At 33.7% G+C, this 144,179-nt stretch overlaps 2 protein-coding genes and 2 pseudogenes across 2 annotated transcripts; 1 reads left to right on the forward strand and 3 right to left on the reverse strand.

Moving 5' to 3' along the window:
* Window positions 1–12,932: 12,932 nt before the first annotated feature.
* Window positions 12,933–13,576, reverse strand: LOC139891460 (uncharacterized). Its single transcript, XM_071874430.1, has 2 exons — window positions 13,142–13,576; window positions 12,933–13,043 (listed from the first exon to the last, which is right to left on the reverse strand). The coding sequence occupies exons 1-2, from the start codon at window positions 13,488–13,490 to the stop codon at window positions 13,027–13,029; spliced, it is 366 nt and encodes a 121-aa protein (XP_071730531.1). The 5' UTR covers window positions 13,491–13,576; the 3' UTR covers window positions 12,933–13,026.
* Window positions 13,577–30,206: 16,630 nt separating this feature from the next.
* LOC139888320 (G-type lectin S-receptor-like serine/threonine-protein kinase CES101) lies at window positions 30,207–46,647 on the forward strand (annotated as a pseudogene).
* Window positions 46,648–48,486: 1,839 nt separating this feature from the next.
* LOC139888321 (G-type lectin S-receptor-like serine/threonine-protein kinase B120) lies at window positions 48,487–107,648 on the reverse strand (annotated as a pseudogene).
* A 348-nt stretch (window positions 107,649–107,996) lies between these two features.
* LOC139894394 (G-type lectin S-receptor-like serine/threonine-protein kinase At1g67520) lies at window positions 107,997–111,959 on the reverse strand. The gene is made up of 8 exons (XM_071877654.1): window positions 111,751–111,959; window positions 109,904–111,661; window positions 109,710–109,823; window positions 109,418–109,617; window positions 109,127–109,337; window positions 108,803–109,040; window positions 108,533–108,683; window positions 107,997–108,433 (listed from the first exon to the last, which is right to left on the reverse strand). Exons 1-8 carry the CDS (start codon window positions 111,827–111,829, stop codon window positions 108,122–108,124), a joined length of 3,063 nt encoding a protein of 1,020 aa, XP_071733755.1. The 5' UTR covers window positions 111,830–111,959; the 3' UTR covers window positions 107,997–108,121.
* Window positions 111,960–144,179: the final 32,220 nt, after the last annotated feature.

A 144,179-nucleotide genomic window follows, 5' to 3' on the forward strand; every position in this document is an offset into this window, starting at 1 on the left:
AAATTAATATTATATATACTTATACGCGTATTATATGTATATAGTTTTATACTTTTACTATACTTTAACTTTACCTTTACTTTACTTTTATTTTACTTTAACTTTAATAATTCATACTTTAATAATTCAATTTAATAATTCATACTTTAATAATTCACTTTAATAATTCACTTTAATAATTCATACTTTAATAATTCACTTTAATAATTCACTTTAATAATTCATACTTTAATAATTCACTTTAATAATTTACTTTAATAATTCATACTTTAATAATTCACTTTAATAATTCACTTTAATAATTCATACTTTAATAATTCATTTTAATAATTCATACTTTAATAATTCACTTTAATAATTCAAAAATATGTTATAAATAGAATTCAATAGGTTTCATTATTTCATAGAAACTTGAAAATATATTTCTCTAAACTCTCTCAATCGAATTACATATATATATTTTCTTTGTATTATTTCAAGATATTATTAGTATACATAAAATATTACGACGGAGTGCTGTCCGAGTGATTTCAAAATAGTTTTTTTTTTAATGAGTCGAAGCTAAGAAAATTATGGGTTATAGCTATGGAGGTGATGGGTATGGTTCATGGGTATGCTCGTGAGGTCAATCTAGTGTTTATCATCTCCGTTGCGTCTACCTACTTTCCTGCAATATTGAATCTCAATATTGATACGTTTTTTAATCCGAGTCCAACCTTGCACTTGTTAAATGACGTTATATGTATTTTTACTACGAAATACAGTATTGTGAGTTTCATTACTCCCTTTTTATATATATTTTTGGGCTGAGAATACATGCGCTGTTTTATAAATGTTTTATGGAATAGGCACAAGTACTAAAACTAATTCTATGTGGGTTTAAACCAGAAATATACCCTTAGCTTGGTAACATTAAACTACTTGTCTATGTACGGTAGGCGCGAATCCTAAAGATAGATCTATTGGGCCTGACAAACCCCATCCTGACTATGGGATGCTTTAGTACTTCGAGGTTATTTTAAACACACCTGATCTGGTGTACTTCAGAGGGTAAAACATGAACGTTAAGGCTTGTTACCGGGTGCCTACAACTTATAGAATACTTTTATACACTTGCGAGTGTACATATATTTATAAACGAAAATCTTGTGGTCTATTAATATATTGAAATGATTGTTATGATAAACCTATGAACTCACCAACCTTTTGGTTGACACTTTAAAGCATGTTTATTCTCAGGTATTAAAGAAATCTTCCGCTGTGCATTAGCTCATTTTAAGGATATTACTTGGAGTCATTCATGGCATATTTTGAAAGACGTTGCATTCGAGTCATTGAGTTCATCAAGATTATTATTAAGCCAATTATAGTTGGATGTATTATGAAATGGTATGCATGCCGTCAACTTTCGTTGTAAAGAAAGTTTGTCTTTTAAAAACGAATGCAATGTTTGTAAAATGTATCATATAGAGGTCAAATACCTTGCGATGTAATCAACTATTGTGTATCGTTTATAATGTATATGAACGGGTCCTTTCAGTTGGTATCAGAGCGGTGGTCTTTGAAATGTCCCGTTCTTATTGATTAAAAACGTTCCATATTAATTGATTTCGTTGCGAGGTTTTGACCTCTATATGAGACGTTTTTCAAAGACTGCATTCATTTTTAAACAAACCATAACCTTTATTTCATCAATAAAGGTTTAAAAAGCTTTACGTAGATTATCAAATAATGATAATCTAAAATATCCTGTTTACACACGACCATTACATAATGGTTTACAATACAAATATGTTACAACAAAATAAGTTTCTTGAATGCAGTTTTTACACAATATCATACAAGCATGGACTCCAAATCTTGTCCTTATTTAAGTATGCGACAGCGGAAGCTCTTAATAATCACCTGAGAATAAACATGCTTAAAACGTCAACAAAAATGTTGGTGAGTTATAGGTTTAACCTATATATATCAAATCGTAACAATAGACCACAAGATTTCATATTTCAATACACATCCCATACATAGAGATAAAAATCATTCATATGGTGAACACCTGGTAACCGACAATAACAAGATGCATATATAAGAATATCCCCATCATTCCGGGACACCCTTCGGATATGATATAAATTTCGAAGTACTAAAGCATCCGGTACTTTGGATGGGGTTTGTTAGGCCCAATAGATCTATCTTTAGGATTCGCGTCAATTAGGGTGTCTGTTCCCTAATTCTTAGATTACCAGACTTAATAAAAAGGGGCATATTCGATTTCGATAATTCAACCATAGAATGTAGTTTCACGTACTTGTGTCTATTTTGTAAATCATTTATAAAACCTGCATGTATTCTCATCCCAAAAATATTAGATTTTAAAAGTGGGACTATAACTCACTTTCACAGATTTTTACTTCGTCGGGAAGTAAGACTTGGCCACTGGTTGATTCACGAACCTATAACAATATATACATATATATCAAAGTATGTTCAAAATATATTTACAACACTTTTAATATATTTTGATGTTTTAAGTTTATTAAGTCAGCTGTCCTCGTTAGTAACCTACAACTAGTTGTCCACAGTTAGATGTACAGAAATAAATCGATAAATATTATCTTGAATCAATCCACGACCCAGTGTATACGTATCTCAGTATTGATCACAACTCAAACTATACATATTTTGGAATCAACCTCAACCCTGTATAGCTAACTCCAACATTCACATATAGAGTGTCTATGGTTGTTCCGAAATATATATAGATGTGTCGACATGATAGGTCGAAACATTGTATACGTGTCTATGGTATCTCAAGATTACATAATATACAATACAAGTTGATTAAGTTATGGTTGGAATATATTTGTTACCAATATTCACGTAGCTAAAATGAGAAAAATTATCCAATCTTGTTTTACCCATAACTTCTTCATTTTAAATCCGTTTTGAGTGAATCAAATTGCTATGGTTTCATATTGAACTCTATTTTATGAATCTAAACAGAAAAAGTATAGGTTTATAGTCAGAAAAATAAGTTACAAGTCATTTTTGTAAAGGTAGTTATTTCAGTCGAAAGAACGACGTCTAGATGACCATTTTAGAAAACATACTTCCACTTTGAGTTTAACCATAATTTTTGGATATAGTTTCATGTTCATAATAAAAATCATTTTCTCAGAATAACAACTTTTAAATCAAAGTTTATCATAGTTTTTAATTAACTAACCCAAAACAGCCCGCGGTGTTACTACGACGGCGTAAATCCGGTTTTACGGTGTTTTTCGTGTTTCCAGGTTTTAAATCATTAAGTTAGCATATCATATAGATATAGAACATGTGTTTAGTTGATTTTAAAAGTCAAGTTAGAAGGATTAACTTTTGTTTGCGAACAAGTTTAGAATTAACTAAACTATGTTCTAGTGATTACAAGTTTAAACCTTCGAATAAGATAGCTTTATATGTATGAATCGAATGATGTTATGAACATCATTACTACCTTAAGTTCCTTGGATGAACCTACTGGAAAAGAGAAAAATGGATCTAGCTTCAATGGATCCTTGGATGGCTCAAAGTTCTTGAAGCAAAATCATGACACGAAAACAAGTTCAAGTAAGATCATCACTTGAAATAAGATTGTTATAGTTATAGAAATTGAACCAAAGTTTGAATATGATTATTACCTTGTATTAGAATGATAACCTACTGTAAGAAACAAAGATTTCTTGAGGTTGGATGATCACCTTACAAGATTGGAAGTGAGCTAGCAAACTTGAAAGTATTCTTGATTTTATGAAACTAGAACTTTTGGAATTTATGAAGAACACTTAGAACTTGAAGATAGAACTTGAGAGAGTTCAATTAGATGAAGAAAATTGAAGAATGAAAGTGTTTGTAGGTGTTTTTGGTCGTTGGTGTATGGATTAGATATAAAGGATATGTAATTTTGTTTTCATGTAAATAAGTCATGAATGATTACTCATATTTTTGTAATCTTATGAGATATTTCATGCTAGTTGCCAAATGATGGTTCCCACATGTGTTAAGTGACTCACATGGGCTGCTAAGAGCTGATCATTGAAGTGTATATACCAATAGTACATACATCTAAAAGCTGTGTATTGTACGAGTACGAATACGGGTGCATACGAGTAGAATTGTTGATGAAACTGAACGAGAATGTAATTGTAAGCATTTTTGTTAAGTAGAAGTATTTTGATAAGTGTATTGAAGTCTTTCAAAAGTGTATAAATACATATTAAAACACTACATGTATATACATTTTAACTGAGTCGTTAAGTCATCGTTAGTCGTTACATGTAAGTGTTGTTTTGAAACCTTTAGGTTAACGATCTTGTTAAATGTTGTTAACCCAATGTTTATAATATCAAAAGAGATTTTAAATTATTATATTATCATGATATTATGATGTACGAATATCTCTTAATATGATATATATACATTAAATGTCGTTACAACGATAAACGTTACATATATGTCTCGTTTCAAAATCATTAAGTTAGTAGTCTTGTTTTTACATATGTAGTTCATTGTTAATATAATTAATGATATGTTTACTTATCATAATATCATGTTAACTATATATATAACCATATATATGTCATCATATAGTTTTTTTTTACAAGTTTTAACGTTCGTGAATCACCGGTCAACTTGGGTGGTCAATTGTCTATATGAAACCTATTTCAATTAATCAAGTCTTAACAAGTTTGATTGCTTAACATGTTGGAAACATTTAATCATGTAAACATCAATCTCAATTAATATATATAAACATGGAAAAGTTCGGGTCACTACAGTCTTAGCGAACCAGGTTTGCATTAGTGTGTCTAACTGATAGTCGTTAGGATGCATGAGTGAGTCTGGACTTCGACCGTGTATGCATGTCAAAAGTTTTGCTCATCATTTTTGCCGGAAATTATCTGCTTATCATTCTTAGTCTAGACACATCTTATTGCATTGATTTCATGAATAGTGTATAGACAAAATTCATATCTTAGCGTATCTGCTAATTCATATCTTAGCGTATATGTTACTGTAAACTTTGCCTGACATATTCCGTAAATTCCTCCGTAATCTACGAAACCTTTTGCTCTATATAATTAGAATACAACCTGATAGCCGGAAAATCATTTCATATCGAAAAATTCTTTATTCAATCGTACGAAATGGAATTCGTCATTAGTTCAAGTCCCTCGGATTCCGAAATGGAATCCCACTCAAGTTCCGAAAGCAGTGTGACCTGAATGGATCAACCAATTAGTCATCATCTATTCTGGATGAATTGGGGATGGGTTCGTAGCCTCCTTAATCATTGGAGACAAGAAGAAGGTGATCCCTTCCATCCACCACATTGCCCTCTTGGCGAAGACCCTGAAGCACTTACCGGCGAACCTATTCGAAACACCATTTTCTCTCTCATTTCCAGAGTATCTCGTCATGATTATATACTACACTAAATTCTAGATCTTATTTATCCGTTCGTCTGAACCGACAATCACCCCGGTGTAATAGAAGAAGTCAACGAGCTTCGCACTCGGGTAGTGGCTTTGGAGAATATGGTGCAAAGGTTACAAACACCAGCAGCAGCACCAACAACATAACCAGTACCACCAGCAACAACATCAACAGTACCATTACCACCACCAACAACAACCGCATCGCAAACCTCAACTTCACAATCTGTCCCATGAGCATCGACGTCATACGCCCTGTAGATACTAAGGAATACCACAACGATGAAGTATTGATTCATAACTTCATTGGGAAAACATTCTATGACGATTATGTAATTTCTAATGTTTAGAAATTATCTATCCTAGCCTTAACCATAAATTAAGTGAGTTTAATTTAATATTAACTCATTAAATCAATATTACATCTGAAGAAATATACACATATATTTCCATAAAGACTGTAATAAAATTCTTTTGTACAAAATATTAATTGTGACAATTTTTTTTAACGGGTAGGTAATACCCGAGAGATATATAAATTCACAATTAATATGTTACATTCTTCGAATCTGATTCAGCAAATCATCCATTATACTCCCTACTTTCACAACAATATACATTCTTTTATAGAAATCAAAACAACCATACTCATTCAAAAATCTAATTACATATTCTAATTTTGAAATAGCCGAATTCAATTCAAGTTATAACCGGTATCATCACTCTTAGATTCTTACATCTTTCAAAGCTATACTTTAACTTCAAAACTGTGTTAGAACATCGTATGTATATTAACGATTATAATCTGTGTTCAAGCCCTTCGAAATACCTGAAGACACTTCAAATAATGAATAATCGAGATGATGATCCAACCACATGTTATCCACAGTTACGTACCTGAAAAACTCTTGAAACCAAAGTCATAATTTAACATGTATCCATGTCAGACCTTTTGGCATTTACTAGCTAAAATAACTTTTCAATCCCTTCTAAAAATAGACGGTTTTGTCACAGCTCCAGCAAACCAACTTCAATTGTTCAATCGAATAAGCCTTATTATAATGATTACCTCTTCATCAATATTACCGGGGAACCTTTCATATCTCGCCACATTAACAGTAAACTTATTAATAACTTCATTGATCTTTGACTTTCCGAAAAATCTTTATATTTATCAAAACCCCATCATTTACTCATCTGCATCTTGTAACGAGAATTGCCATATGAATCATCGAAAATTAGCAATCAGTATTTTGAAATCTCGCAGCATGTCTACGCCAACAATTATATGTGTCTATCTTCTGGACTTATATACTTTGAATGTGAAGTTTCTGAAAAACACCCTAAACTGCGAACTAGTTCTCGAAATACTGATGAAGCAGCAAAAACTATAAACGACCTTAACAGTAAAAAGTTTGATGATAAAGAGTAGTGTGTTGGCAAAGCTCAGAAAAAAGAATATTTGGTACTGAAAAATACGGATTGAGCAAACCATGAAGAAGGCTGTGGATAAATCACAAGGACGAAATCTACCTTCAAAGAATCCAAATGATTCCGTGTCTGCTGAAGTCGTTATCGAATACCTTGCTCCTGACTCTAAACCCTTACGGACAATATTCTTCATCATCCTCTGATATTAGAAATTTTAAGATATCATCGTATCTTTCATTATAAATATCCTCCATATTTATGAAGATATTTCCATAATTATTCTTATCTGAAATCATTTACCTCTTCGTGCTGTCTGTATTACATCATAAAAGAAACTATTTTAGTTTCTAAATTCTGAAACTTTCGAATTTAAAATAGGAATATTTTTGGAGTAGTGTTGTGAACTGAAGCATGAACTAGTATAATATAATGACACTTGATCAACGTGATTATATTACAGTAAGTCATGCTGAGTTTCTAAATGGAACGTGATGATTCACAGATCATAACGTCATCATGTGCTATGTTACACGACTCTTGTATTTTCTTTAACCTCTAAAATATCAAGAAAATATTTCTTGATGATTCGGCCTTTTTCGAGGTATTCTAGTAATTTGACAAGTCAAGATCGTACCATTACAATTTCCTTCTTAGAACATTAACAATGTTCATTCCGAAATTCATATATGCGAATTCTGGACCATTACAAGCGGTGCTTAATCGCAAGAAGAAGAAACGAAAGGACAAAACTCCGAAATAGAAATTGGGGTATAAATCGCAGCAAATAAAAGAGAGCATTAATTGGGGATGACAATGATTATAGAAGAAGCAAGGGCTTTGAAATATAAGGGAAGATATAAAACCTAACAACAACCCAGAAATCACAAACCGTATATATCAATGCATATAGCAATATAAAGACACGAGAGAACTAAAAACACTATAAAACCAAGAGTATAGTAGAAGTAAATAGATTCTTTCGGAGGCAGATGAAAAAGAAGAGCGACAGATATGAAAGTGAGGAGTATATCAAGAATCAGCACTGGATGAAGCATATTGACAAATACTTTAAAATATGAGTTGAGAAGGTGTGAGTTGTAAGAAAACAAATGAGGTGGATTTATAGTGAAATATCCGACAGAGAAATCAAAATGGATTATCGCATTAATTCGAAGAGGATCATAATTTTCTTAATCGCCGAATAATTAAATCCAATATAGATTACAAAGATTTTCTTTTCGGAGATCAATCGTGATGACGTCAAAAGATACGACGAATCACTATTATCTTATTTCATTCATTTACGATAACTTCACTCACACGTTTCGATTAATCGAATTATTTTATCCATTCTTCTTGAACATGATAAAACTCTATAATCGTTATAATAACATTCTCATTGTTAGTCATGACGACCTCTTGTTGGGTTTTAACAAATTTCATAACACTTAAAACCTTTTAAGAACCATTCAAAGCGGAAGAATGAAAAATCATTTGGTAACTTGTTAAATCTTTAACCAATTAAAGTTTAAAACCCAATTAGGATCAAGTTGTGATATATACTTACAAAGTACAAGCAAGAATAAGATGTTATACCTATTCCAAGCTAGTTGAAAGAGATGAAGATGATGATGTTGAATGGAGCTTCAAATGGATGAAACCTCAAGAGATTATACCCCAAACTTGTAACCAACACCTTGTACTTTGGTTAGGATTTAATCAACACTTGAGAACAAGCTTGCTAAAAGAAAAATGATCTCCTTAACCTCCTTGAAAGGCCACGGCAGAAACAGCAAGGAAGGGAGAAGAATCCAGTTTTTTTTCTAGCTTATTTTGATGTGTATTGCATGTGTCTTTTGGTCAAAACCTTGGTTAACCTCTTAAGCATGTGCCTAAGGAATTGTGTTGTCTTAAAAGTGACAAAACAAGCATGGGATGACTCCTTGAAACCCCAAAATCTGCACATGCATATATTTTATAACCAAGCTTATATTTTATAAACTTGTTGTATAAAACTTTGCAATTTTATAAAACTTGTTATATATACATTGTGCATTTGTTAAGTCACATATTTTATAAACCAATCTTATAAAATATAACACAACATAATTATTTAAACCTATAAATAATTAAATACAAATTATCCAAATAATTTATTTCAAGCAATAACATTTCAGAAAACCGATTTTCTAAAGTTCAAGTGTCGCGTATTTATTCAACGATCCAGTCGTTAAGATTAAATACTTATAAAGTGTTGGTAAGTTTGTTATTGGGTATGACCAGACTTGGATCATAACATGTTAGCCACGTTAATTTAATATGTCTCTCGGGCATACGAAATACCTTCAATCTCCCACTTGCACGAGAAACATAAGAAATTAATGCAAGTGATGGATACAGCCTAACACACCGTCCATCACCCCTAATATGTTATGACTTTGTGCCATTCAATAACATCATCCCTTTCGAGTTCCCATCTCGAATATGATTAGGTGAATCTTTCATTATTTCCTTTCGTCCTAGATGTCATGTTAAATCCAAGAGATACAGAGTGATCACTCTCTTATAGATTTAACTTTTCAGGCCTTAGACATCTAACTCTCAACGAATAAGAGGGACAAATTCCATCTTGACTACATACGTCCTAGATATACACTTTGTAATATACCTGAGTTCTTCCTTATGTACTACCATGTTTCAGAATAGCGAAGGAAAGAATCAAGGCACAGTACTTGGTGAATATCCGAACCCAATATGTATCTCAGGTCAGAGGATACAATGATATTCGCCTTTACTCAAGATTACATGTGATCAACCACAAAGGCTCTATACAGTAATTCTTGAGAGCGGGTCTTCCAATATTTGTTTCTCACAAATATCTATGAACCTTGGTTGCAACCTTGCCCCACATTCAACCTATGAATGTATACCAATCCGAGTTCATAATAGTCTAAACCTCACACTTGTTCCCACAAATGTGATCGACTACGGAAATTTAGAATAATTGCTTATTCATGGATGAAATATGCAAAATAGGAACATAACACAAATAAATTAACACCATAGTTATATTAATGAGTTTGAATAATTTCGTTCCGGTACAATACATAAAATAGATCATATCCAATCATTAGAATATCGAAGCCCTAATGCACAAACATGTCCCTCATGTTTTGGCCCATGTAAAAGCTTCGTGAGTGGATCCGCAACATTTTGATCTGTGTGAACTTTGTGAATACATATCTTTCCCTTTTCAACCTCATCCCTAATGTAGTTGAATCTCCGCTCAATGTGACGAGTCTTTTGATGAGCACGAGGTTCCTTGATTTGAGCAATCGCACCCTCGTTGTCACAAAAGATCTCAAGAGGGTCCTGAATGGAAGGGACCACTCCTAAGTCGTCGATGAATTTCTTCATCCATGCAGCTTCCTGAGCTGCCAGTGAGGCGGCAATGTACTCCGACTCTGTAGTGGATAACGCAACAACCTCCTGTTTCGAACTCTTCCAAGAGACTGCACCACCATTTAACATGAAGACATAACCGGATTGTGATCGAGAGTCATCTCGATCAGTTTGGAAACTCGCGTCCACGTAACCTTTTACAGCGAGTTCCTCCTCACCAGACCCATATATTAGAAACATATCCTTAGTCCTCCTAAGGTATTTCAATATGCTTTTAACAGCAATCCAATGACTATTTCCTGGGTTATTCTGGTATCTACTTGTCAAGCTTAGAGCGCATGACACATCCGGTCTAGTACATATCATTGCATACATGATAGACCCAATAGCAGATGCGTATGGGACTTTCTTCATTCTCTCTTGTTCATCTTTCGTGGCAGGACACTGAGATGAACTGAGAACGGTTCCTTTTTGAATAGGTACCAAACCTCTCTTAGAGTTTTCCATCTTGAACCTTTTCAAGATTTTATCAATGTATGTACTTTGACTTAAACCTATCAATCTCTTGGATCTATTCCTATAGATCCCTATCCCCAATATGTATTGTGCATCTCCTAGATCCTTAATGGAGAAGCAACTCTTTAGCCAAGTTTTGACTCCTTGCATTGTGGTAATATCATTCCCAAATAATAATATATCATCCACATATAGTACAAGGAACATGATAGTGCTCCCACTAGCTTTCTTATATACACAAGCTTCATCACCATTTTTAAGGAAGCCAAATTTCTCGGCTTCCTCATTAAAACGATGATTCCACATTCTAGATGCTTGTTTCAATCCGTAGATTGACTTCTTTAACTTGCATACCCTTTTAGGATATTTTGGATCAACAAAACCTTCAGGCTGGACCATATAGACATCTTCCATAAGATATCCATTTAGGAAAGCGGTTTTGACATCCATTTGCCATATTTCATAGTCGTAGTGAGCAGCAATGGCAAATAATATCCTAATAGACTTTAGCATTGCCACAGGCGAGAAAGTTTCATCATAATCAACCCCTTGAGTTTGAGTGAAACCTTTTGCAACAAGTCTAGCTTTATATGTATCCAAGTTTCCATGTATGTTGGTTTTCATTTTTAAAAGCCATTTGCAATCAACTAGCTTAGAGCTAGGAGGTTGCTCAACAAGTTCCCACACTTGGTTTTCATGCATGGATTGCATCTCGGCGTTCATGGCTTCCTGCTATTTATCTTTATCAATCCTTGATAAAGCATCTTGGTAGTTTGTTGGTTCATCCAAATCAACCGTATAGCAACCATCTATGAGAAACCCATATCTCTCAGGAGGATTTCTAATCCTACCAGATCTACGAATGCCTTGTGTATTTTGATCATCCATTTGATCACTATCAACATTTTCATGTTGAGTGCTAGTGTCAACCAATTGTGTATCATCTACTTGATCTTGAACCTCTTCAAGATCTATCTTCCTTTCACTATTTCCTTCCATTAGGAACTTAGTTTCAAGGAATTCCGCCTTCCGAGCAACAAATACATTCTGCTCGGATGGATCATAGAAATAGTATCCCATATCATCCTTGGGATATCCTATGAAGATACACTTTGTGGATCGAGCATTCAACTTATTAGGGACGTAACGCTTAGGATAAGCTTCACATCCCCATACCTTTAAGTATGATAGAGAGGGAGGTTTACCAAACCACATCTCGTGAGGAGTTCGTTCCACTTTCTTGGTTGGGGCCATATTTAAAATACGAGCCGCGGAGCTTAGACAATAACCCCAAAATGATAGAGGCAACGAGCTTCTTGCCATCATAGATCGAACCATATCCATTAGGGTTCGGTTCCTCCTTTCGGAAACTCCATTAAGTTGCGGTGTTCCGGGTGGAGTAAGTTGTGAGATAATCCCACAACTCCTAAGATGATCTTGGAAGGCATCGCTTAGGTATTCACCTCCTCTATCGGTACGAAGTACCTTAATTGTCCTATTGAGTTGATTTTGTACTTCGTTTTGATATTCTTTGAATGCTTCAAACGTTTCGTCCTTGTGTCTTAATAAGTAGACATATCCGAAACGACTAAAGTCATCAATGAAAGTAACAAAGTATCTTTCACCATTCCTAGTCATGGGTTTAAAGGGTCCACATACATCCGAATGTATTAATCCCAATAAATCTTTAGCCCTTTCATAGGTCCCTTTGAAAGGTGCTTTAGTCATCTTGCCTTGTAAACAAGATTCACATACTTCAAACGAATCCATTTCATTTGATTTCAAAAGTCCATACTTTTGAAGTGTATGTATTCGGTTCTTGTTTATGTGACCAAGGCGACAATGCCATAAGTAGGAATCACTCAAATCCCTTTTGAGTTTCTTGGTGCTTGTATGGTACATTGAGCTACTAGATGATGTGTCATCATGAACCAATTCATAAATTCCATTTGAAGGTGAAGCCTTGAAATAGAATACATTATCTAAATAAATATGGATATCATCAATAACAAAATTAAGATTAAAACCACATTGTTTCAAACGGGAAATGGAAATAATGTTTCGACATAAATCGGGTGCATACAAAACATCTTTCAAAATAAGTTCCAAACCACTTGGAAGCTTTAACACAAAGTCTCCTTGAGCCTTCACTTGCACTTTGGCTCCATTACCCATGTAGAGACTTGATGTTCCCGTTTGCTTGCTACTTCTTTTGAACCCCTGCAATGAATTGCAAATGTGAGTTCCACATCCAGTGTCTAATACCCATGTATTAGAAGAAGTAATACTAAGCTCTATATATACCATATATATATTACCTGAGGTTTGCCCTGCATCCCTCTTGTCCTTCAACTCCTTAAGATAAACCGGACAGTTTCGTTTCCAATGACCCATCTCACCGCAACCGAAACATGGGTCTTCCTTGGGGTTTGCCTTCTCGGCTACCTTTTTCTTCTTAGCCTTGTTGATGGTTGGGGTAACCATCTTCCCCTTCCCTTTGCCTTGATGGGCGGGTCCTTTTCTCTTAGCCACCTTTGGCTTAGAGGTGTTACCTTTGGACCCACTTTGATCGATTGCTAACACGGGTAAAGCCCTTTTACCCATGCTAGTTTCCGCCGTTCTAAGCATACCGTGAAGCTCACCTATGCTCTTATCCATCCCATTCATATTGTAATTAATTACAAATTGATCAAACCTTTTTGATAGGGAGTTAAGGATAAGATCGGTGGCTAACTCGTTGGAAATGTTTAGGTTAAGACGGTTAGCACGATCGATAAGGCTTTTCATCTTAAGTACATAAGATGAAACCGATTGGGTATCGTCCATACGACAAGCATGTAGCGCCCGAACCGTTTCGAAGCTCTCGACACGCGCTTGTTGGAGGAACATCTCCTTCAATTGCGTTATCATGTCGTATGCACTATGGTGCTCGAAATCCTTTTGGAGTTCGGGTATCATAGTCCCAAGCATTAAGCATGAGACTTGAAGGGAGTCATGGCAATACTTATCGTAAGAGGCCATTGCCTCCACATCATTCTCATCCGGTTGATCGGGAATGGGGTCCTCAAGCACATACATTTTATCCTCTTGTTTGAGGACAATCCGAAGATTGCGGAACCAATCCATAAAGTTTGTATGGTTGAGTTTGTCTTTCTCTAAGAGAGACCTTAATGATAGGTGGTTCAGGTTAAGTGGTGCGTTTGGAATGTTGTTGTTGTTATTGGCGGCCATCTACAAAATTAACAAAGTTCGTTTAAGTATTGATTTTAATTTAACATTCAATACCCTTTTAAATTTTAATTGACTTATTAAATATTAGAATCCAACGGTAAATCAAATTTCGGTTAGGTGACCTTTATCCTGTTATTTGATTTAGCTAGGTAGTCATTATATGACAATTGCAATCCTTTTGCAACTTCTAAGTTATGGGATCATGCAATCCTTTTGCATGGCATATTTATCCCATCAACGCCTATTTGTTCATCATGCTTCGGTGACCCTAAGTTCATGATTCCCAAATCAAGTCGTCCTACTTGTGTAAACGTGTAGACTTAACATACAAGTGGTTAGGTGACCTTTATCCCACATGTATGCGAAGTGTACCTTATTCATATTAGTTCGCTCATGACGGTTAGGTGACCTTTATCCCATCAAGAGTTTCCTAATACGTCTAAGTGTTTCCACAAAAGGATGGCGTTTAACTTGTTTGCCTTGTTAATAAGGGATTTTAAGTTTTCATTAATTCTAGTTTGAGAAAACTTTTGCACCATACACCAACATGCATTTAGTGTATGGTTTATTTGAAAATCCATTTTCATGTTATGTAATAAAGCCAATTTTATTACTTTGATATAAACCATTTTATATGTATGATCCTTATCATGATCTTAATAACCGTTTATTAATGTCCTTTTAGCCATTTCAATTTAACCATTTTAAATTGTCGTTTTGCATGTGATTAATAACGTCTAATTTAACCAATTAAATTTTAGTTTTGTTTGTTGTTAACTTGTGTGATTAACTTGTAGCATACAAACATACAATCCACAATCATACAAGAAATTAAAACAACCACGCATGCAAAACAAAGATGTTCACAATCTAGCCATTTTGGTAGGCATTTGTTTAGCCGAAAACAAATGCCACCGGTTAAGGGGTTATAACACAAAGTTAGAGATTTCAAAATCTCCCACTCAATCTTGCATCCAAATGCTTCTTCTTGTGTTCTTCATCTTGCATCTTCATCTTTTACAAAAAATATATCCTAATACATTTTGTCTAAAAAATGAAAATACAACCTAATCTATTTTACATACCAAATATAAAATAAATTACATAACCAAATGAATATTATTACAACCAATTGAATAATTATTACATGCCTTTTGAATGAATAATAATACACACCAAATGAATCATAAATCAACCAAACACACATGCATGCAACACAAGGTCAAGGCTAGGATTGTGAACATTACATACAACCAAAATTAGACCAAATGGAAGAACCCAAAAACCCATTTTGGGTCTCCTTAAATTCGGCCTAAATACCAAACCCACCCAAACCCTAAAAATTTTGCATTCTACTATCATGCATGTTCATAAAATGCAAAATATAGTGGGTTTAACATATCATCTCGAAGCATATTTCATCAACCTGGCTCTGATACCATTGTTGGGTTTTAACAAATTTCATAACACTTAAAACCTTTTAAGAACCATTCAAAGCGGAAGCATGAAAAATCATTTGGTAACTTGTTAAATCTTTAACCAATTAAAGTTTAAAACCCAATTAGGATCAAGTTGTGATATATACTTACAAACTACAAGCAAGAATAAGATGTTATACCTATTCCAAGCTAGTTGAAAGAGATGAAGATGATGATGTTGAATGGAGCTTCAAATGGATGAAACCTCAAGAGATTATACCCCAAACTTGTAACCAACACCTTGTACTTTGGTTAGGATTTAATCAACACTTGAGAACAAGCTTGCTAAAAGAAAAATGATCTCCTTAACCTCCTTGAAAGGCCATGGCAGAAACAGCAAGGAAGGGAGAAGAATCCAGTTTTTTTTCTAGCTTATTTTGATGTGTATTGCATGTGTCTTTTGGTCAAAACCTTGGTTAACCTCTTAAGCATGTGCCTAAGGAATTGTGTTGTCTTAAAAGTGACAAAACAAGCATGGGATGACTCCTTGAAACCCCAAAATCTGCACATGCATATATTTTATAACCAAGCTTATATTTTATAAACTTGTTGTATAAAACTTTGCAATTTTATAAAACTTGTTATATATACATTGTGCATTTGTTAAGTCACATATTTTATAAACCAATCTTATAAAATATAACACAACATAATTATTTAAACCTATAAATAATTAAATACAAATTATCCAAATAATTTATTTCAAGCAATAACATTTCAGAAAACCAATTTTCTAAAGTTCAAGTGTCGCGTATTTATTCAACGATCCAGTCTTTAAGATTAAATACTTATAAAGTGTTGGTAAGTTTGTTATTGGGTATGACCCGACTTGGATCATAACATGTTAGCCACGTTAATTTAATATGTCTCTCGGGCATACGAAATACCTTCACCTCTATCAAATTTCGGGGACGAAATTTCTTTAACGGGTAGGTACTGTGACGACCCGGAAATTTCCGACCAAATTTAAACTTTAATCTTTATATTATTCCGACACGATAAGCAAAGTTTGTTAAGTTAAATCTCAAGAATTTTAAACTGTGTTCATACATTCATTATAACCTCGACCAAATTCCGACGATTCACGAACCGTTATATATAAATAGATATGTATATGTATATATATATTATAACTTGAGAATATTAATAAAGTATTAAACGTATAATACCTTACACGAACGTATTTGTTTCAATATGATTTTCGATGAAATTAAAAAAATATATTAAATGATTGAATTATCAGAAACATTGAATTATGATTACAAGTCTCTGTTGAGAGGTCCACTATGATTTGAGAAAATCTATTCCTCTTAACGATATTCAGAATAATTTGTAAAGCTATTTATAAATAAAAACAAAAAGTTTCATTTACAAAAGTTAGACAAAAGTTAGTGGAGAATTGGTTTCCATAATATTCTATTAATTTAGTTTCAAAAGTACAAAAAACGTTTTCAGTTTAAAAAGAACTTTATTATTAAAACGTATATATCTTTTATAAATATCTAGAACCACTTTTGACAACTCATTACTTAACCAGTATGATAAAGATAACGATATTTATATTTTATTTTATTAAATATATATAACGATTTAAATTAATATTATATATACTTATACGCGTATTATATGTATATAGTTTTATACTTTTACTATACTTTAACTTTACCTTTACTTTACTTTTATTTTACTTTAACTTTAATAATTCATACTTTAATAATTCAATTTAATAATTCATACTTTAATAATTCACTTTAATAATTCATACTTTAATAATTTACTTTAATAATTCACTTTAATAATTCACTTTAATAATTCATACTTTAATAATTCACTTTAATAATTCACTTTAATAATTATACTTTAATAATTCACTTTAATAATTCACTTTAATAATTCATACTTTAATAATTCATTTTAATAATTCATACTTTAATAATTCACTTTAATAATTCAAAAATATGTTATAAATAGAATTCAATAGGTTTCATTATTTCATAGAAACTTGAAAATATATTTCTCTAAACTCTCTCAATCGAATTACATATATATATTTTCTTTGTATTATTTCAAGATATTATTAGTATACATAAAATATTACGACGGAGTGCTGTCCGAGTGATTTCAAAATAGTTTTTTTTTTTGAATGAGTCGAAGCTAAGAAAATTATAGGTTATAGCTATGGAGGTGATGGGTATGGTTCATGGGTATGCTCGTGAGGTCAATCTAGTGTTTATCATCTCCGTTGCGTCTACGTACTTTCCTGCAATATTGAATCTCAATATTGATACGTTTGTGAATCCGAGTCCAACCTTGCACTTGTTAAATGACGTTATATGTATTTTTACTATGAAATACAGTATTGTGAGTTTCATTACTCCCTTTTAATATATATTTTTGGGCTGAGAATACATGCGCTGTTTTATAAATGTTTTACGGAATAGGCACAAGTACTAAAACTAATTCTATGTGGGTTTAAACCAGAAATATACCCTTAGCTTGGTAACATTAAACTACTTGTCTATGTACGGTAGGCGCGAATCCTAAAGATAGATCTATTGGGCCTGACAAACCCCATCCTGACTATGGGATGCTTTAGTACTTCGAGGTTATTTTAAACACACCTGATCTGGTGTACTTCAGAGGGTAAAACATGAACGTTAAGGCTTGTTACCGGGTGCCTACAACTTATAGAATACTTTTATACACTTGCGAGTGTACATATATTTATAAACGAAAATCTTGTGGTCTATTAATATATTGAAATGATTGTTATGATAAACCTATGAACTCACCAACCTTTTGGTTGACACTTTAAAGCATGTTTATTCTCAGGTATTAAAGAAATCTTCCGCTGTGCATTAGCTCATTTTAAGGATATTACTTGGAGTCATTCATGGCATATTTTGAAAGACGTTGCATTCGAGTCATTGAGTTCATCAAGATTATTATTAAGCCAATTATAGTTGGATGTATTATGAAATGGTATGCATGCCGTCAACTTTCGTTGTAAAGAAAGTTTGTCTTTTAAAAACGAATGCAATGTTTGTAAAATGTATCATATAGAGGTCAAATACCTTGCGATGTAATCAACTATTGTGTATCGTTTATAATGTATATGAACGGGTCCTTTCAATTGTATATAATAATTATTAATATTAATAAAACCAAAATAGGATAGAATTCTGTTTCACACTTTATTCTCGTGATTATAGATGTCGATCTCACTTGAAGAATGCAAACAAAACTTGGGTTAATATCTATATCTACTTTATATATATATATTTTTTTATTTATTTATTTAATTTTTTCTTCTTCTTCACTGATTGACAAATTTTGTCGATTTACCTTGACTATATAAACAACGATTACTTTGTGTTTGAGGGAGCTCTTTCAATTTATTATTACTCTTATCAATTATAATTACTAGTTTTATCTGATGAATTAAATGATTTTTTTAAAGGAACCGTTCATTCTCTGTTATTCATCTTTTTAGCAAAATATTGAATTCGAGTTTTATTCAAAAATCTAATAATGCCATCTTGTTAAGTTTGATCTGTTTAAACTTTCTTCCAAGTTTCATACTCCAATTTTTCTTATCGAATCCTAATTAGCGAGTCAAAGTTTTTGAATTTAAAGTCAACCGATTCTTCTTCTTTAAAATTCGAATTCATTTGAATGTTTTAAACGAAATTAACGAACCAGAAAGTTTCCTTGGAGGATTTGAAACTTATTTCAATTTGAAATCGCAGGCTAAAACATCCTTAAACTCAAAGTTCAATTTAAAAAAAAAAAAAAACAGCGACAGTAGCTGTACCGGTTTATCATTAATTTTTTTTTTGTTTTCAATTAATTCTAGATCATTAGAGGTTGATTATAAAGTGTTTGAAGGTCCCAAATTAATAATGTAATTCGCAGTTAGCAATTTAGGTTATTTTCTGGGTCGATTAATAACGAAGAAGAAGAAGAAGTGGAAAACAGAAAACGTACGAGTTAAGTTTTTTTGGTTAGGATTTATCACAGAAAGAAATGGCTGGAGCTGTGGTAATGGGTTATGTTGGGTTTCGTCAGGTCCCGGGTTCGAGTCCCGTTGATGCATTTTCTTTTTAGGGTATATCTTTACTTCTCATTTCTATTATTATTATTATTATTATTATTATTATTATTATTATTATTATTATTATTATTATTATTATTATTATTATTATTATTATTATTATTATTATTATTATTATTATTATCACTAACGTTGTTACTAGTATTATTATTGTTGAAAGTATTACTAGTACTATTAATATTATCATTATAATTATTGGAATTATCATTATAATTAGTATTATAAATATTACTATTATTACTATGATTAAAATTATTGTTATTGTTAATGTATTATAATTATCATTGTTATTATTATTATTATTATTATTATCCTCATCAATATCATTTAAAAGTAGTATGATTAAAATTATAGAATTATCATTGTTATTATTAGAAATTGTTATTAGGACTAATGATAGTGCTCCAAATGAACATATATTTAGTATCAATATCCCTCCGATATGTAAAGATTTCAGTTACAATTGTTCCATTTTCATGTAATATTCGTTTATATTAAATAAGTGCGAAGACAAAAGGCGAAAACAACGAATTGAAGACGCAAAGGTCCAAAAAGCTCAAAAGTACAAGATACAATTAAAAAGGTTCAATTTATTGATAAGGAACGTCTAAAAATGACAAGAGTACAAGTTACGAAACGCAAAGTACAAAATATCTCAGCGTACACAAGGACGTTCGAAAATCCGGAACCGGGACATGAACCAACTCTCAACGCTCGACGCAACGAAAAAAAAAAAATTACGAGTCTACTATGTATATAAATATAATATAATATATAAATAATTATAAAAATTATTTATATATTATATATATTTAAATAAAAACCGTCGGTAGCCTTGGATCTTGAACTTGTGGGCTGGTTTAGGAACCTCCGCGACTTGCGGAGCTGGAAGGCCAAAATGGCCGCGACTCGCGGAGCAGTGAATTTCAGTTCTGGCTATAAAAGCTCTCGAGTTCTGCATGTAAAATATATAAAAGATAATAATAATAATACTCCCTAGTATAATATAAATAAATATATATATGTATATATAGTATAGATTAGTGTTATATTAGATTAGTTTGGGTTATGTAAAAGTTATTTTTACGGGTTTTTAAAGTCGGAGCTCTGTCCGTGTAACACTACGCGATAAATAATCAATGTAAGCTATGTTCTCCTTTTTAAATTAATGTCTCGTACTTAAGTTATTATTATGCTTATTTGAGCCAAAGTAATCATGATGTTGGACTAAATATTAAAGACGGGGTAATTGGGTTTTGTACCATAATTGGGGTTTGGACAAAAGAACGACACTTGTGGAAATTAGACTATGGGCTATTAATGGGCTTTATATTAAATTAACGATACCTCGTTAATTTAATATAAAGGTTATGATTTGAAGTATCTATATATAACCACATACGCTTAATCGGACACGATGGGCGGGATATTTATAAGTACGAATTATTGTTCATTTGACCGGACACGGGGATGGATTAATAGTCAATGGACTCATTAAAACAGGGGTGGATTACATTCAAGGGTAATTGGTGTAATTGTTAACAAAGTATTAAAACCTTGGTTTACACACAGTCGATAACCTGGTGTATTCATTAAGCAAAGTATTAAGACCTTGTTACAGTTCGAATTCCCAGTTAGTTGGAATATTTGACTTCGGGTATAAGGTTAAATTTGTCGAGCAGTTTATAATTATGACCGATGAACTATTATGGACAAAAACCAGATAGGTTTCAAATACATCCAGGACAAAGGACAATTAGCCCAGGACAATAAATTAAAATCAAAACGTCAAACATCATGGTTACGGAAGTTTAAATAAGCATAATATATTTTATTTCATATTTCCTCGTACTTTTATTTATTGTCATTTTAATTATTGTTATTTATTTTATATTATTATTTAAATATCGTCATTTACTATACGCTTCGCTTAAAATATAAATCGACAAACCGGTCATTAAACGGTAAACCCCCTTTTATATATTATTATATATAATTATATATATTTTGTACAAATATAGTTGTTTAAAAATATAGTGTGCAATAAGCCCGCTCCCTGTGGAACGAACCGGACTTACTAAAAACTATACTACTCTACGATTAGGTACACTGCCTATAGTGTTGTAGCAAGGTTTAGGTATATCCCGTTTGTAAATAAATAATTAAAACTTGTGTAATTTTTAATAGTATTTCTTGTAAAATTAATAGTATTTTATATACACCTCGCACGACATCAAGTATTTTTGGCGCCGCTGCCGGGGAGTCGGCAAAACTCTATATTTTTAATTCATTTCTGTATAAATATATATTATTTTTAGAAAAACAATATAAAATCCTAAAAAAAAAAAAAAAAAAAAAAGGTCGAATTTCAAACTGTACCAGAGTTGAATTCTGGAACCCCGCGACTCGCGGTGTTTGCAGCTTCGGGAACCGCGACTCGCGGAGCCGTCTGACACGAACCTGGTCCAGCAATTAATACGATTTAGGTTTTAATTATTTATTATTATTATTATTAAACCTAATTAGGTTTTATATATAATATTATTTAGTTTAAGTTTTTAATTAATTTGTAATATTAAGTTTTAATTAGTTTTATTTATATATAAAAATTAATACTATTATAAAAAAATAATATTTTTATAAAAATTGTATTTTTTATAACTTTTTGTATATTTTTATATTTTGTCCCTTTTTATTTGTTTTTAGCGTAATATTTGTATGTTTTTCGCTCGTATTTAGTTTTAAGACATAGTTTTTGCCGTAGCTTATTTTTATTTCTAGATTTTTAGGCTTTGCCGTAAAATCCCTTAAGTGCTTTTTCTTTAGACTAAGATTTAGGTGCTTTAGAATTTTGCGACGCCATTTTTCGCTTTAGTTTTAAATAGATTTTAGTGCCTTTAAGTAATTGCCGTTTTCTGAATAAAATTGCATTTACCTTTAGACCTTTAGGCGCAACTTTTTAGATATAATTTTTAGACTTTTAAGTTACGACGCGCTATTTTCTTATTTTTATTTTTCGACGTTTTTCGACGCGCATTTTTTTTCTTTCTTATTTCTCGACGCTTTAGTTTTTAGGACTTAGAAATTTTCTCTATTTCTTATCTAATATCTCAAACAGAAAGAAAAATTATTTAAGTGGTTAAATTAATGGACGTTGACAATTTTCTGCTTCGTAGTAATAGTTGGATTTGTTAGTGGCTGAGTTGTGAGCTTCCGATTTAAAGGGTTCTGGCTCCCTGCTGCATCTTTTGGCTATTCGAAACGTGGGCAAAAGCAGAAAAGTCTATTAATTGGACAACTTATATAAGTTTTTCTATTTTATAACTAATAGGATAATTAGTAAATGCACCACATTGTAGCTAAAATTTGGCCATCGCAATAAAATGGAAAATTTTGAAAACAAGGCTATGGAAACTCTTTTTGATATCCAAAATCAATTAAATCAATACTCTCAAACGAGTGTTGATGACAATTCGTTCGGACAATCTTGGATCACGAATGACGAAACAATAACTGGTTGCGAAATCTGTGGAGATTATCACTCAACATGGGAATGTTATTATTACGTTCCTATGAAAAATTACGCACCCACGGAACCTGAATGGAATGATTATGAAGAATACAATTCAAATTGGGATTATTCCCAAGAATATATCCAAACTCAACAACCAGTAGACGAGGAAAATTACGTGTCTGAAAATTTATTAATCAAACTCGAAGAACTCAATGCTCAAAATGAACAAATGAGAGAGTTTGTAAACCGGCAAGCTGAAACTCTATCAGACTACACACCTGTTGATCTGAGGAGTCGTGTGCAAGAAAATCTCATATCATCGAATTTTGATGAATTCGAGAGCTCCGAAATCACCAATTATACCGATGATACTTTTTATTCAGTTTTACCAATTTCACAACATATCGACACATTAGCCTCTACCGACGAAATCATCAATCCATCAATGGATAAAGAAGAAGTAAGGGTGACAAATTGGTACTCTTGGGAAAACGATAACGTTGAAAATTTTACCCCCGAGACCAAAATGGTGAGACCAATAAGTACCATTAATGAAGAAGAATCTACTCCAATCCCGAAATTCACCATTCCACAACCTTCCAACCCAATATTCTCAATAGACGAGTCATCTAGCGAAGATGAACTACGAGCTTTAATAGATAATGACACCTCGAATTTCACCCAATTGGGTAATAGAGGTGAAACCTTTGATCCCGAGAATGAACGGAAGGAAATGTTAGGAATTATCCACCCTATAGAAATATGTATGTCGATGTATATCGATCCATTTGACCAAGAACCAGAAAAGAGACATATCCATTTACTAATAGCTACACTTAAAAAAGAATTAAGTAGTGACAATCGGGTGGTTATAAACTTTAAACCCAATGATATATTATACACCACCCGAGATGTAAATAACTGGCTCACTATTCTAATTCGTGGAACTTATTCTACCGATTTCACATGTCGTCAGCTAAGTGTGGGGAAGTCTAACCCCACTTAACGTTAAATTAGGGGTTTGGGTTAGTGTATAACTCGTTAATAAAAATGCATGATAAGTTAGGGTAAAAGATGCATTTTCAAATATTAACAAACAGTTCAGAAAAGCAACCGTTTTTGAAGGAAAACATGTGTGATAAAACAAGAAGGAATGAATGATGAGGCGCACCATCTATCATTCAACGAGCTTTGAAATTACAAACTGGGTATTTTAAATCACTTTTCTACACTAATCACCCTCATGAATTTATAATTATAGTCTGATTTCATGCAAATGAGGGCATTGCATGATCTCAAGTGTGGGGAAGGGTTATAAATTCTCTCGGGTCTATTCTTGGCTTATTTTCTAAATTTTGTGAAAATTTTAAAAAAATTTCAACTAAATGAATTCAAAATCATGTTTATACATATTTATGAACGATGAAAACTAGGTGTTAATACCGAAATTATCGTTACCTCGGAAAGGACATAAATTGAGAAACAATCCAAAACGCTTGAATTCATTTAAAATGGAATATAAGAGAATAAAAAGGCAAAGAACATAATAAATAAAAGCCAAGTGTGGGGAGAATATACCAAGTTATTCAATAAAAAAAAAAAATTATCTATCACATGTTTCCGTAAAGTTATTGCAGGTGCTTTTGTTTTGGACTAAATTAACTGTTTTACCCGATGAAAGAAAAGAAAAGATGGATCTACACGATGAATCAATTCCATCATTAAAAGGAAGTAAAGTCTTCTGAAAAAGACACGCGCTTCTTGATTTAGGTCAAGAAGTTGTCGTCCAGACCAGCTGTAGGTTGACGAAAAATCTAGAAAAGTCATCACTAAAATCAGCAGGAAATCCACGGACCTCAGCATCAAACAGGGTCGCCAAGTGGTCAGATTTATCCCAACCATGAGAAGGATTTATCTCGTACAATGGGGGGGCACCGTGCAAATTAGCTTTATAAGACTAATGAATCAGATCCCCAAAAAGGATAATCTCCTTAAAGATTAAAAATCAGCTTTTAAGACTGATATTACTCAATCCTTGAGATTGACCTTAAAGATTGAGAATTCAAACTCATGAAATTCAATGATATCTAAACTCGAGCTTGAACGAGAAAATATTTTGATCAAAATTATAAACCGATTTGTTTTCTGAAAACCCATTTTCAATGCGTTCATTACCATTGAACGTAAAATCCTAGGAATTCACCTGGAATTCATTAGGTCACCTGAACCAAATCGGGTGTCAACCGTAAGAACGGTGGTTGCATAGCATGGTCGAAGACAGGACCTTGTGCCAGACCGAAAAATTATAAGGGTGAGCTTTACTATTGCTCCTACAAAGGATAGTAATTGCGTCCAACACGTTATAGACCATAATTAAAAGCATGTCAGGGGACATTGCCTTAACAGTTGCTTGTTCAACGCTTTCCTTTACAACCGGACGGTAGTTTACCGAAAGGTAATATACGGAGCAAGTAAACTGGACGTGTTGCTTTCCTAATACAAGGTTAGCAAGTGGGTGACACAAAACCATAAGTTTTGAGCTAAAATTTTCAAATCTGAAACCCACAAAACCCACAAAAATATTTTGCAAACACCGGTGAAGGGTTATTCCGGAAAACTTATCTAGGGTAAAAGCTAGATTGAATTTTCAAAAGATCAAATGTTTTCATAAAGATCCAATTTCCTTAAGGATCTACATTTTCATAGTCATGTGGGACTGTAAACCGCCTTTCAAATGTGCACTTTGCTTTGGAAACCGAAAGTAAATCGGCTATTTGATTGCAAGTGTCGTTGACCTAAACCCGAGGCAACTGTAGATGACACACCCACCTTTAACCATGGTTCTATCGTTACTATCATTGTTTATACCACCATATCAAAATCACTAATGTACAAAGTGTGAAGAATAAAGAAGTGATTCTAGTGTGTTTTATTTCAAGACTGTATTGCTTGAGGACAAGTAACGTTCAAGTGTGGGGATATTTGATAGTGCTCCAAATGAACATATATTTAGTATCAATATCCCTCCGATATGTAAAGATTTCAGTTACAATTGTTCCATTTTCATGTAATATTCGTTTATATTAAATAAGTGCGAAGACAAAAGGCGAAAACAACGAATTGAAGACGCAAAGGTCCAAAAAGCTCAAAAGTACAAGATACAATTAAAAAGGTTCAATTTATTGATAAGGAACGTCTAAAAATGACAAGAGTACAAGTTACGAAACTCAAAGTACAAAATATCTCAGCGTACGCAAGGACGTTCGAAAATCCGGAACCGGGACATGAACCAACTCTCAACGCTCGACGCAACAAAAAAAAAAAATTACGAGTCTACTATGTATATAAATATAATATAATATATAAATAATTATAAAAATTATTTATATATTATATATATTTAAATAAAAAACCGTCGGCAGCCTTGGATCTTGAACTTGTGGGCTGGTTTAGGAACCTCCGCGACTTGCGGAGCTGGAAGGCCAAAATGGCCGCGACTCGCGGAGCAGTGAATTTCAGTTCTGGCTATAAAAGCTCTCGAGTTCTGCATGTAAAATATATAAAAGATAATAATAATAATACTCCCTAGTATAATATAAATAAATATATATATGTATATATAGTATAGATTAGTGTTATATTAGATTAGTTTGGGTTATGTAAAAGTTATTTTTACGGGTTTTTAAAGTCGGAGCTCTGTCCGTGTAACATTACGCGATAAATAATCAATGTAAGCTATGTTCTCCTTTTTAAATTAATGTCTCGTACTTAAGTTATTATTATGCTTATTTGAGCCAAAGTAATCATGATGTTGGACTAAATATTAAAGACGGGGTAATTGGGTTTTGTACCATAATTGGGGTTTGGACAAAAGAACGACACTTGTGGAAATTAGACTATGGGCTATTAATGGGCTTTATATTAAATTAACGATACCTCGTTAATTTAATATAAAGGTTATGATTTGAAGTATCTATATATAACCACATACGCTTAATCAGACACGATGGGCGGGATATTTATAAGTACGAATTATTGTTCATTTGACCGGACACGGGGATGGATTAATAGTCAATGGACTCATTAAAACAGGGGTGGATTACATTCAAGGGTAATTGGTGTAATTATTAACAAAGTATTAAAACCTTGGTTTACACACAGTCGATAACCTGGTGTATTCATTAAGCAAAGTATTAAGACCTTGTTACAGTTCGAATTCCCAGTTAGTTGGAATATTTGACTTCGGGTATAAGGTTAAATTTGTCGAGCAGTTTATAATTATGACCGATGAACTATTATGGACAAAAACCAGATAGGTTTCAAATACATCCAGGACAAAGGACAATTAGCCCAGGACAATAAATTAAAATCAAAACGTCAAACATCATGGTTACGGAAGTTTAAATAAGCATAATATATTTTATTTCATATTTCCTCGTACTTTTATTTATTGTCATTTTAATTATTGTTATTTATTTTATATTATTATTTAAATATCGTCATTTACTATACGCTTCGCTTAAAATATAAATCGACAAACCGGTCATTAAACGGTAAACCCCCTTTTATATATTATTATATATAATTATATATATTTTGTACAAATATAGTTGTTTAAAAATATAGTGTGCAATAAGCCCGCTCCCTGTGGAACGAAACGGACTTACTAAAAACTATACTACTCTACGATTAGGTACACTGCCTATAGTGTTGTAGCAAGGTTTAGGTATATCCCATTTGTAAATAAATAATTAAAACTTGTGTAATTTTTAATAGTATTTCTTGTAAAATTAATAGTATTTTATATACACCTCGCACGACATCAACTAACATGATAGTTATTATTATTATTATTACTAATAAAAGTATCAGTTACCATTTATTATTAGTATTACGATTATAGTCACCAATATGAATAATAATATTAGTAGTAGGATTACTAATTTATCATTTTTGTAATTGTTAGTATTATTGCTATTATTAACCCAAGTAGCATTTTAAACAATATCATTACTATTAATAGTATTATCATTATCAATAAAATTATTATTATTATGATGAGTAAATCATTATTATCAAATCTATTTTTTTTAACAAATAAATATTTTGTACATAAAATATACTCTTTACATATACTAAAAGTACATTAATATTTCATATATAATATATCAAACATATTAATAGTATTTATATAAATACTTACATATAACCAACTAATGATTTTAAATATAATACTGATCATATAATATATATAGATATATTGATACAGATAAATATATAAATATTCATCATTTTTAAAAATATATACAAAATAAATAAATATAACATATAAATTAAATATATCAAATATATCTAAATAACATAATATAACAAGTATATTATTAATAACAAATTTATATATATATATATATATATATATATATATATATATATATATATGTATATATATATATGTGTATATATATATATATATATATATATATATATATATATATATATATATATATATATATATATATATATATATATATATATATTGTTCAATTACAAATATGTGTGTTAATATATATTTACTCAATTACAATCATATATTAATGAATATACAAATTATATAGGTTCGTGAATCCGAGGCCAACCCTACATTGTTCAGTTGTTCAATATAGTCATATGTATTTTTACTACAAAATACATTAGGTGAGTTTCATTAATCCCTTTTTAAATGCTTTCGCAATATATATTTTTGGGACTGAGAATACATGCGCTGCTTTTATAAATGTTTTACGAAATAGACACAAGTACGTGAAACTACATTCTATGGTTGAATTATCGAAATCGAATACGCCCTTTTTATTAAGTCTGGTAATCTAAGAATTAGGGAACAGACACCCTAATTGACGCGAACTCTAAAGATAGATCTATCGGGCCCAACAAGTCCCATCCAAAGTACCGGATGCTTTAGTACTTCGAAATTTATATCATGTCCGAAGGAGGATCTCGGAATGATGGGGATATTCTTATATGTATATTGTGAATGTCGGTTACCAGGTGTTCAATCCGTATGAATGATATTTTGTCTCTATGCATGGGACGTATATTTACGAGAAATGGAAATATGAAATCTTGTGGTCTATTAAAATTATGAAATGATTATTTATGTTAAACTAATGAACTCATCAACCTTTTGGTTGACACTTTAAAGCATGTTTATTCTCAGGTACGAAAGAAATCTTCCGCTGTGTAATTACTCATTTTAAAGATATTACTTGGAGTCATTCATGACATATTTCAAAAGATGAGATCATCAAGATTATTATTAAATCAGTTATAGTTAGATAGATTATAAAATGGTATGCATACCGTCAACTTTCGTTGTAATGAAAGATTGTCTTTTCAAAAACGAATGCAATGTTTGTAAAATGTATTATATAGAGGTCAAATACCTCGCGATGTAATCAACTGTTGTGAATCATTTATAATCAATATGGACTTCGTCCGGATGGATTAGGACGGGTCCTTTCAATAAGAAGGAGGAGTTAACTCTTATTGAGTTGGGTAGTCATCTGCGTATTGAGGAATTCCTCAGGTTGCAGGATAATGACAAGCCAAAGAGCAACGAAGTTGCTGGTACGTCTGTTGTCAATATGGTGGAACATAAAAAGTTCACTAGTAATAATGACAAAAAGGGAAAACGTAAACATCAAGGTAATAACAAAGTTGATCCTAATAAGAAGTCTAAATTGACTTGTTAGAAGTGTGATAAATCTGGACACTTGAAGAGGGATTGCAAGGTTATTTTTGGCACTAACAATGCTAAGGGATCTAGCACAAATGGTTCGGGCAATGGTTCGAACAACCATGCCCCGAAAGGTCAGAATATATTTAATAATTCAATTGAGAATTATTATGTTTCGTATATATCTGAGATTTGTTTTGTGCAGGATGATGATGTTGCGTGGTGGGTTGACTCTGGAGCTACTATTCATGTATGTAAGGATAGATGTTGGTTCAAGACTTACGAGTCGGTGACTGATGGATCAATTCTTCATATGGAAAATGAGTCAACCGCCTCTATTCATGGACGTGGTCGTGTGGATTTAAGTTTTAGTTCTGGAAAGATTGTTTCTTTGTTTAATGTTTTGCATGTACCACAAATTAGGAAAAATTTAGTTTCAAGTAGTATGTTGAATAATTGTGGTTACAAGCAAGTTATTGAATCTGACAAGTTTGTTCTATCTAAAAATGGTTTATTTGTTGGATTTGGTTATTTGAGTAATGGAATGTTTAGACTAAACATTGAACATGTAAGTGTTGATATTGCTTGTATGCCTACTACTAGCATAAATAATTCTATTTTTTGGCATGCTAGACTAGGACATGTACACTTTAAAAGAATGCAAGATATGTCTAAAGATGGATTAATACCGGCCTTTGATATGAACAATGAAAAGTATAAAACGTGTATGTTGACAAAGATTACTAAGAAACCTTTTCAAAATATACATCGTGATGCTGAGATTTTGGAATTAATACATAGTGATTTATGTGATTTGCATGCAACTCCTACTTTAGGGAACAAGAAATATTTTGTGACTTTTATTGATGATGCTTCTAGGTTTTACTATGTTTATTTGTTACATACTAAGAATGAAGCATTAGATAAATTTAAAATATTTAAAACCGAAGTAGAATTACAACAAAAGGCATTGATTAAAAGACTTAGAACGGATAGGGGAGGTGAATACATTGACCAATTGTATTTCCAATCCGTTGGTATTATCCATGAGACCACAGCTCCTTATACTCCACAATAAAATGGTATATCTGAGAGGAAGAATAGGGTCCTCAAAGAGATGGTTAATTCCATGTTATCCTATTCGGGTTTAAGTAAGGAATTTTGGGGAGAAGCTATATTAACAGCTTGTTATTTATTTAATAGAGTTCCTAACAAAAGGAACAAGATTACACCTTATGAACTTTGGAATAAAAGAAAACCTAACTTGAACTATCTTCGGGTATGGGGTTGTAGGGCTGTTGTAAGACTGCCTGATCCCAAGAAGAAAAGGTTGGGTGAAAGAGGTATAGATTGCATATTTATTGGATATGTTGAACATTCCAAGGTGTATAGGTTCTATGTTATAGAGCCTAATGAGTTTGTCTCAATTAATTCTGTGATTGAATCAAGGGATGCAATCTTTGATGAAAATCGATTTTCATCTATACCTAGACCAAAGGATATGATTCCAAGTAACAATGGAATCAATAAGGATTGTAATGATGAAGTCTCTGAAAAGGCCGTTGATCAGTCACTTGAGATTCGAAAAAGCAAAAAAAAGGGAAACCTAAATCATTTGGACCTGATTTTCAGTTATACTTAATTGAAGGTTCTAGGGATGATGTTTCTACCCAATATTCTTATTGTTTCAATGTTGATGATGATCCTAAAACATATGATGAAGCAATGAGGTCTCAGGATGTTGCATTCTGGAAAGAGGCAATTAATGATGAGATGGATTCTATCATGGGCAATAACACTTGGGTGTTAGCTGATCTACCTCCTGGTTGCAAACCTTTGGGTTGCAAATGGATCTTCAAAAAGAAGATGAAGGTAGATGGAACTATTGAAAAGTTCAAGGCTAGGTTAGTCATTCAAGGCTTTAGACAAAAGTCTGGAATTGACTATTTTGATACTTATACTCCCGTGACACGTATCACTACCATTAGACTGTTGATTGCTTTGGCTACAATTCACAATCTGGCTATTCACCAGATGGATGTGAAGACAGCATTCTTGAATGGTGAATTGGATGAGGAGGTTTATATGAACCAACCTCAAGGCTTTGTCATGCCAGGTAATGAAGGCAAGGTGTGCAAACTTGCGAAGTCCTTATATGGTTTGAAACAAGCACCTAAGCAATGGCATCAGAAATTTGATGAAGTGGTTTTATCTAGTGGTTTTAAATTAAACCAAGCAGATAAATGTGTATATAGCAAATTTGATGATTCTGGTAAAGGAGTTATAATTTGTCTATATGTTGATGACATGTTAATCTTTGGGACTGACCAAAGTCAGGTTGATTAACAAAAGAATTTTTGTCATCAAAATTCTCCATGAAAGATATGGGGGAGGCTGACGTTATCCTTGGCATTAGGATCAAACGTGAAAGCAAAGGAATTTCAATTTGTCAATCTCATTATGTTGAGAAGGTGTTGAAAAAGTTCAATTTCTTTGAATGTACTCCTGTGAGTACCCCTGTTGATCCAAGTGAGAAGCTTATGCCTAATCAAGGTGAAGCTGTATCATAACTTGAGTATTCTCAGGTGATTGGCTGTTTGATGTACGCCATGACTTGTACAAGGCCGGATATTGCTTTTGCTGTGGGAAAACTGAGTAGATATACTAGTAATCCTAGTACTCATCACTGGCAAGCAATTAGGCGGGTACTGAAGTACTTGAAGAAAACTATGGACTATAGTTTATCTTGTAATGGGTTTCCTTCGATAATAGAAGGATATTTTGATGCGAGTTGGATAACCAATATTGAAGATCATTCTTCAACGAGTGGTTAGGTGTTCTTGCTTGGGGGAGGTGCTATTTCATAGGCTTCTAAGAAGCAAACATGTATTACCAACTCAACGATGGAATCTGAGTTTGTTGCTTTAGCTGCTGCTGGTAAAGAAGCAGAATGGCTTAGAAACTTGATCCATGAGATACCATTATGGCCTAAACCTATAGAACCCATGTCTATCCATTGTGATAGTGCTGCGACATTAGCAAAGGCTTATAGCCAGATGTACAATGGAAAGTATAGACACTTAGGTGTCAGACGTAGCATGATTCGTGAACTCATCATGAATGGGGTGATTTCTATAGTGTTCGTGAGGTCACAACAGAATTTAGCTGATCACTTGACGAAGGGATTGGCAAGAGACTTGGTTGACAAGTCTGCTGTGGGGATGGGTTTAAAGTCCATATAAATGTTTAATTATAAGATACCCAATTCCCTTCCAATGAAAATTAGAAGTTGAATTCAATGCGGAAGGCTTATACTTAGAAATTTGGAGTACATAAATTTTATATCATCCCAAGGTAAGGTATGTACTCGGACCTGCTGAAGGTGAGGTTGAAGTCTAGCTTCTTAACAGTTCATTTGAAAAAGTGCAAGAGCAAGTGCATGACTGAAGTGAACTACCTATGTGAATGTGAAGTTTTGCCGCTTCAACAAAGCTTGGACTTTTAGCTTTGGATACATTCATGAAAAGATATGGACACATGGCTTGTAAAGTGTCAGGATAGCTTTAGAGTATTTGAAAACTTATGTGTATATTATTTTCAGTTATTCAAATGAGTTGAAGGGTTCAATTCTTAGAACACCTTGATTCTCGAATATTTGGAATGTGTAATGTACTAAGGTGAAAATTCAATCTTCAAGATATTTTCATTTATGCATGAGTTTTTGTTTTAATTTGTTTAATTCTCATGAAACGAATTGCACTAAATTGGGGAGGATTGTTGAAAATTTAGTGTAATTGAGGGATTTAATCTACACTTGTAAATGGGTTAGGAGGTACGGAGTGTACACCCATTAAGTGATAGATTACCCGGACCCGAAAGTGGTTTTCCATTATCACAAATTTGAGTGATTACGGAAGTATTATTCCTGCACTAGGTGAAACATCTCCATCGTGAAAATAAAACAAACAACTTTATGAAAAGGATTTAATCGATTTCCTTGATTTGGTTGTTGGAAATAAAACAAACAACTTTAGGAAAAGGATTTGTTTTAGATTTGAAAAGGAAATTGAATTTTATGAAAAGGATTTAATCGATTTCCTTGATTTGGTTGTTAGAAATAAAACAAACAACTTTATGAAAATGATTTATTTTATATTTGAAAAGGAAATTAGTTAGTGAAACATCTCCATCGTGGAATAATACTTGTTTTTGGGTGCCTATAAATAAGGACTATCATTCATGAGAAAAAATAGATACAAAAACACCTTAATACTCTTATGCAAAAGAGTTCTTGTTTACTGCCAATAACAAGAACTAATCCCTGTCTTATCCCAAAGTGATATTCGTGTAACCCAGGCAATAAGGGTCGAATAATTACTTTCGAAAAGTGATACCACGATTCAGTGATTTATCCGGCTATCGATTATTTTACCCTACACGAAATTTCAATAAAACCTCCAACATCATCATCATCATCATCATCATCATCATCTCTGACCTTATTCTTCTTCTTTTAGTTGTACTTATCTACTGGTATATCATACTTTCTGTATTTTGTATTACACACAAAAAGCATACGCAGGTTTTACAATGTGTTTTGAATACAAATTTGTTCAAAAAATTTGGAGGAGCAGTAGGGACCATTTTTACTTTTGTCAACAACTGCGACTTCACTGTTTGGCCAGGAATCTACAGCTACTTAGAGTCGGGCAATCCAACTTTTAACAAAACTGGATTCGAGCTCACAAAAGGTGATTCACTCTCACTTGAAGCCCCATCCGGATGGAACGACTATTTCTGGGGCCGAACAGGTTGCAACGTGTCCAATAACGGCTCGTGGTCATGCACCACAGGTGACTGTGGCACGAGCTAAATAGAATGCAAAGGAAGATCATACAAACCACCAGTTACATATGTGGAATTCAGTTTGGATATGTATGAACCGGACCTTTATTATGTCAGTTTATTTAATGGCTTCAACTTACCTATACTAATTGAGCCAAGTGGTGGGTCCCGTTCAGATGACCGTACTTTTCCTAAAATAGACTGCATCAATGACCTAAATAAACAGTGCCAGCCCGAACTGACAGTTGGAGATGGATGTACGACTGCTTGTGAGGTGTTTGGCTCGCCCGAGTATTGTTGCAATAGCTCTTCTTTTCATACACGTTCAACTTGCAAACGAACTGCATATGCTCAGCTATTTAAATCGGTTTGCCCCAGATCCTATACCAAAGGTTATGATTCTCCAGATTTTTTATCAACATGTAATGGTCCTGATTACATTGTTACATTTTGTCCACCTCCAGATTCGTTTTCAACAATTAAACCCGGAGGCTGACTCGATCTTGCTGACCAGCTAGTTTCCATTAATGGAAATTTCACATTGGGGTTCTTTGATCAAGATTATAGTTATTTGGGAATTTGGTACACGAGTGATCCGGAATCTAGAAAAGTTTGGGTAGCTAATCCCAATGCGGCGATAAAGTCTGGCGACCATGCATTGTCTGTTGACCCGAAGACCGGAAACTTGATCATCACTGTGGGTCAGAGTACTACTCTGATGAATATTACTGATGTTGTAGCTGGTTCGAACCCCAATGTGACTGCAACTCTTGAAGACAATGGTAATTTTTGGTTGATTAACGAAATCGACAAAAAGGTTTTGTGGCAGAGTTTTGATCACCCTACAAATATGCTTTTACCCGGCATGAAACTTGGGTATGACTTAAAATCAGGGCAGAATTGGACTCTAACTTCTTGGTTGAGTGATCAAATCCCAAATTCAGGAGCTTTTACATTAAGCTGGGAGTCTCAGAGATTATTAATTCGAAGAAAAGGCGAAGTGTACTGGACTAGTGGGAATTTAAATGGTCATACATTTCAATATATGTTTGCATTAAACGGCCCCGGTAGCCAATCACTTTATAATCTAAGTTCTATTTACAGAAACGAAGCACTTTATATTAGCTATGAAGGTACTAATTCTGATTTACCTATGTGGATTTTGACACCAAAAGGACAAATTAGAGATAGTGATAATTCTACTGTATGGACCTGATGTGTGCGAGGTGGTGTATAAAATAGTTATATTTTTACAAGGAAAATACTATTAAATATGATACAATTTTACACAAGTTATTTATTTATTTATAGAGTGGATATACCTAAACCTTGCTACAACACTATAGGCAGTGTACCTAATCGTAGAGTATTATAGTTTTTAGTAAGTCTGGTTCGTTCCACAGGGAGCTGGCTTATTTTACATTATATTTTAAACAACTATATTTGTACAAAATATATACAATTATATATAATAATATATAAAAGGGGAGTTTTTTACCGTTTAATGATCGGTTTTTCGATTTTATATTTTAAGCGTAAAGTTAATGACGATAATATAAATGACAGAATTTAAATTGCGATAAAGTAAATTGCAGTAATTAAAATGACAGTAAATAAAGGTACGATGAAATATGAAATAAAACAATTATGCTTATTTAAACTTCCGAAACCATGATGTTTGACATTTTGATTTTAATTAATTGTTACCCGGGTTAATTGTCCTTTTTCTTGGATTTATTTGAGACCTATCTGGTTTTTGGCCATAATAGTTCATCGATCATAATTATAAAATGCTTGGCAAATTTAATCTTATACCCGAAGTCAAATATTCCAACTAATTGGGGATTCGAACTGTAACAAAGTCTTAAAACTTTGTTTAACGATTACACCAGGTTATCGACTGCGTGTAATCCAAGGTTTTAATACTTTGTTAACAATTACACCAATTACCCTTGTATGTAATCCACCCCTGTTTCAATGAGTCTATTGACTATTAAACCATCCCCGTGTCCGGTCAAATGAATAATTATTGGTATTTATAGATATCCCGCCTACCGTACCCAGTCAAGCGTATGTGGTTAAATATAAATACGTCAAATTATAAGTCTTTATATTAATTTAACTAGGTACCATTTAGTTAATACAAAGCCCATTAATAGCCCATAGCCTAATTTACACAAGTGTCGGTCTTTTGTCCAAACCCCAATTATGGTACAAATCCCAATTACCCAATCTTAGTATTTAGCCCAACATCACGATTACTTCGGCTCAAATAAGCATAATAATAACTTAAGTACGAGACATTAATTTAAATAGGAGAACATAGCTTACATTGATTATTTATCGCGTAGTGTTACATGGACAGAGCTTCGACTTTAAAACCCGTAAAATAACCTTTACATAACCCAAACTAATCTAATATAAAACTAAACTAATATATTATATATATATATATATATATATATATATATATAATATATATTACAGAGGGAGTATTATTATTATTATGTTATTAAACTCGATCAGAAGCCTGGTATTTATCGATGTGGTCTGAGTTTTCGCCCCATGCGATCACATGGATTTTTGCCTTCCAGGCCATGCGATCGCATGGCCAGCTGGATCCAGCCACATTTGATTTGTTTCCTTGCTTGTCGATGTTTTATTTAAATATATATAATATATAAATAATTTATATAATTATTTAAATATTATATTATATTCTTGTGCATAGTTGACTTGTAATTTTTGGTCCGTTGCGTCGGGCGTTGATAGTTGGCTCGGGTACCGGTTTCGGATTTTCGAACGTCCTTTTGTATAATTTAATATCTTGTACTTTGCGTTCTGCGATTTGTAATTTGCTAAAAAAATAATTTTCCTTAACTTCCAAAATTCGTGCAAGTCTTTTAACTCACTTTTAGTGGCACTTTTGAGTGCACTATGGCTTTAGTGACACTTTTTTCAGCTTTAGTGGCACTTTTTCTTCAATTCTTCGTTTTCGCCTTTTGTCTTCGCACTTATTTATTTAAACGAATATTACTTGAAAATAGAACAATTGCAACTAAAAACTTTACATATTGGGATGATATTGCGACTAAATATATGTTCATTTGGAGCACTATCAAATATTCCCACACTTGAACGTTGCTTGTCCTCAAGCAATACAGAACTTGAAATTAAATCACACGAATCACTTCTTTATTCTTCACACTTTATACATTAGTGATTTTGATACGGCGGTATAAACAATGATAGTAACGATGTGGTTTACAGTCCCACATGACTATAAAAATTTAGATCCTTAAGGAAATTGGATCTTTATGAAAACATTTGATCTTTTGAAAATTCATTCTAGCTTTTACCCTAGATAAGTTTTTCGGAATAACCCTTCACCGGTGTTTGCAAAATATTTTTGTGGGTTTTGTGGGTTTCAGATTTTAAAATTTTAGCTCAAAACTTGTGGTTTTGTGTCACCCACTTGCTAACCTTGTATTAGGAAAGCACATGTCCAGTATACTTGCTTCGTATATTACCTTTCGGTAAACTACCATCCGGTTGTAAAGGAAAGCGTTGAACAAGCAACTGTTAAGGCAATGTCCCGTGACATGCTTTTGATTATGGTCTATATCGGGTCGGATGCAATTACTATCCTTTGTAGGAGCAATAATAAAGATCACCCTATAGTTTTTCAGTCTGGCACAAGGTCCTGTCTTCGACCATGCTATGTAACCACCGTTCTTACGGTTGACACCCGATTTGGTTCAGGTGACCTAATAAATTCCAGGTGAATTCCTAGAATTTTACGCTCAATGGTAATGAATGCATTGAAAATAGGTTTTCAGAAAACAAATCGGTTTGTAATTTGATCAAAATATTTTCTCGTTCAAGCTCGAGTTTAGATATCATCGAATTTCATGAGTTTGTAATTCTCAATCTTTAAAAGTCAATCTCAAGGATTGAGTAATTTCAGTCTTAAAAGCTGATTCTTGATCTTTAAGGAGATTATCCTTTCTGGGGGTCTGATTCATTAGTCTTATCAAGCTAATTTGCATGGTGCCCTCCCCATTGTACGAGACAGATCCTCTCATGGTTAGGATAAGTCTGACCACTTGGCGACCCTGTTTGATGCTGAGGTCCGTGGATTTTCTGCTGATTTTAGAGATGACTTTTCTAGATTTTTCGTCAACCTACAGCTGGTCTGGACGATAACTTCTTGACCTAAATCAAGAAGCGCGTGTCTTTTTTGGAAGACTTTACTTTCTTTTAATGATGGAATTGATTCATCGTGTAGATCCATCTATTCTTTCAAAAGTATTACAATAAATCGGGTAAAACAGTTAATTTAGTCTAAAACAAAAGCACCTGCAATAAACTTTACAGAAACATGTGATAGATAGTTTTTAATTGAATAACTTGGTACATTCTCCCCACACTTGGCTTTTTCCATGCGTCTTTTTATATCTTAATAAATAAATTCAAGTGTTTTAGTTGTTTCTCAATTTATGTCCTCTTTTTAAGGTAACAATAATTTCGGTATTATCACCTAGTTTTATCGTTCATAAATATGTATAAACATGATTTTGAGTTCATTTAGTTGAAAATTTTTCAAATTTTCACAAAATTTGGCAATTAAACCAAGTGTAAACCTGAGAGAATTTATAACCCTTCGCCACACTTGAGATCATGCAATGCCCTCATTTGCATGAAATCAGACTATTATTATAAATTCATGAGGGTGATTAGTGTAGAAAAGTGATTAAGAATACACATTTTGTAATTTCAAAGCTCGTCGAATGATAGATGGCGCGCCTCATCGTTCATTCCTTCTTGTTTTATCACACATGTTTTTATTCAAAAACGGTTGCTTTTCTGAACTGTTTGCTAATATTTGAAAATGCGTCTTTTACCCTTACTCATCATGCATTTTTATTGACGAGTTATGCACTAACCCGAACCCCTAATTTAACGTTAAGTGGGGTTAGACTTCCCCACACTTAGCTAATGACATGTGAAGTCGGTAGAATAAGTTCCAAGAATTAAAATAGTGAGCCAGTTATTTACATCTCGGGTGGTGTATAATATATCAATGGGTTTAAAGTTTAGAACCACCCGATCGTCACTACTTAATTCTTTTTTAAGTGTAGCTTTTAGTAAATGGATACGTTTCTTTTCTGGTTCTTGGTCAAATGGATCGATATACACCGACATACATATTTCTATAGGGTGGACAATTCCTAACATTTCCTTCCGTTTATTCTCGGGATCAAAGTTTTCACCTTTATTACCCAATTGGGTGAAATCTGAGGTGTCATTATCTATTACAGCTCGTAGTTCATCTTCGGTAGATGACTCGTCTATTGAGAATATTGGGTTGGAAGGTTGTGGAATGGTGAATTTCGGGATCGAAACAAATTCTTCTTCTTTAACGGTACTTATCGGTCCCACCACTTTGGTCTCGGGGGTAAAATTTTCAATGTTATCGTTTTCCCAAGAGTACCAATTTGTCACCCTTACTTCTTCTTCATTCATTGATTGATCGATGATTTCGTCGATAGAGGCTAATGTGTCGATATGTTGTGAAATTGGTAAAGTTGAATAAAAAGTATCATCGGGATAGTTGGTGATTTTAGAGCTCTCGAATTCAACAAAATTCGATGATATGAGATTTTCTTGTACATGACTCCTCAGATCAACAGGTGCGTAGTCTGATAGAGTTTCAGCTTGCCTATTTACAAACTCTCTCATTTGTTCATTTTGAGCATCGAGTTCTTCGAGTTTGATTTTCATATTGTCTAAAAGATTTTCAGACACATAATTTTCCTCGTCTTCTGGTTGTTGAGTTTGGAAATATTCTTGGGAATAATCCCAATTTGAATTGTATTCTTCATAATCGTTCCATTCAGGTTCCGTGGGTGCGTAATTTTCCATAGGAACGTAATAAAAACATTCCCATGTTGAGTGATAATCTCCACAGATTTCACAACCAGTTATTATTTCGTCATTCGTGATCCAAGATTGACCGAATGAATTTTCATCAACACTCGTTTGAGAGTATTGATGAAATTGATTTCGGATGTCATAAAGAGTTTCCAAGATATTTTTGAGATTTTCCATAATGCGCTTATTACCAAATTTTAGCTACAATGTGGTGGATTTACTAACAAAAAATTATATAAGTTATCAAATTAATAGACTTTTCTGCTTTTGCCCACGTTTCGAATAGCCAAAAGATGTAGCAGGGAGCCAGAACCCTTTAAATTGGAAGCTCACAACTCAACCACTAACAAATCCAACTATTACTACGAACCAGAAAATTTTGGATGTCTATCAATTTAACCGCTTAAAATAATTTTTCGTTGAAATTTAAAGAAATTTTAGAGAAGAAATAGAAAATTCTATGTCCTAAAAACTAGAGCGGCGAGAAATAAGAAAGAAAAAGAGCGCGTCGAAAAATGTTGGAAAATAAAAAGTTGAAAAAAAATAGGCGTCGAAAAATAAAAATAAGAAAGTAGCGCGTCGAAATTTAAAAAGGAACTAAAAACTAAGAATTAAAAGTTGCGTCTAAAAATATTAAAGCTTAAAAGGAATTCTATATCTAAAACGACAATAACTTAAAAAGGTACTAAAAACTTAAAACGGCGTCGCAAAGTTCTAAAGCACTTAAATCTTAGTCTAAAGAAAAAGCACTTAAAGGATTTTACGGCAAAGCCTAAAAATCTAAAAATAAAAATAACTATGGCAAAATACTAAGTTTAAAACTAAGTACGAGCGAAAAATACAAATATTACGCTAAAACAAATAAAAAGATACAAAATATAAAAATATACTTAAAGTTGTAAAAAGCACAATTTTTATAAAAATATTATTTTTATATTATTTATATAAAAGTATTAATATAAATATGTAAATAATAATAACTAAAACTTAAAATACAAATTATATTAAAACTATATAATAATTAAACCCTAATAATAATATTAATAATTAAATATTTTAACCTAATTTCATAATTAATGTTGGATCAGAGCTGTCAGGTTAACTCATGCGATCGCATGGTTTTACAACACCCGGCTCATGCGATCGCATGGGTCTGGGTTACAGGTTTTTTTTTAATATATATTTTATATTGTTTTTCTAAAAATGATATATAAATATATTTATACAAATATATATTAAAAATATAGCGTTTTCGCCGAGTCACTGGCAGCGGCGCCAAAAACTTGATGTGTGCGAGGTGGTGTATAAAATAGTTATATTTTTACAAGGAAAATACTATTAAATACGATACAATTTTACACAAGTTATTTATTTATTTATAGAGTGGATATACCTAAACCTTGCTACAACACTATAGGCAGTGTACCTAATCGTAGAGCAGTATAGTTTTTAGTGAGTCCGGTTCGTTCCACAGGGAGCTGGCTTATTTTACATTATATTTTAAACAACTATATTTGTACAAAATATATATAATTATATATAATAATATATAAAAGGGGGGTTTTTTACCGTTTAATGACCGGTTTTTCGATTTTATATTTTAAGCGTAAAGATAAATGACGATAATATAAATGACAGCATTTAAATTGCGATAAAGTAAATTGCAGTAACTAAAATGACAGTAAATAATGGTACGATGAAATATGAAATAAAACAATTATGCTTATTTAAACTTCCGTAACCATGATGTTTGACGTTTTGATTTTAATTAATTGTTACCCGGGTTAATTGTCCTTTGTCCTGGATTTATTTGAGACCTATCTGGTTTTTGGCCATAATAGTTCATCGATCATAATTATAAAATGCTTGGCAAATTTAATCTTATACCCGAAGTCAAATATTCCAACTAATTGGGGATTCGAACTGTAACAAAGTCTTAAAACTTTGTTTAACGATTACACCAGGTTATCGACTGCGTGTAATCCAAGGTTTTAATACTTTGTTAACAATTACACCAATTACCCTTGTATGTAATCCACCCCTGTTTCAATGAGTCTATTGACTATTAAACCATCCCCGTGTCCGGTCAAATGAATAATTATTGGTATTTATAGATATCCCGCCTACCGTACCCAGTCAAGCGTATGTGGTTAAATATAAATACGTCAAATTATAAGTCTTTATATTAATTTAACTAGGTACCATTTAGTTAATACAAAGCCCATTAATAGCCCATAGCCTAATTTCCACAAGTGTCGGTCTTTTGTCCAAACCCCAATTATGGTACAAATTCCAATTACCCAATCTTAGTATTTAGCCCAACATCACGATTACTTCGGCTCAAATAAGCATAATAATAACTTAAGTACGAGACATTAATTTAAAAAGGAGAACATAGCTTACATTGATTATTTATCGCGTAGTGTTACATGGACAGAGCTTCGACTTTAAAACCTATAAAATAACCTTTACATAACCCAAACTAATCTAATATAAAACTAAACTAATATATATTATATATATATATATATATATATATATATATATATATATATATATATATATATATATATATATATATATATATATATATATATATTACAGAGGGAGTATTATTATTATTATTATGTTTTTAAACTCGATCAGAAGCCTGGTATTTATAGAGGCCTGAGTTTTGGCCCCATGCGATCGCATGGATTTTTGCCTTCCAGGCCATGCGATCGCATGGCCAGCTGGATCCAGCCACATTTGATTTGTTTCCTTGCTTGTCGACGTTTTATTTAAATATATATAATATATAAATAATTTATATAATTATTTAAATATTATGTTATATTCTTGTGCATAGTTGACTTTTAATTTTTGGTCCGTTGCGTTGGGCGTTGATAGTTGGCTCGGGTACCGGTTCCGGATTTTCGAACGTCCTTTCGTATAATTTAATATCTTGTACTTTGCGTTCTGCGATTTGTAATTTGCTAAAAAAATAATTTTCCTTAACTTCCAAAATCCGTGCAAGTCTTTTAACTCACTTTTAGTGGCACTTTTGAGTGCACTATGGCTTTAGTGACACTTTTTCAGCTTTAGTGGCACTTTTTCTTCAATTCTTCGTTTTCGCCTTTTGTCTTAGCACTTATTTATTTAAACGAATATTACTTGAAAATAGAACAATTGCAACTGAAAACTTTACATATTGGGATGATATTGCGACTAAATGTATGTTCATTTGGAGCACTATCAGGACCCCCGAGTTTTTTTATGGGTACGATTCAAGTAATGGATGTGTACAACAACAGTCAAATTTGCCTCTATGTAGGAGAGAGGGTGACAGTTTTAGTGAAAAGAATGGAGATTTTGATCCGGTTTTGACAACAAGTGTGACCGATGATAACTCGAGTTTAAGCATTAGTGATTGCTTTATTAAGTGTTGGAAAAATTGTAGCTGTGTGGGATTTAATAGCAGTACTACTAATGGAACTGGGTGTGTTATTTTGTCCGAAAGTAATAACTTTTTGATTAATCCGCGTGACAACTCTACACTAAAGTATGTGATTAACCAAATGCCAAGCTATCCAACAAGTACAGGATTTAGCATGAAATGGGCATGGATAGTTATTGGTGTTGTTATTCCTTCGGTTATAATCTGTTTAGGGCTTTTATGGTTTATAAAGAAGAGAAAGCGTAAACGAGAAGGTACATATACAACTATAAAGATAAATTATGCTATTGTTTCGTTAGTTGCTAATCTTGTTAAGTGTTTATTGATGCTTATTATAGAGCACAAGAGGCGAAAGAGAGATGAATATTTCCTTGAGTTGACAGCTTCTGAAAGCTTCAAGGATATACCCCAGCTCGAAAACAATGGCGGAAAAGGAAATGATTTGTTGTTATTTAGTTTTGCCTCTATTATGACTGCCACAAATGATTTCGCCGATGAGAATAAGTTAGGTCAAGGTGGTTTTGGACCCATTTACAAGGTAGCTTGTCAGTGTTATTTTATACGCTTGTTTGGTTCTTGCAATTCTAAAAGTAATCTGACAAAATTAAATATGGTGTTACTAAAACAGGGAAAGCTAAGTGATGAACGAGAAATTGCAATTAAGCGGCTATCAAGAACATCAGGGCAAGGGCTTGTGGAATTCAAGAATGAACTCATACTTATTTCTAAACTTCAACACACACATCTTGTTCGAGTTATTGTTTGTTGTATTCACAGGGATGAAAAGATGTTAATTTACGAATATATGCCTAACAAAAGTTTGGATTCTTTTCTGTTTGGTAGGAATTTTCTTAACATAAGTAAGTACACATTACATATGTTGATATTTATTCATGATACATTCAATATTTTCTTGCAGATGAAAATAGGAAGGCAGAGCTAGATTGGCCCAAAAGATTCAACATCATTGAAGGAGTTGCTCAGGGATTGTTATATCTTCATAAACACTCATAGAGATTTAAAAGCCAATAATATTCTTTTAGATGAGAACTTGAACTCCAAAATTTCTGATTTTGGTATGGCAAGAATTTTCAAAGATAACGAAACAGAAGCAATGACTAACAGGGTCGTTGGAACATATTAAGTTATCTTAATTGTCAAGATCTTAGTGACTTGTTATATTTTCATGGTCAATTCGTGTAGATGAATTCGTTGTTGGTCAAGTTTAATACTATATATTTCTTTATATCATAAACAAAAATGTGTGCGTTCAGTGGCTATATGCCTCCTGAGTATGCAATGGAAGGGACTTTCTCCATCAAATCCGATATCTTCAGCTTCGGAGTATTGATCCTAGAAATCGTCAGTGGAAGAAAAAATAGTAGTTTCGTTTATCTTGACCATACATTCAATCTGATTGGCTATGTAAGTCTACTCGCTATCCGTATAAAACGTTTGCAACTTCTATCCAATGTGCTTATTATTATATTTATATTTATAATTATAATGTCATACAGCAAGAAGTACCTTACTGTAACATCCGTGTTACATCTGTCCCACATCGGTTGGAGAGGGGAACGAAGCATGCCTTATAAGGGTGTGGAGACCTTTCCTAGCATGACGCGTTTTGGGACCACAAGCGCAGCAGATCTCATAAGAACTCTGCAGTTAAGCGTGCTCAGGCGAGAGCACTACCAGGATAGGTGACCTCCTGGGAAAGTGCTCGTCGTGTGTGGTTGCCAAGTAAAATCCGTGCGCCTACGGGCAAAGCGGACAATATCATGCTACGGGGAACGTGTTACCAGGGATTCTACAGATGGTATCAGAGCCAGGCCCCTGACCAAACATGCACAGCGAGGACGCTGTGTCCCATTAGGGGGGAGGATTGTAACATCCGTGTTACATCTGTCCCACATCGGTTGGAGAGGGGAACGAAGCATGCCTTATAAGGGTGTGGAGACCTTTCCTAGCATGACGCGTTTTGGGACCACAAGCGCAGCAGATCTCATAAGAACTCTGTAGTTAAGCGTGCTCAGGCGAGAGCACTACCAGGATGGGTGACCTCCTGGGAAAGTGCTCGTCGTGTGTGGTTGCCAAGTAAAATCCGTGCGCCTACGGGCAAAGCGGATAATATCATGCTACGGGGAACGTGTTACCTGGGATGTTACACTTACTTTTTGGTATGGAAATATTATTGAAGAAAAAGTTATTATTCTTAATGATTTAGGCATGGGAAGTATGGCAACAAGGAAATACATTGGAGTTGAAGGATCCAACAATCGAAGATACATTAGTTGTACAGAAATAGTTGTTGCGGATTGTTCATGTTGCTCTTTTGTGTGTCCAAGAAAGTGCAACTGATAGACCAACGCCTTCAGATATGATGACCATGCTTCTAAATGATACCATCTCGCTACCCACACCAAATAGACTAGCATTCGTCATTGGCCAAGTGGAGTTAAGGTCAACTTCGGACGAAAGCAAAGAGAGAGATTGTTCAGTAAACAAGATGACTATAACTGTTATGGAGGGTAGATAGAGTATGATCATAGGAGAGAATTTTGTTGGCATATAACGCCTTTTTATAATTACTCTTTCATTTTGACCTTGAAATGTATTTGTTATCTTATTAAATCTGATTAACTTGGTAAATACGAAATGTGTGCATGATCTTGGCCCAAAAGATTAAAAGATAAATGGCAAAATTGTAGGTAGCCAGGGGGTGGGGTTATTATCACTGCATCGGCATAGTCGAAACGGGAGATGATCGCAACGGGTGGTTTAGTCCCCCTCGGGGTGATCCCAATCGTTATTCAAAAAAAATTGTAGGTAGCCTACATCCCCACAATAACAACCTGATCAAAGCAAATATGATGGCCAACAACTCAGGTTAGCGACCCTAATCACGTTTCTCGCGGTCGCGAGAGTATGCTCGCAACCATCACTGATGTTGTCGCAGTCGTGAAATGTTGATGTTGTCACGGTCGTGAAATGTTATGTTGACTTGCAGACCAAGTCGAACGATTTGTTTCCTTATTTCGGTTTGCACTATAAATAGAGAGGGCCATCTGGTCAACTTTATGGACCATGTTTAATAACTAAAAGATAAGTTCAATAATACTAGAAAAACGTCATGGGTACTAACTGTAACACGTATTTTTAAAAACAAATTTAAATTCTTAATAAATAAATGAACGTAATTTGAGTTATATTTTTGGGCACTTTTAATATTGTGCCCTGTACGATGGCCCATCTTGCACGCTCAAATATTCGGCCTTGCAAATGGCTAATGACACATGATAAGTCTCTAATTAAGAAGATGTGGGTCCTAGTCCGTAGGTGAATATATATAGAATTTGTGAACAAAAATCATGTAGAGGGTTTGAATGTTTCTTTTAAATAAATAAAAAAACAATTAGCGTTAGTACAATATTAGTTTTTTCTATATGGATGGAAAAATACTTATGCCCCGTTACCATTCTACTGGTCAAAAGTTACAAAAAAAAAAAAAAAAGATGCCATCCTATTAGAGCACAAGGAATCGTGACACTGGGTTCAATGTCTGATTTCAGTGTCTGGGTAGACAGTGAAAGCAAAAGTAAGGAAATTGTTCGGTGTCTAATTTCAGTGTCAAATTTAGTAGGGAGTGATTAAGTGCAAATCCAAAAAGCCCGACGGTAAATAGCAACAGCGGTTTAACGCTGAAATGGAGTCGACAGCGGTTTCCTATCCACTCGATGTGCTATTATCAACCTTAAATTGCCTATCACAACCTTCCACGTACTCACGTACCACGACCCTGTTTTCATAGGGTGTGTTCGGATGATACTAGCTTATAACTGGAGCTGGAAGCTGGAGCTTATTTTTTAAGTTAGAAGCTGGAGCTTATGTTTTATAAGTGTTTGGTAAGGTAGTTAAAGTTTATGTATGTAAATGACATAAAAGGACAAAAAATAAATGATAAATAATGATTAGGGGCTAATAATGTAATTTTACTTCCATAAACTTCTTAACTTATTTTCATAATCTTCTTCAACTAACTTATTTTTGCAGAGCTTATTTTTTTCATAAGTTTTGGAATATTTATCTGCCAAACAAGGCTAGATGCTGGAGCTTATGAAAATATAAGCTTAAACTCTCATAAGCTCCTATAAGCTTGTGTGCCAAACACACCCTTAATCTGAAGTAAAGAAATCTATAAAAACATTTGAAAAGAAGAAAAGAAATACGGAGTAAGAGTTAAACAATAAAGTACAGATAGAATTTTGGATGTCCTACAAGATTGATGGAATAGTGAGTTATACCAAAAAACAAAAGTATTAATCTCAAGTCCAAACAATGATTATATGGAAATAATCTTTTCTCCTCTAATCATACCCTATCTACCCTGCATAAAAGTTATTGTCATATTGTTCACCGACCATCTGTCTCTTTGCTTTAGTCTATAGTTGCCTTTGACTCCACTGTGCCAATGACGAATGTTGGTCTATTTGGTGTGGGTAACGGGACGGTGTCATTGAGAAGCATAGAAATCATATTCGATGTTGTCGGTCTATCCGTTGCACTTGCTTGGACACACAAAAGAGCGACATGAACAATCCGCAACAACTGTTGTTGTACAACAAATGTATCTTCGAGTGTTTGATCCTTCAACTCCAATGCGTCTCCTTGTTGCCATAACTCACATGCCCAAATCATCAAAAATAACAACTTTTGATTCAATAATATATGCATAGTTATACTTGTTGGGAAGTTATCCCACATCGGCCATGAGACAAAACAAATGTATGCATATAAGCTTAAGGGGAAGTCCCTCTATTACCAATTAGTTTTAGAAAAGGATGGACTATTGGGCTTATATATTGAACATGTTGTTGGGCTATGAGCTCAGGTAAGCGGTTTTACAAATCGAGTCCGAGTCAGGCCCCCATGTGTGTGTCGCTGTCACTAGAAAGAGATGGAGTTGCGCCGCTATCGTGCTGCCATCTCTACCACCGTTCCACGCCTCGATGTGAGGGTCCATCAATCACTAATTGGTTTTAGAAAAATGATGGACTCTTGAGGTTATATGTTAAACATGTTGTAGGGTTATACGATTTGTTAATTCTGTCAGTGCTTGCTGAAAGTAAGGTACTTCCAGTCTATTGTATGACATTTATATTATATTTATATATTTATACTTTATAATAATAAATGTACTAAAAGCCATGAGCCATGAGCCATGCTACTATTCATGGTCACTGTAGTGACCCGAACTTTTCCGAACTTTTTCATGATTATATATTAAATGAAAACTATATTTGCATGATTAAATGTTTCCAACATGTTAAGCAATCAAACTTGTTAAGACTTGGTTAATTGAAACAGAAATTATATAGACGTTTGACCAACCAGTTTGACCGATGATTCACGAACGTTATAATTTATATATGACATGATGATATATATATATATATATATATATATGGATATATATATATATATATATATATATATATATATATATATATATATATATATATATATATATATATATATATATATATATATATATATATATATATATATATATATGTTTAATATGATATAATGATAATCAAGTATCTCATTAAGTATAGTAACAATGAGTTATATACATAAAAATGAAACTATTGACGTAAGAAACTCGAAACGATATATATAACGATTATCGTTATAACAACGTCTTATTAAATATATATGAATCATATTAAGATATTGTTACACTATATTTAAAATGATAAAATGATAATTAAATATATCATTAAGTGTGTTAACAATGAACTACATAAGTAAAAACAAGACTACTAACTCAAGGATTTCGAAACGAGACATATACGTAACGATTATCGTTGTAACGACATTTTAATGTATATATATATATCATATTACGATATATTCATACATCATGTTAGCATGATAATATAATAATTTAACATCTCATTAGATATAATAAACAATGGATTAACAACATTAAATGAGATCGTTAATTTAAAGGTTTCAAAACAACACTTATATGTAACGACTATCGAAGACTAAACGACTTCATTAAAATGTATATACATGTAATGTATTTAAATGTATTTGAACACTTTTGAAAGACTTCAAGACACATTTCAAAGTACTTCCAGTTAACAAAAATACTTACAATTACATTCTCATTCAGTTTCATCAACAATTCTATTCGTATGTACCCGTATATGTACTCGTACAATACACAGCTTCTAGATGTATTTACTATTGGTATATACACATAAAAATCTGCTCCTTAGCAGCCCATGTGAGTTACCTAACCATGTGGAAACCATCATTTGATAACTAGCATGAATGATTACACAAAATTACAAAGTAATGTGACCTTATATGCCATGAGTAATCACGAAATTTAGGCACTCCATAAACACTTTCATTTTCTAATTTTTATGCATCAAATTACTCTCTCTCATTGTTCTAAATGTTCTTCATTATATTCATCAAAAACTAGCTTAATCTAGCTCATAAATCCACCCTTTAATCAACTTACAAAACAACAACTCAAGAACACACCAAGAACACTTTCAAGTTTGCTAGCTTACTTCCAACCTTGCAAATCCATTTCAAGTGATCATCTAATCTCAAGAAATCTTTCTTATTTACAGTAAGATATCTTTCTAATTCAAGGTAATATTCATATTCAAACTTTGATTCAATTTCTATAACTATAACAATCTTATTTCGAGTGAAAATCTTACTTGAACTTGTTTTCGTGTCATGATTCTGCTTCAAGAACTTTCAAGCCATCCAAGGATCCTTTGAAGCTAGATCCATTTTTCTCATTTCTAGTAGGTTTACCTACTAACTTAAGGTAGTAATGATGTTCATAACATCATTCGATTCATATATATAAAACTATCTTATTCGAAGATTATAACTTGTAATCACTAGAACATAGTTTAGTTAATTCTAAACTTCTTCGCAAACAAAATTAATCCTTCTAACTCAACTTTTAAAATCAACTAAACACATGTTCTATATCTATATGATATGCTAACTTAATGATTTAAAACTTGGAAACACGATAAACACCGTAAAACCGGACATACGCCGTCGTAGTAACACCGGGGGCTGTTTTGGTTTGAATAATTAAAAACTATGAAAAACTTTGATTTAAAAGCTATACTTCTGGGAAAATAATTTTTCTTATGAACATGAAACTATATCAAAAAATCATGGTTAACTCAAAGTGGAAGTATGTTTTTCAAAATAGTCATCAAGATGTCGTTCTTTCGACGGAAATGACTACCTCTTTCAAATATGACTTGTAACCTGTATTTCTGACTATAAACCTATACTTTTTCTGTTTAGTTTCATAAATTTTAGTTCATTATGAAACCATAGCAACTTGAATCACTCAAAACGGATTTGAAACGAAGAAATGACGGGTAAACCAAAATTGGTAAAAATTACTCATTTTAGCTACGTGAAAAATTGTAACAAATATATTCCAACCATAACTTAATCAACTTATATTGTATATTATGTAATCTTGAGATACTATAGACACGTATACAATGTTTTGACCTATCATATCGACCCATCTATGTATATATTTCAGAACAACCATAGGCACTCTATATGCAAATGATGGAGTTAGCTATACAGGGTTGAGGTTGATTTCAAAATATATATATAGTTTGAGTTGTGATCAATACTGAGATATGTATACACTGGGTCGTGGATTGATTCAAGATATATATATTAAATTATTCATGTACGGTTAATTGTGGACTACTAACGTTGGACTGCTAACTGGACAACTTAAATCATCAACACGTAATAAAGAAAATGTTGTGAATATATTTCGATCATACTTTGATATATATGTATATATTTGTTATAGGTTCGTGAATCAACCCGTGGCCAAGTCTAATTCTCGATGAATTAATAATTGGTGAAAGTGAGTTATAGTCCCACTTTTAAATTCTAATATTTTTGGGATGAGAATACATGCAGTTTTATAAATGTTTTACGAAATAGACACAAGTAATTGAACACTACATTATATGGTTTAATGGTTCGAAGCCGAATATGCCCCTTTTAAACTTGGTAGCCTAAGAATTAGGGAACAGACACCCTAATTGACGTGAATCCTAAAGATAGATCTATGGGCCTAACAAACTCCATTCGAGGTACGGATGCTTTAGTACTTCAATTTATTATACAGACGAGAGGATTCTGTTTTGGGGATATTCTATATGCATCTTGTTAATGTCGGTTACCAGGTGTTCACCATATGAATAATTTTTATCTCTATGCAGTTTGCGAAATGCCTGATATGAGATGGTTGTTATGAAAAATGAAACCTTGTGGTCTATTGTTACAATTTAATATATAGATTAAACCTATAACTCACCAACATTTTTGTTGACGTTTTAAGCATGTTTATTCTCAGGTGATTATTAAGAGCTTCCGCTGTTGCATACTAAAATAAGGACAAGATTTGGAGTCCATGCTTGTATGATATTGTGTAAAAACTGCATTCAAGAAACTTATTTCGATGTAACATATTTTTATTGTAAACCATTATGTAATGGTCGTGTGTAAACGAGATATTTTAGATTATCATTATTTGATAATCTACGTAATGTTTTTTAAACCTTTATTGATGAAATAAAGGTTATGGTTGTTTTAAAAATGAATGCAGTCTTTGAAAAACGTCTCATATAGAGGTCAAAACCTCGCGACGAAATCAATTAATATGGAACGTTTATAATCAATATAAACGGGACAGTTCAGTTGGTATCCGAGCGTTGGTCTTAGAGAACCAGAATTTTGCATTAGTGTGTCTTATCGAGTTTGTTAGGATGCATTAGTGAGTCTGGACTTCGACCGTGCCATTCGTTAAAAATAATTGCTTAACAAATTTTGTTGGAAACTATATATTTTTAACATGTAAATATTATGTGAAATATTAATCTCTTAACGTGTTTGATATTGTGTGATAGATGTCTACCTCTAGTACAAGTCCCATCGACTCACCTAATAATAATGAAGAGTCAAATGTAATTTGGAATGATTCACAAATTCCGGAAGAAGAAGAAGAACCGGAAGAAGAGGAACCGGAGGAGGAGGAACCGGAAGAGGAGGAACCGGAAGAAGAGGAACCGGAAGAAGAGGAGGTTCCGGAGGAGGAAACATTAATACCTACAGTAAAATGGTTAAATAAAATAAAATTTTCAACCAACGGACCAAGGTTAATAATGGTCAGTGGTGTTTCCACCAAGGAAGCAAAATATTGGGAAAATTACCAATTTTCCGATGAATCGGATCCCGATGAGGATTCCGACGATGTTATAGAAATTACCCCAACTCAATTTAATAAGGCAAAAGAGAATAATAAGGGAAAGGGCATCAAAATAGAGGAATCTGATTCCAACCCCGATGAACTTTATATGTATCGTCAACCCCCGTATTTCTTAAGTTGTAACAATGACCCGGGACACCAGGTTTTTCTAAACCATTGTGGAAAACGACGGCTCATATTAGGGGAACATCATATATCCCTAGAAAATTAGCAAAATGAACCAAGTCTGAAGAAGAAGAAACGAGTGAGTCGGAATAAAGAGTTATAATCATGCGATGTAATATATGTAAAATAGTGTGCTTGTGCTTTTATGATATATGTAAAATTTGCTTGTATTGTTTGTTAAGAATCTTCTATGAATCTAACCCTTGTCTATTTTACAGTAAAAAAACACAAAACGGATGTTAAGGATAGGTGACCAAATATTTTAGAAGACCTACCCGAAGACATGATTGATGAAATCTTGTCTAAAGTCGGTCAGAATTCGTCAGCACAATTATTTACAACGAAATTAGTTTGTAGAACATTTGAAGAACGTTACAAGGATGCCTTAGTTTATAAAAGGATTTTGTTTGAAAGATGGGGTATATCACATTGGGGAAACCATAAGTTACGTCGTGTTTACTTTAAAGCATATAATGCGGGGAACCCAAACGCTATTTTACGCTACGGGTTAAGAACCTATTTTGACTCAACGTATTCGAACATAGGACTTCGTGCTTTAGAAAGAGCTTCTAACATGCAACATAAAGAAGCATGTTATGCTTACGGGTTAGTGATGTTCGCTTCTCACCAAAGTGAGAAAAAGAACATAGGATTACAACTATTAAATAAAACATTCCCACAAGTGACGGATTCGGTAATTGGGGTAAGAAACAAGGTTTTTAGGTTGTTACGAGATTGTTGGACATTACGTAACCTTCGTCCTTTTGACGACGTTACAACATGTTGCCTTTCTAACGGCCACAACGGTTATGTTCCACAAGACCAAGGATGGGAAGTAGTCTTAGTAAAACCAGAATGCATGACTTGTTTCTGGACGTATGAATTGTAAGGATCGTATAGCCCAAACACAATGTCCTGCAATATAAGCCCAAGAGTCCATCCTTTTCTAAAACCAATTGGTGATAGAGGGACTTCCCCTTAGACTTATATACATACATTTGTTTTATCCCATGACTGATGTGTGAAATGTCCCGTTCTTATTGATTAAAAACGTTCCATATTAATTGATTTCGTTGCGAGGTTTTGACCTCTATATGAGACGTTTTTCAAAGACTGCATTCATTTTTAAAACAAACCATAACCTTTATTTCATAAATAAAGGTTTAAAAAGCTTTACGTAGATTATCAAATAATGATAATCTAAAATATCCTGTTTACACACGACCATTACATAATGGTTTACAATACAAATATGTTACATCGAAATCAGTTTCTTGAATGCAGTTTTTACACAATATCATACAAACATGGACTCCAAATCTTGTCCTTATTTTAGTATGCAACAGCGGAAGCTCTTAATATTCACCTGAGAATAAACATGCTTTAAACGTCAACAAAAATGTTGGTGAGTTATAGGTTTAACCTATATATATCAAATCGTAACAATAGACCACAAGATTTCATATTTCAATACACATCCCATACATAGAGATAAAAATCATTCATATGGTGAACACCTGGTAACCGACATTAACAAGATGCATATATATAAGAATATCCCCATCATTCCGGGACACCCTTCGGATATGATATAAATTTCGAAGTACTAAAGCATCCGGTACTTTGGATGGGGTTTGTTAGGCCCAATAGATCTATCTTTAGGATTCGCGTCAATTAGGGTGTCTGTTCCCTAATTCTTAGATTACCAGACTTAATAAAAAGGGGCATATTCGATTTCGATAATTCAACCATAGAATGTAGTTTCACGTACTTGTGTCTATTTTGTAAATCATTTATAAAACCTGCATGTATTCTCATCCCAAAAATATTAGATTTTAAAAGTGGGACTATAACTCACTTTCACAGATTTTTACTTCGTCGGGAAGTAAGACTTGGCCACTGGTTGATTCACGAACCTATAACAATATATACATATATATCAAAGTATGTTCAAAATATATTTACAACACTTTTAATATATTTTGATGTTTTAAGTTTATTAAGTCAGCTGTCCTCGTTAGTAACCTACAACTAGTTGTCCACAGTTAGATGTACAGAAATAAATCGATAAATATTATCTTGAATCAATCCACGACCCAGTGTATACGTATCTCAGTATTGATCACAACTCAAACTATACATATTTTGGAATCAACCTCAACCCTGTATAGCTAACTCCAACATTCACATATAGAGTGTCTATGGTTGTTCCGAAATATATATAGATGTGTCGACATGATAGGTCGAAACATTGTATACGTGTCTATGGTATCTCAAGATTACATAATATACAATACAAGTTGATTAAGTTATGGTTGGAATATATTTGTTACCAATATTCACGTAGCTAAAATGAGAAAAATTATCCAATCTTGTTTTACCCATAACTTCTTCATTTTAAATCCGTTTTGAGTGAATCAAATTGCTATGGTTTCATATTGAACTCTATTTTATGAATCTAAACAGAAAAAGTATAGGTTTATAGTCAGAAAAATAAGTTACAAGTCATTTTTGTAAAGGTAGTTATTTCAGTCGAAAGAACGACGTCTAGATGACCATTTTAGAAAACATACTTCCACTTTGAGTTTAACCATAATTTTTGGATATAGTTTCATGTTCATAATAAAAATCATTTTCTCAGAATAACAACTTTTAAATCAAAGTTTATCATAGTTTTTAATTAACTAACCCAAAACAGCCCGCGGTGTTACTACGACGGCGTAAATCCGGTTTTACGGTGTTTTTCGTGTTTCCAGGTTTTAAATCATTAAGTTAGCATATCATATAGATATAGAACATGTGTTTAGTTGATTTTAAAAGTCAAGTTAGAAGGATTAACTTTTGTTTGCGAACAAGTTTAGAATTAACTAAACTATGTTCTAGTGATTACAAGTTTAAACCTTCGAATAAGATAGCTTTATATGTATGAATCGAATGATGTTATGAACATCATTACTACCTTAAGTTCCTTGGATGAACCTACTGGAAAAGAGAAAAATGGATCTAGCTTCAATGGATCCTTGGATGGCTCGAAGTTCTTGAAGCAGAATCATGACACGAAAACAAGTTCAAGTAAGATCATCACTTGAAATAAGATTGTTATAGTTATAGAAATTGAACCAAAGTTTGAATATGATTATTACCTTGTATTAGAATGATAACCTACTGTAAGAAACAAAGATTTCTTGAGGTTGGATGATCACCTTACAAGATTGGAAGTGAGCTAGCAAACTTGAAAGTATTCTTGATTTTATGAAACTAGAACTTTTGGAATTTATGAAGAACACTTAGAACTTGAAGATAGAACTTGAGAGAGATCAATTAGATGAAGAAAATTGAAGAATGAAAGTGTTTGTAGGTGTTTTTGGTCGTTGGTGTATGGATTAGATATAAAGGATATGTAATTTTGTTTTCATGTAAATAAGTCATGAATGATTACTCATATTTTTGTAATTTTATGAGATATTTTATGCTAGTTGCCAAATGATGGTTCCCACATGTGTTAGGTGACTCACATGGGCTGCTAAGAGCTGATCATTGGAGTGTATATACCAATAGTACATACATCTAAAAGCTGTGTATTGTACGAGTACGAATACGGGTGCATACGAGTAGAATTGTTGATGAAACTGAACGAGGATGTAATTGTAAGCATTTTTGTTAAGTAGAAGTATTTTGATAAGTGTATTGAAGTCTTTCAAAAGTGTATAAATACATATTAAAACACTACATGTATATACATTTTAACTGAGTCGTTAAGTCATCGTTAGTCGTTACATGTAAGTGTTGTTTTGAAACCTTTAGGTTAACGATCTTGTTAAATGTTGTTAACCCAATGTTTATAATATCAAATGAGATTTTAAATTATTATATTATCATGATATTATCATGTATGAATATCTCTTAATATGATATATATACATTAAATGTCTTTACAACGATAATCGTTACATATATGTCTCGTTTAAAAATCATTAAGTTAGTAGTCATGTTTTTACATATGTAGTTCATTGTTAATATACTTTATGATATGTTTTCTTATCATAGTATCATGTTAACTATATATATATATATATATCCATATATATGTCATCATATAGTTTTTACAAGTTTTAACGTTCGTGAATCACCGATCAACTTGGGTGGTCAATTGTCTATATGAAACATATTACAATTAATCAAGTCTTAACAAGTTTGATTGCTTAACATGTTGGAAACATTTAATCATGTAAATATCAATCTCAATTAATATATATAAACATGGAAAAGTTCGGGTCACTACAGTACCTACCCGTTAAATAAATTTCGTCCCGAAATTTTAAGCTGTTGAAGGTGTTGACGAATCTTCTGGAAATAGATGCGGGTATTTCTTCTTCATCTGATCTTCACGCTCCCAGGTGAACTCGGGTCCTCTACGAGCATTCCATCGAACCTTAACAATTGGTATCTTGTTTTGCTTAAGTCTTTTAACCTCACGATCCATTATTTCGACGGGTTCTTCGATGAATTGAAGTTTTTCGTTGATTTGGATTTCATCTAACGGAATAGTGAGATCTTCTTTAGCAAAACATTTCTTTAAATTCGAGACGTGGAAAGTGTTATGTACAGCCGCGAGTTGTTGAGGTAACTCTAGTCGGTAAGCTACTGGTCCGACACGATCAATAATCTTGAATGGTCCAATATACCTTGGATTTAATTTCCCTCGTTTACCAAATCGAACAACGCCTTTCCAAGGTGCAACTTTAAGCATGACCATCTCTCCAATTTCAAATTCTATATCTTTTCTTTTAATGTCAGCGTAGCTCTTTTGTCGACTTTGGGCGGTTTTCAACCGTTGTTGAATTTGGATGATCTTCTCGGTAGTTTCTTGTATAATCTCCGGACCCGTAATCTGTCTATCCCCCACTTCACTCCAACAAATCGGAGACCTGCACTTTCTACCATAAAGTGCTTCAAACGGCGCCATCTCAATGCTTGAATGGTAGCTGTTGTTGTAGGAAAATTCTGCTAACGGTAGATGTCGATCCCAACTGTTTCCGAAATCAATAACACATGCTCGTAGCATGTCTTCAAGCGTTTGTATCGTCCTTTCGCTCTGCCCATCAGTTTGTGGATGATAGGCAGTACTCATGTCTAGACGAGTTCCTAATGCTTGCTGTAATGTCTGCCAGAATCTTGAAATAAATCTGCCATCCCTATCAGAGATAATAGAGATTGGTATTCCATGTCTGGAGATGACTTCCTTCAAATACAGTCGTGCTAACTTCTCCATCTTGTCATCTTCTCTTATTGGTAGGAAGTGTGCTGATTTGGTGAGACGATCAACTATTACCCAAATAGTATCAAAACCACTTGCAGTCCTTGGCAATTTAGTGATGAAATCCATGGTAATGTTTTCCCATTTCCATTCCGGGATTTCGGGTTGTTGAAGTAGACCTGATGGTTTCTGATGCTCAGCTTTGACCTTAGAACACGTCAAACATTCTCCTACGTATTTAGCAACATCGGCTTTCATACCCGGCCACCAAAAATGTTTCTTGAGATCCTTGTACATCTTCCCCGTTCCAGGATGTATTGAGTATCTGGTTTTATGAGCTTCTCTAAGTACCATTTCTCTCATATCTCCAAATTTTGGTACTCAAATCCTTTCAGCCCTATACCGGGTTCCGTCTTCCCGAATATTAAGATGCTTCTCCGATCCTTTGGGTATTTCATCCTTTAAATTTCCCTCTTTTAAAACTCCTTGTTGCGCCTCCTTTATTTGAGTAGTAATGTTATTATGAATCATTATATTCATAGATTTTACTCGAATGGGTTCTCTGTCCTTCCTGCTCAAGGCATCGGCTACCACATTTGCCTTCCCCGGGTGGTAACGAATCTCAAAGTCGTAATCATTCAATAATTCAATCCACCTACGCTGCCTCATATTCAGTTGTTTCTGATTAAATATGTGTTGAAGACTTTTGTGGTCGGTATATATAATACTTTTGACCCCATATAAGTAGTGCCTCCAAGTCTTTAATGCAAAAACAACCGCGCCTAATTCCAAATCATGCGTCGTATAATTTTGTTCGTGAATCTTCAATTGTCTAGACGCATAAGCAATCACCTTCGTTCGTTGCATTAATACACAACCGAGACCTTGCTTTGATGCATCACAATAAATCACAAAATCATCATTCCCTTCAGGCAATGACAATATAGGTGCCGTAGTTAGCTTTTTCTTCAATAACTGAAACGCTTTCTCTTGTTCATCATTCCATTCAAATTTCTTCCCTTTATGCGTTAATGCAGTCAAGGGTTTTGCTATTCTGGAAAAGTCTTGGATGAACCTTCTGTAGTAACCAGCTAGTCCTAAAAACTGGCGTATGTGTTTCGGAGTTTTCGGGGTTTCCCACTTTTCAACAGTTTCTATCTTTGCCGGATCCACCTTAATACCTTCTTTGTTCACTATGTGACCGAGGAATTGAACTTCTTCCAACCAAAATGCACACTTTGAAAACTTAGCGTACAATTCTTCCTTCCTCAATACTTCTAACACCTTTCTCAAATGTTCACCGTGTTCTTGGTCATTCTTTGAGTAAATAAGTATGTCATCAATGAAAACAATGACAAACTTGTCAAGGTATGGTCCACACACTCGGTTCATAAGGTCCATGAACACAGCTGGTGCATTAGTTAAACCAAACGGCATGACCATAAACTCGTAATGATCGTAACGTGTTCTGAAAGCAGTCTTTGGAATATCATCTTCTTTCACCCGCATTTGATGATACCCGGAACGTAAGTCAATCTTTGAATAAACAGACGAGCCTTGTAGTTGATCAAATAAGTCGTCGATTCTCGGTAGTGGGTAGCGGTTCTTGATGGTAAGTTTGTTCAACTCTCGGTAGTCGATACACAACCTGAATGTACCATCTTTCTTCTTGACAAACAAAACAGGAGCTCCCCACGGTGATGTGCTTGGTCGAATGAAACCACGCTCTAAAAGTTCTTGTAATTGGCTTTGCAGTTCTTTCATCTCGCTGGGTGCGAGTCTGTAAGGAGCACGAGCTATTGGTGCAGCTCCTGGTACAAGATCTATTTGAAATTCAACGGATCGATGTGGGGGTAATCCCGGTAATTCTTTCGGAAATACATCGGGAAATTCTTTTGCAATGGGAACATCATTGATGCTCTTTTCTTCAGTTTGTACTTTCTCGACGTGTGCTAGAACAGCATAGCAACCTTTTCTTATTAGTTTTTGTGCCTTCAAATTACTAATAAGATGTAGCTTCGTGTTGCCCTTTTCTCCGTACACCATTAAGGGTTTTCCTTTTTCTCGTATAATGCGAATTGCATTTTTGTAACAAACGATCTCCGCTTTCACTTCTTTCAACCAGTCCATACCGATTATCACATCAAAACTCCCTAACTCTACTGGTATCAAATCAATCTTAAATGTTTCGCTAACCAGTTTAATTTCTCGATTCCGACATATATTATCTGCTGAAATTAATTTACCATTTGCTAATTCGAGTAAAAATTTACTATCCAAAGGCGTCAATGGACAACTTAATTTAGCACAAAAATCTCTACTCATATAGCTTCTATCCGCACCCGAATCAAATAAAACGTAAGCAGATTTATTGTCAATAAGAAACGTACCCGTAACAAGCTCCGGGTCTTCCTGTGCCTCTACCGCATTAATATTGAAAACTCTTCCACGGCCTTGTCCATTCGTGTTCTCCTGGTTCGGGCAATTTCTAATAATGTGGCCTGGTTTTCCACATTTATAACAAACTACATTGGCATAACTTGCTCCGACACTACTTGCTCCGCCATTACTCGTTCCGACACCATTTGTTCCTTTCGTTCTATTAACCCCTGGTCCGTAGACCTCACACTTCGCCGCGCTATGACCATTTCTTTTACACTTGTTGCAAAATTTGGTGCAGAACCCCGAGTGATTCTTTTCACACCTTTGGCATAGCTGCTTCTGATTGTTGTTGTTGTTGCGGTTATTATTGTTGTTGGGATGATTGTTGTAGTTGCTGTTGTTGTTGTTGTTGTTGTTGTTGTTGTTGTTGGGCCGTTTGTTGTAGTTGCGATTGATGTTGCGATTGTTGGGATAATTGTTGCGATTATTGTTGTAATTGCTGTTGTTGTTGTATTGGTGATTCTTATCACCATTTTCCTCCCACTTTCTTTTGACTTGCTTCACATTGGCCTCTTCAGCAGTCTGTTCTTTAATTCTTTCTTCAATCTGGTTCACTAGTTTGTGAGCCATTCTACATGCCTGTTGTATGGAGGCGGGCTCGTGTGAACTTATATCTTCTTGGATTCTTTCCGGTAATCCTTTCACAAACGCGTCGATCTTCTCTTCCTCATCTTCGAATGCTCCCGGACACAATAGGCACAATTCTGTGAATCGTCTTTCGTACGTGGTAATATCAAATCCTTGGGTTCGTAACCCTCTAAGTTCTGTCTTGAGCTTATTGACCTCGGTTCTGGGACGGTACTTCTCGTTCATCAAGTGCTTGAATGCTGACCACGGTAGTGCGTACGCATCATCTTGTCCCACTTGCTCTAGATAGGTATTCCACCATGTTAACGCAGAACCTATGAAGGTATGCGTAGCGTACTTCACTTTGTCCTCTTCAGTACACTTACTTATGGCAAACACCGATTCAACCTTCTCGGTCCACCGTTTCAATCCGATCGGTCCTTCGGTTCCATCAAATTCCAAAGGTTTGCAGGCAGTGAATTCTTTGTAGGTGCATCCTACACGATTTCCTGTACTGCTAGATCCAAGGTTATTGTTGTTATGTAGCGCAGCCTGTACTGCGGCTATGTTTGAAGCTAGAAAAGTACGGAATTCCTCTTCATTCATATTCACGGTGTGTCGAGTAGTCGGTGCCATTTCCTTCAAAATAGTTAAATGGAACAAGTTAATCATACAGAATATTAAGAGTAGTTAATAGTATTTCGTAGCATAATATGAACTCATTTATAAAAGCTTTTTCTTCATATTAGCGTTTTATAAGTTTAAATTCGGGTAGTACCTACCCGTTAAGTTCATACTTAGTAGCTAATATACAATTCAACTACTACAATTCTATATGAAAAACTGATTGTAATAATATTTCGCGTTCAAACTTTTATACAATATTTTACAAACTTACAATACCGCTTATTTTACATAAAGCATGAAATATAGCACACAATAACTTTGATACAAGATAGTTGTGAAGACAATTCTAGCTAGTACACAAGTCGTTCGGCAAAGGCAATAAAGACACGTAATTCATACGTCCAGAAACAAGTCATGCATTCTGGTTTTACTAGGACTACTTCCCATCCTTGGTCTTGTGCAACATAACCGTTATGGCCGTTGATAAGACAGCGTGTTGTAACGTCATCAAAGGGACGAGGGTTACGTAATGTCCAACAGTCCCGTAATAATCTAAAAACCTCATTTCTTACCCCAATTACCGACTCCGTCACTTGTGGAAACGTTTTGTTTAATAGTTGTAGCCCGATGTTCTTGTTCTCACTTTGGTGAGAAGCGAACATTACTAATCCGTAAGCATAACATGCTTCTTTATGTTGCATGTTAGCCGCTTTTTCTAAATCACGAAGTCCAATATTCGGATATATTGAGTCAAAATAATTTCTTAACCCGTTGCGTAAAATAGCATTTGGGTTCCCCGCAATATATGCGTCAAAGTAAACACATCGTAACTTATGGGTTTCCCAATGTGATATCCCCCATCTTTCAAACGAAAGTCTCTTATAAACCAAGACATTCTTGGAACGTTCTTCGAATGTCTTACAAACTGATCTCGCCTTAAATAGTTGTGCCGAAGAATTCTGGCCGACTCTAGACAAGATTTCATCAATCATGTCTCCGGGTAGGTCTCTTAAAATATTGGGTTGTCTATCCATTTTGTGTTTTTAAACTGTAAAATAGACAAGAGTTAGTTTCATAAAAAAATACTTATTAATACAAGCAATTTTTTTACATATATCATAAAGCATAAGAACACTATATTACATATATTACACCACACGAATACAACTATCTTATTCCGACTCGCTCGTTTCTTCTTCTTCGGTTTCGGTTCGTTTTGCCAAGTTTCTAGGGATATATGATGTTCCCCTAATACGAGCCGTCGTTGTCCACATTGGTTTAGAAAAACCTGGTGGTTTAGAGGTTCCCGGGTCATTGTTACAACTTAAGAACTTCGGGGGTTGACGATACATATAAAGTTTATCGGGGTTGGAATTAGATTTCTCTATTTTTATGCCCTTTCCCTTATTATTTTCGTTTGCCTTTTTAAATTCAGTTGGGGTAATTTCTATAACATCATTGGAATTCTCGTCGGAATCCGATTCATCGGAGAATTGGTAATCCTCCCAATATTTTGCTTCCTTGGCGGAAACACCATTGACCATAATTAACTTTGGTCGGTTGGTTGAGGATTTTCTTTTACTTAACCGTTTTATTATTTCCCCCACCGGTTCTATTTCTTCATCCGGTTCCGATTCTTCTTCCGGTTCCGATTCTTCTTCCGGTTCCGACTCTTCTTCCGGTTCCTCTTCGGGAATTTGTGAATCAGTCCACAAATCATTCCAATTTACATTTGACTCTTCATTATTATTAGGTGAGTCAATGGGATTTGTGCTAGAGGTAGACATCTATCACACGATATCAAACATGTTAAGAGATTAATATATCACATAATATATACATGTTAATAATATATAGTTTCCAACAAAAATGTTAAGCAATCATTTTTAAAGAAAACACGGTCGAAGTCCAGACTCACTAATGCATCCTAACAAACTCGATAAGACACACTAATGCAAATTTTCTGGTTCTCTAAGACCAATGCTCGGATACCAACTGAAATGTCCCGTTCTTATTGATTAAAAACGTTCCATATTAATTGATTTCGTTGCGAGGTTTTGACCTCTATATGAGACGTTTTTCAAAGACTGCATTCATTTTTAAAACAAACCATAACCTTTATTTCATAAATAAAGGTTTAAAAAGCTTTACGTAGATTATCAAATAATGATAATCTAAAATATACTGTTTACACACGACCATTACATAATGGTTTACAATACAAATATGTTACATCGAAATCAGTTTCTTGAATGCAGTTTTTACACAATATCATACAAACATGGACTCCAAATCTTGTCCTTATTTTAGTATGCAACAGCGGAAGCTCTTAATATTCACCTGAGAATAAACATGCTTTAAACGTCAACAAAAATGTTGGTGAGTTATAGGTTTAACCTATATATATCAAATCGTAACAATAGACCACAAGATTTCATATTTCAATACACATCCCATACATAGAGATAAAAATCATTCATATGGTGAACACCTGGTAACCGACAATAACAAGATGCATATATAAGAATATCCCCATCATTCCGGGACACCCTTCGGATATGATATAAATTTCGAAGTACTAAAGCATCCGGTACTTTGGATGGGGTTTGTTAGGCCCAATAGATCTATCTTTAGGATTCGCGTCAATTAGGGTGTCTGTTCCCTAATTCTTAGATTACCAGACTTAATAAAAAGGGGCATATTCGATTTCGATAATTCAACCATAGAATGTAGTTTCACGTACTTGTGTCTATTTTGTAAATCATTTATAAAACCTGCATGTATTCTCATCCCAAAAATATTAGATTTTAAAAGTGGGACTATAACTCACTTTCACAGATTTTTACTTCGTCGGGAAGTAAGACTTGGCCACTGTTGATTCACGAACCTATAACAATATATACATATATATTAAAGTATGTTCAAAATATATTTACAACACTTTTAATATATTTTGATGTTTTAAGTTTATTAAGTCAGCTGTTCTCGTTAGTAACCTATAACTAGTTGTCCACAGTTAGATGTACAGAAATAAATCGATAAATATTATCTTGAATCAATCCACGACCCAGTGTATACGTATCTCAGTATTGATCACAACTCAAACTATATATATTTTGGAATCAACCTCAACCCTGTATAGCTAACTCCAACATTCACATATAGAGTGTCTATGGTTGTTCCGAAATATATATAGATGTGTCGACATGATAGGTCGAAACATTGTATACGTGTCTATGGTATCTCAAGATTACATAATATACAATACAAGTTGATTAAGTTATGGTTGGAATAGATTTGTTACCAATTTTCACGTAGCTAAAATGAGAAAAATTATCCAATCTTGTTTTACCCATAACTTCTTCATTTTAAATCCGTTTTGAGTGAATCAAATTGCTATGATTTCATATTGAACTCTATTTTATGAATCTAAACAGAAAAAGTATAGGTTTATAGTCGGAAAAATAAGTTACAAGTCGTTTTTGTAAAGGTAGTCATTTCAGTCGAAAGAACGACGTCTAGATGACCATTTTAGAAAACATACTTCCACTTTGAGTTTAACCATAATTTTTGGATATAGTTTCATGTTCATAATAAAAATAATTTTCTCAGAATAACAACTTTTAAATCAAAGTTTATCATAGTTTTTAATTAACTAACCCAAAACAGCCCGCGGTGTTACTACGACGGCGTAAATCCGGTTTTACGGTGTTTTTCGTGTTTGCAGGTTTTAAATCATTAAGTTAGCATATCATATAGATATAGAACATGTGTTTAGTTGATTTTAAAAGTCAAGTTAGAAGGATTAACTTTTGTTTGCGAACAAGTTTAGAATTAACTAAACTATGTTCTAGTGATTACAAGTTTAAACCTTCGAATAAGATAGCTTTATATGTATGAATCGAATGATGTTATGAACATCTTTACTACCTTAATTTCCTTGGATAAACCTACTGGAAAAGAGAAAAATGGATCTAGCTTCAATGGATCCTTGGATGGCTCGAAGTTCTTGAAGCAGAATCATGACACGAAAACAAGTTCAAGTAAGATCATCACTTGAAATAAGATTGTTATAGTTATAGAAATTGAACCAAAGTTTGAATATGATTATTACCTTGTATTAGAATGATAACCTACTGTAAGAAACAAAGATTTCTTGAGGTTGGATGATCACCTTACAAGATTGGAAGTGAGCTAGCAAACTTGAAAGTATTCTTGATTTTATGAAACTAGAACTTTTGGAATTTATGAAGAACACTTAGAACTTGAAGATAGAACTTGAGAGAGATCAATTAGATGAAGAAAATTGAAGAATGAAAGTGTTTGTAGGTGTTTTTGGTCGTTGGTGTATGGATTAGATATAAAGGATATGTAATTTTGTTTTCATGTAAATAAGTCATGAATGATTACTCATATTTTTGTAATTTTATGAGATATTTCATGCTAGTTGCCAAATGATGGTTCCCACATGTGTTAGGTGACTCACATGGGCTGCTAAGAGCTGATCATTGGAGTGTATATACCAATAGTACATACATCTAAAAGCTGTGTATTGTACGAGTACGAATACGGGTGCATACGAGTAGAATTGTTGATGAAACTGAACGAGGATGTAATTGTAAGCATTTTTGTTAAGTAGAAGTATTTTGATAAGTGTATTGAAGTCTTTAAAAAGTGTATAAATACATATTAAAACACTACATGTATATACATTTTAACTGAGTCGTTAAGTCATCGTTAGTCGTTACATGTAAGTGTTGTTTTGAAACCTTTAGGTTAACGATCTTGTTAAATGTTGTTAACCCAATGTTTATAATATCAAATGAGATTTTAAATTATTATATTATCATGATATTATCATGTATGAATATCTCTTAATATGATATATATACATTAAATGTCTTTACAACGATAATCGTTACATATATGTCTCGTTTAAAAATCATTAAGTTAGTAGTCTTGTTTTACATATGTAGTTCATTGTTAATATACTTTATGATATGTTTTCTTATCATAGTATCATGTTAACTATATATATATATATATATATATATATATATATATCCATATATATGTCATCATATAGTTTTTACAAGTTTTAACGTTCGTGAATCACCGATCAACTTGGGTGGTCAATTGTCTATATGAAACATATTACAATTAATCAAGTCTTAACAAGTTTGATTGCTTAACATGTTGGAAACATTTAATCATGTAAATATCAATCTCAATTAATATATATAAACATGGAAAAGTTCGGGTCACTACAATGTGGGACTTTGGTTTGCACCCTTACAAACCTCCCCTCAAACCTAAGTCCATCTAGGCCTCCCCTCCAACGATAGTCTGGATCCAACCTTTACCGCCGCCAACTCGGAACTCTCAACCTGGTGGGAGGGAAGGGAGATTTCGATACAAGGCTTCCAGGATCGACTCATCGTGTCAGGGTCGCGCCACGTCGCTGCGTGCGCTCAGGGGTGCGCCCACTGCGCTGTCCACCACATCGGGGCTATAGCCTAGCTCTGATACCACTTGTAAGGATCGTATAGCCCAAAAACAATGTCCTGCAATATAAACCCAAGAGTCCATCCTTTTCTAAAACCAATTGGTGATAGACGGACTTCCCCTTACACTTATATACATACATTTGTTTTATCCCATGACTGATGTGGGACTTTGGTTTGCACCCTTACAAATCGGATACCACTTGTAAATATCGTATAGCCCAAACACAATGTCCTGCAATATAAGCCCAAGAGTCTATCCTTTTCTAAAACCAATTGGTGATAGAGGGACTTCCCCTTAGACTTATATACATACATTTGTTTTATCCCTTGACTGATGTGGGACTTTGGTTTGCACCCTTACAAACCTCCCCTCAAACCTAAGTCCATCTAGGCCTCCCCTCCAACGATAGTCTGGATCCAACCTTTACCGCCGCTAACTCAGAACTCTCAACCTGGTGGGAGGGCAGGGAGATTTCGATACAAGGCTTCCAGGATCGACTCATCGTGTCAGGGTCACGCCACGTCACTGCGTGCGCTCAGGGGTGCGCCCACTGCGCTGTCCACTACATCAGGGCTATAGCCTAGCTCTGATACCACTTGTAAGGATCGTATAGCCCAAACACAATGTCCTGAAATATAAGCCCAAGAGTTCATCCTTTTCTAAAACCAATTGGTGATAGAGGGACTTCCCCTTAGACTTATATACATACATTTGTTTTATCCCATGACTGATGTGGGACTTTGGTTTGCACCCTTACATGAATTACGTGTCTTTATTGCCTTTGCTGAACGCCTTGCGCATAAACTAGAATTATCTTCGCAACTACTTTGTATCAAAGTTTTTATGTACTATATTTCATGCTATATGTAAAATAGCGGTATTGTAAGTTTGCAAAATATTGTATAAAAGTTTGATTATGAAATATTTTTGTTATTAGTTTTTCATATAGAATTGTAGTAGTTGAAATGGTATATTAGCTACTAGGTATGAACTTAACGGGTAGGTACTACCCGTATTAAAAGTTATAAAATGCTAATATGAAGAAAGAGCTTTTATAAATAAGTTCATATTATGCTACATACTATTGACTACTCTTGATATTCTATATGATTAACTCATTTCTTTTGGCTATTTTTGAAGGAAATGGCACCAACTACTCGACACACCATGACTATGAGCGAGGAAGAATTCCGTACCTTTCTTGCTGCGAACATAGCCGCAGTGCAGGCTGCAATGCAGAATAATAACAATAAATCTGAATCCAGCAACGGAACAAATGCCACAAGAACTCGTGGAGGATGCTCCTACAAAGAATTCAGTGCCTGTAAACCGCTGGAATTCAATGGAACCGAGGGTCCAATCGGATTAAAACGGTGGACTAAGAAGGTCGAATCGGTATTTGCCATAAGTAAATGTGCTGAAGAATACAAAGTAAAGTATGCTACGCATACCTTCACAGGTGCTGCGTTAACATGGTGGAACACCTATCTTGAGCAGGTGGGACAAGATGCTGCTTACGCACTACCGTGGTCAGCATTCAAGCACTTGATAAACGAGAAGTACCGTCCCAGAAACGAGGTCAATAAGCTCAAGGCGGAGCTTAGAGGGTTACAAACGCAAGGTTTCGACATTACCACGTACGAACGAAGATTCACAGAGTTGTGCTTATTGTGTCCAAGAGCGTTCGAGGATGAAGAAGAGAAAATCGACGCATTTGTGAAAGGGTTACCAGAAAGAATCCAGGAAGATGTGAGTACAAACGAGCCAGCCTCCATACAAAAGGCAAGTCGAATGGCTCACAAGCTCATAAATCAGATCGAAGGAAGAATGCCAAAGCAAGCGGCCGAAGAGGTCAACACGAAACAACTCAAGAGAAAGTGGGAAGAAACCAGTGACAAGGGTCACGAATACAATAACAACAGTAACTATCGTATCAACAATCGACCCCAAAATCACAACCACAAACGCACCTTTTTTCGCAACAAAAACCGCAACAAAAACCATCCCAACAACAACAATTACAACAACCATTTTAACAACAATAACAACCGCAACAACAACAATTCCTATAACAACAAGAATCAGAATCAGCTATGCCAAACGTATGAAGAGTACCACCAGAATGGTTTCTGCACGACATTTTGCACTAAGTGTAAAAGAACTGGTCACTATTGGAAAAAGTGTGAGGTCTACGGACTGAAAAATAACAAAATTAAAAGAACAAATAATGTCGAAACAGATAACGCCACCATTATTTGTTATGGATGTGGAAAACCGAGCCATTTCAGGACTAATTTCCCGAACCAAGGAAATACAAATGGGCAAGGCCACGGAAGAGTCTTCAATATTAATGCGGCAGAAGCACAGGAAGACCCGGAGCTTGTTACGGGTACGTTTCTTATTGACGATAAACCTGCTTATGTTTTATTTGATTCGGGCACGGATAAAAGCTATATGAGTAGAGATTTTTGTGCTAAATTAAGTTGTCCATTAACGCCTTTGGATAATAAATTTTTACTTGAAGTAGCAAACGGTAAATTAATGTCAGCAGATAAAATATGTCCAAATCGCGAAATTAAACTGGTTGGTAAAACGTTTAAGATTAATTTGATACCAGTAGAGTTAGGAAGTTTTGATGTAATAATCGGCATGGACTGGATGAAAAAGGAAAGAGCAGAGGTCGTATGTTACAAAAATGCAATTCGCATTGTACGAAAAAAAGGAAAACCCTTAATGGTGTATGGAGAAAAGAGCAACGCGAAGTTAAATCTTATTAGTAACCTGAAGGTGCAAAAACTAATAAGAAAAGGTTGCTATGCCATTCTAGCACATGTCGAGAAAGTGCAAACCGGAGAAAAGGACATCAATGATGTTCCCGTCGCAAAAGAATTTCCCGACGTATTTCCGAAAGAATTACCGGGACTACCTTCACACCGATCCGTTGAATTTCAAATAGACCTTGTACCAGGAGCTGCACCAATAGCTCGTGCTCCTTACAGATTCGCACCCAGCAAAATGAAGGAACTCCAAAGCCAATTACAAGAACTTTTGGAGCGTGGTTTCATTCGACCAAGCACATCACCATGGGGAGCACCGGTGTTGTTTGTCAAGAAGAAGGATGGTTCGTTCAGATTATGTATCGATTACAGAGAATTGAACAAGCTTACAGCGAAGGGGTACAAAATAGTAGTATTTTTACAAGGAAATACTATTAAATACGATACAATTTTACACAAGTTATTTATTTATTTATAGAGTGGATATACCTAAACCTTGTTACAACACTTATAGGCAGTGTACCTAATCGTATAGTAGTGTAGTTTTTAGTAAGTCCGGTTCGTCCACAGGGAACTCTAGCCAAGCTTAACGCTATATTTGTAACTTATAATTGTAAAAATACAAAAATATATATAAGTAGTATTATTAATATTATAAAAGGGGGTTTTTACCGTTTAATGACCGGTTTTTCGATTTTAAAACTTTAGTCGCAGTTAAAACCTAATGTAAAAATATTAAAAATAAATATAACTTAATTTTAAGCGTAAAGTAAATAACGATAATGAAATTGCGATAAATAAAAGTGCGATAAATAAAATGACGATAATTAAAGAGTACAATAATTAAAAGTGCAATTAAATACAATGACAGTAAATAAAAGTGCGATAATTAAAAGTGCAATTAAATATGAAATAAATGAATTATGCTTATTTAAACTTCCGTAATCATGATGTTTGACGTGTTGATTTTAGTTTATTACCATGGGTTAATTGTTCTTTGTCCCGGATTATTCAATATGTCCATCTGGTTTTTGTCCATAACAGTCCATCAGTCATAAATATAAAGTGCGAGTGTCCTCGTCAAATTATCCTTATATCCGAAGTCAAATATTCCAACTAATTGGGGAATTAAACTATAATTACACCAATTTTCCTTGTATATAATTCACCCCTATTTTAATAAGTCCATTGACTATTAATCCATCCCCGTATCCGGTTAAATTAACGATTATTAGTACTTATAAATATCCTGCCCATCGTGTCCGATCGAGTGTATATGGTTATTTATAGGTACGTCCAATTGTAAATCTTTATATTAAATTAACAAACTATCATTTAATTAAACAAATATAAAGCTCATTAATAGCCCATAATCTAATTTCCACAAGTGTCGTTCTTTTGTCCAAACCCCAATTATGGTACAAAGCCCAATTACCCCGTCTTTAATATTTAGCCCAACATCATGATTTCTTCGATTTAAATAAGCATAATATTAACTTAGCTACGAAACATTAATTTAAAAATAACATTAACCATAACTTACAGTGGGTATTAATAGCGTAGTGGTACAGGGACAGAGTTTCGACTTACACCCTTACAACATTCGCTAACATACCCTTATTATTAGAATTTAAAATTAAAATTAAAATTATAATATATATATATATATATATATATATATATATATATATATATATATATATATATATATATATATTATACGAGTGAATGAAGAAGAAAAAGATGTTGTAAAGGTTGCTCAAAACTGCGAAATTTATAGGCATGTGGCCACAAAAAGTGGCCCATGCAATCGCATGGAAAACAAGCCTACAGGCCATGCGATCGCATGGAGGTAGGTACCAGCTCACATATTTTTGTTTTCAAGCTTGTAGACATTTTAATAAATAAATATAATATATAAATAATTTTAAGAATTATTTAAATATTATATTATATCTATGTGCATAGTTGACTTGTAATTTTTAGTCCGTTGCGTCGAGCGTTGAGAGTTGACTCTGGTCCCGGTTCCGGATTTTCGAACGTCCTTTCATACAATTTAATATCTTGTATTTTGCGTTTTGCGTCTTGTACTCTTGTAATTTTGAGACGTTTCTTATCAATAATTTGAACCACTTTGATTGTACTTTGTACTTTTGAGCTTTTTGGTTGTTTGCGTCTTCAATTCGTCGAATCTGTCTTTTATCTTCACCTTTTATTATTTAAACGAATATTACTAGTAAATAGAACAATTGCAACTAAAAACTTGTCTTTCTTGAGGGATAATACTATTAAATATATGTTCGTTTTTAGCATTATCAAATATTCCTACACTTGAGCGTTGCTTGTCCTCAAGCAATATAGTCTTGAAATAAAAACATACTAGAATCACTTCTTTATTCTTCACACTTTGTACATCAGTGATTTCTATACGGCGGTATGAACAATGGTAGTAACGATGTGGTTTACAGTCCCACATGACTATAAAAATTTAGATCCTTAAGGAAATTGGATCTTTATGAAAACATTTGATCTTTTGAAAATTCAATCTAGTTTTTACCCTAGATAAGTTTTCCGGAATAACCCTTCACCGGTGTTTGCAAATTGTTTTTGTGGGTTTGGTGGGTTTCAGATTTGAAAATTTTAGCTCAAAACTTGCGGTTTTGTGTCACCCACTTGCTAACCTTGTATTAGGAAAGCATCACGTCCAGTATACTTGCTCCGTATATTACCTTTCGGTAAACTACCGCCCGGTTGTAAAGGAAAGCGTTGAACAAGCAACTGTTAAGGCAATGTCCCCTGACATGCTTTTAATTATGGTCTATAACGTGTCGGATGCAATTACTATCCTTGGTAGGAGTAATAGTAAAGCTCACCCTAAAATTTTTTGGACTGGCACAAGGTCCTGTCCTCGACCATGCTATGCAACCACCGTTCTTACGGTTAACACCCAATTTGGTTCAGGCTACCTAATGAATTCCAGGTGAATTCCTAGGATTTTACGTTCAATGGTAATGAACGCATTGAAAATGGGTTTTCAGAAAACAAATCGGTTTGTAATTTTGATCAAAATATTTTCTCGTTCAAGCTCGAGTTTAGATATCATCGAATTCCATGAGGTTGTAATTCTCAATATTTAAAGTCAATCTCAAGGATTGAGTAATATCAGGCTTAAAAGATGATTTTTAATCTTTAAGGAGATTATCCTTTTCTGGGGGTCTGATTCATTAGTCTTATCAAGCTAATTTGCACAGTGAAAGGACCCGTTCATATACATTATAAACGATTCACAATAGTTGATTACATTGCGAGGTATTTGACCTCTATATGATACATTTTACAAACATTGCATCCGTTTTTAAAAGACAATCTTTCTTTACATCGAAAATTGACATGTATGCATACCATTTCATAATATCCAAACTATAAATGACCTAATCTGTCATTTACTTAATAATAATCTTTAATGAACTTCAACGACTCGAATGCAACGTCTTTTGAAATATGTCATGAATGACTCCAAGTAATATCTTTAAAATGAGCTAATGCACAGCGGAAGATCTCTTTCAAACCTGAGAATAAACATGCTTTCAAGTGTCAACCAAAAGGTTGGTGAGTTCATTAGTTTATCATAATCATTTATTTCCATCATTTTAATAGACCACAAGAATTTCATTTCCAGTTCTCATAAATATACGTCCCATGCATAGAGACAAAAATAATCATTCAAATGGTGAACACCTGGTAACCGACATTAACAATATGCATATAAGAATATCCCCTATCATTCCGGGATCCTCCTTCGGACATGATATAAATTTCGAAGTACTAAAGCATCCGGTACTTTGGATGGGGTTTGTTAGGCCCAATAGATCTATCTTTAGGATTCGCGTCAATTAGGGTGTCTGTTCCCTAATTCTTAGATTACCAGACTTTAATAAAAAGGGGCATATTCGATTTCGATAATTCAACCATAGAATGTAGTTTCAATTACTTGTGTCTATTTCGTCAAACATTTATAAAAGCGCATGTATTCTCAGTCCCAAAAATATAAAGGGTAAAAAGGCAAATGAAACTCACCATACTGTATTTTGTAGTAAAAATACATATAACATCATTGAACAAGTGTAAGGTTGGCCTTGGATTCACGAACCTAAATTATTTATATATAATTATGTATTTGTCAATATTTGTCTAATACATTAAGTTAAGTCATAGTGTACCACAATCCTAATGCTCGAGTCTAGTATGCAAAGGTCGACAAAAATTAGTTTAACTCCAAATGATTTCAAAACTTTATAAATGTTTTATTATATAATTTAAATATCGTCGTTTTATATTTTTAAAATATTTTTTTTTTTTTAAAGATTTAATAAAGTAAATAATATAATTCGTTTATAAATAAAATTTTATATTAAAATATACTTTTATATATCTTAAGTAATAAAACTTATAAAGTTCATTTAATATCATAAAAATACTGCGATAGATTCTATTAAGGTAGTTATATAATTTGTATTACATTTCTAGTTAATAATATAGTATTGATAATAATAATAAGTAACAGTCGTGTTATTTTGGAATAATAACAATTTGATAAAAAAAATTAAGACAACGATATTAACGACGATAATAATCATTTTTACGAAATTTTAATTGACTATAACTTTTAATCCGTCCATCAAATCTATTTGGCATCTAAAGGAAAAGTTCTTAATTTTTTTCTAGCTTTTTAAGGACATGCAAATCTTATATCTTCCTTCAACTATAATATAACAACCTTTAAGATTCGGCATAACCTATCTAAGGGCACTATCAAATTTACAAGCATGCATAATCCTATTTTCTCGAGCACTAGTCAGGGATACACTATTAGTATGTAAAAATTAAATTAGGAGTACTCACGTATCAATATTGAGGTTCAATATTGTAGGAAAGGTACGTAGACGCAATGGAGGTGACAAACACTAGTTTAACCTCACAAGCATACCCATGAACAATACCCATCACCTCCATAACCATAACTCATAATTTCCTTAGCTCTATCCCGCTCATAAAACCCGTTTTAAAATAACTCGCCCATGACCTCGTCGTAGTATTTTATGTATGATAATACTAATAATAATAATAATAATAACACTAACAATAATAATAATAAATATAATTATAGAGAGAGTGTGAGAGATAGATAGTTAGAAAACAATTATGATCGATCCTATATATATAGATTTATAAATAATATAATAATATAATATAATATTAATAAAAATTAAAAACATGTTGCATAGTGAGCCGCCACCAAAATATGTCGGCACAAGATTACACGTTTCGTGTAGATAGGTACACGATTCGTGTATGGTGTCTTCATGAAAGTTGTAGATTTTTGAGTTACGGTCGTTTGGACACCGGAATCACCCTTTTTCGAGTCAGTATGATTTAGTTATGATTTTTCTCGTGCAAGTGCGCAGGTTTAGTGATTTCCAACATTTTAACTTTCAATCTTGTGATGAAATGTTGTAGTCTTTTGGTGCTCATTAGAAATCTTTATTTTATATTTATTTTTATTTTTATATCATTGAAAATCCATAAAAATATTTTATAATCAAATTCTATTATATCGAAAAAAAATGTGTTTGTACTAAATTGAATAAATATAATTTAGTTTTCCAGAATTAGTTATATTCAAAATCATTCTTTAAAAGGTTTCATCTATATCGTAAAACGTCTTCAATATTAAGAAAACTAAATAATTAACCTACCAAGTGACACAAGTCAATCATTGCAAGGTACGCTTTTGATAATTAAACGAGACTCTCCGCTAACCTCTGTCTAATCCTCAATAATAACACTTTTGTTCTTACATGGAATCACTTTACTAAATATTCCGAATACCGTTAAAAGTAAGAGTTTTCTAATTCAAGTGGACCTCATAACAAAGACTCGTAATTATAATTCAATGTACCTGATAAATCAATCACTTGATATTATCTTTTAATCTCATTGATAAACTTACATCGAACAAATACGTTCAAGTAAAGTATTATTCACTAACTACTGTGATAGCATTTCTATGTTCATAAAATAGATCTCGTAGCTTATATTCATATCAACTAATTCGTTCAATGCTTTCAAGTCACATAATAATCTCATAATCTATTTTTGTATCACCAAGCTCTTAAATGTTTTATCAATATTTCTTAGCTTAAAAAAAAATACACATATGTACATACACATACATTTCTATTTACACATTTTTGTTCGTGAATCGTCAGACATGGTCAAAGGGTAATTGATTACATGAATATAGTTTTCAAACTTTTCGAGACTCAACATTACAGATTTTGCTTATCGTGTCGGATACATATAAAGATTAAAGTTTAAATTTGATCGGAAATTTCCGGGTCACTACAGTACCTACCCGTTAAAAGAAATTTCGTCCCGAAATTTGATAGAGGTCGTCATAGCTAATAGTAAGAATGTTATTATGACGAATATAAGCTGATACATAGAGTTTTATCATGATTAAGAAGTACGGATAAAATAATTCGATTTCTCGAAGCGTATGAGTGAAGCTATCGTAAAAGAGCGAAATGAGTAAATGTAGATTTGTTTTAACTGATGACGTAGCTATGATTGATTTCCGGAATTTAAGGGATTTAAAGAAAATTTTCGTAATAAGATTTGGTTCTTCGGCGACTTAGGAAATCAGGATCTTCTTTGAGTAAATGTAATAATCTGTTCCGATTGCTCTGTCGGATATTTTTCTATAAATCCACCCTCTTTGTTTCCTTACAACTCACACCTTCTATTCTTTCTCCTCAGTTCATACTTTAAAACATTCGTCAATATGCTCCATCCCATTTTGATCCTTGATATACTCTTAATTTTTACATCTGTCATCCTTCTCTTTCATCTACCACCGGAAGATTTTATTTACTTCTACTATTATCTTGGGGTTATAGTGTTATTAATTTTTCCGTGCCTTTACGTGGCAATACGTATTGATATGCACGGTTTGTAGCTTCAGGGTGGTTGTTGAGTTTTATATCTTCCCTTATATTTCGATGCCCCTGCATCTGTCTTCTATAATCATTGTCACCCATAATTAATATTCTCTTTTATTTGCTGCGGTTTATGCTCCAATTTCTAGTTTGGAGCTTCATTCTTTCGTTTCCTCTTTCCGTCCTCGAGTCAAGCGAGTAATGGTCCAGAATTTGCAGTTATGAATTTCGGAATGAACATAGTTAATGTTCTAAGAAGGAAATCTTAATGATGCGATTTTGACTTGTCAAATTACCAGAATATCCTGTAAAAGATCGAATCATCAAGAAATATTTTCTTGCTATGTTTAAGGATTAGATCGAATGTAAGAGTCGTGTAAATGGCACATGATGATGGTGCTGTGAATCATCACATCCCATTAGAAACTTAACATGACCTACTGTAATATAATGACGTTGATCAAGTGTCATTATATTATATTAACTCATGTATCAGTTCCCAACACTACTTCAAAAACATTCATATTCGAATTTTTCAGTATTTAGAAACTAACACAGTTTCTTTTTATGTTGCAGATATTACAGAGAGATAATTGATTTCAAATGAGAATACTTATGAAAATATCTTCAGAATTATCAAGGATATTTATAATGAAAGATACTATGATATCTTAGAATATTCAAGATATGATGATGATGAATAATATTTGTCTGTGGAGATTTAGAATAAGAAATAAGGTGTTCGCTAACGAGTTCAGCAGGCACTGAATCATTTGGATCCTTTGAAGGCAGATTCAGTCTCTGTGATTTGTCCATGGCTTCCTTCATACTTTGCTCAATCCATTTTTCAGTACCAAATCCTTTCTTTTTCTGAGCTTTACCAACTCACTATCTTTTATCATCAAACTTTTGACCGTTTAAACCATCTACCATTTTTATGTTTCCTCTGCATTTAATGCAATAATATCTGAATCTCTGGTTATCAATCTGAGGTGGGTTCAGAAGAATCGTGTTTTAGATGATTAAACGCTGGTGGTAATATGGTGGAATATGAAAGGTTCCCCAGTAATAATGACGAAAGGGCAACGTATCTATCAGGGTTATAATAAGACTGGTTCGACTGAAAAAATCGAAGTTGACTTGCTGGATCCGTGACAAAATTGGCTACTTTGAAAAGGAATCGAAATGTTGTTCTTGCTAGAAGAATTCGACGCAGGTACATGTTAGATTATGACTTTGGTTTCGAGAGTTTTTCAGGTACAAAACTTCGGGTAACGTGTGGTTGGATCATCATCTCAATTGTTTATTATTTGAAGTGTCTTCTAGAATTTCGGAGGGTTTTGATTGCAGATTGTCATAGTCAATATCCAAATGATGAAATCGTCCTAAATCCCGAATGATTTCTCATATCCATCTTGTGTGTTACGATTAAAAGTGATGTGCTATCACAGTTTTGAAGTCAAAGTATAGCTTTGAAAAATATAAGGATCTAAGAGTGATGATTTTGGTTGTATCTCGAGTTGAATTCTGAAATTCCCAAAATCAGAATATGTAATTAGATTCGAATGAGTATGATTGTTTTGATTTCTATAGAAGAATGTATATTGGTTTAGTTGATGATTATTGAATCAGAATTGAAGAATGTAACATATTAATTGTGATTTTATATATCTCTCGGGTATTACCTACCCGTTAAAAAAAATTTCACGAATAATATTTTGAACAAGAATTCTCATTACAATCTTTATGAAAATATATGTGGGTATATTTTCTTCAGATGTAGTACAGATTCAATGAGTTAATATCATACTAAGCTCATTTGATTTTCGGATTGAATTAGAAATGAATTTTCTCTAAAACATTAGAGATTACATAAACTTTGCGGAGTATTTCACTAATGTAATCAATGCTTCAATATTTATATGTATTTCCTTAGTGAATCATGCTGATGCTCATGGAACTCTTGCTAACTTCGCAAGATACGAATATTGTTTTCCCGTAAATTTCGGGTATATCAAAGATGAAAGTGTATAATCAAACATGTTATTGAATGATACACTTGATTTATTATGAAATAAAATTCATTGAGTTGAAGCAGAGATTGTAGTTAACAATGATTAAATTGTTAACGAAGAATGTACATCATAGCAAATTAGTAATATGAATTAACCAGATAGTTAAGTTCCATACATAATAGCTTAGTACAGAAAGATTTATTATGGTAAAAAAAATTTTTTTTATAGAATATACATATAAATTCTTCGGAGGAACTGAGTTAATACTTCATAACTCGTTGATACAATATACTTGTTATTAATTTGTAATGGTTTCCACAGTGATTCTTGAATTGGCGAAACTTGTGAGGTTAGAGGTGCTGACGATTCTAACAATGTTGACAGCATTGACTGTGTTGGTGAGGCTATTGGTACTGCTGATGATGTTGGTAAAACAAGTCTAGCTTGTACCTTACGCACCAGTCTTGTTAGGGTTTCGGTTCTTCTCTCTATCATCTCTGTCCACTCATCTGGTTTACGGTTAAGGCTGAGATAGATAATCTCTAAAACTTTAGAGATTACCTAATCACCACAGAATGTTTCTCCGATGAAGTTATGAATCAATACTTCATCGTTTGTTGTTGTTGGTACTCCTTGGTATCTTTGGTGCGTGTGACGTTGATATCCGATATACAGATTGGGATATTGAGGTGTGTGATGCGGATGTGATTGTTGGTGGTGGTAATGATCCTGTTGATGTTAATAATGGTGGTTGATGTTGATGTCGGTGATGCTGCTGGTGCTTTTAGTATTGAGACTTGCGATGTGGATGTTACTGGCGGTACTGGTTACGCTGCTGGTGCTGCTGATGGTGTTTGTAACCTTCGCACCGTATTCTCTAAAGCCACTACCCGAGCGCGAAGCTCGTTAACTTCTTCTATTACACCGGGGTGATCGTCGGTTCGGACGAGCGGATAAATATAATCAAGAATTTGGTGTAGTATATAATCGTGACGAGATACTCTGGAGATGAGAGAGAAAATGGTTTCTCGAACAGGTTCGCCGGTAAGTGCTTCAGGTTCGTTGTCAATAGGGCAATTTGGTGGATGGAAAGGATCACCTTCTTCTTGTCTCCAATAATTGAGGAGGCTACGAACCCATCCCCATTTCATCCAGAATAGGTGATGACTGATTGGTTGATCTATTCCGGTCATACTGCTTTCGGAGCTGGAATGAGACTCCATATCGGAATAGCTGTCGTAATCTGAGGAATTCGAACTGGTTGAGGGATCCATCTCGTATGATCAAGGGAATGAATTTTTGATATGAAATAGATTATAGGAGTTAGATTTGATATCTTTCTATACATAATTTACATATGTATATATAATACCAAAATCCCATAAATTACGGAGAATCTTTGAAAAATGTCAGTCAAAGTTCACAGTATCAGATATGCTAAGATAAGAATTCGTCTATACACTATTATGCAATAAATGCAGGAAAGCGCGTCTAGACTTAAAAATGATAAGCAGGTAATTTTCGACACGAAATGATAAGCAAAACTTTTGACATGCAGACACGGTCGAAGTCCAGACTCACTAATGTATCCTAACGACTTATCAGTTAGACACACTAATGCAGACCTGGTTCGCTAAGACCACCGCTCTGATACCAACTGAAAGGACCCGTTCATATACATTATAAACGATTCACAATAGTTGATTACATTGCGAGGTATTTGACCTCTATATGATACATTTTACAAACATTGCATCCGTTTTTAAAAGACAATCTTTCTTTACATCGAAAATTGACATGTATGCATACCATTTCATAATATCCAAACTATAAATGACCTAATCTGTCATTTACTTAATAATAATCTTTAATGAACTTCAACGACTCGAATGCAACGTCTTTTGAAATATGTCATGAATGACTCCAAGTAATATCTTTAAAATGAGCTAATGCACAGCGGAAGATCTCTTTCAAACCTGAGAATAAACATGCTTTCAAGTGTCAACCAAAAGGTTGGTGAGTTCATTAGTTTATCATAATCATTTATTTCCATCATTTTAATAGACCACAAGAATTTCATTTCCAGTTCTCATAAATATACGTCCCATGCATAGAGACAAAAATAATCATTCAAATGGTGAACACCTGGTAACCGACATTAACAATATGCATATAAGAATATCCCCTATCATTCCGGGATCCTCCTTCGGACATGATATAAATTTCGAAGTACTAAAGCATCCGGTACTTTGGATGGGGTTTGTTAGGCCCAATAGATCTATCTTTAGGATTCGCGTCAATTAGGGTGTCTGTTCCCTAATTCTTAGATTACCAGACTTTAATAAAAAGGGGCATATTCGATTTCGATAATTCAACCATAGAATGTAGTTTCAATTACTTGTGTCTATTTCGTCAAACATTTATAAAAGCGCATGTATTCTCAGTCCCAAAAATATAAAGGGTAAAAAGGCAAATGAAACTCACCATACTGTATTTTGTAGTAAAAATACATATAACATCATTGAACAAGTGTAAGGTTGGCCTTGGATTCACGAACCTAAATTATTTATATATAATTATGTATTTGTCAATATTTGTCTAATACATTAAGTTAAGTCATAGTGTACCACAATCCTAATGCTCGAGTCTAGTATGCAAAGGTCGACAAAAATTAGTTTAACTCCAAATGATTTCAAAACTTTATAAATGTTTTATTATATAATTTAAATATCGTCGTTTTATATTTTTAAAATATTTTTTTTTTTTAAAGATTTAATAAAGTAAATAATATAATTCGTTTATAAATAAAATTTTATATTAAAATATACTTTTATATATCTTAAGTAATAAAACTTATAAAGTTCATTTAATATCATAAAAATACTGCGATAGATTCTATTAAGGTAGTTATATAATTTGTATTACATTTCTAGTTAATAATATAGTATTGATAATAATAATAAGTAACAGTCGTGTTATTTTGGAATAATAACAATTTGATAAAAAAAATTAAGACAACGATATTAACGACGATAATAATCATTTTTACGAAATTTTAATTGACTATAACTTTTAATCCGTCCATCAAATCTATTTGGCATCTAAAGGAAAAGTTCTTAATTTTTTTCTAGCTTTTTAAGGACATGCAAATCTTATATCTTCCTTCAACTATAATATAACAACCTTTAAGATTCGGCATAACCTATCTAAGGGCACTATCAAATTTACAAGCATGCATAATCCTATTTTCTCGAGCACTAGTCAGGGATACACTATTAGTATGTAAAAATTAAATTAGGAGTACTCACGTATCAATATTGAGGTTCAATATTGTAGGAAAGGTACGTAGACGCAATGGAGGTGACAAACACTAGTTTAACCTCACAAGCATACCCATGAACAATACCCATCACCTCCATAACCATAACTCATAATTTCCTTAGCTCTATCCCGCTCATAAAACCCGTTTTGAAATAACTCGCCCATGACCTCGTCGTAGTATTTTATGTATGATAATACTAATAATAATAATAATAATAACACTAACAATAATAATAATAAATATAATTATAGAGAGAGTGTGAGAGATAGATAGTTAGAAAACAATTATGATCGATCCTATATATATAGATTTATAAATAATATAATAATATAATATAATATTAATAAAAATTAAAAACATGTTGCATAGTGAGCCGCCACCAAAATATGTCGGCACAAGATTACATGTTTCGTGTAGATAGGTACACGATTCGTGTATGGTGTCTTCATGAAAGTTGTAGATTTTTGAGTTACGGTCGTTTGGACACCGGAATCACCCTTTTTCGAGTCAGTATGATTTAGTTATGATTTTTCTCGTGCAAGTGCGCAGGTTTAGTGATTTCCAACATTTTAACTTTCAATCTTGTGATGAAATGTTGTAGTCTTTTGGTGCTCATTAGAAATCTTTATTTTATATTTATTTTTATTTTTATATCATTGAAAATCCATAAAAATATTTTATAATCAAATTCTATTATATCGAAAAAAAATGTGTTTGTACTAAATTGAATAAATATAATTTAGTTTTCCAGAATTAGTTATATTCAAAATCATTCTTTAAAAGGTTTCATCTATATCGTAAAACGTCTTCAATATTAAGAAAACTAAATAATTAACCTACCAAGTGACACAAGTCAATCATTGCAAGGTACGCTTTTGATAATTAAACGAGACTCTCCGCTAACCTCTGTCTAATCCTCAATAATAACACTTTTGTTCTTACATGGAATCACTTTACTAAATATTCCGAATACCGTTAAAAGTAAGAGTTTTCTAATTCAAGTGGACCTCATAACAAAGACTCGTAATTATAATTCAATGTACCTGATAAATCAATCACTTGATATTATCTTTTAATCTCATTGATAAACTTACATCGAACAAATACGTTCAAGTAAAGTATTATTCACTAACTACTGTGATAGCATTTCTATGTTCATAAAATAGATCTCGTAGCTTATATTCATATCAACTAATTCGTTCAATGCTTTCAAGTCACATAATAATCTCATAATCTATTTTTGTATCACCAAGCTCTTAAATGTTTTATCAATATTTCTTAGCTTAAAAAAAAATACACATATGTACATACACATACATTTCTATTTACACATTTTTGTTCGTGAATCGTCAGACATGGTCAAAGGGTAATTGATTACATGAATATAGTTTTCAAACTTTTCGAGACTCAACATTACAGATTTTGCTTATCGTGTCGGATACATATAAAGATTAAAGTTTAAATTTGATCGGAAATTTCCGGGTCACTACACACAGCATCCTCCCCATTTTACGAGACAGATCGTCTCATGGTTAGGATAAGTCTGACCACTTGGCGACCCTGTTTGATGCCGAGGTCCGTGGATTTCCAGCTGATTTTCGAGAAAACTTTTCAAGGTTTTTCGTAGACTCTACAACTGGTCTGGACTACAACTTCCTGACCTAAATCAAGAAACGCGTGTCTTTTTCAGAAGACTTTACTTCCTTTTAATGATGGAATTGATTTATCGTGTAGATCCATCTTTCTTTCAAATATATTACAATTTTCCCGGGTAAAACAGATTAAATTAGTCCAAAGCAAAAGTATCTTCAATTATTTGTTACAGAAATATGTGATATATGTTTTAAATAACTTGGTAATTTTTCCCACACTTGGCTTTTATTTTCCTTTCTTTTCCTTTTTATTGTCCTCTATTCCATTTTAAATGAATTCTAATATTTTGGTTTGTTTCTCAATTTATGTCCTTTCCGAGGTAACAATAATTTCGGTGTTAACACCTAGTTTTATCGTTCATAAATATATATAAACATGATTTTGAATTCATTTAATTGAAAATTTTGAAAAATTTTACTAGAATTGGGTAGTCAGTATATAAGACTAGGGCTGTTCTTTATTATCAGAGAGCACTAGATTCTAATACAACTACTGCGTTACTAGTATTTTTAATGGTAACCAAGTGTTTAAATTAAAATTTTTTAACATTCTGAAAGAATTTAACCCCTTCCCACACATAAGATCTTGCAATGCCCTCATTTGCAAGAAATTAGTAGCAATTTAAATTATTGAGGGTGAGTAGCGTAGAAAAATGATTAAATTTTACCAAAGTTTCCAAACATATTGGCGTTTTTTTTTTAAATATTTTTGGCATACTTTAGATCAATAAGATTAAAAATAATGATAATAAAAGTTCTCGTCCCTCCCTTGGGTAGAGCAATTTCGGTTCAACGACCTAGTTTTCAACTCACGACGAATTTTAAAAATCATATTTTTAACTTAGTGAAATAAAGTAAATTTTTGTTTTTAAATTCACACCAAACTTAAATTTAAAATGCATAAAATTAAAAATTCATATTATTAAAATTTTTAAAATTCACACCAAATTTATATTATAATTTTGTTTTTATACATACAAACTTATATTAAAAATATAAAATTTTCAAATATTTACAAACTTAAATATATTGATTTAAAAAGTTTACAATAATAATTTAATATTAATATATTAATTTAAAAACAAAGTAAAAATAAAAATTAAAAATCTTTTTGGTCTTTTATCTCACTTTAATCAATCAAATATTATCAAAAATATACGCCCCTCTTTTCGGTAAACTAATTTCGGCTATATTACCTAGTTTTACTCCTGATGAATTTCTGAAATATTTTGGGTTGATTGATTAAAGATATTTATACCTTAAGAATAAACGGTAAATTTCGCAGTGATGTAATAAATTTTTGTATGATATCAATAATTTCGGTCGCAAAACCTAATTTTATTGAGTATCAATTTAATACTTTATAGCGAACGATTCAGCGTTTATTATCAAAAGGTTAAAAGCAATAAAATAAAAATAAAAACTGTACATACTTATCTGTGAGATAGAATTCTCAGTGACCTGCTTTAGCCCACTCATAAGATAGTCGGACTAATTAGTTTTCCATAGCTACATAGGCATAACCTCGAGCATTCAACGATTTTTCTTCGAAACATGTGAACGGTCCTTCTCTGCATAAAGTAACGAACTCGGTATTGGAATATGTCTGATTCATCGAGCATTTTCCTTCGTGTGACCATTTTCCGCATTTGTGACATCTTTCAAGGTGTCGTGCTCTTCTTTTCGCTGTGGATTTTGATTTTTCTTTACCAAAATGTAACTTATTATGATCGTTCCTGAGTTCTTTTCTTACTCCGTCCAATTTGGCTCTTATTACTGATACCAGGTCACTCGGGAGTGTGTCATTATTACGTTTAGTGATCAAAGCTTGTAGCATTAGACCATGGTTTAGTTCACTGGAATTCTTCATCTCGTAAAACCTAAAAAAATAAAAATTCAGAATGGGGGGAGAAGACTAGTTCTTTAGGGTCTGCTAGGGAAAGACCATTTGGATTCCATTCTCGAGAACTACACGAAAACAGAATATCTAACTCTAACAGAAATACATATTACCCTAAAAAGATTCGAACCTCCCCACACTTAGTTAGATGTGGTGTTGAAATTGTGATTAACTTCATTGTCAACTTCCATCGGACCATGTATGTAATGTTTAACTCTGTGACCATTAACTTTAAATTCAATCCCATTTGAATTTATTAACTCTATTGTTCTGTATAGGAAAACTCTTTTGACTATAAATGGTCCAGACCATCTTGATTTCAATTTTCTAGGAAATAGCTTGAATCGTGAATTGAAAAGAAGAACTCTGTCTCCTTCTTTAAATTCTTTTAAACTTTTGATTCTTTTATCATGCCATTTCTTCGTTCTTTCTTTATAGATTAACGAATTTTCGTATGCTTCATGTCTCAATTCTTCTAATTCGTTTAGTTGACTTAATCGTAGACGTCCAGCTTCATGTAAATCAAGATTACATGTCTTCAAAGCCCAAAATGCTTTGTGTTCAATTTCTACTGGAAGATGACATGCTTTTTCGTAAACGAGTTTAAAAGGTGTGGTTCCAATTGGAGTTTTATAGGCTATTCTAAAAGCCCAGAGTGCATCCTCTAATTTCATGGACCATTCCTTCGGATTTGATCCTACGGTTTTCTCTAGAATACATTTTAAAGCTCAGTTGGTATTTTCAACTTGTCTACTTGTCTGTGGATGAAAAGCAGTGGAGATTTTATGAGTTACTCCATATCTTTTGAGAACTTTCTCAAGTTGATTATTACAAAAATGAGTACCCCGATCACTTATTAAAGCTTTCGGTGTTTCGAACCTAGCAAAAAGACGTTTTAAAAAGTTGACTACAACTCGTGCATCGTTAGTTGGGAGAGCTTGTGCTTCCGCCCATTTAGATACATAATCAATGGCAACGAGAATGTAGAGATTATTATGAGATTTTGGAAATGGACCCATAAAGTCAATACCCCAAATGTCAAATACTTCACATACTTGAATGACATTTTGTGGCATTTCATCACGTTGACTTATTTTTCCAGCCCTTTGACAAGCATCACAGGATTTGCAAAGAAGGTGTGCGTCTTTGAAAATTGTAGGCCAATAGAATCCAGCATCGTAAACTTTTCTTGCTGTGAGTTGAGGCCCATAATGCCCTCCTGTTGGTCCTGTGTGACAATGGTTTAAGATTTGACTAGCTTCATCTCCGAATACACATCGGCGGATTATTCTATCGGGACAACTTTTAAACAAATGTGGATCTTTCCAGAAATAGTGTTTTATATCACTGAAGAATTTCTTTCGTTTTTGGTACGATAATCCTTTTTCAAGGAATCCACATACTAAGTAGTTTGTATAGTCTGCAAACCATGGAATTTCATTATAATCTATCTTCAATAGATATTCATCAGGAAAGTTGTCTTGTATTGCCGATTCATTTAGAACTTCTAATTCAGGATTTTTAAGACGAGAAAGATGATCAGCGACGAGATTTTCTGCTCCCTTTTTGTCTCAGATTTCAATATCGAACTCTTGTAGGAGCAAGATCCAACGGATTAATCTTGGTTTAGCATCTTGTTTCGAAAATAGGTATCTAAGAGCAGAATGGTCGGTATAGACCACCGTTTTAGCTAGAACGAGATATGAACGAAATTTGTCAAAAGCAAAGACAATAGCAAGGAGTTCTTTTTTAGTAGTTGTATAAATTATTTGTGCTCCTTGTATTGTCTTACTAGCATAATAAATAGGTTGAAATCGTTTTTCAATCCTTTGTCCTAAAACGGCTCCCATTGCAAAATCACTTGCATCGCACATTAGTTCAAACGGTAGATTCCAATTTGGAGTTATCATGATCGGCGCATTAGTGAGTTTTTCTTTAAGAATATTAAAAGATTTGATGCATTCATCTGAAAAGATAAATGGAGCATCCTTTTCTAGGAGTTTATTCATAGGAGTGGCAATTTTAGAAAAATCTTTTATGAAACGTCGGTAAAAATAAGCATGCCCTAGAAAACTCCTAACTCCTCTAACGTTGGTGGGATGTGAAAGTTTATCAATTACATCTACTTTAGCTCTATCCACTTCAATTCCTTCCTTTGAGATCTTATGACCAAGAATGATGCCTTTTTTAACCATGAAATTGCATTTCTCCCAATTAAGTACTAGATTTGATTGTTCGCATCTAATAAGCATTCATTCAAGATTAACTAGACATGATTCAAATGTATCACCGAAGACTGAAAAGTCATCCATGAAAACTTCCATGCATTCTTCTATCATGTCGTGAAAAATTGCCATCATGCACCTTTGAAAGGTTGCAGGGGCGTTGCAAAGTCCAAATGGCATGCGTTTGTAAGAAAAAGTACCATAAGGGCACGTGAACGTGGTTTTCTCTTGATCTTCGGGTGCTATTGCAATTTGAAAATATCTGGAAAAACCATCAAGAAAACAATAGTAACTATTTCCGGCTAATCTTTTCAACATTTGATCAATAAAAGGTAAGGAAAAGTGATCTTTTCTGGTGGCATCATTTAATTTTCTATAATCAATACAAACACACCATCCTGTTACAGTCCTAGTAGGAATAAGCTCATTTTTCTCATTTGTGATGACAGTCATGCCACCTTTCTTAGGTACGCATTGAACTGGGCTTACCCATGAACTATCAGAGATTGGATAAATTAAACCTGCATCTAGTAGTTTAATAATTTCTTTCTTAACAACATCTTGCATATTAGGATTTAGTCTTCTTTGGCATTGCACATACATTTTATGACCTTCTTCCATAAGGATTTTATGTGTACAATACGAAGGACTTATTCCTTTAATGTCATGAATTTTCCATGCAATAGCTGGTTTATGAGCTTTCAACACAGAAATGAGTTGAGATTTTTCATTTTCAGTAGGAGAAGACGATATTATTACAGGTAATTCAGATTCACCATGTAAATAAGCGTATTCTAAATAGGTTGGAAGTGGCTTTAACTCTAATGTCGGTGGTTCTTCTATCGATGATTTATATCGATATTTGTCTTTCTCTTTTAGCATTTGAATTTCTTCTGTTGTTGATTCATATCCATTAGCCATAAGTGTAGCTAACATTTCAGTTTCATCAATTGGTTCAGTACCTTCTTCTAAAGAACATTCTCCTGTTCCTTGTAATTCTGGAAATTCTTCTAGCAATTCTGCATGTGAATCTATAGTTTGAATATAATAACATGTATCATCTGCAGATTGCGGTTGTTGCATGGCTCTATCAACTGAAAAGGTAACACTCTCATCCTCTATACTTAGGGTCAGTTTCTTACCGAACACGTCTATTATTGCTTTAGCCGTGTTTAAAAATGGGCTTCCTAATATGAGAGGAACTCGAGAATCTTCTTCCATGTCCAGAATAACAAAATCTACTGGAAATACTAAAGTACCAACTTTAACTAGCATGTTTTCCATTATCCCTCTAGGATATTTTACTGATCGATCGGCTAGTTGTATGCTTATTCGTGTTGGTTTCAATTCTCCAAGGTCTAGTTTAGCGTATAGTGAATACGGCATTAAATTTATACTAGCACCTAAATCTGCCAATGCTTCTATTGAACTAAGACTTCCCAGAAAACATGGAATTGTGAAACTTCCTGGATCTGATAATTTTTCTGGTATCTTATTCAACAGTACTGCAGAACAATTAGCATTCATAGTAACACCGAGAGTTCTTTCATTTTCTTTCTATTTGTGATTAGATCTTTCAGAAATTTAGCATATCTTGGCATTCCTGAAATCACATCAATGAAAGGAAGATTTACATTTATTTGTTTAAACATATCCAAGAATTTGGATTGCTCGGCTTCAAGTTTCTCTTTTCTCATTTTACTAGGGTAAGGAAGTGGTGGTTGGTATGGTTTAACATAAGGTTTAGCCTTAACTGTGTTATCTTCATTAACCTTTTCAACTACCGGTTCCGTTTCCTTATCTTGCTCAGGTTGTGGTTCTTGTGGAGTAGGAATAGCTTCATCAGAAATTACAGGTATTTCAGGTGGTTTAAGTGTAATACCACTTCTTGTGGTAATGGCTTTAGCTGTTTCATTCCGGGGGTTAGCATTTGTATCACTAGGTAGACTTCCCGGTTTTCTTTCACCTATCAACCTTGCTAGGTTGCTCACTTCTTGTTCCAGATTTTGAATAGAAGCTTGTTGATTTCTAAATGCTTGAGCATTTTGTTCATTGGTTTGTTTCTGAGATGTGAAAAATTGAGTTTGAGATTCAACTAGCTTCGACATCATATCTTCTAAATTTGGCTTTTTATCATCGGTTTGTGGTGGTTTATTTTGAAAAATAGGTCTTTGCTAATTATAAGTATTGTTGGATACTTGTTGATTACTAGGACCTTGTTGGTTGTTGTATGGAACATTTCGGTTATAGTTCTGATTTTGATTGTAAATTGGTCTTGGCGGTTGATAATTATTCTGATAATTATTTCCAGGCCTTTGGTTTATGTATGAAGCATTCTCTCTTTGTTCCATTGTTAGTTCAATACTGAGACAATCTTTTGTCAAATGTGGTCCTCCACACTGCTCACAACTAATTCGTATTGAGTGGATATCTTTAGTCATCTTTTCTATTCGTCTCTCGACAGCATCTATCTTTGCGGAAATGGAATCAAAGTCATGGCTAGAATCGGCTCTAGCTGCTTTAGATGATCTAACGATATCTTTTTCTTGGTGCCACTCATGTGAGTGGGAAGCAGTGTTATCAATAATTTTATAAGCGTCAGTTGCGGTTTTCTTCATAATGGAACCACCATCTGCTATATCGATGTCTTTCCGTGTAGTGATGTCGCATCCTTGGTAGAATATTTGTACTATTTAACAAGTGTCTAAACCATGTTGCGGACATCCTCTTAATAATTTTCCAATTCTTGTCCACGCCTCATATAGAATTTTATTTGGTTTTTGTGTGAACGTAACAATTTCTCCTTGAAGTCTTACGGCTTTAGATGCCGGAAAGAATTGTTTAAGAAAATTTTCAACTAAAACATCCCATGTATCAATCGCCCCTTCAGGTAACGATTCTAACCAATCTTTGGCTTCTCCCTTTAAAGTCCAGGGAAATAACATGAGATATATCTGTTCATCCTCAACTTCTCGAATTTTAAATAATGTACAGATCCTATTAAATGTACGAAGATGTTCATTTGGATCTTCCTTCGGCGCACCACTAAATTGGCATTGATTAGTTACCATGTGTAGGATTTGTCCTTTGATTTCATAATCTGGTGCATTAATGTCTGGTTGGGTAATTGCGTGACCTTGGCTAGTGCGTTTAGCTCTCATTCGGTCTTCCATACTTAGAAGTTCCAGATTTTCCATGATTGAGTTTGTTGAATCTGAATCACTAGAGGATTCTGATTTAATGGGTTGTTCCTCGACAATCTCTGTTTGAATGATTGGTAGTTCCGGAGGAAAGATTAGTGGTTCAGGATCTCGGAATTGTCCCTGAATATCCTCTGGATTCTCAATTGTGAGGTCGATTTCAAAAAATGGATTATCGAAAATTTGAATTGGAGTACTTGGTCGACTGGAGGATGATTCTAAAGAAAAATCAACGGCGACAATATTTGCTAGATGTCTTGATCGAGTTACAGGTGGTGATCGTACAAAAGGTGGTGAACGTTTTGCTCGGTGCATTCACTGAATATCCTATTAGTTATAAAAGATAAAAATTATATAAGTTATCAAATTAATAAACTTTTCTGATTTTGCCCACGTTTCGAATAGCCAAAAGATGTAGCAGGGAGCCAGAACCCTTTAAATCGGAAGCTCACAACTCAGCCACTAACAAATCCAACTATTACTACGAACCAGAAATTTTTTGGATGTCTATCAATTTAACCACTTAAAATAATTTTTCGTTGAAATCTAAAGAAATTTGAGAAGAAATAGAAAATTCTATGTCCTAAAAACTAGAGCGGCGAAAAATAAGAAAGAAAAATAGCGCGTCGAAAAACGTCGAAAAATAAAAGGTCAAAAAATAATAAAAAGAACGTAGCGCGTCGAAACTTAAAAGTCTAAAAACTAAGAATTAAAAGTTGCGTCTAAAAATATTAAAGCTTAAAAGAAATTCTATATCCCAAATGGCAATAACTTAAAAAGTACTAAAATTTAAAAACGGCGTCGCAAAATTCTAAAGCACCTAAATCTTAGTCTAAAGAAAAAGCACTTAAGGGATTTTACGGCAAAGCCTAAAAATCTAGAAATAAAATTAATTATGGCAAAAACTATGACTTAAAATTAAATAAGAGCGAAAAATACAAATATTACGCTAAAACAAACAAAAAGATACAAAATATAAAAAATAATCTTAAAGTTGCAAAAAGTACAATTTTTATAAAAATATTATTTTTATATTATTTATTTTATAAGACTATTAATTTTATAAATTATTAAAACTAATTAAACTAAATAATACAAATTAATTAAAAAAACTAAACTAATTAATTAAATAAACAACCCTAATTAGGGTTTTAATTATAATAATTAAAATATACTCCGTAATTAATGCAGTTGCAGAGTCAAACCTGGCGTGTCAGTGCTACTCATGCGATCGCATGAGATATACACCTCTGGGCCATGCGATCGCATGGGCTAGGGTTTCGGGCCAGAGTTGGGCTGCTACAGTGATCGGGCCGAGTGTTTTTTTTTTTTTTTACTTTTTTTCTGTTTTGCTGTTTTTTAAAATAAATAAATATTTATATAAAATAATAAAATACTTATATTTAAAAACTAAAATAGAAATAAAAATACTTTTTTAACTTTATATATTTTAAACAAACTCTTAAAAATAAATATATAGATATTTTTCTTTTATATTTATATATATATATATATATATATATATATATATATATATATATATATATATATATATATATATATATATATATATATTTATATATATTTATATATTTATATATTTTTTTTAAAAACGTATATTTTTAATAAAAACTTAATAAAATTCTAATAAAATCATTTTTTTTATATATAGTGTTGCGCTTCCGGCATTTAACAATCCCCGGCAGCGGCGCCAAAAATACTTGATGTTAAAGCGAAGGGGTACAAAATAGTAGTATTTTTACAAGGAAATACTATTAAATACGATTCAATTTTACACAAGTTATTTATTTATTTATAGAGTGGATATACCTAAACATTGCTACAACACTTATAGGCAGTGTACTTAATCGTATAGTAGTGTAGTTTTTAGTAAGTCCGGTTTGTCCACAGGGAACTCTAGCCAAGCTTAACGCTATATTTGTAACTTATAATTGTAAAAATACAAAAATATATAGAAGTAGTATTATTATTATAAAAGGGGGTTTTTACCGTTTAATGACCGGTTTGTCGATTTTAAAACTTTAGTCGCAGTTAAAACCTAATGTAAAAATATTAAAAATAAATATAACTTAATTTTAAGCGTAAAGTAAATAACGATAATGAAATTGCGATAAATAAAAGTGTGATAAATAAAATGACGATAATTAAAGAGTACGATAATTAAAAGTGCAATTAAATACAATGATAGTAAATAAAAGTGCGATAATTAAAAGTTCAATTAAATATGAAATAAAGAAATTATGCTTATTTAAACTTCCGTAATCATGATGTTTGACGTGTTGATTTTAGTTTATTACCATGGGTTAATTGTTTTTTGTCCTGAATTATTCAATATGTCCATCTGGTTTTTATCCATAACAGTCCATCAGTTATAAATATAAAGTGCGAGTGTCCTAGTCAAATTATCCTTATATCCGAAGTCAAATATTCCAACTAATTGGGGACTTAAACTATAATTACACCAATTTTCCTTGTATATAATTCACCCCTATTTTAATAAGTCCATTGACTATTAATCCATCCCCGTGTCTGGTTAAATGAACGATTATTAGTACTTATAAATATCCTGCCCATCGTGTCCGATCGAGTGTATATGGTTATTTATAGGTACGTCCAATTGTAAATCTTTATATTAAATTAAAAAACTATCATTTAATTAAACAAAGCTCATTAATATCCCATAGTCTAATTTCCACAAGTGTCGTTCTTTTGTCCAAACCCCAATTATGGTACAAAGCCCAATTACCCCGTCTTTAATATTTAGCCCAACATCATGATTACTTCGATCTAAATAAGCATAATATTAACTTAGCTACGAGACATTAATTTAAAAATAACATTAACCATAACTTACAGTGGGTATTAATAGCGTAGTGGTACATGGACAGAGTTTTGACTTACACCCTTACAACATTCGCTAACATACCCTTATTATTAGAATTTAAAATTAAAATTAAAATTAAAATTATAATATATATATATATATATATATATATATATATATATATATATATATATATATATATATATATATATATATATATATATATTATACGAGTGAATGAAGAAGAAAAGATGTTGTAAAGGTTGCTCAAAACTGCGAAATTTATAGGCATGTGGCCACAAAAAGTGGCCCATGCAATCGCATGGAAAACAAGCCTACAGGCCATGCGATCGCATGGAGGTAGGTACCAGCTCACATATTTTTGTTTTCAAGCTTGTCGACGTTTTAATAAATAAATATAATATATAAATAATTTTAAGAATTATTTAAATATTATATTATATTTATGTGCATAGTTGACTTGTAATTTTTAGTCCGTTGCGTCGAGCGTTGAGAGTTGACTCTGGTCCCGGTTCCGGATTTTCGAACGTCCTTTCGTACAATTTAATATCTTGTATTTTGCGTTTTGCGTCTTGTACTCTTGTAATTTTGAGACGTTTCTTATCAATAATTTGAACCACTTTGATTGTACTTTGTACTTTTGAGCTTTTTGGTCGTTTGCGTCTTCAATTCGTCGAATCTGTCTTTTATCTTCACCTTTTATTATTTAAACGAATATTACTTGAAAATAGAACAATTGCAACTAAAATCTTGTCTTTCTTGAGGGATAATGCTATGAAATATATGTTCATTTTTAGCATTATCACTTACCATCAAGAACCAATATCCACTACCGAGAATCGACGACTTATTTGATCAACTACAAGGCTCGTCGGTTTATTCAAAGATTGATTTACGTTCTGGGTATCATCAAATGCGGGTGAAGGAAGATGATATTCCGAAGACTGCTTTCAGAACACGTTATGGTCATTACGAGTTTATGGTTATGCCGTTTAGGTTGACTAACGCACCAGCTGTGTTCATGGACCTCATGAACCGAGTGTGTGGATCATACCTTGACAAGTTTGTCATTGTTTTCATTGATGACATACTTATTTACTCAAAGAATTATCAAGAGCACGAAGAACATTTGAGAAAAGTGCTAGAGTTGTTGAGGAAAGAAAAACTGTACGCTAAGTTTTCAAAGTGTGCATTTTGGTTGGAAGAAGTTCAATTCCTTGGTCACATAGTGAACAAATAAGGTATTAAGGTAGATCCGGCAAAGATTGAAACCGTTGAAAAGTGGAAAACCCCGAAAACTCCGAAGCATATACACCAATTTTTAGGATTGGCCGGTTACTACAGAAGATTCATCCAAGATTTTTCCAAAATAGCAAAACCCTTGACTGCATTAACGCATAAAGGGAAGAAATTTGAATGGAAGGATGAACAAGAGAAAGCGTTTCAAATATTGAAGAAAAAGCTAACTACAGCACCTATATTGTCATTACCGGAAGGGAATGATGATTTTGTGATATATTGTGATGCCTCAAAACAAGGCCTTGGTTGTGTATTAATGCAACGAACGAAGGTAATTGCTTATGCGTCTAGACAATTGAAGATTCACGAGCAAAATTATACGACTCACGATTTGGAATTGGGCGCTGTTGTTTTTGCATTAAAGACATGGAGGCATTGCTTATATGGGGTCAAAAGTATTATATATACCGATCACAAGAGTCTCCAACCTATATTTAATTAAAAGCAACTGAATATGAGACAGCGCAGGTGGATTGAATTGTTGAATGACTACGATTTTGAGATTCGTTACCACCCGGGGAAGGCAAATGTGGTAGCCGATGCCTTGAGCAGAAAGGACATGGAACCTATTCGAGTAAAAGCTATGAATATAATTATTCGTACTAACCTTACTACTCAAATAAAGGAGGCGCAACAAGGAGTTTTAAAAGAAGAAAATTTGAAGAAGGAAATACCCAAAGGATCGGAGAAACATCGTAATGTTCGAGAAGATGGAACTTGGTATAGGGCTGAAAGAATTTGGGTACCAAAGTTTGGAGATGTGAGAGAAATGGTACTTAAGGAAGCACATAAAACCAGATACTCAATACATCCCGGAGCGGGAAAGATGTACAAGGACCTCAAGAAACATTTCTGGTGGCCGGGTATGAAAGCCGATATTGCGAGATATGTAGGAGAATGTTTGATGTGTTCTAAGGTCAAAGCTGAACATCAGAAACCATCAGGTCTACTTCAACAACCCGAAATCCCGGAATGGAAATGGGAAAACATTACCATGGATTTCATTACTAAATTGCCAAGGACTACAAGTGGTTATGATTCTATTTGGGTAATAGTCGATCGTCTCACCAAATCAGCACATTTTCTGCCAATGAGAGAAGATGAAAAAATGGAAAAATTGGCGCGATTATACTTGAAAGAAGTCATCTCCAGACATGGAATACCCGTCTCTATTATCTCTGATAGGGATGGCAGATTTGTTTCAAGGTTCTGGCAGACGTTGCAACAAGCATTAGGGACTCGTCTAGACATGAGTACAGCCTATCATCCACAAACTGATGGGCAGAGCAAAAGAACGATACAAACGCTTGAAGACATGTTACGAGCATGTGTTATTGATTTCGGAAACAGTTAGGATCGACACCTACCGTTAACAGAGTTTTCCTACAACAACAGTTATCATTCGAGTATTGAGATGGCGCCGTTTGAGGCACTTTATGGTAGAAAGTGTAGGTCTCCGATTTGTTGGAGTGAAGTGGGGGATAGACAAATTACGGGTCCGGAGATAATTCAAGTAACTACCGAGAAGATCATCCAAATTCAACAACGGTTGAAAATCGCCCAAAGTCGACAAAAGAGCTACGCGGATATTAAAAAAAAGATATAGAATTTAAATTGGAGAGATGGTCATGCTCAAAGTTTCACCTTGGAAAGGCGTGGTTCGATTTGGTAAACGGGGGAAACTAAATCCAAGGTACATTGGGCCATTCAAGATTATTGATCGTGTCGGACCAGTAGCTTACCGACTTGATTTACCTCAACAACTCGCGGCTGTACATAACACTTTTCATGTCTCGAATTTGAAGAAATGTTTTGCTAAAGAAGATCTCACTATTCCGTTAAATGAAATCCAAATCAACGAAAAACTTCAATTCATTGAAGAACCCGTCGAAATAATGGATCGTGAGGTTAAAAGACTTAAGCAAAATAAAATACCAATCGTTAAGGTTCGATGGAATGCTCGTATAGGACCCGAGTTCACCTGGGAACGTGAAGATCAGATGAAGAAGAAATACCCGCACTTATTTCCAGAAGATGAGTCAACACCTTCAACCGTTTAAAATTTTGGGACGAAATTTATTTAACGGGTAGGTACTGTAGTAACCCGAACTTTTCCGAACTTTTCCATGATTATATATTAAATGAAAACTATATTTGCATGATTAAATGTTTCCAACATGTTAAGCAATCAAACTTGTTAAGACTTGGTTAATTGAAACAGAAATTATATAGACGTTTGACCACCCAGTTTGACCGATGATTCACGAACGTTATAATTTATATATGACATGATGATATATATATATATATATATATATATATATATATATATATATATATATATATATATATATATATATATATATATATATATATAATGATAATCAAGTATCTCATTAAGTATAGTAACAATGAGTTATATACATAAAAATGAGACTATTGACGTAAGAAACTCGAAACGATATATATAACGATTATCGTTATAACAACGTCTTATTAAATATATATGAATCATATTAAGATATTGTTACACTATATTTAAAATGATAAAATTATAATTAAATATGTCATTAAGTGTGTTAACAATGAACTACATAAGTAAAAACAAGACTACTAACTCAAGGATTTCGAAACGAGACATATACGTAACGATTATCGTTGTAACGACATTTTAATGTATATATATCATATTAAGATATATTCATACATCATGTTAGCATGATAATATAATAATTTAACATCTCATTAGATATAATAAACAATGGATTAACAACATTAAATGAGATCGTTAACTTAAAGGTTTCAAAACAACACTTATATGTAAAGACTATCAATGACTAAACGAATTCATTAAAATGTATATACATGTAATGTGTAACGACCCGGATTTTTCCGATCATTTTATACCTATGAGATTAATATTTACATAAATTAAACCTTACCAACATGATAAGCAATCCAAATTGTTGAGACTTGTGTTTTTGAAAAGAGTTTTACACAACGTTTGACCGTCCAATTTGACCGATGATATCACGAACTATATAACATATGATAATTATACGTTTGTGTATATATATGTATTTATATATATTTAACATGATTTAAGGATGGTTTAACATCTCATTGTGTACTAATGACAATGAGTTATAAGTATATTTTGAAACTACTAACTTAAGTTTTCAAAACGATAACTATACGTAACGTTCTTTGACTTAAAACTTATAATGTTTATACATGTATCGTATAGATATGTATTTAATCACTTTTAAAGGGCTTTTATACATAAAATAATATAAGTATATTTACAAAAGATAGCTATATTTGAATCCTCGTTCCGTTTCCTCAAGATTTCTATACGTATATCTAGGGTATATGTACCCGTATCATACCCATCTTCTATACGTATTTACTATTGGTATATACACATCAAATCAACATCCTAATCAACATTATTATTGCCCTAGATATGAGGTAACTAGGATTTGTCAAGTAGCATGAATTATTAGTAAGAAAACAAAATTAGGAATCCTTTTCTTTCTTTATAAACTAAAAACGTTTTTATGAATGAACACCATTTCTTCACTCCATTTTCTCATACCTACACCCTCGTTTCTCTCTCAAAATACTCCTAACTTCATACTTGATCATCTCCAAGCATTTTCCCCATCATTTAGCTTCAATTACAAGCCTTAAACACCATAAGAAAACTCTTTCAAGAACATATCAAAGTAACCACCCATTTGAAGAAGTATACTTTCAACCTTTTGATCTAACTCTACCACTCTTTGATTCTAAAAGTTTTTCTTATATCTTACAGTAACTTTGTCCAAGTAACTTGAGGTAGTAACCTTGTTCATAATTTTATTCGATTCATATTTATATAGCTATCTTATTTTATGTTGTAAAATTTTAACAACAAGAACATAGTTTGAATAATTTCAAACTTGTTTGCAAACTAAATAGATCCTTATAACTTAACTTTTAAAACACTTCAAGACCTGTAATATATCATAATGATATGCTAACTTAACAAGATATAACTTGGTTTTACAAAGAACATCTTAAAAACTGAATCTACATCGTCGGAGTGCAACCGGGGGCTGTTTTGGGTTGGATAATTAAAAACCATCTTGAACTTTGAATTGGAAGTTCATGTTCTAGAAAAATGATATTTATTATGAATATGTTAACACATAAAAATTTCATGATTTAACTCAAAGTGTAAGTATTTTTAGAAAAATGATCATTAAATGTTGTTTTTATGATGGAAAATGATCACTTTCATAAGTTTCATCAAAGTTTGACCTATAACCTGTGATTTCGAATACAAACTAAGGTATTTTCAGTTCATATTCTTAAAATTTGACTCGATCCAAGGAAGTGGCAAGTTGAGCCAACAAAAACGGAGTTGTAATGAAGAAACTACGACTAAAACAAGATTGGGTATCCGAAGCTAGTTTAGCTACGAAAATATTTGGAGAAAAAGTAAATTAATCATATCTTTTCTAATTAATATAATATTTTATATATATAATTACTTATGATTTGATTTTATATATTTCAGGACCACCCATAAACAACACGAGAAGATTAATCATAAGACCTCATGATTGTACGCAACACGTCATTTGACAACACGGTACTTTATGTACGCAACACGTCATTTGACAACATGGTACCATGGGTCGAGATTATTTCTGATCAATACGAATACGATGGAGTCTTTATTTATTTTATTGAGCAACTAATTGTGGACCACTAACATCGGACTGCTAACTACGGACTAAGAAAATATTAAAAGTAATATAAGTATATATATATATATATATATATATATATATATATATATATATATATATATATATATATATATATATATATATATATATATATATATATATATATATATATATATATATATATATATATATATATATATATATAACGATTACTTGAAAAGAAAATATGTTGATATATTATATATATGGTTAGGTTCGTGATATCTATCGAAGACCAAGTCGTGTTAAATACCTTCAAGGCAAAAGTGAGTTTCATTACTCCCTTTTTATATATATTTTTGGGCTGAGAATACATGCTGTAACGACCCGTCAAAATCGCTATTGACGCGGCACGTTAATCATTGATTCCACAGTGAGGTTTTGACCTCTATATGATACGTTTTGATAAAATATTGCATTCATTAAAATAAGTGACTTTCTAAACATAGAAAGTTATAAACATGTGGGCAAGTGCTTAGGTATAAGCAAAACCCCGAAATACATAAGTCTTTAATTTACAGGTTGACATCACAGTCCAATTATTTATTACACAACGCAGTTTTATTTTGAATGCAATAAACTTTGTACAAAGCATGAGAGACTCCATGCAGGCAACAAGCACATCACAGCGGAAGCATTCTAAGGATCTGAGAATAAAACATGCTAAAAAGTCAACACGAATGTTGGTGAGTTATAGGTTTAATTGCTCGAGTCATAAACATGTATAAAGATAGACCACAAGATTTCATCAAAAGTTTATCAATAGATTCTACGTAACAGAGCACCCTGGTAACTAAACTTAATGCTATAGTGATAATTATCCCATTCGTTTTAATACACGAAAACCAACGTGTCTTAAACTCAAATAACATACGTCCGTTAAAAGGCTAGCGCTCTAGCTCGGACGGGGATGTCAAGCCCTATGGATCCATATACAATTATTCGCGCCCACCAGTCCATATCCTATGTACTGGCAGCTACTAGTTACCAAAGCTAAGGGATTTCCGGTTTAACTCAGTGTAGAATTTAGTATGTACTTGTGTCTTATCGCGTTTAAAATAAATTGCATGTATTCTCAGCCCAAAAATATTTAAAGTATTTAAAAAGGGATCTATAACTCACAGTTCAATATTGAGACTCAATATTGTTGGCAAATTGCGTAGACGTAATGATGGTAGACGACTGTATGGTTGGCCTAGATCCATTTTTCTCATTTCCAGTAGGTTTACCTACTAAACTTAAGGTAGTAATGAGGTTCATAACATCATTCGATTCAAATATATAAAACTATCTTATTCGAAGATTATAACTTGTAATCACTAGAACATAGTTTAGTTAATTCTAAACTTGTTCGCAAACAAAGTTAATCCTTCTAACTCAACTTTTAAAATCAACTAAATACATGTTCTATATCTATATGATATGCTAACTTAATGATTTAAAACTTGGAAACACGATAAACACCGTAAAACCGGACAAACGCCGTCGTAGTAACACCGGGGGCTGTTTTGGTTTGGATAATTAAAAACTATGAAAAACTTTGATTTAAAAGCTATACTTCTGGGAAAATGATTTTTCTTATGAACATGAAACTATATCCAAAAATCATGGTTAAACTCAAAGTGGAAGTATGTTTTTCAAAATAGTCATCAAGATGTCGTTCTTTCGACGGAAATGACTACCTCTTTCAAATATGACATGTAACCTGTATTTCCAACTATAAACCTATACTTTTTCTGTTTAGTTTCATAAATTTTAGTTCATTATGAAACCATAGCAACTTGAATCACTCAAAACGGATTTGAAACGAAGAAATGACGGATAAAACAAAATTGGTAAAAATTACTCATTTTAGCTACGTGAAAAATTGTAACAAATCTATTCCAACCATAACTTAATCAACTTATATTGTATATTATGTAATCTTGAGATACCATAGACACGTATACAATATTTTGACCTATCATATCGACCCATCTATGTATATATTTCGGAACAACCATAGGCACTCTATATGCAAATGACGGAGTTAGCTATACAGGATTGAGGTTGATTCCAATATATATATATATATATATATATATATATATATATATATATATATATATATATATATATATATATATATATATATATATATATATATATATATATATATATATATATATATATATATATATATATAGTTTGAGTTGTGATCAATACTGAGATATGTATACACTGGGTCGTGGATTGATTCAAGATATATATATATATATATATATATATATATTTATATATATATATATATATATATATTTATATATATATATATATATATATATTAAATTATTCATGTACGATTAATTGTGGACTACTAACGTTGGACTGCTAACTGGACAACTTAAATCATCAACACGTAATAAAGAAAATGTTGTGAATATATTTCGATCCTACTTTGATATATATGTATATATTTGTTATAGGTTCGTGAATCAACCCGTGGCCAAGTCTAATTCTAGACGAATTGATAATCGGTGAAATTGAGTTATAGTCCCACTTTTAAAATCTAATATTTTTTGGATGAGAATACATGCAGTTTTATAAATGTTTTACTAAATAGACACAAGTAATTGAACACTACATTATATGGTTGAATGGTTCGAAGCCGAATATGCCCCTTTTAAACTTGGTAGCCTAAGAATTAGGGAACAGACACCCTAATTGACGCGAATCCTAAAGATAGATCTATGGGCCTAACAAACCCCATCCGAGGTACGGATGCTTTAGTACTTCAATTTATTATACAGACGAGAGGATTCTGTTTTGGGGATATTCTATATGCATCTTGTTAATGTCGGTTACCAGGTGTTCACCATATGAATGATTTTTATCTCTATGCAGTTTACGAAATGCCTGATATTAGATGGTTGTTACGAAAAATGAAACCTTGTGGTCTATTGTTACAATTTAATATATAGATTAAACCTATAACTCACCAACATTTTTGTTGACGTTTTAAGTATGTTTATTCTCAGGTGATTATTAAGAGCTTCCGCTGTTGCATACTAAAATAAGGACAAGATTTGGAGTCCATGCTTGTATGATATTGTGTAAAAACTGCATTCAAGAAACTTATTTTGATGTAACATATTTTTATTGTAAACCATTATGTAATGGTCGTGTGTAAACGAGATATTTTAGATTATCATTATTTGATAATCTACGTAATGCTTTTTAAACCTTTATTGATGAAATAAAGGTTATGGTTGTTTTAAAAATGAATGCAGTCTTTGAAAAACGTCTCATATAGAGGTCAAAACCTCGCGACGAAATCAATTAATATGGAACGTTTATAATCAATATAAACGGGACATTTCAGTCACATGGTCGTAATTATCCACCCCTTCGAGGTAAATCGGTCATTCGACTTTTTATTTTGAAAAACTTTTCTTCCATTATTTTTTTCCCAACTATTTTTCACTTCCTTTTTCTTCCCTTCATTTTTCATTCTTTTACTTTTTAAGCATTTAATTAACCAAACGTTAACAGGTTTTAAAATGTTCAATTAATCGACCGTTAACCAACCAAAACCACCCCGCAGCTAATTGCGGGTTTTTTTTATCCTCGTTATATGCATATTGGATGTTACAAATGTTTTATACGGATTGCGAGTAGACTTAAATAAATAAAAAAAAAAGATAAGTTACGAATCGCGTGTTTTTTATCCTCGTTGTATGCTTATTTTGAACTAGAACATTTTGGTGATGTGGTGCAATTGTGCAAAATTCAAGCTTTAATATCTAAAGTTACACAAAAAGATTATAGATACAACTGTGCTAACACTATACAATGTTATCCTATCGAGCTGTCATTTGTGTAATGGTTATATTGTTACAGAGTAGTCTTCTGATTTCCTTTCAACCGACGCTGACTTTTATTCAGATCTGCCGAAGAAGAATGCAGGCCGTTTTGGATTGGGTAACAACATAGTGTCATTACTAAGCATAAAAATCACGTCTGACATCATTGGTCGATCCACTGCGTTTTCTTGTACACAGATAAGTGCAACATGAATAGTCCTCAACAATTGATGTACAACACATGTTTCTTCTAATGTTGCATCTTCTAATGCCAATGCTTCCCCTTCTTGCCAGAGCTCCCATGCCTAAAATCAGTTAGAACTACTCATTAATTCATTCTATGAGCAAGTTTGACTTTTAAAATGAAACTGATTTCTGATAGCAGATGTGAATATGTGAATGAATTATAGTTATATAAGTCTGGCTCCATTTGTTATCAACTTAATGGTCTTATTACTAGTATACAACTACAACAATCCCGCACATGCGAAAAGTCATTTCTCCACCCAGAGTCAATCACTCCAAGAGTTTATTATGAGTGTTTGTTTTTAATAGATGTAGTTTAATGGAAAAAGTATGTATTTTCATTTAGGTACTGACTTTTTAGAGTTAATTATTAACTGTTCTTTCCACCAACTACCGTTTATAGAGAGTTTAATTTTAATAATTTTCACGGTTATTCAACACATAAAATAACCGATCTAATAAACGATGTTGTGCCATTTTTGAGTTGTGAACCACCACAATATTTTTTTTTATTGTCTACCGGAGGTCCTTTAGGAAGCATTCTCTATGCACTCGAGTAGAGAGACAGAGGACTTTCTCTCCCTGTGGGTGGAGATTTTCTCTACACGTGGATGGAGAAACGACCTCTTTTCTATTCTAGGGTAGAGGAAGGATTGTATACATCCCACCTCCCTCATACCTCGCAAATGCGAAATTGGGCATTGTTGTTGTTCTTGTATTCTGCAAAGATCATATATTCATTCAAACGAACATAATAAAAAACAGGGCCTTACATATCCGATCAAATTAATTGTCTTGTCAGAGTGTGAAAAACTGGTATTTCTTCTTCCACTCACAATTTCAAGAATCAATACTCTGAAGCTGAAGACATGAGACTTCTCTGAGAATGTCCTTCCATGGCATACTCAAGAGACATGTAACCACTGCGTAACATAATTGGATTAGAGTCGGTACTTAAAAAACCAAATGTTATTCGTATAGAAAACTACCAAATGAACGTGTGTCGAATCATTTAGTAAGTGTTTTTGAGTTCATGATCCTAGTTTGCAGCTTAAAAGCAATTAATAACCCTGCCCAATGGTTTAAGTTTGACTGTGTGATGCAATATACCCTTCAATAAAGACAATTAGAGATATAACAAATATAATAAATAAGTTTAGTTGAAACTTTTCTTTCATTTCAATTGAAAACGTTTTATGATTTAGTAGATAAAGCATATAAATCCACTATACAGGGAGTGTTCTTACTATGTTCCAACTACTCTCTTTGTCATTGCTTCAGTCTCATTTTGTTTGAAAATTCTCGCCATCCCAAAATCAGATATCATTGGGTCATATTTCTATCTAACAAAATAGTACTGGCTTTAAGAACTCTGTGAATAACTCGCATTCTCGAATATTTATGTAGATAAAGCAAGCCCTGCGCAATTCCTTCAATTATATGCCATCGTTTTGGCCAGTCTAGCAGTGCCTTTCTGGTTTCATCTGTATAATCAATCAGCTCACATAAACAAGACGTGTAAAAGTATTCAAATCATTATCCAAAATATAGCTTCAAACTTTCTTACCAAAGAGAAAAAAAATCCAAACTCTTGTTAGACATGTACTCATAAATTAACATATTTTCTTCTCCATGAAAACAACAGCCTAGAACGCGTACAAGATTTGTATGTTGAAGTTTGGAAATAAGAATAAGTTCGTTCTTGAATTCCACAAGACCTTCTCCTGAAGTTCTTGAAAGCCGTTTAATTGCGATATCTCGTCCATCACTAAGTTTCCCCTATTCATGACAGCATAAGTAGAAGAAATATAACAAGAAGTCTAAAAGGATCTTCATATGAAGAATTCAACAGGTACCTTATAAACAGGCCCGAAACCACCTTCACCAAGCTTATTTTCACTTGAAAAATCATTTGTGGTTGCAACTATAGCAGCAAAGCTGAATACTAAAAGGTCACTTCCTTTTCTGCCCTTGCTTTCAAGATTAGTTGCCCCATTGAAGCTTTCTGAAGCCATTAGCTCAAGAAAATATTCATCATCTCTTTTTTGTCTCTTCTCTAAAATCAATATTCAAAATCAATAGTTGTGTCTCTTTGTCCTTTAGTGCCACGTAATGGGACAAATGGGACTGGTGGTTCCTGGGGCAGCCCGACAGTCGTCTGTACCAGCCGTCGTGAATCCTACACCACCACCTGTCAGCTATACTATGTCGGGATCGTGTGCTATTTTCCTCGTACAATAACCGATCCAGCTGTCACCTTCTGGCACAATATAGGTGCGCACGTGGATCGCGCAGATGTATTATGTAGCGCTAGTTTTCTGATATGCTTGAGTAGTATACTTGTTTTCTTTTTTGAGGAGAGATTAAGTGGCTAGGCACAAGGAAAAGCACGTGTCGGTCACGTGTGATGCGTATGCAAAGGATGAGCGAGCATGCGTGGCTACCTAGAATTTTGCAATATATCTTTTAATCTTGTGGGCCATGACCATGCATACATTTCCTATCTAATTAATTAAGTAATCTGTTATTTACTGTATGTAGTAGATTGAAGAAGCTTACCAACAACAACAACAACAACAAAAACTCAGTCCCACATAAGTGGGGTATGGGGAGGTAAGATGTAGACAATTCTTCCCATATCATAGAATAAAGAGAAGTCATTTCTCCACCCAGACTGAAACACCCTAAGAGTAGAGAAACTCCTCCCTCTCAATGTTTTATGAACAAAGAGATTACTTCCGAAAGGACCTCCGGCCAAAAATTAGGTTAAAGAAAAAGGTAGGAGTCGCCATGAAAATGGTAAGAATCAAAATTTCATGGATTTTAATCGGGGCAGAAGGTTCAATTGAAGAAGCTTACCAGATTAATCAAATTTAATAAGATAACAAATGCATTTCGAAGTCTAAATAAAAGAGTAATTATAAAAAGGGGTTATATGCAAATAAAATTATCTCATCTGATCATACTTATCTACCATCCATAACAGTTATTGTCATCATGTTCACTGAAACATCTTTCTCTTTGCTTTCGTCTGAAGCTGACTTTGACTCCACTTTGCCAATGACGAATGCTGGTCTATTTGGCGTCGGTAATGAGATCGTGTCATTGAGAAGCATGTAGATCATATCTGATGTCGTTGGTCTATCCGCTGCACTTTCTTGGACACACAAAAGAGCGATATGAACAATCCGCAACAAGTGTTGCTCTACAACAAATGTATCTACGATTGTTGGATCTTTCAACTCCAATGTATCTCCTTCTTTCCATAGCTCCCATGCCTAAATCATTAATAATATAACTTTTTCTTCAATAATATTTCCATACCATAAGCAGTTTAGATGTTGCAGATGTTTTAAACGAATAGGGAGTAGACTTACATAGCCAATCAGATTGAATGTACGATCAAGATAAACGAAACTACTATTTTTTCTTCCACTGACGATTTCTAGGATCAATACTCCAAAGCTGAAGATATCGGACTTGATGGAGAAAGTCCCTTCCATTGCATACTCAGGAGGCATATAACCACTAAACAAACGCATTTTAGCTTAAGATATCAAGAAATATATAGTAATAAATCTAACCAACAACGAATTCATATATGAATATATAATAACTCACTAAGATCTTGAAGAAACATAACTTACTATGTTCCAACCACCCTGTTAGTCATTGCCTCAGTTTCATTCTCTTTGAAAATTCTTGCCATACCAAAATCAGAAATTTTTGAATTCAAATTCTCATCTAAAAGAATATTATTGGCTTTTAAATCTCTATGAATAACTCGCATTCTTGAATATTTATGAAGATATAACAATCCTTGAGCAACTCCTTCTATGATGTTGAATCTTTTAGGCCAATCTAGCTCTGCCTTCCTATTTTCATCTGCAATACATCAAAAGAATGAATCATGCACATAGATTAACAAATCAACAATAGTACATATCGACTTATATTACTAAAAATCCTACCGAAGAGAAAAAAATCCAAGCTTTTGTTAGGCATATATTCGTAAATTAACATCTTTTCATCCTTGTGAATACAACAACCAATAACTCGAACAAGATTTGTGTGTTGAAGTTTGGATATAAGAATGAGTTCATTCTTGAATTCCACAAGCCCTTGCCCTGATGTTCTTGAGAGCCTTTTTATTGCAATTTCACGCCCATCGCTTAGTTTTCCCTGTTTTAGTAACATCATTACTGTATAATGGCATGAACCAAACAAATCTATCAAATAGCTTAGGCAAGATAGCAAGTTACCTTGTACACAGGTCCAAAACCACCTTGTCCTAACTTATTTTCATCGGCGAAATCATTTGTGGCAGTCATAATAGAGGCAAAACTGAATAATAACAAATCATTTCCTTTCCCACCATTGTTTTCGAGCTGGTGTATATCCTTGAAGCTTTCAGAAGCCGTCAACTCAAGGAAATATTCATCTCTCTTTCGTCTCTCATGCTCTATAATAAAGTACCAATAAGTACTTCACAAAATTAGACACTATTATAACTACAACATAAGCTCATCTTGAAGTTTAAAATTGTATATTTACCTTCTCGTTTACGATTCTTTATAAACCATAAAAGCCCCAAACAGATTATAACCAAAGGAATGGCAACACCAATAACTATCCACGCCCATTTCACGCTTTTCCCCTTCTTGTTTTCTGCATATCAGACTTGTTTAGATTCAAAACTTTAGTAAAGTTAATTGGATATATACATATAGTAGTAATAGTAGTAATACCTGTACTTGTATTTATTGGCATTTGGTTGATTACATACTTAAGTGTAGAATTGTGACGCGGATTAATCAAAAAGTTATTACTTCCGGTCCAAAAAACACAGCCAGTTCCATTGGTAGTACTGGTGTTAAACCCCACACAGCTACAGTTACTCCAGCACTTAATAAAGCAATCACTTATGCTTAAACTCGAGTTATCATCGGTAACACTTGTCAAAACAGGATCAAAGTCTCCATTTTTTTCACTAAAACTGTCACCCTCTCTCCTACATACAGGCAAAGTAGACTGTTGTAAACATCCATTACTTGAATCGTACCCATAACAAAACTCGGGGGTCCATACACTAGAGTTATCACTATCTCTAATTTGTCCTTTCGGTGTCAAAATCCACATAGGTAAATCAGAATTAGTACCTTCATAGCTAATATAACGCGCTTCGTTTCTGTAAATAGAACTTAGATTATAAAGTGATTGGCTACCGGGGCCGTTTAATGCAAACATATATTGAAATGTTTGATCATTCAAATTCCCACTAGTCCAGTAGGGTTCGCCTCTTCTTCGAATCAATAATCTCTGAGACTCCCAGCTTAACGTAAAAGCTCCTGACTTTGGGATTTGATCACTCAACCAAGAAGTTAGCGTCCAATTCCGCCCTGATTGTAAGTCATACCCAAGCTTCATACCTGGTAAAAGCACATTTGTCGGGTGATCAAAACTCTGCCACAAAACCTTTTTGTCCATTTCGTTAATCAACCGAAAATTACCATTGTCTTCGAGAGTTGCAGTCACATTGGGGTTTAAACCAGCTTGAACATCTGTAACATTCATCAGTGTACTCGTTCCTGTGGTGATGATCAAGTTTCCAGTCTTCGGGTCGACAGACAATGCAAGGTCATTAGACTTAATCGCTGCATTAGGATTAGCTACCCATACTTTTCTAGATTCCAGATCATTCGTGAACCAAATTCCCAAATAACTATAATCTTGATCAAAGAACCCCAATGTGAAATTTCCACCAATAGAAACAAGCTGGTCAGTGGAGTCCAGTCTGCCTCCAGGTTTAATCGTTGAAAAAGAATCTGGAGCCGGACAAAACCTTACAGTGTAATCAGAATTACTACACACAAATGTACTAGTTTGCAAAGAAACTGCATAGCTATAGGATCTTGGGCAAGCCGATTTAAAAAACTGAGCATATGCAGTTCCTTTGCAAGCTGTTGGTGAATTAAAAGAGTCAGTACAACAATACTCGGGCGAGCCAAACACCAGACAAGCAGTCCTACATCCATCTCCAACTTTCAGTTCGGGCGGGCACCGTGTATTTAAGTCATCGATGCAGCCCGTTTTGGCACAACTACGTAACCCTGAACCCGACCCACCACTTGCCTCAATTAGCATAGGCAAGTTGAATCCATCAACTAGACTGACATCATAAAAGTCCTGTCCCCCAAATTGATTGAAACTGAACTCGGCAATTGTAGCGGGCGGTTTGTATGATATTCCTCTGCATTCTATTTGGCTCGTGCCGCAGTCACCGGTCGAGCACAACCACGACCCGTTATTGGACACTTTGCAACCTGTTCGGCCCCAGAAACGGCCATTCCATCCTGATGGTGCTTCAAGTGAGAGTGAATCACCCTTCGTGAGCTCAAATCCAGTTTTGTTGAAATCTTTCGGGCCGGAGGCTCCGGTGCTAAAGATTCCTGGCCAAACAGTGTAGCTACAGTTGTTGACGAAAGTAACAACTGTCCCTACTGCTCCTGCAAATTTGATCAAAATTGTATTCAGAATACATTGTAAAACAAGTATAAGTTTTTTTGAACAAATTTGAACAGACAGTATGATATACCAGTAGATAAGTACAAGTAAAAGAAGATTAACAAGGTCAGTGATGATGATGATGATGATGATGATGATGATGAATACATATTTGAATAAATAAACAGAAGAATTTTTTTTTTTTGTACTGATTAAATAATCCAGAGTTGCAGAAGAGATCGTGTAAGTTTGTGTTGCTTCATTTGATGAGGTGCTAGACAATTAGTACACCTTGACCAGGTCAACTCGTATACAAGTTTATATGGGTATGTTTTTTATGACTAAAGTCCTACCAAACCACACAATCTAATATTCTAATATCCAATATAATATTATAATATCTTCGTGGAAGTTATGAGGAAAACACAAATTGACAAATTGTCTTTGGTCTATTTACTATACTTGCACGTAGTTTTAGTCCCTTTAAAAAAAATTAACCTAAACAAGTAAAAAACAGTATAAATACTGGCTCAAACTCAAAATAATGCAGGATTTGATTTTGGTAAGCTGCAACTTGCTTCATCCTTCATCCACCATCGCCATTTTGTAAGTCCTTCCGTTCGATCTCCTCTCCGACCACCGGCATCTCGCCGGTGGTTCGGTTTTTTTATGCTTTTTGTCTGAATAATCTTCAACCGCCGTTCTCCTTTTTTTTGCTCTGTCATCCACCGTCGTTGGTCTGGTTTTTGGGGTAGTAGGCGGCGATTTCCTTGTGAAACTCTACTTTCTCCTAGGTCAGATTTCCGTCAGGTTCGGTTTAGGGTTATGATGGTTGACCGGTGGTTGTTGTGTCTTGTGTTGAAACCTGTTGAACTTGGCGGTTTGACCTTCTCCGGCGGCCAATGGGTGGTTGGCGGTTGCTGGGTACCTTGATTGGTTGCTAGCGACTGTAAACTGCCTATGGCGGTTGATGGAGGTGGATATCGGTGGTTTGAGGCGGCTGGCGCTATTGGCGGTTGTCTGGTGGTCTACTGCGGCTGCCGATGGCTGATGATGGTGCATGTCGTATGCTGGTGGCTGTTGGTTTATGCCAGCGGCTACCGCGACTCCTCGCTCCTGATTCGTCGACTGTCGGGTTTTACGAGTTTGTAAATGTTCTCCGAAAATTTGGTGAAGGTGGCCGGGTTTCTGTTTGGTTTGACTCTGCGTTGTGCGCTGGTTGGTTGTTGCTTGACTGTTTTGTTCATACTTATCCCGTAGTCGAGTCTATTCGGGTGTGCTCGATGTCGTTGCCGACTTGTGTTGACTTTGTTGACCTCGGAAAATTGATGTTTACTAGAGTGTTTCTCTCGGGGTCCTTTTTCCCGCTCGAACGAGGATTTGATCTTATTCGACGGGCTTGTATTTCTCTGGTTCTAGAGTTTATACGGGATTTTTCGGGTACGAGTGGTTACTTTGGTTTGCAGGCCTCGGGATAGGTGCTGCTGGAGTGCCCGACGTTCATTTTAGTTGTGCAGCTTCTGAGTAGTGGCGATTGTGGGGTTAGATACGAGATCGGTTTTATGTATGTTTCAGATTTAGATTAGGTGGTTTGTACGAATTTATTGTCTTTTACAATTTCAATGTGCTCACTCTCTTCCAATGATATCGTTCAATGTCTGTAAAACGATCAGAGCGACCTTTCAATTATTGTCGTTCGTGTGTACCACCGGATCTTTATGATCTTATATATATATATATTTATATTTTTGCCGGAAAAAAAAACTCAAAATAATACTGTACTGTATTAATGAAATCAAATGTTACTTATGTTTCTAATTCATAGAACCTTCACCCTCTAAATACAAAATTACAACGGGAGAGTCCGTGTTTTACCAAAGTTACGCGGGGAGTCCTTATCATTAAGGGTCGTTTTTGGTATTTTGGCTATTTATCCCTTGCTCCTGCAGCTCCCCTTCTCTCATTATTTTGTGCACAGCTCATTACCACATATAACTAGACCTGGCAAACAAGACCCAAAGCTTAAAAAATGGGTTGATTGGGTTCACTTGAAGACCCAAATGGGTCCAAACACATAATATCAAAAATTACTCTAAGACCCAAATGGGTCCAATAACATAATAGAAAATTACTTGAGGACCCAAATGGGTTTACTTCAAAAGATTCGATTTCAAAGCGAGAGTTCAATGCGCGTTATTCGACGAGAGTTTTCGACGCTTGGTTTCGTCCCGCTTTTTGGACCCGCATTTTCGACGCCCAGTTTTGACGCCAGGTTTCGGCGCCCGTTTTCGGCACGTGTTTTTAGCGCCCGTTTTTCAGCCCCTGGTTTCAGCCCCTGGTTTCAGCCCCCGTTTTCGACGCCCAGTTTCAGCGCCCGTTTTCGACGCCCGGTTTCAGCCCGGTTTCAGCCCCCGGTTTTGGACCCCGGTTTCGAGGCCCAGTTTCGGCATCCCATTTTAGGCACGCATTTTCGGCCCCCAGTTTCGGCCCCCGTTTTTGGCCCCCGGTTTTGTCGCCCGTTTTCGGCGCGCGTTTTTTGCCCCCGATTTTCACACCCGGTTTTGGCACCCGTTTCACACCCGGTGTTGGTTAATGAACTAAACGACAAAATTAAGTATGATGATTAATCAAATAATATGTTTTGATGATGACACATACATATGCATAAGTGATGACCGACATCTTAACATAAAACACGCAAGGTCACTAATCCATACTTTATCTTGCAAACGACCAAGTCAAACATAGCTTAAAGAATGAAATTAAAAGATCAGCTAAATACACAGTCGAGGTACGGTCACCGCATAGCCAGCCGTGAAACCCAAACTGAATTGCAACGTAGTTTTATGAAAACAAGTTGCACGGTCGCCACTACGGTCAACCGCAGTGCGACCGCAGTTTTCTCTGTTACCGATTTTGACCAAATAAAGTTTGACTAGTTCCCGACATCTATAATTCATGAAACCTTTCTCAACATGCTTAGAATAGATGCTCTCTCCATACTCAATTGAGTTTTGGTCATAAAAACACTAATTGTGGTTAATTATGCCTAATGACATCTTAACGACAAATTAACCAAGATTAGGCATAACACATAAGTGTTAATCAACAACTTGTGATCTTAATTCTTATCTAGACATCCTTAGTATGATCATCAAGTACCAACACAATTAAGTCAATGTCACTAAAACAATAATTGCTATTGAAAATGACTTAGTGATTAATTAAGGCTAAATGAGGAACAATGCTCTCAAGTATAACTAGTAATGACTTGTAATCCTAAAATACACTTAGATACATTTAGGATGGTTACCAAGTCCCAACTAGAGATTGCTCTTCCCTTGTGCATGTGTTGGACATTAATGTGTGCTTACACATTAATCAAGCAATATGTTATATTGCAATTAAACTTGTTAAAAGCTTGAATTATAAGTTGTGAAAGTATCTATATGATTGATCCTAGAATAACTATCTCTTGCTATGTATGAGTATTACTTGCTACTTGACAATATGCTTAATACTCATAAACTTGTCAACTTGATTAATATGTTTGCTATGTGTTTACTAGTTAGGATTCAAGTAACTAACCTACTCCAATAAATTAAGTGTGAAATGGTTCACAATGAAATTATAGTCAATTGTCTATTTGATCTAGTCTAAGTAACTAAGTGTGATTGCTTATTCAAGTATGACTTAATCTTGATGTCTCTACTTACTTAATGATTATCTTAGAAAGACATCATTCAATTAATCTCTACCTAAACTTAAATGGAACATGACTTGAGATTAATTGAAACTAGGAAGTTAATGACATAGTGACTAGTCTTTAGAATTGAACCAAAGGCATTAATGTGACTAACTAAGTCTTGACCAAACTGAGATTTCCCAAAAATATCAATTAAGACACTTTTCCAAGAATGTTGGGTTTACCACTTTTGGAATGTTAAGTCACTTTCATGCAATAGGACCAAATCTCACACACTTAATGTATATAGTACTTGTATAGGATGTTTGGTTTCTTTTGTAGGTGCTAGAAGGAGTAAAGGTTCCAAAATGTGGTGTTCAAATTTGAGTCAAACGGCTATACAACAGATACCAAATTTGGACTGGAGCACGCACAGTCGCACCACGATCGATCGTGCAGGCAACCGTGTGTCAACGACTATTTTTTGAATCCCACTATAAAAGGAAAACATTAAAGAGCATTTGAAGCTGACCCTCTTACGTATTTCAAAGGCTTATTTCTAGTGATCACAAGGGCTCTAATTACTACTCAAATGTGATCAAGCAAGAGAAGATTTTATGATCTTATATATATAGAATTTGGTTGTTGTAAACTTACTAATCAAAATCATTAATGTTGTGAGTTTACTTAGTGTAATGTATGTCCTAGTATTGTCTTAGGATCATCATTACAAAATGTATAAGTCTTGTAACTTCAATTAGTAGAAGCATAGGCTAGCTTAGTGATCTACTTCCTTAAAGGGACTTAGGAAGTTGATTAATCTTATTTGGAGATTAATACTTGTCCAAGGTGAAGACAAGTTGATCTAGGTTGGAGTTGATCTTTCAAAGGGATAGAAAGATTAGGTTTGTTATCTACCAAAGAAGTTGAAGACTTGTAAATCGGATCTCCACCGGGTTTGGAGAAAAGTGCTTCGTCAAGCAACAAATCCCGATTAGTGTAATCGGGGAGTGGATTAAGGTGGATTAGTTAACATCCATCCGAACCACTATAAATCCTTGTGTCTATGTTCTTTACATTACTTCTTTTATCATTTTGAACATATACACTACACACATCAAGTTTGAGTTGAATTGGTTGATCAAAGTTAATCAAATTTGGTGATCAATCGAAAAAGTGTTAAAATCGTATTAAGTAACTATTCACCCCCCCCTCTAGTTACTTACAATTGGTATCAGAGCGGTTGCTCAAATCATTGCTCTATAAACGATTGTGAAAGTGTCAAAATTCGTTTTGTGCAAAAACTTGAGTCAACGATTCTCGGATCAACTCAAACTATGGGATACTTGGAAGAATTGGTGAAAGAAGCACCAATCTTTGCTAAGATGGATATTAATGTGTGAAAACTAAGATTTGAGGCTTATCTCAAATCCAAGGATTACTACTTGTAGAGAATAATCAAAGTAGGAGACTTTGTACCACAAGCTAGTTCAAGACTAGTGAAGTCAACATTTCAAAACAATGATGTTTTGAAACAATTTGATGTAATTTCACTACTTCATTGAATTCTTCCTAATGAAGAAAGATTAAAGATAATTTCATGTGAAAGTGCAAAGGAATGTTGGGATTTACGATGTTCTCAAGAAGAAGAAAACTCTAGGAGTTTAAAGGGTAAAGGAATAGGGAAGGATTTGGAAAAGGTTGGTGATTCTCAAGCAAAAGGTTTAAATGGAAATGAAGACTTTTGCCTCATGAGTTATTGGAATGATTTGGATCAAGATGGTCAAAGTGAAGAAGAGGTTGAATCTCCTTTCAAAGAAGATGATGTCTCAAGCATGGATTGCAATGAGGTACATGTATTCTATCCTTCTAATTATGAAGAATTGTTAGATGATTACAAGACTATTAAATTTGTGTATGATAGTAGTCGTGACAAAGTAAAACTTTTGGAGAAAGAATTACACAAAGTTAGACAACTTAACAAAGTTTTAACTGATGAAAATAACGCATTGAAAAGAAAACTTGAAAGGATAACTTTTTGTGATTCATCAAGAGGTAAACATGAAACGAACATGTGTCACGACTTTAGCAAACATAAATCGTGTAATCAAAGTCCATTGTATATTATTAGGAAAATTGAGAGCATGGGAAAAATGGACCAAGCTAGCAATTCAATGATAGGGATAAGTCAAGGATTGGGTAATCTTAAAATCAATCAAAATCAATGATCAAAATGCTAATGAGAATAACCTTCTCAAAAAGACTTTGTATTAATGAAAGGTTTCTTACAAATGCAAAGTTGTTTTTGAAAAAATTATTTTAAAAGATTAGTGAAGGTAGCTTACTTGCATTAGGATTGTGTGTTTGTGTGAAACTATGTATTGCATGCTAAATACAAGATTGATGCGTTTTGTGTATACTATGTGCATGATTGAATATATATAAATATACACATATATATATATATACATATAAATATAGTATATTACGTGTCATTGATGATTAAACATCGGGAGGATGTAATCATTCAATGTTAGGAAAAGAAAACTTGTCCTCAAGTATTCTATAGAACCTAAGAATCGTCAAAACGAGCTCAAAGAAAGAAGAAGTGAAGAAATTGGTGATCAGAAGAATCAACGGCAGCATCACGGCTGACCGTATACCCGACCGCAGATTCCTGTCCTGTACGTGTGAAAATTTTTGCACGGCTAACACCACGGTCGACCGTGCTTCGACCGTGCATGGTCTGATTCTATTTTAAATTAAATAAAACCCTCACTCTTACTTCTTTCTAACTCACTTCAAAATACACACACTCACACACGGCTGAGGAGATCAACCGCACGAAGAAAAACGCTCATTCCCTCAATCTCAATTCCTACTTTCGGTATGTTTAATCCTTGCTTTCCTAGCATTCAATTGTGTTTGTATGATGAACTATGGTTATGAAGAAACCCTAACTAGAATGAATCAAAACTTAAATTGATGCAAACAATCAAAATTGTTCTTGAAGAACAACTTGGAAATGATTGTAGTAGTACCTATCTATGCGTTAATTTAACATTGAACAATTCTAGGGTTCATAATACATCTAGGTTAGACTGGGATGTATTTCTTGATCTAAATGGACCAATTTATCCATCACTCATTCGAGATTTTTACTCTAGCTTCATCTATACCAACGGATCAGTTACCTTTAGGCTAAAAGCAACAAGAACAACGGTAACACTTTAAGAATTTGGAAAACTCTTAGGAGTTCCAGCAAGTGGACAAAGGTTCTTCCACACAGGACACAGTCTGACCTATCTTCCTGATTTCATCAATAAAGATGTTTCTATTCGAACACTGTGTGAAGACAACGCTCCAAGAGAAGAAATTCTCAGTCAAGGAGTATTGAGCAAAGAAGAAGTTCCGAATATGGAACACAGTGATCGACTACAATGTATACTGTAGAATGAGAAATCGTTCACATATCCATGCTGTTCAGATGGCTCTTCTTTGGTGTCTAGAAATGCAAGTACCAGTGAACATGGCTTACTTTATGGCCATACGAATGAGCAATGTGCCAAAGGACTCAACAAGAGCTCTTCCTTATGGAATGCATCTTACAAAGTTATTCGAAAAATTAAGAGCAACAGATGACATTCGCATAAATCCAACCAATCAAATATTTAATCGTCATACATTAACAATGATGGGGTGGGATGATGAAGATGACTCTGATGAGATTGAAAGGGTCTATGAAGTCATGACCAACTCTCAAATTAACTTGGAAGATATATCCGACAGTGATGAAGAACAGTTTCCAGATGAAGCTAATGATCCTTTTTACGGCTTGGATCGTGATTCAAAAGCTGAACGAATCTACCTAAATCAAGGTAAGATAAAGAAGTATCAATCCAAGATTCGACTGCTACTGAAGAAAGTGAAAATGGCTTTCTCATGTTGAAGTTGTAGCGATGTGAGAAGTAGAAGGTGAAGGAAGTGAGAGAAGATAAAATTACTATAATGTTGGTTGAATAACTTGTTTTGTAATAATTAAATGTGTGACTATTTGAATATTTCTTGGATAGCATCTGTTTGAATTAAGCTGATTAATTTATATTTATTTCAGATCACACGGCCAACCACATGGTCGAACGTAGAATCGACCGTGTATCAGTCTGACATTTCTTCTTCTCTCTCCTTGAAAAATAAATGCACATTGAACCTCTCAAATCTAATTGGATCTGTTTTCAAAGTATCATTCACAAATTAGCATACTTGAATATGATCAAATTTCTCAAAAGATTCAATTACTCCAAAAGGGAATGAAAGATTAAATGAAGGTTCATCTTTTTCCCTTTAAATTGAGAAGATTATGATGCAAAACTCACTACACCATCTCACTCAAAATGGGTCAAGCAAACAACTCTCCTAACAATACTTTTGTGATTGATTTGTCTTCCTCAGTTTCTGACTCCTTTGACAATCACTTTCCTAACTCCCAAGAAGAACGAGATGTGATCAATCGCAATCGACAAATGGTTAGCACTAGACCAATTGTCGAAGTTGTATGGTCACTATTGAGCACTTTTCAAAAGAGCTTCTCGAGAATTTTGCTTACATAAATTGCGATTCATTCTTAACTTTAAGAGGTCCCATTCACTCCACTCTTGTTCGTGAATTCTACGCTAACATGAATTCACTCCCCCAAATAACGTCAAATTCCGGTTGTTTGATAAAGGGGTTTCCATGTCCCTCAAGGACTTTGGAAAATTTATGCATGTTCTTGATGAAGGTGTGGAATGTTTCTCCTATAGTCCATACCTCCTATGTCTTCCCGAATTTGTCACAAAAGGTGACATCATCAACACCTTTTGTCAAAGGCCTATCAATCACATTGAAATCCAAAGTGATGGTCTTAAGGCAAATCATCTTCACCTAAGTTTGACCTTTGGCTCAAAGTCATAAGTCAAAATATCTACTACAAGGTGGAAACACTATCCACAAATGTTCATGCCTGTGAAGCCTCACTACTCTGGTGTCTCCTACACCGAATTCAAGTCAACATGGCAATGTTCATGGCAAAGAGGATGAATGGATTAGTGTACAATGAATCACTCTCCCTTCCCTATGGGGCACATCTAACGAAGCTCTTCACACAACTGTGTGTTCAAGATGTACACCCTGTTGGTCTAACCACCCTCCCAATCAATTACAATTCGGTTCGACCTTTTAATGAAGAAACAGAAGATGAGAACACACCTGCCTGGAGTGTTACGGGATCTGATGATAGTGTTGAAGATGACCAGTTCATTGTACTATTATCTTCCACTCAAATGTCCATCCTTCATCGTCAGAATCGTCGAACTCACAAGATCCTGCGATGCTTTCTGAACAATCTTGTCTGTGGAAAATGCTCATCTCACCCAAGCACATCCCGTCCCATGTAGAACAAACCTAGGATTGATCTACTGTACTTTCCATGCATATTTTCATATATGCATCACTATGTTTCGTGCTTGCTTTGAATAAAATGTGTGCATGTTATGTTTTAATATATGTTTTCCAAATGTGCACAATTTAAGGGGGAGCTTTGCTCTAAGGGCGAGCTTAGTTCTAGGGGGAGCTAACCTTTTTGCTTCAACAAAAGGGGGAGAAATGTAGTGACCCGAACTTTTCCATGTTTATTTATATTAATTAAATTTGATAATTACATGATTAAGTGTTTCCAACATGTTAAGCAATCAAACTTATTAAGACGTGATTAATTGAAATAGGTTTCATATAGACAATTGACCACCCAAGTTGGCCGGTGATTCACGAACGTTAAAACTTGTAAAAACTATATGATGACATATATATGGTTACATATATACTTAACATGATATTATGATAAGTAAGTATCTCATTAGGTATTTTAACTATGTGTATATACACAAAAATGAGACTATTGAATTAAGAAAACTCAAAAACGATATATATAACGATTATCGTTATAACAACGTCTTACTAAATACATATAAATCATAATAAGATATTGATACACTATGTTTAACCATGAAATGATAAGAAAACATGTCATTAAGTGTATTAACAATGAACTACATATGTAAAAACAAGACTAATAACTTAATGATTTCGAAACGAGACATATATGTAACGATTATCGTTGTAACAACATTTAACTGTAAATATATCATACTAAGATATATTAATATATCATAATATCATGATAATATAATAATTTAACATCTCTTTAGATATTATAAATAATGGGTTAACAACATTTAACAAGATCGTTAACCTAAAGGTTTCAAAACAACATTTACATGTAACGACTAACGATGACTTAACAACTAAGTTAAAATGTATATACATGTAGTGTTTTAATATGTATTCATACACTTTTTAAAGACTTCAAGAAACTTATCAAAATACTTCTACTTAACCAAAATTCTTACAATTACATTCTCGTTCAGTTTCATCAACAATTTTACTCGTATGCACCCGTATTCGTACTCGTACAATACATAGATTTTAGATGTATGTACTATTGGTATATACACTCCAATGATCAGCTATTAGCAGCCCATGTGAATCACCTAACACATGTGGGAACCATCATTTGGCAACTAGCATGAAATATCTCATAAAATTACAAAAATATTAGTAATCATTCATGACTTATTTACATGTAAACAAAATTACACATCCTTTATATCTAATCCATGTACCAATGACCAAAAATACCTACAAACACTTTCATTCTTCAATTTTATTCATCTAATTGATCTCTCTCAAGTTCTATCTTCAAGTTCTAAGTGTTCTTCATAAATTCTATAAGTTCTAGTTTCATAAAATCAAGAATACTTCCAAGTTTGCTAGCTTACTTCCAATCTTGTAAAGTGATCATCCAACCTCAAGAAATCTTTCTTATTTATAGTAAGATATCTTTCTAATACAAGGTAATACTCATATTCAAATTTTGATTCAATTTCTATAACTAAACAATCTTATTTTGAGTGGAAATCTTACTTGAACTTGTTTTCGTGTCATGATTCTGCTTCAAGAACTTTCAAGCCATCCAAGGATCCTTTGAAGCTAGATCTATTTTTCTCATTTCCAGTAGGTTTATCCACAAAACCTGAGGTAGTAATGATGTTCATAACATCATTCGATTCATATATATAAAACTACCTTATTCGAAGGTTTAAACTTGAAATCACTAGAACATAGTTTAGTTAATTCTAAACTTGTTCGCAAATAAAAGTTAATCCTTCTAACTTGACTTTTAAAATCAACTAAACACATGTTCTATATCTATATGATATGCTAACTTAATGATTTAAAACCTGGAAACACGAAAAACACCGTAAAACCGGACATACGCCGTCGTAGTAACATCGCGGGCTGTTTTGGGTTTGATAATTAAAAACTATGATAAACTTTGGTTTAAAAGTTTTTCTTCTTGGAAAATGATTTTTCTTATGAACATGAAACTATATCCAAAAATCATGGTTAAACTCAAAGTGGAAGTATGTTTTTCAAAATGGTCATCAAGACGTCGTTCTTTCGACTGAAATGACTACCTCTTACAAAAATGACTTGTAACTTATATTTCTGACTATAAACCTATACTTTTTCTGTTTATATTAATAAAATAGAGTTCAATATGAAACCATAGTAATTTGATTCACTCAAAACGGATTTAAAACGAATAAGTTATGGGTAAAACAAGATTGGATATTTTTTGATTGTTGTAGCTACGGGAAATATTGTAACAAATCTATATTAATCATATCCTAGCTAACTTATATTGTATTATACATGTATTCTAATATATTATGTAATCTTGGGATACCATAGACACGTATGCAAATGTTTTGACATATCATATCGACCCATCTATATATATTATTTGGAACAATCATAGACACTCTATATGCAGTAATGTTGGAGTTAGCTATACAGGGTTGAGGTTGATTCCAAAAATATATATACTTTGAGTTATGATCTAGCCTGAGACGTGTATACACTGGGTCGTGGATTGGGTCAAGATAATATATATCAATTTATTTTATGTACATCTAACTATGGACAACTAGTTGTAGGTTACTAACGAGGACAGCTGACTTAATAAACTTAAAACATTAAAACGTATTAAAAATGTTGTAAATATATTTTGAACATACTTTGATATATATGTACATATTTGTTATAGGTTCGTGAATTGACCAGTGGCCAAGTCTTACTTCCCGACGAAGTAAAAATCTGTGAAAGTGAGTTATAGTCCCACTTTTAAAATCTAATATTTTGGGATGAGAATACATGCAGTTTTATAAATGTTTTACGAAATAGACACAAGTAATTGAAACTACATTATATGGGTGAATGATCGAAGCCGAATATGCCCCTTTTGCTTGGTAGCCTAGGAATTAGTAAACCGATCTACTAATTGATGCGAATCCTAAAGATAGATCTATTGGGCCTAACGAACCCCATCCAAAGTACCAGATGCTTTAGTACTTCGAATTCGTTTTTATCATGTCCGAAGGATTTTTCGGAATGATAGGGGATATTCTTATATGCATCTTGTTAATGTCGGTTACCAGGTGTTCACCATATGAATGATTTTTATCTCTATGTATGAGATGTATATTGAAATATAAAATCTTGTGGTCTATTATTATGATTTGATAATATATAAGTTAAACCTATAACTCACCAACATTTTTTTGACGTTTTAAGCATGTTTATTCTCAGGTGATTATTAAGAGCTTCCACTGTTGCATACTAAAATAAGGACAAGATTTGGAGTCCATGCTTGTTTGATATTATGTAAAAACTGCATTCAAGAAACTTATTTTTGATGTAATATATTCTTATTGTAAACCATTATGTAATGGTCGTGTGTAAACAGTATATTTTAGATTATCATTATTTGATAATCTACGTAATGCTTTTTAAACCTTTATAGATAAAATAAAGGTTATTGTTGTTTTAAAAATGAATGCAATCTTTGAAAAACGTCTCATATAGAGGTCAAAACCTCGCAACGAAATCAATTAATATGGAACGTCTATAATCAATATGAACGGGACATTTCAAGAAAGATGGATACAAGTGATTGTTAACACTTGCGTATTTATAGTAAAATGTCCCTCATCACTTGTATGTTTGTTGATATTGTTCCATTTAGATATGTTTATTACGCAATATCGACCTCATTTTATTCGGTTTTGATGATCATTGGGGCTTAAAAGTTGTTTTCCTGCGCCAAAGTGTCCACTCAAGGCAAAATGCCTAACTTGGTGTAAAATAGACCAAAAAATGTTCAAAAAGTGCAAAGAAAATGACAAGTGTAGGAAACAGCTCCAAAAGCGCCACTCCAGACAAAGGAGCATCGCTCCTCACAGCCCAGAGCGCTGCACCATAGCCAAAAGCGGCGCAATAACCCACATTTTGTCTCCATTTCTTCAAAGTGAGCAGAAGCACCGTCCTTCAAGACCAAAAGTGCCACTCCTCACAGGCCAAAAGCGACGCACCAGAAGCTACAGCGCCGTTCCAGATTAAGGCCAAAAGCGCCGCTCCTGTAGGAGAAGCGGCGCTGCTGTAGGAGAAGCGGCGCTCCTGTCGCTATTTCAACTCAATTTTCTCACCACTATAAATAGAAAGTGATAGGTCATTTTTCAAGAGAGCTGCAGTTTTACTCCGAATTTCACACACTAAACCCTAATTTCATCATCTATTAGAGTTCTAAAGTGATTTGGAGGAAGCAAGCTCAAGTTTCATCATCATTATTGCTAGATCTTTCTATTGTTATCATTTTGGGTTGTAATCTTCACTTTACTTTTACAAATTTTGCACCAATTAGTTGTAATCTTCACTTTATCTTCATCTACTTTGAATCTTTTCTTGTAATCTTTGTTTATCTTCATTTATCTTTGAATCTTAGCTTGTAATCACTCAAGATGATGTTTATTGATGCTTTTATGATTATTGCTAGTGTAATCTTTGCTATGAGTAGCTAAATCTCTTGTGTTTTCTTATCTATGAATCTTTAATGCATAAGATGTGCCCTTAATCTATTGAATGAGGTTGTTTTGAATGAAAATACATGAGCTAGTGTTATTGAGTTAGCCATGAGGTCCATTGCTATGTTTGTTATTGGTTTTACTTTGATTACATAGGTTGAGTAGCTCTCTAAGTGATTTGAGAAGTGAATCAATTTGTGCTTCAACACCTTTGGTGATCTAGACAACTAGAATAGGAATTTCAAGTGATTGTGTTTCTAGTCTAAGTTGGTTTTCAATTGACCTTTGTTCATCATAGTGGTGTTTGACTATCTTAGGTGACTTTGATGGTTAAAGGGTTTTAAGTGATTTCAACCCGGGCATAATCTCAATAATCAACTCATACATTGCTTGATCTTATGATACTAAGCTTATGTGAATTTGCAAGGTAAAATTGGATTAAGAACATTTACTAGTTTAAACAACTTAAGTGATAACAATTTGGGTAAAACAAGGGCCATCTAAGCATAAAGAGGATTAGATAAGTGAACACTCTCCATTATATTGATTTATTCTCATTTCTTAGTTACTTGCTACTTGTTTCTAGTTAAGTTTTAGTTTGTTTATTGCAAAGTTTAGTTGTTAGTTAAAAGCTCTCGCAAACCCCCCCCCCCCCCCCCCCCCCCCAAATAAAAAAAACCCCCTAGGATAACTATTAGTTTCAAATACAACAACTTACACCGCTCTCAGGGGACGAACTTGATAAGAATACTTGCATTAAGTGCTATAATAACCGGGTTTTAAGTGCTCGATAGATTGTGCGTGCTTTTTGTAATATTTGCATCTTGTATAAATTTAGAGAGTTATGTTTGGTATATGCATGCCCCATCACACTTTCTTGGCGCTGCTGTCGGGGAGCGGTTAGCTAAGTTAAGTTGTGTATTTGGTTCAAGCTTTTAGTTATTCGATCCTTTTGTAAGGATTCGTCCTTACAAAAGTTACTTTTATTGTCTTTTATTTATTATTTTGTATTGGATAATCACTTGTGTTTGTGTTGTCTTTGAAGGTTATTTCTTTTGGTGTATGAGAAGAAGATCCCAAAAGGATCAAGATTTCCCACAACCATTTTCCGATCCTGAAAAACACATGCACGGGGTTTATAAGCGTAGAGAAGAACGGGATTTAAGGAAGAATTTTGAGGTTTTGCAATTTTGTTTGATAGAAATGGACGGAGAAGAAGAGGGTAATCCTCCACCGGTGATTAATGAAGTAGATGCAAACGATCCAAATGACACTCCGGTGTGGAATGTTAGAATGGTGGCACAAACGGTTGTGCCTCCGGCTATCACAAAACCACCAATTGAAGCGGATAATTGGAAGATCGAGGGTAACTTTTTCACAATGTTCAAGGATAGACTCTTTCGCGGGTTAATAGATGAAAATCCTTTCTATCACATTCAATACTTTAACGATATTTGTGACATCTACAAGAACAAAGATGTCACTGAAGACCCTTTTAAGCTAAGGGCATTCCCCTTCACGCTTGATGGAGAAGCAAAAGCTTGGTTAAGGAATTTGCCATCGGATTCTATTAGGTCTTTTCAAGATTTAAATGAGGCATTTATCAATCACTTTTTCCCACCTTCAAAGGTGGAACGTTTGAGAATGGAAATTAATGGGTTCACGCAAAGGGGAGATGAGTCTTTATATGATGCGTGGGTGCATTTCGAGAAGTTATTAAGAGCTTGCCCACCGCATGGTTTGACTAAGAAGGAGTACATCAATACGTTCTACCGGGGTACCAATTTTCCAACAAAGCAATATCTTGATTCATCTTCGGGTGGAGTGTTTATGTACAAATCACCCAATGCGGCCGAAAAGTTACTAGCAGACATCTCGGTTAATACATATGAATGGGCACCTTCACCAAGAGAATTGACGAGGAAGAATGTAGCTCAAGTGGAGAGTGAAGATGGGCAAGTTACCTTGGCAAGCTTGAATAATCAATTTCAATTATATGGAAAAGAGTTGAAGAAGCTACAACAAACGCTCGTGGTGATGCAAGTCGGTTGTCAAAGGTGTGAAGGACCACACCTCACCAAAAACTGTTCCCAAGTTAATCAATGCAATCACATTGACTTGGATGACATTCATATGAATTCAGATGCTCACGTGAATTTTGTGAGTAACCAAAACTTTCAAAGAGGAGGAACTTCTACCCAAGGCAACAATTCTTTCCAATCGAACAATAGCTACTACAACCCTAACCAAAAACAAGTGGCGTTCACTCAAACCAACACACCTCCCGGATTGTCCAACCAAAACCGAAACCAAGGCTATAACTCCAACTATAACCAAAACCGACAAAACAACTTCCAATCCCACAACCAACAAAACTACAACAATCAATCTTACAATAACCATTCCAACCCAAATTACCAAGGAAATCAAAGTTACCAAAACCAAGGTTATAGTCAACCTCAAAATAACCAAGGTTACATTCAACAAAACCAACAAAATCAACAAAGTAACCAACCTTATAAAAGCCTATAGGAGATGATGCAAACTTATATGAAGAAGGCGGAATCCACCGAAGCATTTTTGTTAAAGGAAAATGAGTTCTTGAAGCAACAACTTAAGCAACAACAAGCCTCATGTGATAACCCTGTCCTAATCCTCCTGGACGAAGTCATCAACATTTGGTCCCGTTGCAAGGTACTCTCCTAAATATGCCAGGAATGACTCCAAGTAATATCTCTAAAATGAGCAAATGTACAGCGGAAGATTTCTTTCATACCTGAGAATAAACATGCTTAAAAGTGTCAACCAAAAGGTTGGTGAGTTCATAGGTTTATCATAACAATCATTTCAATATATTAATAGACCACAAGATTTCCGTTTACATAAACATTTTAATAAAAATATTTTAAGTGGTTGAGCACTTGGTAACCATACTTAACATTTAATCAACGTCGCATATTCCCTTTATTATGAAATCTCACTACACTGTACCAAGTGTAGTCACTGAAACGAAGTACTGTGCAACCATTGAATACTGGTCGTCCAGCCCGGTTGGGGTTGTCAAGCCCGATGGATCTATCAACAGGATTCGCGCGCATGTAAATGTAGTTACCAAGCTACAGGGAAGTATGCCAGTGGTACAACTCAACGTAGAATATATTTTAAGTACTTATGTCTATTTCGTAAAGCATTCATAAAAGCAGCGCATGTATTCTCAGCCCAAAAATATATATTGCAAAAGCAATTAAAAAGGGAGCAAATGAAACTCACCATACTGTATTTTGTAGTAAAAATACATATGACGACATTTAACAAGTGTAGGGTTGACCTTGGATTCACGAACCTAAATCATTTGTATATATATTAATACACATAATCGCACTCAAACAAAATTTATATATTCTTATTAATTATTATTTATTATAATTTAATAGTGTTATATATATATTTATTAATGTTTTATCTTTATCTATTATGTATTAAAATTAATACTTTCATACATAATTATATTGATATCTATAATATAAGTAAAAATGTTTATCTATTATGATAGTAGTAATACTAAATAGTAATAAAAATGATAAATTTAAAATAAAGATACTTTTAATAATATTGGTAAAAATGATAACTTTAATAAATAATACTTTTAGTAAAAATGTTAATTTTTAACAATAATGAATATTTATAATCATAACTATAAAAATAATGATACTAATACTTATATGAATAATAATGATAATATTAATAATAATAATAATAATAATAATAATAATAATAATAATAATAATAATAATAATAATAATAATAATAATAATAATACTTATAATAATAATAATAATAATAATAATAATAATAATAATAATAATAATAATAATAATAATACTTATAATAATAATAATGATACTAATACTTATATGAATAATAATGATAATATTAATAATAATACTTATAATAATAATAATAATAATAATAATAATAATAATAATAATAATAATAATAATAATAATAATAATAATAATAATAATAATAATAATAATAATAATAATAATAATAATAATAATAATAATAATAATAATAATAATAATTATGAAAACTACCTTTGAAGGCTTAAAAATAACAAACTGCCAGAGCAGGGATTCGAACCCGCGACCTCTCCTTTCCCACAAACACCTCTAACCATCTGTTCTGTTTCAATTTTTATGTCATATAACATTCCCAAATTTACTTAACCCTAAACATTCTTCTGCCCATTTCTTTCTGTTTTATCTCAAGAATTAAATATATTTAACCTATGTATCTATTACTTCATCTTCTTCATTTTGATCATTATCATTGATTCATCATCAAGTGATAAATCTTTTATCATTATCAACACCTTCATCGTCATTTTTATCATTTTATGTGTCATGTATAACCGTACATCATAACCGTACCATATCAATCTAAGTATCATCTTTTTGTTTATATTTTTGTCATCATTCTTTCTAATTCTTACTGCAACATGACACTCCTATCATACTATTATTATTATCCAATCGGCCCAACAACAGAAAGTCCAATAACCATTTAAAAGTAACCCAATTATAATGGGGCCAAAACAAGGCCCAAGTGTCGATTGTAAATCAACAAAAAGGGGTTTCGGTTTGCTGGATTTGTGAATAGAAAAAGGAAACAAAACAGGTTAATCATTGTCATCATACCATGTCATATTCTACTCATAGTTATAATTGATAGGTTACCGATAATTTGCAAAGAAAAGAACAAGATGCTTTGTGTGAGTAAATAAATATTTAAGTAGGATCACAAGTATCATTATCTTCTTCATTCCCATCGAAAAATTAGCAGAGCTATTACAACAAGTTTTTGCAGGTGGTGGTAGTTATGGTGTCGGTTCAAATGATGGTTTTTGATGATGGTGGTTCGGTTCATATTTTCCCAGGTTTGTGTGTATGTCGATTTATATGTATAGGTTGTAAATATTCTTGTAATAATAGAGGATCGTGATAGATGTAGTTAGTGGTGGGTTAGGTTATGGTGGTAGTTTTTAGATGAAGGTGGTGATAATTTATAGTGGTGTTTTGGTTATTGAGTTTGTGGGGTTCTCGGTCAGGAACTGAAACAGAAACAGAAAAAAAATACGTGGGTTTCGATGGCTAGCTTGTGAGGGTGGTTTGGTCCTATTGTAAACCTGAATTGTGCAGGTTTTAAACGAAAGGTTAGTTAGTTTATGGTGATCATCATAGGAAAATGATAGCAGTCGTATAGTAGTAGGTTGCAATATTGGTTGGTTCGTGGCGGTTTTCTTTGATGTTTGCGATGGTTGTAATTGGTAACAACTGCAAATAGAAATTGTGAGTAGTAGCTGCAGTTTGAAGGAGAGGTGATGATCAAAGCTTATATAAATTAGAAGGGAACGAAAGTGTGATGGGTTTGATTTGTTTGATGTCTTTGGTTACAAGAAGAAGAACAGAAATATGATAGTAGTAGCATCGAAGATTAAATGGGTGTTGTGTGATGGTTGCCGAGTAAGAGAAAATGTGATGATCGATTAACAAATGGGTTTTCTCAATTCCAACAGAGAAAAGAGAAAGAAGGTGGATAGGGAGAGAAGAGAGATGTCATGGTGTTGGTGGTGATGATTGAAATGTGGTGGTGTTGAATCAAATGCTTATGTATGTATATATAATATATTAATGAGAGATGGATAGATTCGTTCCATATATAAATATACAAACACAGTAATCAATTATCAATCATCTATTCATTTACAGCTAATAATATGAGAAAAGAAAAGATTGGTGTGTTTTGTAGTAGAATGGTGGAAGACAAAAGATCAAGAGCAGAGAAAAAAAAATAAAGATACTGAGATAGATATATATGTATGCACATTTATTTACAATTAATGGTTCGTGAATCGTGAGAAATGGTCAAGGTTAAATGAATGTAAGGAAACAGTTCAAAATTTTTGAGATTCAACCTAACAGACTTTGCTTATCGTGTTGATAATACAATATCGTATCGAGAGTTTGGTTCAAAATTAGTCGAAATTTTCTGGGTCGTGACAGTACCTACCCGTTAAAGAAATTTTGTCCCGAAATTTGAGTGGGATCATCATGGTTAACAATAAGAATGTTTTCCTGACGAGTATGAGCTGATAAATAGAGATTTATTACTGTTGAGTAATATGGATAAGATAATTCGACTACTTGAAGAGTACGAGTGAAGTTATCACAAAAAGAGTGAATTGAGTAGGTATAGATTCGTCACATCTTTTGACGTAGTCACGTTTGAATTCCGGAATTCAAGGGATTTAAAGAAAAACTTCGAAATCTAAAAGATTTGATTCTTTGGCGAATAAGGAAATTAAGATCTCTTTAATTAAATGCGATGATCTGTCCCGATTACTACGTCTGATATTTCCAGTATAAATTTACCTTTCCCGTTCCATTAGTTTTCACCACTTCTATACTCAATTCCTAAATTCAAAAGATTGTGAAAATGCTTAATCCAGTTCTGATTCCTGTTCTTATCCTCACTATCGCAACAATCATTCTCCTTTTCCAATTACCACCGGAGGAACCCGTTTTCTTCTACTTCGCCCTTGGGGTTATAATGTTTTTAATTCTCCTGTGTCTTTATGTTGCGATAAACATTGATATACACGGTTTGTAATTCCTGTGTTTGTGATTGGCTTTATATTTTCCTTTATATTTTAGAGCTCCATGCTCTAGTTTTCTCTTCCCGACTTTAAGTCAAGCGAATAATGGTCCAGAATTCGTAGATATAGAGTTTTCGAATGATTATGATGTTCTAAGCAGCGTGGAACGTGATAGCACGATTTGATTTTCAAATTTATCAAAATTACAGAAGATAGAACTATCAAGAATACATTTTCTTGATATGTTCAGAGGTTAAGTAGAATGAAAGAGTTATGTAACATGGCATATGATGACGTTATGATATGTGAATCATCATATTCTAATAGAAACTCAGCATGACTTACTATAATATAATCACGTTGGCCAAGCGCCATTATATTATACTAACTCATGCTTCAATTCCCTACACTTCTCCAGAATTCATTCCTAATTTATACTTAAGTTTTACAGAAGTTTCCAATATAATGTAATACAGATAGCACGAAGAGGTATATAATTTCGGATGAGAATATTTATGAAAATATCTTCAGAAATATCGAAGATATTTATGATGATATTTTGGAATTTCTAAGTTCAAAAGTTAATGAAGAAAGATTTTCCGCAAGATTTTAACATGACTTCGGAGCAAGATACTCTCTAAAGATTTCATCGGATCCAGAGTTACCTGGATTCTTTGAATATAGGGTTTGGTCCTTGTATTTGTCCTTGGTCTCCTTCATGGTTAGCTCAATCCGTTTTTCAGTACCAAATTTTCTATCGAGCGTTCCCAACACTTCATTCTTTATCATCAAACTTTCGGCCGTTTAGACCCTCTACCATTTTTCTGTTTCCTCTGCATTTAATGCTATGATATCTGAATCATCGGTTATCAATCCGAAGTGGTTTCAGGAGAATTGTGTTTTTAGATGATTAAACGCTGGTGATAAAATGGTGGAATATGAAAGGTTCCCTGATAATAATAAAGAGCACGCATATATATCAAAGTTATAATAAGATTGTTTCGTATGAAAAGTCGATGTTGATTTGCTGGAGCTGTGACAAAATTTTCTTTTTTGAAAGGGATTACCAAGTTATTTTGGGTAATAATAACACTAAAGGAAATTAGCACTGCTACGGGTTAAATGTTCACTCAATTTTCGAGAGTTTTTCAGGTGCATAACTATATGCATCAATCTCTTCTTCCGTAGATGAAGTGCGGTTGGTTCATCCTATCGATTGAAGTGTTTTCAAGAATCAAGAAAGGTTTGAAAGCGGATTGTAATCGTCAAGATACAAATGAGATTTAAGATGAAATCAAGTGGCAAACTTGAAGAATTGTTTAGTTTCATATGTTATAATCAATTTTTTAATTCCTTTTAATTGTCCAATGATATTAGTCCACAGTCGATAGTCCACAGTTAACAGTCCAGTAATTCATATATAGTTTAATATATTATATTCGAATTAATTAATACGTGTCGTGACCCGTATACGTCTCAGACTCGATCACAACTCAAACTATATATATTATTGTAGAATCAACCTCAACCCTGTATAGCTAACTCCAGCATTACTGCATATAGAGTGTTTATGGTTATTCCAAATAATATATATAGATGCGTCGATATGATATGTCAAAACCTTGTATACGTGTCCCGATATTTAAAGTGCGTAAAATAAATAACAGAAATTAAATGACGATAAATAAAGTGCGTAAAGTAATTAACAGAAATTAAATGACGATAAATAAAATTGTGATAATTAATTTGCGATAAATAAACTGCGATAAATAAAATGTAATCAGTTAGCTAGGAACAGTTAGCTAGGATTTGGTTAGCGTGGATTTTTAACAAAATTTCTCATAGTTAATTCGTTTGTTTCTAACAAATTTTATTTTGTTCAATGTTTCTTCATTATGCCACTTGTTGGATTCTGATAAATCAAAATCCAAATATGAAATTGAATGAAAATGGTTATTCTGTGGTGAACGGATACGTATATCGGTGGATGTAAATAGGATAGTAAATGACCGTTGAATCAGATTCGAAGAATGTACAGTATAACTTATTAATGTGAAATCTAAATATTCCTCGGGTATTACCTACCCGTTAAAATATTTTTATCATTAACAGTTTGTACGAAAGAATTTTTAATTACAATCTTTATGAAAATATACTTGCATATATATATATATATATATATATTCTTCAGATGTAATCATGGATCTAATGAGTTAATATGATATTAAACTCATATGATTTTCGGTTCGAGCTAGAATAAGTAATCTCTAAAACTATTAGGAACCACATATTCTTCGCAGAATATCAATGAAGTTATGGATCAATACTTCATCGGTTATTGTTGTTGGTACTCCTTGGTATCTATGGTGCATATGATATTAAAGTTCGAGGTACAGATTGTGATGTTGAGGTGTGGGATGCGGATGTTGTTGTTGGTGGTACTGGTTATGCTGCTGATGCTACTGCTGGTGTTTGTAACCTTTGCACCACATTCTCCAAGGCCACTACCCGAGCGCGTAGCTCGTTGACTTCTTCTATTACACCGGGGTGACTGTCGGTTCGGACGAGCGGATAAATTACATCTAGAATTTGGTATAGTATATGATCGTGACGAGATACTCTGGAGATGAAAGAGAAAATGGTGTTTCGGATAGGTTCGCCGGTAAGTGCTTTAGGTTCTACGTCAAGAGGGAAATATGGTAGGTGGAAGGGATCACCTTCTTCTTGTCTCCAATAATTAAGTAGACTACGAACCCATCCCCAATTCATCCAGAATTGGTGATGGCTAATTGGTTGTTCCATTCCAGTTACACTGTCTTCGGAGGTTGAGTCGAAATCCATATCACAATAGCTGTCGGAATCTAAGGAATTTGAACTAGTAGCGAGTTCCGTCTTGTACGGTTAGATAAATGGTTTTCGATATGAAATGATTTCTGGATATCAGATGATATTCTAATTACATAGAATACCTATGTATAGTACAGAAGATCCCGTAGATTACGGAGAAAATTAAGGAAACGTGTCAGACGAGATTTAATGTGATGGGATGTGAATTTGTCTGTACATCATCTATACAATAATAGCAATAAGACGTGTCGAGACTAAAAATGATAGGTAGATACTTTTTGACAAAGAACGGTAAACAAAACTTTTGACATGCAGACCAAGTTCAAGTCCAGACTTATTAATGTATCCTAATAATTACCAGGTCGAAGTCCAGACTCATTAATGCATCCTAACAACTACCAGTTAGACACACTAATGCAAGACCTGGTTCGCTAAGACCACCGCTCTGATACCACCTGTGATAACCCTGTCCTAATCCTCCTGGACGAAGTCATCAACATTTGGTCCCATTGCGAGGTACTCTCCTAAATATGCAAGGAATGACTCCAAGTAATATCTCTAAAATGAGCAAATGCACAGCGGAAGATTTCTTTCATACCTGAGAATAAACATCCTTAAAAGTGTCAAACAAAAGGTTGGTGAGTTCATAGGTTTATCATAACAATCATTTCAATATATTAATAGACCACAAGATTTCCGTTTACATAAATGTTTTAATAAAAATATTCTAAGTGGTTGAGCACTTGGTAACCATACTTAACATTTAATCAACGTCGCATATTCCCTTTATTATGAAATCTCACTACACTGTACCAAGTGTAGTCACTGAAACGAAGTACTGTGCAACCGTTGAATACTGGTCGTCCAGCCCGGTTGGGGTTGTCAAGCCCGATAGATCTATCAACAGGATTCGCGTTTACAATACCGCATGTAAATGGTAGTTACCAAGCTACAGGGAAGTATGCCAGGGGTATAACTCAACGTAGAATATATTTTAAATACTTATGTCTATTTCGTAAAGCATTCATAAAAGCAGCGCATGTATTCTCAGCCCAAAAATATATATTGCAAAAGCAATTAAAAAGGGAGCAAATGAAACTCACCATACTGTATTTTGTAGTAAAAATACATATGACGATATTTAACAAGTGTAGGGTTGACCTTGGATTCACGAACCTAAATCATTTGTATATATATTAATACACATAATCGTACTCAAACAAAATTTATATATTCTTATTAATTATTATTTATTATAATTTAATAGTGTTATATATATATATTTATTAATGTTTTATCTTTATCTATTATGTATTAAAATTAATACTTTCATACATAATTATATTGATATCTATAATATATGTAAAAATGTTTATCTATTATGATAGTAGTAATACTAAATAGTAATAAAAACGATAAATTTAAAATAAAGATACTTTTAATAATATTGGTAAAAATGATAACTTTAATAAATAATACTTTTAGTAAAAATGTTAATTTTTAACAATAATGAATATTTATAATCATAACTATAAAAATAATGATACTAATACTTATATGAATAATAATGATAATATTAATAATAATACTTATAATAATAATAATAATAATAATAATAATAATAATAATAATAATAATAATACTTATAATAATAATAATAATAATAATAATAATAATAATAATAATAATAATAATAATACTTATAATAATAATGATCATACTAATACTTATATGAATAATAATGATAATATTAATAATAATACTTATAATAATAATAATAATAATAATAATAATAATAATAATAATAATAATAATAATAATAATAATAATAATAATAATAATAATAATAATAATAATAATAATAATAATAATAATAAATTATGAAAACTACCTTTGAAGGCTTAAAAATAATAAACTGCCAGAGCAGGGATTCGAACCCGCGACCTCTCCTTTCCCACAAACACCTCTAACCATCTGTTCTGTTTCAATTTTTATGTCATATAACATTCCCGAATTTACTTAACCCTAACCATTCTTCTGCCCATTTCTTTCTGTTTTATCTCAAGAATTAAATATATTTAACCTATGTATCTGTTACTTCATCTTCTTCATTTTGATCATTATCATCGATTCATCATCAAGTCATAAATCTTTTATCATTATCAACACCTTCATCGTCATTTTTATCATTTTATGTGTCATGTATCATCGTACATCATAACCGTACCATATCAATCTAAGTATCATCTTTTTGTTTATATTTTTATCATCATTCTTTCTAATTCTTGCTGCAACATGACACTCCTATCATACTATTATTATTATCCAATCGGCCCAACAACAGAAAGTCCAATAACCATTTAAAAGTAACCCAATTACAATGGGGCCAAAACAAGGCCCAAGTGTCGATTGTAAATCAACAAAAAGGGGTTTCGGTTTGCTGGATTTGTGAATAGAAAAAGGAAATGAAACAGGTTAATCATTGTCATCATACCATGTCATATTCCACTCATAGTTATAATTGATAGGTTACCGACAATTTGCAAAGAAAAGAACAAGATGCTTTGTGTGAGTAAATAAATATTTAAGTAGGATCACAAGTATCATTATCTTCTTCATTCCCATCAAAAAATTAGTAGAGCTATTACAGCGAGTTTTTGCAGGTGGTGGTGGTTATGGTGTCGATTCAAATGATGGTTTTTGATGATGGTGGTTCGGTTCAAATTTTCCCAGGTTTGTGTGTATGTCGATTTATATGTATAGGTTGTAAATATTCTTGTAATAATAGAGGATAGTGATAGATGTAGTTAGTGGTGGGTTTGGTTATGGTGGTAGTTTTTAGATGAAGGTGGTGATAATTTCTAGTGGTGTTTTGGTTATTGAGTTTGTGGGGTTCTCGGTCAGGAACTGAAACAGAATAAGAAAAAAAATTACGTGGGTTTCGATGGCTAGCTCGGGAGGGTGGTTTGGTCCTATTGTAAACATGAATTGTGCAGGTATTAAACGAAAGGTTAGTTAGTTTATGGTGATCATCATAGGAAAATGATAGCAGTCGTATAGTAGTAGGTTGCAATATTGGTTGGTTCGTGGTGGTTTTCTTTGATGTTTGCGATGGTTGTAATTGGTAACAACTGCAAATAGAAATTGTGAGTAGTAGCTGCAGTTTGAAGGAGAGGTGATGATCAAAGCTAATATAAATTAGAAGGGAACGAAAGTGTGATGGGTTTGATTGGTTTGATGTCTTTGGTTACAAGAAGAAGAACAGAAATATGATAGTAGTAGCATCGAAGATTAAATGGGTGTTGTGTGATGGTTGCCGAGTAAGAGAAAATGTGATGATCGATTAACAAATGGGTTTTCTCAATTCCAACAGAGAAAGGAGAAAGAAGGTGGATAGGGAGAGAAGAGAGATGTCATGGTGTTGGTGGTGATGATTGAAATGTGGTGGTGTTGAATCAAATGCTTATGTATGTATATATAATATATTAAAGAGAGATGGATAGATTGGTTCCATATATAAATATACAAACACAGTAATCAATTATCAATCATCTAATTCATTTACATCTAATAATATGAGAAAAGAAAAGATTGGTGTGTTTTGTAGTAGAATGATGGAAGACAAAAGATCACGAGCAGAGAAAAAAAAAATAAAGATACTGAGATAGATATATAACCGATTGCACCTTTATCAGATTTTTATATTTATATATATGTATGCACATTTATTTACAATTAATGGTTCATGAATCGTGAGAAATGGTCGAGGTTAAATGAATGTAAGGAAACAGTTCAAAATTTTTGAGATTCAACCTAACAGACTTTGCTTATCATGTTGATAATACAATATCGTATCTAGAGTTTGGTTCAAAATTAGTCAAAATTTTCCGGGTCGTGACACCTCATTCCAAAACCTTGAGAGCACAATTGGGAGACTTTCAAGCTATGTTGCCGAAAGACCTCAAGGAACCTTACCATCCAACACTCAAGTTAACCTAAGCACTTATAACAATAACCGTCAACAAAACCAAAACCAAAATAACAACAACACTACAAGGGTCATTCCTATTGAAAGCAACAACAACCAAAACCCTAGCTACCAAATCGAAATGAAAACGTCAATGCCATAACCACTCGAAGCAGTCTAACCACTCAAGGAGTTGAAGAACCACAACCACAACCCTTTATCACCCAAGAACCACTACCAAGCTTTATTGAGGAGGAAATCGGGGTTAGTAATGAGAAGGGTAAAGAAAAGGTTGATGCAACCGGGGTTAATGGTAATGATGCAAAGGGTAAAGATGAAAAGGGTAAGGATAAGGGTAAAGAGCCTTTGAAGGTTACAAGATCGGTTCCATATCCAAAAGCTTTAAGGAAGGACAAGTTGGCGGCTCAATACAAAAAGTTCCAAGATATGATGAAGAATGTGTCGGTCAACTTGCCCATTACCGATGTGCTCAAAGGAATGACCAATTATGGACGCTTCATCAAAGAGTTAATCTCTCAAAAGGGTAAATATCATGAGGAAACATCATTTTTTATTGAAGAGGAATGCAATAAGATACTTGCATCAAGGCCAAGAATCCCTAAAAAGTTAGGTGATCCGGGAAAATTTGTTTTTCCATGTAAGTTTGGTGAATCGGAAGTGTTTAATGCACTAGCCAACTTGGGAGCAAGCATTAACCTAATGCCCCACTCACTTTATGAAAGACTTGGCCTTGGACCTCTTAAACCAACTCGAATTCGTATAAGATTGGCCAACCATTCGTTTGACACCGCTATTGGAATCACCGAGGACATCTTGGTTAGCATTGACTCCTTGGTGTTCCCGGTTGATTTTGTTATCATGGAGATGAAGGAGGACCTTCAAGTCCCCCTCATCTTAGGTAGACCATTTCTTGCAACCGTCGACACCATCATCGTGGTACAATGCAATCAACTCAACATTGGAGTTGGTGAAGAGCGTGTGACCATAAATATTCGGGAAGCTATGAAGCAACCGAGCAACACCGATGATGATGAGTGTTATGCCCTAGACCATATTAACCTTTATGTGGATGAAGAGCTTGAAAAGCTTTTGGGGGTTGATACCTCGGGGTTCAACCAAGTTTTTGAAAGTGATATTGTGGACTTAGAAGCCGATTTTAATGAATTGATGAATGTTAGTGTCGATGATAATGAGCTTGAAAGTGAAACAATTTGGGAAGAGTCATTTGAGGCTATTCCTAATGAGGATAGATTTCGAATCAAATCCTCATGGGAAGAACCTCCCACTCTTGAGCTTAAACAGCTCCCCGAGCACCTTGAGTATGCGTTTCTAAAAGAATCGGGTCAACTTCCAGTTATTATCTTTAAGAGACTCACCGCTGACCAAAAGTCAAAGCTTGTTTCACTTCTCAAGTCCTACCATAAAGCAATTGCATGGAAGACCACGGATATGCCAGGGATAAATCCATCATATTGCACTCACAAAATCCTCATGGAGGAGAACTACAAACCGGTTGTCCAACGACAACGAAGGCTTAACCCTAATATGAAAGAGGTTGTGAAGAAGGAGGTTATTAAATTGTTAGACGCGGGCCTAATTTACCCCATCTCGGACTCACCATGGGTGAGTCCCGTGCAAGTGGTTCCCAAAAAGGGTGGGACCACGATGATCTTAAAAGACCAAAATGAACTTGTCCCGACCTGAACCATCACGGGATGGCGTGTGTGTATTGATTATAGGCGTTTAAACGACGCCACAAGGAAGGATCATTCCCTCTCCCGTACATCGACCAAATGATTAAGCGTTTAAGAGGAAAGGAATTTATTGTTTTCTTGACGGGTTTTCGGGATACTTCCAAATCCCCATTGATCCAGGCCCATGAACCAAGAAAAGACGACCTTTACATGCCCATATGGTACTTTTGCATATCGCCGAATGCCCTTCGGGTTGTGTAACGCCCCGGGGACGTTCCAAAGGTGTATGCTTGTGATTTTCTCGGATATGATAGAGGATTCCATGGAGGTTTTCATGGATGACTTTTCGGTCTTTGGAGACTCTTTCGACCATTGTCTCCATAACCTTGATAAAATGTTAACACGTTGTGAAAAAGCTAATCTTGTGCTTAATTGGGAAAAATGCCATTTTATGGTAATTGAAGGGGTGGTTTTGGGACATAAAATTTCTAAAGCAGGAATCGAGGTTGATAAAGCCAAGGTCACCGCAATAAAAGACTTACCCACACCCTCGAATGTCAAAGCAATCCTAAGTTTTCTTGGACACGCGGGATTTTACCGCCGATTTATAAAGGATTTTTCTAAAATTGCTCGACCCATGACCAAATTGCTAGAAAAGGACCAACCTTTCTTATTTGATGATGCTTGTATCGAGGCTTTTAACTTGCTTAAGGAAAAGCTCATTAACCCTCCGATTCTAATCTCTCCCGATTGGGATAAAGATTTTAAATTGATGTGTGACGCAAGCGATTATGCGCTCGGAGCGGTCCTTGGTCAAAGAGTTGACCAACATTTTCGACTGATTTATTATGCGATTAAGACATTGACCGGGGCACAATTAAACTACACTACTACCGAGAAAGAACTTCTCGCAGTAGTGTTTCTTTTGACAAATTTCGTTCTTACCTTGTGCTTTCAAAAACGGTCGTATACACGGACCATTCCGCGTTATGATACCTTTTTCAAAAACAAGATTCAAAACATAGGTTAATTAGGTGCATTCTTCTCTTACAAGAATTTGATATAGAGATTAAGGATAAAAAGGAGGCCTAGAATGTGGCGGCCGATCATTTGTCTAGGTTAGACAATCCCGGGTTGCAACCCTTAGATGAGTCCATAATCGGGATACATTCCCGAATGAACATTTGATGAGAATTGATTTAGTTGATGAGGTCCCATGGTTTGCTGATTTTGAAAACTACTTAGCTTCAAATGTTTTGAGAAAAGGTCTTTCGTATCAATAAAAGAAGAAATTTTTCAATGACCTTAGGTATTACTTTTGGGATGACCCGGATTTGTTTCGCATTGGGGTGGATCAAGTAATCCGAAGGTGTGTGTGTATGGGCAAGAAGCCCTGGATATTTTGAAAAGTTGTCATAGTGGGCCCATGGGTGGCCATTTTGGACCAAATCACACCGCGAAAAAGGTGTTCGATTCGAGTTTCTATTGGCCCACTATATTTAAGGATGTCCCCGATTTGGTAAAACGTTGTGACTCATGTTAAAAGTCTGGTTCCATTTCAAAGAGGGATGAAATGCCTCAAACCGGGATTCAAATATGCGAGGTATTCGATGTGTGGGGCCTAGACTTCATGGGGCCATTTTCAAACTCGAATAAATGCCTTTACATTTTAGTAGCGGTTGATTATGTCTCGAAATGGGCCGAGGCTAAAGCCTTGCCAACAAATGATGCAAGAGTTGTTGTGAAGTTCTTAAAAAGCTTGTTTGCTAGGTTTGGTGTTCCGAAAGCGTTGATATCGAATTGAGGAACACATTTCGTGAACCATCTTATGGAGAAAGTCATGGAAAAGTATGGTGTAGTGCATAGGTTCTCGACTCCTAACCATCCCCAAACTAGTGGTCAAGTAGAAAACACTAATCGAGCTTTTAAAAGGATTCTAGAGAAGACGGTTCAAAACAACCCGAAGATTTGGTCCACTAAGCTAGAAGATGCATTATGGGCATTTCGGACCGCCTTTAAGACACCCATAGGAATGACACCGTTTAGACTAGTGTATGGTAAAGCTTGTCTCCTCCCGGTGGAGGTTGAACATAGAGCATTTTGGGCAATAAAGGAGGTTAACCTAGATTTGGCCAAGTCAAAAGAAAAACGGGTCATGCAACTTCATGAATTAGAGGAACTCAGGTTAGATACATACGAGAATTCATTGTCATATAAGGAAAAAACAAAGAAGTGGCATGATGCCCGATTGAAAGGCCATAAGGAATTTCACCCAAATGACAAAGTGCTTGTTTTTAACTCAAGGTTCAAATTCTCACCGGGGAAACTTAAGTCTAGGTGGTCGGGTCCCTATGTGGTAAAGAGAGCATACCCTACGGGTTATGTAGAATTGTATGGGAATGGAAACACCTTCAAAATAAACGGTCATAGACTCAAGATCTACAATGATGAAGTCAATGCTTTCGAGCTTGATGACATCAAGCTTTACTCCAAGTAACATCTTTGTGGCAAAACGGGTCAAGTGATGGACCCGTGATCAAAAACAATCACACTTGTTTATATGTTCATTTTTAGCTTGCATTTCATTTAGGATTGTATGATATTTTTGTTTTGATAGTTGCATTTGCATTTAGCTGCATTTCATGCATATGGGAAAACTGTAAAATGTCCAAAAAAATAGCTTGTGAATGAGTAGAATTGAACTTGAATTATGAAAAAACTGCTCCAGGTAGAGGAACAGAGCTTTTATAGGCAAAGCGACGCTTTTGGCAACGCAAGAGCGAAGCTCTTATATCAGGTGCGGCGCTTTTGGTGGTGATTTTTGATCAATTTTGATCAGTAGCCAGAAGCGGCGCTCTATCTTATGAAAAGCGGCGCTTTTCAACCCCAGGTGCGACGCTCCTTCTTAAGGTGCAGCGCTCCTGTGCCTGGTACTTTAAAAGTCGACTAAACTCAGAAAATTTCAAATTTTTCTTTCACCCACTTCATTTCTCTCTCTCCCTAAAACAGCTGAGCTTGCTAAAATTCAAACTCTTGCTCTAACTTAACATCTTTTGTGAAGATTTCTTGCACTTTTATCAACATTTAACATGAGTAATGTAAGATCTATGCTTCATTAACACTTCTCTTTAATTTATTGCATGATTCTTGCTATGTTCTTGTTTTTAATTGTTGCTAGATTTCTAAACATTTGATGATTATTATGACAAATCGGTGATAGATTCTAGTTATTCTCATGATTCCTAACATGATTTATATGTTTGATTTCACAAATTTGGAATTTGAATTTCTAGGGTTCATCCCAATTTGGGGGTTTTTGAATTTTATGATTAATTGAGAGTCTAATGATGAAATTGGTTGCAATACACTTCTATAACATGCTTAAATAAAAAAGAATCAAAATTTCATGCTTGTATGATCTTCACTTGGCACTAGGGTTCTTGATTTTTGCATGTTGACTTGGTTTGACCAAATTGGGTAACTTTATGACTAGAGCTTCTTGTGTACGATGAGAATTGAGATATTATGGCTAATTGCTTTACGATTTTGCATGCTACTAGTCTTAATCTTAATTTGACTTTTGAATTTGGACTAAAAGTTGACTTTTGCATGTGAGCAATTTTGACCAT

Source organism: Rutidosis leptorrhynchoides, chromosome 2 (genome assembly GCF_046630445.1).
Source record: "Rutidosis leptorrhynchoides isolate AG116_Rl617_1_P2 chromosome 2, CSIRO_AGI_Rlap_v1, whole genome shotgun sequence".
Lineage (NCBI taxonomy): Eukaryota > Viridiplantae > Streptophyta > Magnoliopsida > Asterales > Asteraceae > Rutidosis > Rutidosis leptorrhynchoides.

Bases quoted from the DNA above. Each gene is read 5' to 3' on its own strand.
- LOC139891460 (XM_071874430.1), bottom strand. From the start codon at position 13,490: ATGAATGGGATGGATAAGAGCATAGGTGAGCTTCACGGTATGCTTAGA.
- LOC139894394 (XM_071877654.1), bottom strand. From the start codon at position 111,829: ATGTATTCATCATCATCATCATCATCATCATCATCATCACTGACCTTG. The intron at 108,684-108,802 runs GTAAGTTATGTT...GCGTTTGTTTAG, and splicing joins AACAGGGTGGTTGGAACATA to TGGTTATATGCCTCCTGAGT. The intron at 108,434-108,532 runs GTAAGTCTACTC...TTAATGATTTAG, and splicing joins CATTCAATCTGATTGGCTAT to GCATGGGAGCTATGGAAAGA.